The following is a 144179-nucleotide window of genomic DNA, read 5'->3' on the forward strand; positions in this document are numbered from 1 at the left end:
TCTTTGACCAACAGACAAGCTCAAATCATAAACGCCTTACTACAAGCACAGCAGCTGAAAATACCATTGTGAATGGTAAATGCCGAAAGTGTTTAATTTACTCCTTTGATTTTAAATGTTGTTTCCATAATTAACTAAGTACTTGTTTCAGACTTTTTATTGTCCCCAAATCATATTTTACTGTATATTTTAATAATTGTAGTGATTTGTTTTCATTAATAAGGTAATTGCAAAAAATACAATTGATACATGCGTAGTACTAGGAAGTATGGAAATTAATCAAAGGTACTTAAAATACTTCAGTGTGCCCACAGGCAGTTAAGAGAATGTCCTATTTAATTTAGTAACCTTTAAATTACTGACTAAACAGTCTACAGAGATACTCATTTGTGCTTATTGCCCAATTATTGCTGGATAGATTAAGACCAGAGAGGAAAAGTGGCTTGTTTCAGACCACAGGGAATGTCAGCCTGTAAACAGCACATAATTATTGATGCCTTGTGGTCCATTTCATCTTCAGTTAATGCCTCTTTAAGAATGGTTCTGTATTACCTTGCTGAAAAGTGATTGCTGAGTCAGTTTCTCATTCTAAGGTTAGAGCACTAACATTTAATGTTAGTACTTGGAAACCTCCTCAATTAAATCTATGTCTGAATGAATGTGACCTTCCTTGGGAGAAACGGGATAACGCATGGGTATTTTTGCTTTAAAGCACTGGTGATATAACTACCTATGTATATCTTAAATATATTTGTCATATAGGGCCATTTCTAGTTCGAGTCTACCAGACGGTGCAGCTAACTGGTGGCAAAAGACATATGTTGGGCTTATCAAGAATACAGAGGCTTGCAGTCCGTCCATTGCTTACCATTGGTTGGCTTTACTCTCACTCTCATTTACCTTCTTCCTATTGAATGGCTTGCTTTGTCCATCTTGTGCCTATTTTTTCCACTGGAGCATTGCCAATTTACTTCTGTCCTTCCCCTGATCACTTTTAGGGAACTACTTTTTATTTCGTCTTCACCGTTCTACGTGAGTCATGTGTTTTCAAGCAGTCGTCCTAGTGTGCTTCCCTTTCCCATTCTGCGCCCTGTGCTGCTCTCGCCTGCCTGTGTGGTTCTTCAACACACCCCTCTGTGATATGATGCCCTTGTGTGCTTCTCCCCCCATTGTTTTCACACTGGTATGCTTTTCCCCCAGCTCCATGTTGCTCTCTCCCACTCATTTGCTATTCTCCTCCTGGTCTCTAAGTTGCTCTATCTGTCGCCCATTTGTTTTTCACCCCACCATCCACAACCTCCAGATTTCTTCGTCCCACACGCGTCCCACACGCACCCCACATGCTGTTTCCGGACACCATCTTCCATCCCTCCATGACGCTTCCATCCACTGTTGCTTCCGCCCCGTGTTGCTTTCCCTACCCGCTTTAAAAACAAAAATAAAGATTTTGCACATTTTTGTTCTTTTTATTTACTGATGCAATTTGAATTAGTAAATAAAAAGAAAAACAGCGTCTGTTTTATTTTGTAGGTGCGTGCATACCTAGTGCTATCGAGCATCGGTAAAAACCACGGATGGAAAACCTACTGGCCATGCCAGGTTTTGTCACCATGTCACACTCAAGCTACTTGAGATGAAGTTATTCAATGTTGACATAATATTTGGGTCGTGCCCCATGTAATACCTTGGGCAATTTGTTTCTTTCTGCTCTTAGCAGTGTATCTACAAATGTCTGATGTTATTTTGCATTTTTACTGCGTGTACATTTCATATAGTTCATGTGTGCAGACTTCTATTTTGAACACACACCACAAACTAGGTGGTCTTTTGGCACACCTGCATGCTCCTATGAATGTCAATTAGGTGTGTCCACTGCTACCCCTGGGGCTGCCCTTGCTACTCCTGGTACAGGGGTCAAAGTTTAAGAAGGTATTTGTAGAAATAGAAAGTGAACACTGTCTACTTACTGTTGTTTCCCGACCGCCTAACACTCAGTAGCAAATAGAAAGCATATTAATTTATTTTCCATGACTTTGGCTAACAAGACAAAAATTCCCCTTTTTTGCTTTATACTAATTTTAATTAACGAACATTGTCTCTTTTATAAATTTCGAATTGCATAGTCTGATGTGGTTTTGTTTTACCGTTATACACTTTTAGGTAATATTGTTTATACTTTGGCATCATGTCAGCACCTACTTGCACTAAGAACTTTACTAGTATATAGGTTGTTATACTGTTCCAAATGTATTTGTGTCTTGTTTACATCTGAATTACTTGCCCATGATGTCCTACAACTAAAATACACATTAATGTTTAGGTTTGTGTTATCAATAATTAATAGTATGGTTGATTGGACTGGACCATACTAGGTTAATTAATCAGTTTTCACATAACATGGGCAATATTACTGCATGGAAATATTGTTATAATCCTCGTATGGATGAGCGCATGGCCCTATTAAAAGGGAGAACACCTTATCACTGCGTCCATTCAGCATTATTGACAGTGCACAAGGGGAAATGGGCTCTTGTGAGGTGCACTAACTGTGTCCCCTCAGATGTGGTACACAGTTAGTGCACCAAAGTAAGGATAGGGTGTGAGAGGGGGCCTCCCAAGACATCCCGCCCGCAGAAGGCTGCAGTAACATCTGCACCCATCTGCCGGGGAGCAATACCGAATAATGAAAGTTTATTTCTTAGCCATGACTAGGTCAAGAGTTTTTGTTGGCTTGGAAAGTTATAAGTGACATGTAGTTGAACAAAGCATACTAATAGGACAGATTGCTTTGGAAGCATAACATGCTTTCAGAGATACATGTATTTTGCAGCAAGAGTGCAGAAGCAACTTTTAATGTCCAACTTGGATTTAAACTTCTCTTTCACTGCATGTTTAACTGCAAATGCTGTCAAAACCAAAACCGGATCACCTAGGTGATCCTGTGTGAGGGGAGAAATGAACTTTTCAGATTCCATTTATATATATATGTCTTTATTCAGGCTGACGGTAGTAAAAATAGGTTGCTTGAAGTTCAGCTTATTAAGCAAGAGCCCATCTGCTTTTCAACCTGGTTTCCACTCATTCACATCTCATTTTACATGTGGCAGAGGAAGCCAACAGTTGGCATTTGAAAAGGCGCCAAGAGTCCCAGAAAAAGAGGGAAGAATGCCGCACAGCGTCTAGGCACCACCTGATAATGAGAAAAACACATGGAACACGTTTCTTTTGATTTTTGGGAACGTTAGCAGACCCTTGAAGTTACAGTGGTGTGTAGGCTGGGGCCGAAGGAATCTGTGGTGTGAGTTCAATTGACCACTGATGGGCAAGCAGGCGGGGGTTTGGAAGGAATTTAAAGAAATGGAGAGATAAGTAGAAAGGGAAAGAGTCACACCATGATGGATGTATCAGGTAAACTGAATTAGCATTAACGTCTTCTGAACGTACATCCGTGGGAAAAGAACTATGCCTTTTTGCTGCAAAGAATGTCAGGATAAACACTGGGATTAGCCTTTACTCCTTAAAATGTCCACCCTGATTCAGGCACGGCCCGTGGAGGGAGTTCCGGTGAGGCAGGAGGCGGGGCAGGGTGGGGGGTGCTAGAAACCGGAATATGAATAATTGGAGGTAAGTAAACAATGTAATAAATAAAACGAATTTCGTAGTGCGCCCTGCATTGCAAAATGAGATGCAGCACTCGCTACGAAATTCGTTTTTATTAATTAAATAGTTCACTCACCTCCAATTATCCATATTCCGGTTTTTAGCACCCCCCACCCTGCCCTTCCCCCGCCCCACCTTCCTGCCCCACTTAAACTCCCTCCATGGGCCGCGGCTGCCCTGATTCACTCCAAATAGAGAGCCAAATGGACACGATGAGACGTTTCTGCTTGCTGCATTAAACATCTCAATTGCCTGCCTGAATGCTGGGAAAGGTTTGTTTTCAGCTTTGTTCCGAATTCCTGGGACTAGAAAGCTGCTCCAAGGGCTATTGGCAACATCCTCTTGCTGATCCACAAGGATATGAGATCTGGTGTTCCAAAGGAATCCTACTTTTCCTTCTGAACCTTCTAACCTGTGAACAAGGTCCTGAAAACGAATGTTGTAGCCTCCCTGAAAGAAAATGAGTGGGCCTGTTCCAACTTTACATTTCTCTGGCTTGCTTTTGTGAAATGTCCCTTCAATGTCTGGGGAATGCAGAAGGTCCCGTGGGCACAGAAAGTTCCTGAGAAATCCCACTGACCATTTAAAGCTGCACATTGTGATATGGATCTGATCTGGAGTTGTGGAGAGTCTCTAATTTCAACAACTAATGTCAACATACTGTGCACTACAACAAGAACTTAGTAAATCAGCAAGTTAAAAGAATTGATTTATCGGATAAAATATTGTAATGGTTTGACGGCATGAACTAGCTCCCAATTCAGTAATCAGTTATTCAAGGTCAATGTACTTAGAGTAGATAAGGGCAAAAACCATCAAAATACAATAAGGGATCTTTTGAATTTTGGCAGAGGCTGCGAAAAGTTTGTTGACCATTGTTGGGCCCACCTTTGTCAGCATTGTCAGGTTATCAGTTGAGGAGCTGTACTTCCTGAGTGACCATTTTTTGGCGGCCTAAACCTACTGTATTCAAGGTGATTAAAATTTCTCCAACTGATATTCAAAGCTGTGTTTGCTGGATTCAGTGCTTCCTGGATTCCTGTCTTTCCTGGATTCAGTGATTCAGCAGGATCGAACTCCCAGTTTATCCCACGCAGGCTACAATTTTATTCTGCGCAAGGACATCATTGCTGGGCAGATGTAAACAACGTGCTCCAGTGATTCATCTGATGTCCTGCATCCCCTACATTTGATCTCCTCTGACAGGCGCCACCAATGGGATCAATGTTCCAAGAAGTGCCCCTCACCCAGCCTAAGCACCAAAGATCTTAGTTTTAAATGTAGGGCGTATGTACAAGTAAAATATGGTGGAGAGGCTGGCTGATATGAATTAATTACTGCCCATGCATGCTTGCGTTTAGCTAGAATTGTCTCATTTGCCAAGTAGGATCACAGTTTGGTTAATTTCTTGATACTTAATTTAAACACTTTTTTACTTGGATTTAAATTCCATAATTCATTTGCCGACAGTTGCAACATGCAGTCATTAAAAAACTGATGATGTGACCCATCTGGTCTACTGGAGCTAATTTCAGTCCATAACAAGGACTCCAAAGAACCACTCTAGCCTGTCGCAGCTTGTGGCATAAATTGAGAAAAGCGCGAGCACTTTGCATTTGATAATTGAGGAGGCCAAGCTCCAATCAGATGTGGACTGTGGATGAGGCTTTTAGCAGCCGCAGTACAGTTTTGTAGATCTTGGTTGTATGTTGGTTCAGTGCAGTGAGGCGGGAGCTATCTTAGCTTGCATGACTTCCAGCATTGGAGTTAGATTTGATCCTGTTCGTTTTTTTTTAGAATTTGTATAAACTAACTTGAAGGGCCATAGCTTTTGTATCAATTTTTTCTACGATGCTTGACAAGAACGCCCTTTGCATCAGAGTAGACTCCTAGGTACTTATATGTCTCTTCTACTGCGATATGGAGGTTGTTAAATGACCAACCACTACCTCTGTACTTTTTCCTGCCAAATATGACCACTTGTGTCTTCTTTAACTTAACCGCCAGAGTATTCATGGTTGTGTAACCTTGTAGTTGATTTAACTACCATCGCAACCCAATGCTGAGGAGAGCGATGTAGTCAGCATATAGGAGGTTGCTTATCTGGATCTCACCGATCCTTGGAGGATGACAATTTTCTACATCAAGTTCTAGTGGGAAGTTGGCTTGAAACAGGTTGAAGAGCAGGGGGGCTAGCACACATCCCTGGTTAACTCTCTGTGACGTTGGAATTTTTCTAGATGAGTGAGAGCCAACACCAAGCTTGACTTGGATCCAGGTGTTAGTGTGCAGCTGGATAATTGACTCTAGAAGTTTGGATGGAATTCCTCATTTGGTTAGCTTAGCCCAGAGTGCCTCCCTCGGCACATAATTGAAGGATGCTTTAAAATCCAAAAAGCAGCAAAATGGCACTGTGGACAATGTTTTTGCTTTGTCTGTAAGAACTAATTAGCCTACAAGGTTGGTCAATTGTACTTGTTAAATTGTTTTGCATTTTGCAAGTTTTTATCTGCATTGTTGTTTAAAAAATATACTATATTCATTTCTCTCAGGAACATTTTGTTGGCTGAGCAAAGCTAGCATGTCAGTGATTCCTCAAGAGACCAGTTACACTTTTAGTTGATAGTTTGGAGCGTGTTTCTGATCATTCATTACACACTGCATAAATAACGTGCTCGTTTCGCCATAGTTTATAAATGGAACTTTCTTCAAAAGGATCAAAAGGAACATAAAATATGATAAAACCTCTGATAACACTGTTCCGTGCCTTTTACACTCCATCTATATCACGTATTGTTAAAGACCGTCATTTCCACCCAATCTTCTCTTACATTGCTTTGATCCCAATCTTAATATACTTAAGTTAACAAAACTTGAGTTTGGGCCACTCCCCATGAGTGTGCACCACGGGCACCCATACATTGAGCCTTCGAAGTGGTAGGTGGTGGTTGAAGCACCTCCATGTGGGTGTTAGGAAGGATTAACCGTTATATACATGTTTTTGCTTATAAACATATCAACCCAGAGACGCTGGTTAGGTAGAGAGTCTGAGTCTGTGGTCTTTCCTAGTGTGTGCACAACATTCTATACCAATGCCCAATTCACGCTTATGCACCAAGCAAAGGTACTCCACACCTGCACAAAATGCGCAATCTGGTGGTAGGCTTGTACACAATATGGCACTCAGCGTTTCATGACGTCATGCTGGGTAGTTCAGGCAAGAATGCATCAGTTTAGGCTTCACCTGTTGTTGCCGAAGCATGAGGGCACCAGGATGAACCAGTCAGCAGGTTCAGAGTAAAGGGGGCTACTTTGGCCGCATGAAGCAGCAGGAAGGCTAGCAGGCTATCCACAGGTTTACTGAACGCACTCTACCCAAAGCTTCAAGACAAATTATGCTGACATTCAGAAACAAGCATTAGAAATGCAATCGGGCTCGGATTTATTTGAGTTTGAGCTAATGGCATTGTAAATGCCAATGTATTGTTGCTATGTGTTATGGAGTGTGTTCATGTGGTGTGTACTGCCAGTGATCTCCTTGTGAGTGTGAGAATATTGCACCGTTACTGCCTGTGATGTCCTTCTTGTGAGTGTGAGAAGCTTGCACCTCTGCTGCCTGTGGTCTCCTTGTGAGTGTAAGAAGCTTGCACTGCTGCTGCCTGTGATGTCGTTCTTGTGAGTGTGAGAAGCTTGCACCGCTGCTGCTTGTGATGTCCTTCTTGTGAGTGGGAGAAGCTTGCACCTCAGCTGCCTGTGGTCTCCTTGTGAGTGTAAGAAGCTTGCACAGCTGCTGCCTGTGATGTCCTTCGTGTGAGTGTGAGAAGCTTGCACCGCTGCTGCCTGTGAGTATGAGAAGATTGCATTGTGCATCTCTGTGCTGTGCCTGTTCTTTGTAAGGGACTCTTGCTCTGTTGCTGCTGTTGCCTTGGCACAGTACCTGCTGTGAGTGTGTAAAGGAAGCTTGCACCACTGCTGCTTGTGATGTCCTTCTTGCGAGTGTGAGAAGCTTGCACCTCTGCTGCCTGTGGTCTCCTTGTGAATGTAAGAAGTTTGCACTGCTGCTGCCTGTGATGTCGTTCTTGTGAGTGTGAGAAGCTTGCACCGCTGCTGCTTGTGATGTCCTTCTTGTGAGTGGGAAAAGCTTGCACCTCAGCTGCCTGTGGTCTCCTTGTGAGTGTAAGAAGCTTGCACAGCTGCTGCCTGTGATGTCCTACTCACTACTCTACTCTACTCACTACTGTAAATGTAAATGTAAATGTATTGCGACTTATATAGCGCACGTATCACCCGAAGGTATCAAGGCGCTTTCTTAGGAAACCCGTCCTGGTATTCCCCTGTGAGATACCCCGGCAGGGTATCCACAAGGTGAAAGCCAGGCATCCCGCCGCGAGGGGCCGTAGTGGAGATTAAGCAAGCTATTGCCCAGAGTCGCAGAGTGTGACCCCGTGAGTCGAGTAGGCACCGGAGCGAGAATTGTCGAGTCCGTGGAATTTTTGAGCCCGAGACCCGCCGAGGCGGGGAATCGAACCCTGGTCCACGGCCGATCTCAGCTTCCGGGTCTGCCGCCTCTAACCACTGAGCCACGCTTCTCCACTACTCTACTCACTACTCTACTCACTACTCACTACTCTACTCACTACTCTGCACTCACTACTCACTACTCTACTCACTACTCACTACTCTGCACTCACTACTCTACTCACTACTCTACTCATTACTCTACTCACTACTCTACTCACTACTCCCTACTCTACTCACTACTCTACTCACTACTCTGCACTTACTACTCCCTACTCTGCTCCCTACTCACTACTCTACTCACTACTCTCCACTCACTACTCTACTCACTACTCACTACTCTACTCACTACTTTCTACTCACTACTCTACTCACTACTCACTACTCTACTCACTACTCTGCACTCACTACTTTACTCACTACTCTACTCTACTCACCTCACTACTCTACTCACTACTCACTACTCTACTCACTACTCACTACTCTGCACTCACTACTCACTACTCACCTCACTACTCTACTCACTACTCTACTCACTACTCACTACTCTGCACTCACTACTCACTACTCTGCACTCACTACTCACTACTCTGCACTCACTACTCTACTCACTACTCTACTCACTACTCACTACTCTACTCACTACTCACTACTCTACTCACTACTTTACTCACTACTCTACTCTACTCACCCCACTACTCTACTCTACTCACCTCACTACTCTACTCACTACTCATTACTCTACTCACTACTCACTACTCTGCACTCACTACTCACTACTCACCTCACTACTCACCTCACGACTCACTACTCTACTCACTACTCACTACTCTGCACTCACTACTCTGCACTCACTACTCTACTCACTACTCACTACTCTACTCACTACTCACTACTCACTACTCTACTCACTACTCACTACTCTACTCACTACTCTACTCACTACTCACTACTCTGCACTCACTACTCACTACTCTACTCACTACTCTACTCACTACTAACTACTCTACTCTACTCACTACTCTACTCACTACTCACTACTCTGCACTCACTACTCACTACTCTACTCACTACTCTACTCACTACTGCACTCACTACTCTGCACTCACTACTCTGCACTCACTACTCTACTCACTACTCTACTCACTACTCTACTCACTACTATGAACTCACTACTTTGCATTCACTACTCTGCACTCACTACTCCCCTGCACTCCCTATGCACTCTGCACTCCCTATGCACTCTAAACTCTGCACTCCCTATGCACTCCTTATGCACTTTGCACTCTGCACTCCCTATGCACTCTGCACTCCCTATGCACTCTGCACTCCCTATGCACTCTGCACTCTCTATGCACTCTGCGCTCCCTATGCACTCTGCGCTCCCCATGCACTCTGCGCTCCCTATGCACTCTGCGCTCCCTATGCACTCCCTATGCACTCTGCACTCCCTATGCACTCTGCGCTTCCTATGCACTCTGCGCTCCCTAAGCACTCTGCACTCTGCACTCCCTATGCAATCCCTATGCATTCTGTGCTCCCTATGCACTCTGCGCTCCCTATGCACTCTGCACTCCCTATGCACTCTGCACTCCCTATGCACTGTGCACTCTGCACTCCCTATGCACTGTGCACTCTGCACTCCCTATGCACTGTGCACTCTTCACTCCCTATGCACTCTTCACTCCCTATGCACTCTTCACTCCCTATGCACTCCCTATGCACTATGCACTCCCTATGCACTCTGCACTCCCTATGCACTCTGCACTCCCTATGCACTCTGCACTCCCTATGCACTATGCACTCCCTATGCACTATGCACTCCCTATGCACTCTGCACTCCCTATGCACTCTGCGCTAACTATGTACTCTGCACTCTGCACTCCCTATGCACTCTGCGCTCCCTATGCACTCTGCACTCTCTATGCACTCTGCACTCTGCGCTCCCATGCACTCTGCGCTCCCTATGCACTCTGCGCTCCCTATGCACACTGCGCTCCCTATGCACTCCCTATGCACTCTGCACTCCCTATGCACTCTGCGCTAACTATGTACTCTGCACTCTGCACTCCCTATGCACTCTGCGCTCCCTATGCACTCTGCACTCTCTATGCACTCTGCACTCTGCGCTCCCATGCACTCTGCGCTCCCTATGCACTCTGCGCTTCCTATGCACTCTGCGCTCCCTATGCACTCTGCGCTCCCTATGCACTCTGCACTCCCTATGCAATCCCTATGCATTCTGCACTCCCTATGCACTCTGCGCTCCCTATGCACTCTGCACTCCCTAAGCACTCTGCACTCTGCACTCCCTATGCACTCTGCACTCTCTATGCACTCTGCGCTCCCTATGCACTCTGCGCTCCCCATGCACTCTGCGCTCCCTATGCACTCTGCGCTCCCTATGCACTCCCTATGCACTCTGCACTCCCTATGCACTCTGCGCTTCCTATGCACTCTGCGCTCCCTAAGCACTCTGCACTCTGCACTCCCTATGCAATCCCTATGCATTCTGCGCTCCCTATGCACTCTGCGCTCCCTATGCACTCTGCACTCCCTATGCACTCTGCACTCCCTATGCACTGTGCACTCTGCACTCCCTATGCACTGTGCACTCTGCACTCCCTATGCACTGTGCACTCTTCACTCCCTATGCACTCTTCACTCCCTATGCACTCTTCACTCCCTATGCACTCCCTATGCACTATGCACTCCCTATGCACTCTGCACTCCCTATGCACTCTGCACTCCCTATGCACTCTGCACTCCCTATGCACTATGCACTCCCTATGCACTATGCACTCCCTATGCACTCTGCACTCCCTATGCACTCTGCGCTAACTATGTACTCTGCACTCTGCACTCCCTATGCACTCTGCGCTCCCTATGCACTCTGCACTCTCTATGCACTCTGCACTCTGCGCTCCCATGCACTCTGCGCTCCCTATGCACTCTGCGCTCCCTATGCACACTGCGCTCCCTATGCACTCCCTATGCACTCTGCACTCCCTATGCACTCTGCGCTAACTATGTACTCTGCACTCTGCACTCCCTATGCACTCTGCGCTCCCTATGCACTCTGCACTCTCTATGCACTCTGCACTCTGCGCTCCCATGCACTCTGCGCTCCCTATGCACTCTGCGCTTCCTATGCACTCTGCGCTCCCTATGCACTCTGCGCTCCCTATGCACTCTGCACTCCCTATGCAATCCCTATGCATTCTGCACTCCCTATGCACTCTGCGCTCCCTATGCACTCTGCACTCCCTATGCACTCTGCACTCCCTATGCACTGTGCACTTTGCACTCCATAGGCACTGTGCACTCTGCACTCCCTATGCACTGTGCACTCTTCACTCCCTATGCACTCTTCACTCCCTATGCACTCTTCACTCCCTATGCACTATGCACTCCCTATGCACTATGCACTCCCTATGCACTCTGCACTCCCTATGCACTCTGCACTCCCTATGCACTCTGCACTCCCTATGCACTATGCACTCCCTCTGCACTATGCACTCCCTATGCACTATGCACTCTGCGCTCCCTATGTACTCTGCACTCTGCACTCCCTATGCACTCTGCGCTCCCTATGCACTCTGCGCTCCCTATGCACTCTGCACTCTGCGCTCCCTATGCACTCTGCACTCCCTATGCACTCTGCACTCCCTATGCACTCTGCACTCCCTATGCCCTATGCACTCTGCACTCCCTATGCCCTATGCACTCTGCACTCCCTATGCACTCTGCACTCCCTATGCACTCCCTATGCACTCTGCACTCCCTATGCACTCTGCACTCCCTATGCACTCTGCACTCTGCACTCTCAATCTGCACTCTGCACTCTCAATCTGCACTCTGCACTCTCAATCTGCACTCTGCACTCTCAAACTGCATTCTGCACTCTCAATCTGCACTCTGCACTCTCATTCTGCACTCTGCACTCTCAAACTGCACTCTCAAACTGCACTCTTCACTCTACACTCTCAATCTGCACTCTGCACTCTCAATCTGCACTCTGCACTCTCAATCTGCACTCTGCACTCTCAATCTGCACTCTCAAACTGCACTCTCAAACTGCACTCTCAAACTGCACTCTCAATCTGCACTCTCAAACTTCACTCTCAAACTGCACTCTGAAACTGCTCAATCTGCACTCTCATCGTTTTTTGCCTCTTAAGCCTGACGTGAACGTAGTCACTGCCCAGCAAAACTAGAAACAGGGGGGAACAAGGGTTTATTGAAGTCTCAGGGTACTTTGCCAGGAGGCGGAGGGCTGCAAACAGCCTTATGCAGTGACTGGCCTTGAAGCTACAGGAAACTTCTCGCTTTTTCACTTTTTTTTTTTTAAAGTTTTACACTTTGCTTTGATGCGGACGCTTTCTTACACTGTGGCATGGAGTCATCCTGCTCAGCTCTCGGCCTCGCGCGCGCGCCACTGCAGGCATATGTTTTCAATTATCTCCGCCGTGATGGCGAGATAATTGAAGATATATGGCCTTCTTCTCTTAAGACCTTGCCTTTCACGTCCGCCCTACATGGAAAGAAAACACAGGAAAAGCACGAACGCCGCCATTCACAGCAGACTGGTGAACGCGCCCACAACATCTGCCATACATTATCGCGGCACCCTGACAGCTCCTAATTGAAATTAATGGACTCCTGTGCGCGTAACCACACACAAAATGCCAATATGGCGCACGCAAAATTACATATAGCCTATCGTGTCAAGGCTACTAAAAAGACAGCACAGCGAAGACGAATCACTATGCAGATGCCATAAAAAAAGCACGTGCACTAAGGAATGTTGCTTCCCCGAGCCCTAAAGAAACCTTTTTTTTTTTTTTCTTTAACATTAGGAGCTCGGACCTCCGCCCCACTTCGTGGTGACGTAGGCCGAGCCCTAAAAATGATTTCAAACTCGGTGTGAAAAGAAATGATGAATTTCCTTCATAATATAAACGCAGTGGTGTTTGAACATCGTTCCTGTAAGCTTTTTCGTACAGCAATATACCTTGATCTATGAACCAGTCATGAAAATATAGTGAAGCAAATATTCACATCTGATTCAAACATACTTCAAAAAATGGTTTCAAAACCCATGCTTATATGAAATAATTTGAAATTTGACAATATAAATTGTCGTTTCATTTTGTACAAAATTAAAATGTGGCATCATTCGGACTTCATTAATTACTTTCATTCAGACTCTTCAATAAAGGATAAAAATGTAGGAGCAATAATATTCAGCAGTAATGGAAGGAGACATCAGTAAGTATTATTCTCAAAAATGTTCTTACACGTTCACAACAGCCGGTGTTTGAATATACGTCTCCGATGTCCTTCAGAATCAGACCAACACATGACAAATTTCTCGACTTTACCTCATTCTGTCAAACGATTTTAATATATCCCATATGACGCATGCTGTAAGGAAAGGACAGCTGACCTTCAGCACAAGATTACTAAACTAATATTAGCAATGCCTTTTGCATGTATGCATAAGGTACAGCGCACAATTAAATTCAGGAAACGACGTTTATTCGTCGTATTTTAATTGCACTAGGCACAAAAAGCATAATACATTCATTGACGTCATGTCCTGGGTAATGAAATCCTCTTAATGCTCCCTGTCAGTTGAATTTTCTGTGCATACATTTTTTTTGCATATGTGGCACTTCAGCGCTGAATTGTTATAATGTTAAGAGAGCACAATATTCTTCGAAGGAAGTATGTTTTACTCTTTACTTTCAATTGCTGGACTAAGGAGTGATGCAGTAATGCAAAAGGCAGATTTGGAGTAATTTGCCTCAATCATGTTCAATGGAGCACACGTGCTTCAGACACTCCAAGGGGAAAACAATCTGCCTGCAACATTTGGAGGAAGGAGCATTTCCCTGTCTGATGATGTACTGAAGAATTCCCATCTGCCTGCCAGAGACTATTGTAGAGATTTGCCCCCTGCTCTGTCTGGACTTCTGTATCTAGCATTTTACTTCAGGACTAGTGGTTCCTCTCTCCTGCTAACCCTAAAAGGCAAGTGGGCATACTCTCGAGGACTTATTGCCGAGTTAGTGGCACTTTTTCGCAGCCAAAGTGGCGATAAATGTATCGCCCTATTCACAAGCTGGTGCTAACATAGGATATCACCAGTTTCCCTGCGATAGCAGCCTCAAAAAATATTGCCAAGGGCAAAAAGCAGTGACAACACCACTTTGCAACATTCTCAACGACAAGCCAGATTGACAATAAGATCACAAAACATGCGATACGGCGAGTTAGCAGCAGGGATTTAACACCTGCTCTTACCTGGTGCAAAGTCGGACGACAACCTGTACCATAAAAGGGAGCCCAGCACAGTGCCACACCTGAAGAACAACAGATGCCATGGAGCTACTGATTATGCAGCTCGGACACCCAAGAGGACCACAACGCCAACCACCACCACCACCAGGCCCGCCACCCCCCCACCACAGAGGCAGCGCAGACAAAGACAGTGGACCTTCAGAAAACGCACCAGGTACATAAACTTAAAACCAAAGGATGTCATTGCCCACTACAGGCTCAAAAGGACAACCATCCTCCGCATTTTGGCCATCATTGCCCACAGGCTGACGGTACCAACACAGCAGACAACCAACATCCCTCTGCAGACAAAGCTGCTGGCTGCGCTATACCTGTTGGCCTCTGGTACCTTCCAACCAACAACCTCCAGAGTCAGAGGATTCTAACAGCCAGCCCTAACAAAGTTCCTCACACCTGTCTCAGATGCCATCATCAGCTTGGTACCCCAGCACCTTCACTTCCCCCACACTGCGCAGGAACAGCTGGAGACCAAGCAAGGCTTCTACGCCATAGCTGGCTTGCTACATGTGTTGGGGGCAATGGACTGCACACATGTCCTACTTGTGCCCCCTGCCAACACTGCACACAATTACCGCAACAGAAAGCACACACATTCCATCAATGTGCAGGCAATAGTGGACCACCGGGGACTCTTCACCAATGTCGTTGCCAACTACCCAGGCAGTGTGCATGATTCCTTCATCTTCCAACAGTCCATCATCAACCAGTGTTTTGAGGCTGGCACCTACGGAAATGCATTGCTCGTTGGTATGTACCAAATGAACACACCACACACCTCAACTCCACAATCATGGAACTCACAACTCTGGGAATGCACACGTTACAAACTCACAAACAACCTGTCAAACAACATGCTCATCTTCCGGACACGACGGCACAACTTACTGTGGTAACCTGGGCTAGCCATGTACATAAGCCATCAACGGCATGGCACCTCAGCCACATAATAGCAGATTGTGGGGAGAGGTGGGAACCAGGCATGTGCGAAGGAGGCAAGTGACTCATGATTGAGAATGTACACAATGCCAAGTGTGGTGTGGATGTGCGGGACAGACTGCAGTATGCAGACCACAGAGATATCCATGTCGACATACACTGCTGGTCTTTGGAGTGTACTGGACAGTGGACGCATCCATGTTACTTCAGCCAGTGGGGAAGATTGTGGAAATGTAGCTTGTTACCCCCCCCCCCCCCCTGTAAGCATGAGTAGGCTGGCCCATTGTACGCCAGGCTAGAGTAGGGGTGTGAATAAAAAGCACGTAGCTCTGGGCGTGGTTCTCTCCTGGAATGGCCAACGTGTCTGTCATGGAGGAGCCTCTCCCCCCTCCACGACGCCGATACTGTGAGTGGTGTTGCCTGCGATCCTGTGCGCCTACTGCACGTCAGGCCGATGTACCCCAGACCGGTCTTGCCCGCCCCTGCGCACCCAGGCCTCACTGCTCACCTGCTGACACTGGCGTATGTCAAAGAGGGCCCACCACGTGCCGGTGTAAGCTCCAAGCCCGAGGCCCGCGACCTTGGCCGCCTCCTCAGACCATCGCTGGCGTCCGTGAGACAGGCCCCCAGCACTCCTTTCTCGTTGATGTACTCTACCGCTGCCTTCGGCCTACACTGCGATCTAGTAGGTCACACATTTGAAATTGAGTCTTGATATCATGTCTGAGTTCATATGTTAATGGGATGTTTGATATCACTGTACGCCCTTCGATGTGGTGCCACCAACTCTGTGTATAGCATTCCAACGACACGTGTCTGTGGTCCCTTGCTGACTACTGTCTTCAGCCTACACTGCGGTCAAGTAGGTCACACATTTGAAACAAAGTCTTGATTTATTTATGGCAGAGTTCATATTATTGTACGCAAGGAGAGGAATAAGAGGAAGACGCGGTTCTGGCCGGAGGAAAAAGGATCGTCGTTATGGAGGTGATCGAACACTACCAACAACTGCTCTGGTGCCACTAACTGTGCATCGCAAGCCAATGACACATGGCTGTGGGCTACTGCTGACCGCTGTCTCTGGCCTACACTGCAGTCGAGTAGGTCACACATTTGGAACTAAATCTTGATTTACTTATGGCAGAGTTTATATCATTGTACAGGCCTCTTTGCAGACTACATCCCCTTTCAGTTCTGGTGCCACTAACTCTGTGCCCGAAAATCATGGACATTCTCTGGTTGAACTTTGGTGGTATCTGAGTATATGGCCTGGGGTTGTCTTCATCATCATGTAGATGATACTGACTTGGTGTTAAGAATGAGTCTGTAGCATTAATCTCCTCCATACTGCCTGTTTCTGTTTGGTTCTGCCCTCTGTATCATGCCCTGGAAGAGCACCTTCCATTCTCCCCCAAAACACTCAGCGACCTTCACCTTGGACATCGAAGAGGACCCGCTTAGCCCTCATGGCCCTACCTCAGTGCACCACAAGTCACCGTCCCGTGGTGGTGTGCTTGTGCTGATCGCAGTGCATCCAGGGCCACTAACTCTGTGCAGCTCAAGTCATGGACCTTTGATGTTTGAACTTTGAACTTCTGATTGCCTGATCACTGTTGTAGTTGTTGCCAGCATCAACCACTCCCTGAGGGCTGGCTTACACTCACCCCACACCCATCCAGCACAGGCGTCACTGGACATGTGACCTGGCAATAAAAGTGGCCGGGCGCACATGCCCGTAGCCAGTTCCACAAACTATCTAAGTGTATCTGCGTGGTCATTATGTATGCATGAGGGCCCGGGCCCTACCACATAACATTGTGCTGTGTACAGCGGACACAACCATACCACCTCAGGCAGTGGGGTAGACCTGGGACATGCAGCTGTATGGTACCCCCCTCTAAGCGTAAGCGGAGTGGACTGGCGTACAACAGTCCAGCATAGGGCTGCGGTTCATCAACCCAGGGCTCTGGGAGTGGTTAAGTTTTGGCCTTGACAAGGAAGTAACTAATGTGTGTGTCTCTGTTGTAGTGTCGGCGCCACCCGTCCCGCAACAGACAATGTTCCAATGTAGCATGCCCCCGGAGGGCGGGATCGGCCGAAGAGGTAAATGAAGAAGCGCAAGCCCTCTCGGGATCCGGGATCATAAATATCAACTGTTGTGTGTGTCGCTATTACTGCAGCATAAGCCAAAGGTCTACCCTCAACTGCATCATGAGCTCAGCCAGCCATGAACTCTACATCTGTGTTTCCCAGTGTAAGAATTGGCTTTTGTAGTCTGGTCTGCCCTGTTCCCATGATGCACTGGGCCAGGGACAGACTAATTTGCATACAGCCAGGTTCTGAAACTGGGATGGTGCAATGAGCTAAAAAACGGTGTTGGATCTAGCCCTGATCTCTTGACTGGGTGAGAGTATTCTGCTTAATTCAGAGACCTTGTCCCTCACCACCCCTTGTTGTAAATACTATCCTTACCATAGGCCTACACACACATGTGGCTGCCCACCTTCAACGCACAACATCACAGTGTCGTTGTCAGGCTTGTGGACATGCCCAGACAGACATGATAATGGTGTGTCGTAGGAGTGCAAGTGATGCAACTGCTATGCACACAATAGTAAATAGGCTCGGGGGGAGGGAGGAGCAGCAGTGAGGCTACGTAATACACATTGATGCCGCTCATTTGCTACAAGCAGTACATGTCAAAAGGAATCACTAAGTCACACATATCACACACGGGGAACAACCATTACAACGCGGGTTTTACCACGCGTTGCTTTTACATCGCATGTATTACAACGCATGTGATGTTACAACGCGTGGTAAAACCACGCATACCATTACATCGCATATACCATTACATCGCATGCGCTTTTACAACGCATGCGATGTAATGTGTAATGGCGGCGGCGGCGGGGGCGGCATCTAAAACACTCGAAATTGGGTAAAATAGTGTGAATAAAAAAGGCACTTTCTTTCGGTTGTCAAAATGTGGCCCCGAAACAGAAAGGAGGCTCTAATTACAAGGGCAGCGGGACTTCCGCTTGCTAATTGGAAGATGCAATACCAGCTCTACGGCGTGCAAATACTATAACATCACTTTTAAAATATGTGGAATCATATCTCCACCAATTTCTGCAAGTTGGTTATCATTTTCAAGAGTTGCGATTTACCTGTAAAGCTGTGATAATGTTTGTTTGTGTATTTTTAAAACGTTTTAGTGTGTGTTGTGGTGTTGTGTTTATTTAGTGTAGTGTATTAGGGAGGGTAGTGTAGTGTTTATGTAGTGTAGTGATTTAGGTTTTAGGGTAGTGTAGTGTTGTAGTGTATGTTTATTGTAGTGTATTAGGGTTTAGGGTAGTGTAGGGGTGGGAGTAGTGTGGGTAGCGTAGTAGTGTTTTAGGGTTTAGGCTAGTGTAGGGGTGGGAGTAGTGTGGGTAGCGTAGTAGTGTTTTAGGGTTTAGGGTAGTATAGGGGTGGGAGTAGTGTGGGTAGCGTAGTAGTGTTTTAGGGTTTAGGGTAGTGTAAGGGTGGGAGTAGTGTGGGTAGCGTAGTAGTGTTTTAGGGTTTAGGGTAGTGTAATGGTGGGAGTAGTGTGGGTAGCGTAGTAGTGTTTTAGGATTTAGGGTAGTGTAAGGGTGGGAGTAGTGTGGGTAGCGTAGTAGTGTTTTAGGGTTTAGGGTAGTGTAAGGTTGGGAGTAGTGTGGGTAGTGTAGTAGTGTTTTAGGGTTTAGGGTAGTGTAGGGGTGGGAGTAGTGTGGGTAGCGTAGTAGTGTTTTAGGGTTTAGGGTAGTGTAAGGGTGGGAGTAGTGTGGGTAGCGTAGTAGTGTTTTCGGGTTTAGGGTAGTGTAAGGGTGGGAGTAGTGTGAGTAGCGTAGTAGTGTTTTAGGGTTTAGGGTAGTGTAGGAGTGGGAGTAGTGTGGGTAGCGTAGTAGTGTTTTAGGGTTTAGGGTAGTGTAGGGGTGGGAGTAGTGTGGGTAGCGTAGTAGTGTTTTAGGGTTTAGGGTAGTGTAGGGGTGGGAATAGTGTGGGTAGCGTAGTAGTGTTTTAGGGTTTAGGGTAGTGTAGGGGTGGGAGTAGTGTGGGTAGCGTAGTAGTGTTTTAGGGTTTAGGGTAGTGTAGGGGTGGGAGTAGTGTGGGTAGCGTAGTAGTGTTTTAGGGTTTAGGGTAGTGTAAGGGTGGGAGTAGTGTGGGTAGCGTAGTAGTGGTTTAGGGTTTAGGGTAGTGTAGGGGTGGGAGTAGTGTGGGTAGCATAGTAGTGGTTTAGGGTTTAGGGTAGTGTAGGGGTGGGAGTAGTGTGGGTAGCGTAGTAGTGTTTTAGGGTTTAGGGTAGTGTAGGGGTGGGAGTAGTGTGGGTAGCGTAGTAGTGTTTAAGGGTTTAGGGTAGTGTAAGGGTGGGAGTAGTGTGGGTAGCGTAGTAGTGTTTTAGGGTTTAGGATAGTGTAGGGGTGGGAGTAGTGTGGGTAGCGTAGTATTGTTTTAGGGTTTAGGGTAGTGTAAGGGTGGGAGTAGTGTGGGTAGTGTGGGTAGTGTAGTAGTGTAGTAGTGTAGTAGTGTTTTTGGGTTGGGGTAGTGTAAGGGTGGGAGTAGTTTGTTGTGTAGGTGTAGGGATAGAGATGTAACTTACCTTGCATACTTTTACCATAAGTATAGCTTTACCACGCATGCCTTTGCGTGTAATGGCATGCGTGGTAAAAGCATACTCGTGGTAAAAATATGCGATGTAATGGCATGCGATGTCATTGTCATCACGTTGTAATACCCGCGTTGTAATGGTATGCGTGGTATTAGAATGCGATGTAATGACATACATCCATCACACACCAATGAACCAGTGAGCCTGACAACACATCACGCAGAACCACCTATTGACTCATGAATCTCTGCACTGCACTATCACAGGTGACCAAGGATATGCACTCTGCCCTTGGATGATGACACCCCTCCGAGCCCCAAACATACAGGCCCAAAGGCAGTACAATGAGGCCCACAAATGTGGCTCACAAACGTGCCAGGGGCATCGTGGAACGCACATTTGGTATATTGAAGTCACGTTTCAGGTGCCTAGACATCACAGGCGGAAGGCTCCTGTACAGCCCAGACATCGTGTGCAAGCTGATCGTTGCTTGTTGTGTGTTGCACAAAATATGTGTACGCACCAACGCCCCATGGTTACAAGAACCAGATGCACTGGATGATGATGTGGAAGATGAGGCAGGTGGACCACACCCCACTGCAGCTGCAGCAGGAATAGCCCATAGGAATACCATCATTGACAATTTCTTCAAATGAGCACGTCACATTGTCACAGTCCTTAGCAATCATGGGACAGTACAAAATGACCACAGGCACAGCATGTGCAAATAAATTCATTCCAACACACATTCCCTGAGTACATGTCACTCCTCTGTACAAGCACATCACTCTGACAAGCGTAAGCACAACATGTAGTGCTAACAATCTCGAAAATTGAAAATAGATGGTGGGTGTGTCACCTCTGTACCGAGAGACTGTTTGGGGTGTCACGTTTATGAAATGCCATTTCTGTGTGTCAAATGTAGGATGGAATCCCACTCATCAGCGTTTCAGATGTGTCCCAAATCATTACATATAGGCTGTCATTTGTGACCTACAATTGACAACAGGGCTTCTTTTGGGGTCAGATATGTACCACCATGATGCCGGGATGCACCCTGTGACGCAAGTCCCACAAGATAAGCAACATGGACGTAAGGGGTAATCACTGCCCCTACATTCGTCCATGCTTGTTGAAGCTGACTTAGTACTGGGCCATGCAGACAACACTTTCCAATGTTGCCCCTTGGAGGGCCAGCCAGAGTCCTTTAGGGATTGACAAGTTACTCGGAAGGGGAAGAGTCCAGTCTGCATGCTGATTGCTGTGTCATTGTTTTGCAAACAATATATGGCAGTCCATGTTGAGGTGCAAGGTTAGTGTCGTAGAGTGTATCGGGGGACAGTGAAAGGTGTTATTCCAGGGCATGATGCAGAGGGCAGAACCAAGCAGATAGAAGCCATATGGTGGAGGTGAAGGCTACTGCTTCCTACTTACCACTAAGGCAGATTCATCCTCATCTTCGTCCTCTGACGTTTCATGTGCCTCACATGTGGGTGGTGGTGTTTGGTCTGCAGCACTGTGTAACACTGACACATCAGGGGCCAGAGATGTGGATGTAGAAGTAGCAGCAGCATTCATCTGCACAATGTCTTGTGGCATCACTCCCATGATGGGGATCGGCAGGGCATGGAAGATCCCATCTACAGCTTTCTCGTGTGCAGCTGTGGTAGCCATTCTTTGTGCCTGCATCCGCTCCATGACCCTCCTCATGTTTCCCAAATCACGGAGGACATTGCTGTAGCCACTCTGACTAGACAGTTGTTGTTGTCTCCGAGTCATGACTTCAGCGACGCCAGCCATCGTTTGTTGGAGGGCATGGGGCGGACTGTGGGTGTCCGTTATGGAGTGTAAGTGGCCCCTGATGGGACTTAGACACCCATGTATGGCATCTAGTTTGGCTGCCATGAGCTCAAACCCCACCCGCACCTGTTCAGTCAGCTCCTTCTGGCAGTCTAACACACGGCGTTAGAACGCCATGTGTTCTTCGGTGAGGTGCTGGGAGCCAGACATAGTGGTGGGTTCTTCCTGTTGTGTGGTCTGTGCAGGGGGTGAGCTCACCTTGATGGTGCTGGACTGACCTGCTACTGGAGGTGGGTGCGGAGGGTGTCCATGAACCGTTGGAGTTCACCTAGGTCGATGTTCTGGGGGTTGTCTCCATCATCACTGATGTGACGTAGGGTCTTCTCTGCAGAAGATGTTGATTGTCCCTCTGCAATGTAAAGGAGAGATGCAGTTTCACAGTGTGTTCCATGTATGTTGACGCATTGGCGAAGTTTACATACAGACTCCATGACAATGTATATTGTGACTGGTTGTGAGGGGATGCTTATTTGATGCGGGTCAGTGGACATTTGTACTACATCACGTATGTGAGGTTGTACTCGTACATTGTCATCTCACAGTTTTTTTTCTTCTTTTATGGTGCAATTGCAGGCCTGTTACTGGTTATCGATGATTTGTGTATCGTGGTTTGGGACATCGCTGCTTTTTTCACATTCGTGTTTTGCATTTTTTAGGCTTCGTGTTAATTTTAACATGGACATTTCACATGTTATAGTGAGACTATCGCATGGTACCACCGTGTTGAGAATACAACATTGACACAGCATTATTTTCCAGCAATAGACTGCGATGTGAAAAGTTGCGTTAAGCTAATTTTGCAATAATTATCACACGTTCTTGAGAATATCCCCCAAAGTGTACTAAGGTCTTCCCTAAAACCTGTGTGCCACTATGAAACTTTGCCCATGGATGTCAATTCACCTAAATTCCAGGGATAGCGGTGGTGACATTACACGCCCATTGACCTCCACTTTCACTCGCACATACTTACACACAAATTCACACAGATACACTCTCTCACATAAACACATTCTCACCTGCAAGCATGTACAAAAATACATTTAAAAGCATTTTTTACTTACCTCAGCTGCCAAGGAAGGTTATATTCCAGCTTATTGTACTCCACTTGTATTACACTATTAGTTAATAATATATTTTATTTATTCACTAGTAGTGCAATAAAAAAATTACAGAAAATAAAAAGAGTGGAGCCCCAGCTGCCCCTGTGTTCCTGGCACTGAATTTGCCACCTCTGAGACCAGGGGTCGCAAAGGCATTTCTAGGGGTAGCAAAGGGCAAGGCAGGGGTCGCAACTGCGACCACTGGGGATCCCTAAATGATGTCCAGTGTGCATAAGAGATAACCTATTTGAACGCGAGTGGTGTGAATGGAGTTGGTAACAGGATTCCATGTTCTAAATGCTAGTGCAACTGCAGAGACCAACACAATCAAATGCATTTTGGATTCCACCTGGTAGAAATGAGCACAAGACGGAAGTTGAGGTCAGGTGCAAGGAGAATCACAGGAGAATGAGGCATAACAATATGGAGGTTTACTACTTGAAATGCTATTAGCGCTGTTTATTTATACTTCCTGGTTCATTTGTGAAAATGGGATATTGTAAATAATCCCTTTTGAGGATTGGCACAAATTTGCTTGAATGAGGAACTCGCACCTTACAGCAGTATCTTGTATTTTTAGTAGGACAGAAACATCTCACAATGGAGAAAATTGAGAAAATGCTTGCAGTAGGTGCAGAAAGAAAATGTATTTATTATTCTGAAATACTCTGTACACATTACAACAGTTAATCACATAAATTTACTACTTAAGGATCTACATTGATAGAACAAGGTCCCCAAATACGGGGTTTCCCTTGCAACATTCCCTGATTGCATTACAGGCACATTGCTCACAGTGTGTACATGCCTATATTAAGATGTTACGGAAAGGCCCTTTCTAAAGCAACAGAGTGTATTAACACTGCCACTATTTTGGAGCGAAGGCACTGCATATTACTTGGTTGCTGCTCAGCCAGTGAAGCTAAAAGCCTTCTCTGCAGACTCAGTCGAGCCCCTCCTCTCTGTCTCTCTCCATCACCGTTCCTTCCAGTCCCATGCGTTTTGTAGTGCTTGTGGTAAATCTATTTACACTTCCTGCTAACCTCAATTGCTGGTGCCGAAGCTGTTGGAGTGTGTTTATTTTGGGACACGATGGCGTGGAAAAGGGGAGGTGATCGGGTGGAAGAGAACACAGACAGAAACACAGGTAGGGCAGATTGCTATTTAGAGAACTCTTCAAAAAGTAAACAATTACTAATAGGATAGAAATATGCAAATGTCATGGGGCGTGACAAGCCAAAATGAGTAAATAAAGACTATTCAGTGAAAATAGAAAATGTCATGGGATAGAAATGAAAGATGCAATATGCCTCCAGCAAACAAAAAAAACCAAAAAACATAAGTAACAGCCAGAAAATAGACATTCTCGAATTTCCTCAAGATCATATTTGCTCGTAAATAGATAGAATCTCAAATTTCGAATTATAAAATCATTCATAGTTTGGCATGTGGTTATAAGAATTATGCTACTGAATTCAAATGTTCATCTTGTCCTGAAGAAAGTAGTGGAGGCTTCCTTAAAGGGGAAAGTCTGTGATGAAGTTCGAGGATCAGGAAACACTATGAAAGCAAATCATACTTACACTTGTGAAACATTGGGCTACTGGTTGACTTGGGTGTCGGCCTTGAAAGCAGCAACCACAATAATTGTCAGGGTAAGGCATAAGCAACCTCTAAATTAACCTGTGCCCAATCCCTTGATAGCTAGGCACAGAGCAGTCAGGCTTAATTTAGAGGTGAGATGTGTAAAATATTTGTGCTGCTCTTCAAACAGTAAAACAGTGAAAGCACCACCAAAAAGGATCCCAAACAAAGTTAGAAAATTAGAGCAGAATTTAATAAATAAAAAAAGATGAAAACTGCAAAATTCCAGTCAATAGAACTGGAGATACACATTTTTAAAGAATTTAGTGGAAAAAGAGCCAAAAAGCACAACGCGCCAACTCGAGATACTGGTTGTACTGGACCGGATCAAAGTCACACTTTCAGGCCGAACGCGAAAGAGTGCAGGTCACATACAGTCACCAGGATAGGCCCACTGAAGTTTACCTTCTCAGGTTCTTGACAATAGTCCTGTTTGCATTACAGAGGGACGCAAGGAATGGGGTGAGCATCGCGGAAGGCTGTTGGTGCAGCAGGAAGAGCAGGCCGGCCTCGTGGGTGGGTGTTGCTGGAGCTTTGTTGTGGGGTCCTCGCAAGAAGTCGATGCTGCAGTGCAAAGAGTCGGGCTGACATAACTGTTCACTGATTTTCAGTTCGATTGACAAAATCTCGGTGTAATCGCGAAAAGCCCAAAAGCTTGATTTCAGCACCCATGAGCCACATCCAGAGCCTGAGAGGCACTACATGGGTCCAGGGGCTGGGGCAGGATGTTGGGGAACTTTGTATTTCCCTGAGACTGAGATCAGGAGGCCAGCACACTAGCCCTTGGAGTAACTCTGGGGTCAAGCGTTCAAGGTGAAGTGGCAGGTCCAGTTCTCCCTCCCCAGGCAAGAGCGCAGCAGTTCAGCACAACAGGGCACCAGTTCCTTTAGAACAGCAGTCTAGCAGAGTAGCAGTACTCACAGCAGCACAGCAGTCCTTCTTCTTGGCAGAGTATCCACAGGTCTAAATATGTACTGATGAATTGGTGTCTGAGATGAAGTATTTAAACCCAATTGTGCCTTTTAAGTGGGTAGAAGCTTCTAGAGGCATGCGTTATGAAAAATTATGAGAATTTCAAACATTGTGTGCACTGCAAAATGCATTTTAATGTGTGATTGCATCATATAATGAAGACTGTACATCGGTCTAAATAAAATCCACACTGACTTTTAATGGTCAGGTTTAACAACGGAAGTCCTCATTATGTGTGGCCAGTATTTGGTGTGATATTTATTGCAAAGGATAAAATCTTACTCCACAGATTTGTAATTTATTGTGTGTGACAATTACTAACCGATTTTTAATTTTTGTGGAATAACATGAGGATCTGGTGCTTAATGACCCAAAATATGCATGTATCTTTAAATGCCGGGCATTTTGTTCACCTGATAAATATGGGCAGGTCTGACCTGTCAATATTTATCAAAAATGTATAATTACGATCTGTGCAATAACAGCAGTTACCACACATTTTGCAATTAACAGGGCCACCAATTATGAGCACCTCAGATGGCACTGGCATCAGTATTAAAGCACAAAAAGAATGCCTGTAAGTGGTTGTTCTACTGATCATACAGTTGTGATTGTTTAACTATACCTAACGGGAGCTGGCAGGACTTTCTGAGTATGCAACATTGTACTGTATTTGAGTGAAATAACAGATCATTATTATTGGAATATATGTATTCATTGATATCTGCTGAGTGAACATACTAAATTGGAAAGAAATTGAAACCTGTCATGCACACCCTGGTCACAAGCAAACAGGACTATGGGAACCCCCTCTATACTAGGATCAACAAAAAACTCACCAGAAGGCTGCAGATCATTCAGAACTTGGCAGCCAGAATGAGCCACATTGCACTCACGTCACACCACACTTGAAGTAGCTCCACTGGCTCCACATTCACCAACGAGCACAATTCAAACTCCTCACCCACACTTTCAAGGCACTGTATAACAGTTGTACAGCCTACCTCAAAAATCGCATCTGCTTTCACAAACTTTCCAGAGACCTCTGCTCGTCCGGTCTCCATCTTGTAAAAATCTCATGCATACAGAAAGCTAGATCGAGCAATCGAGCCTACTCCTACATTGCGTCTAAAGCATGGAACGACCTGGTGCTGCTACACATAAGAGCCTTCTCCTCAATTCTTGAACTCCGCAAGAAGCTGAAGACCTTGTTTTTTCAGTGGTCCCACTAGGCCCTACATGTGTCTAGACTCACATCTGTTCAGCACCAGGATACCCTCCTGGGTGATAGTACACTTTACAGACCATAACATAACATAACATAACATAACATAACATAACATAACATAACATAACATCTGCTGCACACATTTCTATCCATTTTATAGGCACATGAGCCACGAGTCACAAAAGGCATTTTTGAGTATATTAAGAAGGACTCCAGGAGTATTATTTCACTACTACAAAATGCAATTTGCAATCGTACTGCAAGACATCTCCACCACTGACCCTAGTAGTAAATGTGGGATGGACAAGAGGGAGTAGTGGGACAGTGGGGAATATTTTACACTAAGTTGAGGGAGAGAATTTATGGAGGGACATAGTAATAAAAACCGCACACCCTGATAAGATAATTACAATTCACAACATTTACTTCTCATTCTACTACAGCTCTAATAGTAAAAAACAGGCTTAAATGTACTCCAGCCCTGTCTGGGAGTAAGTCAAGCACCACACATGGTTGACCACTGATATTGCAATATGCTAAAAAACATTGAATGTAGGCTATAACAATAGCGCCACATAGAGAAAAATATATATTATTTATACAAATACTTAAATATAATTAATATTAAATGTCATCATTTTAAATTAATAATACACTTACATGTAAAAGAAGAATTTACTTCATAACACTTTAAAAAGTCTAAACATTACTAAAACGAATTATGAACAGAACTTATAACCAAGTTTGTTACACATTAATTAAAAGTGGGTGATTTTAATTGTAAAATATTGTTAAAATAATATGTAAAAAGCTACTTTCCAATGAAAATAACCAGGGAGTATTTTAGTGACAGCAGTCTACTCTCTCAGTTACAGCCTAGCTCCCGCCCGAACCATCATTATCATCTTGTAGTATGTTACAACCCAATATTTAATGAGGGACAATGTCTTTTGTGTCATATACTTGAAAGATGCAGTGCTCTAGTTAAGTTGCCAAAGCTTGTAATGTATTAAATAAATTAAAACGGCACGATTCATATAAAAAGTTTTGTCTAATTTTCCACCAAATATGTTTAATGTTTTATAGTGTATGAGATTCTGTAATTCCTGTATAAAGTGCAGTCACTAATTTGTTTATAATCAATATCTTGTGACACATCAAGCCGCCAATTAGAAAAATCAGACGATTTTACAGTCGAGGTTTGACGTCATATTTCTTACGGTCAGAGCCAGCAGCCAAGGTGAACGGTAGGTAAGGCCATGGAGCATAATTGAAGCAGCTGTTTAAAGCAACAAGTGGAAGGTTGCTTTTAATTCTCCTAATTTATTTTAATCACTTACAATGACAAGCAGAGAGAATATGTTTACCTTTTCCACTCCTTAGATAGAAAAATGGCAGAATCTTTCTGCATGTTTCTACATGTTCCGAGCTACTGCAGCCTTTAAAAAACAATGACTTGCATTGAACTGTTTCTAATATCAGTTTGCAACAAATATCCCTGCGTTGCTCCTGCTTACCAGTCGTGGGGCACTTATTAAGTGAATACGTGGTGTGGAAGGGAAACTCCCTCCTACAAATGAGTGCGCTGTTTTTCAATGAAACTCTTTGGTTTCTTCTCCACTTTTTCGAATTTCATACTCGAATTATTCCATATATAACAAATCAGTAATTCATGCTAGTTTTGCAATTGATTTGTAGTTTTATTTCACAGTTTCATGTAGGATAATGTGCCAATTATCAATACATCTTATATTCCCAATGCATTTCGGGTCTCATACATCGGACCCTTCATCAGGGGACTAGGAAATGAAAGGAAACAGGACCAATTAATTCACTGTCCATAATATACACACTCAATATAACGATTTAGATACTCAATATTAACACGAACTCAATTACAATTCTCCAACCTAGAATCAGTATATAACTCCTCAGTTCTAATATGTAAATGCAATACAATTTCCCTTTCCTAATAACAGGCAGTAGATATATCTCTATTTTATACAAACTCATGAACTGATAGTGCGCGATCTCATAACTATGCGAAACATCAAAGACATCCACTCGTTTTTCTATTCTACTTACATTCGACCGTCCGGTCTGATGCATAGAGTATACTGGCGTCTCAGCGTTACAGTGTTGCGCGCCAAAAGTTAAGAGCTAACTATCGAGTAAAGTTCCGTACACGTGATCGGAACATCTTCCAATCACGGCAGGGTATTACTCCGGTCATGTGACTAGGTCCGTTCTGGCTTCACGGAAATGAAAATAGGTGAAACGACTCATTATTTATGTGTATTGCAGGAATTATACTACGAGTCAGAATAACTACATTGTGTTTTGTCATGACAATAAGAATATATTAAAGAAATACAGAGTAATAAACAAACTATACTCAAAATAAATTGAGTCTTACAGTTCAAATAACACTTCAAGGATCACGGATATCGTTCAAGTCCATAGTTGCGATTTATAGAAAACATGAATGTTCAATTCTATCATTGAGCCCCATGGGGTGGGCCGAATTAAGTTTTTTGATCCAATAGTATTCACATCTAAGTCTTTGCTTAGTGGGATCCAGGTCGCTGCGTGGGACAATTCTCTCTAAGACCATGTATCTTAGTTGGGAAATTTGATGACGTGCTTCAAGCCAATGGCATGCAATGGTAGATTTAGAGTTCATGAGTCTGATATTGCTCTTATGTTCAGTTATGCGTGTTTTTACTTTTCTCTCAGTTTGTCCTACATAGGTTTTGCCACACGGGCATTTGATAGCATACACGCAGTTCATCGTATCACATGTACTGTTATGTTTCAATTCAATAGGATGCCCTTTAGTGGGGTGAGTAAATTGGTTTCCAGTAATCACGTTTCCACAATGGATGCAGTTCTGGCATTTTTGCATGCCTCTAAAGGTTATAGTGAGTTTCTTCGGTGTATTCAACATTTCTTTTATATTTTTCGATCTTTGAAATGCGAAAGTTATTTTTTCGTTGTACAGGTCTTTCAAATCAGGCTCTTGCTGGATGAGTCTCCAATGTCTGTTCACAATTTTTTTAATTTTTGATGCATCTGTAGAGAATTTTAGTACACAAACAGTTTTAGTCTGTTGAATTTTAACTGTTTCCATTAACATGCTGGTTCGAGATTGATTAGCCACTCTTTCAATGGATGTTTGCAGTACATCATTAGGATATCCTCTTACTTGATATTTCTTTATTTGTTCTTGCAAAATTTTTGACAACTCTTCTTCATTTGAGGTTATTCTTTTCATTCTTATGAATTGAGAAGTGGGTAAGTGCTTTTTCAACGCCATAGGATGAAAACTTTGAAACAGTAGAGATGAATTTTTGTCTGTTTTCTTAATATGTACATTAGTCTCAATGCTGTTGTTGATAATTGTCACTTTCACATCAAGGAATGCAATGCTTTGTTCATCTATGGTGTGGGTAAATTTTATTCGTTCATTGCACGCATTGAGTGCAATGATATTGTTTTCCAGATCTTCTTTAGCACCTCTCCATATTATAAATAAATCATCAATGTACCTTTTGTACATAATCAAATGGTCTGTCCATTGCAAATTTTTCAGAATATGGTCAGTTTCAAACTTGTTCATAAAGATATTTGCGTATGAGGGCGCCCCCCCGAAGCCCATAGATGTCCCGCTGCTTTGGTTGTAGTATTTTCCATCCCATTCAAAATAACTACAAAACAATGCGAATTGCATGAGTTGTATGATTAGTAATTTTTGTTCTTCTTGAAGATCACTGTTTATGAGACTCCATTCTAATGCCTCTAAGCCCTCATTGTGGGGGATAGAGGTATAGAGGGCGGTTACATCAATGGTACAAAGTAGGTAAGTTTCATCCATCTTAAGCTCAATATTTTTCAATAAGTTCAAAAAAGCTGTCGTGTCTTTAATGTATGTGGCTGAATTTTGTACAATCGGTTGCAAGAACCTATCAATGAATTTCCCTATGGGCTCAGATATTGACCCACACGCAGAGACGATGGGTCTAAATGGCGGATTTTGCAAATTTTTGTGTATTTTTGGTGTCATATACAACTTAGGTCGTCTAGGGTATTTTATCTCAAAAAACTGTTTGGTTTTGTCATTAATCCACTTCATCTCATGAGCGTGATTGATGATCTTTTGTAGAATTTGTTGGTATTCCTGAGTCGGGTCGGGACAAAATTCAGCCACATACATTGATGAAACTTACCTACTTTGTCCCACGCAGCGACCTGGATCCCACTAAGCAAAGACTTAGATGTGAATACTATTGGATCAAAAAACTTAATTCGGCCCACCCCATGGGGCTCAATGATAGAATTGAACATTCATGTTTTCTATAAATCGCAACTATGGACTTGAACGATATCCGTGATCCTTGAAGTGTTATTTGAACTGTAAGACTCAATTTATTTTGAGTGTAGTTTGTTTATTACTCTGTATTTCTTTAATATATTCTTATTGTCATGACAAAACACAATGTAGTTATTCTGACTCGTAGTATAATTCCTGCAATACACATAAATAATGAGTCGTTTCACCTATTTTCATTTCCGTGAAGCCAGAACGGACCTAGTCACATGACCGGAGTAATACCCTGCCGTGATTGGAAGATGTTCCGATCACGTGTACGGAACTTTACTCGATAGTTAGCTCTTAACTTTTGGCGCGCAACACTGTAACGCTGAGACGCCAGTATACTCTATGCATCAGACCGGACGGTCGAATGTAAGTAGAATAGAAAAACGAGTGGATGTCTTTGATGTTTCGCATAGTTATGAGATCGCGCACTATCAGTTCATGAGTTTGTATAAAATAGAGATATATCTACTGCCCGTTATTAGGAAAGGGAAATTGTATTGCATTTACATATTAGAACTGAGGAGTTATATACTGATTCTAGGTTGGAGAATTGTAATTGAGTTCGTGTTAATATTGAGTATCTAAATCGTTATATTGAGTGTGTATATTATGGACAGTGAATTAATTGGTCCTGTTTCCTTTCATTTCCTAGTCCCCTGATGAAGGGTCCGATGTATGAGACCCGAAATGCATTGGGAATATAAGATGTATTGATAATTGGCACATTATCCTACATGAAACTGTGAAATAAAACTACAAATCAATTGCAAAACTAGCATGGATTACTGATTTGTTATATATGGAATAATTCGAGTATGAAATTCGAAAAAGTGGAGAAGAAACCAAAGAGTTTCATTGAAAAACAGCGCACTCATTTGTAGGAGGGAGTTTCCCTTCCACACCACGTATTCAATTATTGTAAGACAAGGGCAGGACGCCTTGTGACATGAGTTGCGCTAACTAAGAATTCCTACAATACACGTTCGCAAAACTTCACCATTACAGAGTGCACCAGGATAACAAATTTGCACTTATTAAGTGAACATCTCTCCCGGATTAAATGGAAAATTGTTAAATGATTAGAGTATGAAGAGAGGAGGGTACCTCTGTGAATTAGCACTCATTTATTTTGTATTTAGTCCTTATTTTTTCATCATGCAGGGCCAGGGATCTCTAAGACTTTGTGGGGGGCCTCAATCTCCCCTCAAGGGGGGTTTGTTAAGCCTACGGGCCATGTGTAATCGACCACGTCGAGAACCTAAGACACAAAAGCAAATAAAGTCGATATAGCGGGGCTCTAGCAATGAATGTCGACCTGGCTCCCCTACGACCAATGTTGCATTGATGTTTAATGATTAGATTAATATATTTTACACACAAGACAATAGTTAGAGTTTTCCTTTCAGAAGGGGGGCATTTATGCCAGTCTTCCCAAATCTCCCAGAATTTTGTTCTTTTAGAAGGGGGATCACTCCGATCTAAGTTGCATAGCCTTTGTGCTGTGCTTAGCCATTCCCAAACCAAGGGGGACTGGGAAGAATCCACTTTAGGCATATATCTCTTCGTGCAAGTAAGATCAGCACAAAGATGAGTCATTTTTGTGTCTTCAGACGTTTCAGGGAGTCTCCCCCCCACTGACCACCCCGAAAATAACCAATGACAGGCTTACCTTAATCTCTTAACCCATTATTTCTGAGGGCACCTTAACCACTTCTTGCAGAAGATCCCAATCGAGGGCCACTACCAAAACATGTGAACATTGTCTGCTTTTTCTTCACCACACTTGGGCACTGCCTTGCCTCCCGGGTTCCTAGCTTCGACAGCTTCCTTGGTGTCCAGTAAGCCTTATGGACAGTAAACAGACGCTTTTTGTTGAGAGGCGCAGACTTTGTAGATATCCACAAAAAAGACATAGATACTTACCACAGGGTTTCGACGTCTTAGTTTTGCAGGTCCCTTTTCTAGATCTCAATTGGCAGGGTGTACTCCTCTCCACCCTGGACTAGCATCCAGTACCACTCTGAAATTTCTTTTAGCTCAAATAGGCGTTTCGGTATCCTGTTCTCCCAATATTGGTTCCCTTTGCTGTCTTTACCTAACCCCATTTGCCAAACTTGCTAGTTGGTAATATTAAAATTTCGATAGACCACCTTCAGTGATTTCTACCAGGCACACATAGGTACTAGTTGGTTGTCTTCTATGATTTGACCCCATTTATGTGTACCCCAGTCAACAGGAGGACTGCAAGTTTGTCCAGAAGGCAGGCCAGTGTCCTGGGGGAGTTCGTTATTCGGGCAAGGCTACTATAAAAGGGAATTATTAAAGACCGTCTGATTTGGTACCACAACCTACAGGTGGCAACAAGAATCTTGAGTCTCACTTTCTTGAAGTACTTTGGGTAGCGGAATTTAAAAAGGAAAAAGCCCCCCCTCACAGGAAGGTCTGTAGTCAAAGCACTGAATAACAGGGAAACGGTAGAGTTATCCATAAGTAGCAGCCTTATGTTCCTTAAATGGAAGGCACAGTCATATTGAAAAAGATAGGGCCTTGCAATGGTACCCTGTTCCTTTTTCCTATGGCGCTTCCTCCAAGCAATTCTCACCCCTTTTGCCCTCCATATAAATCTGCTTAAGTCCCTGTGCAGCTTCTTAAACAATAGTGGTTTAAATTGTAGGGGGATTGCATTGAAGATGAAGGTGAATTTGGGGGTTATAGACATTTTTAACTGTTTCCCTCAGAGTTATGTGGAACAACAAAATGCACAACATCAGAGATCCTAAGGAAGTAAGGTTATTAGTTGACCAGATTAAAGCGCAACAGAAATGATTGAAATATTAATGCCATGGAGCAAAAGGAGAGCTCTAAAAGGTAATCTTTCAGAATACCTGTAGTTAATAGGGAGGGTTCCCCAGAGTGGGGTGGGTGGGTCACTAGCAGAAAAATTGCATTTATAAAGTAACATTTTTAATAATCACAGGGTGTTGGAGCATGTGGGAGAAAAAAACTTAAGTTCTCATTGAATAAAACGGATCATGCGGATGAGCCAAGTTACAGCCCTATGTAGTTCAGCCCCGGGTACCAAACTTCATCCATGGTGGAATCAGGAAAAGTTAGACCCTTAAGTGTTGTAGCTTGGAATGTTAATGGTCTCAGGATCAGTACCAGAAGGAGGAGAATTTTAGAGTATCTTAGGCTCTCGGTTAGTGATGTTATATTCAAACAAGAATCTCACTTTTTAAAAGAGGAATGGAAAGATATATTAAAAGGTCAGAAATGGATAGATTATTGAGTATGTACTACCCAGTCATGTTGTGTAAAGGGGTGGTGCTCCTCTTTAAGGAATACATCAAAGCTATTTTGAGAGAGTGTGTGGTCGACCCGGCAGGGAGATGGGCAATAGATAAGGTAAAAATACATGGTACATGGACAGCATGTGCAGGGTACTACGGGCCAAATTTAGATGACCCCGTGCCACTTCATGCTTTATACTATCAGCATTTAGATCTTAACCTCCCTATTATAATGGAAGGGGATTTCAATGCAATATTAGAGCCTGCTCAGAATAAATCCTCCATGAGAGGAACTGCAAACTCACCTAACATGAGAGGTCTGATGAAACAGTTGATGGAATATATAGTCCTTATTGACATTTGGGGCCTAAAGGAAAGCAAAGGGGAGAGCTCAGGGGGAAGGTTCACATTTTATAATAGGAAATATGGGCACCGGTCTAGAATAGACTTCTTCCTGGTAGATACTATCACCAGTAAAAACACTACCAAAGTTATACATGTTAGACCTGGCATCTTTGGCGTGGTTTCCCCTGACTTTTTGCCTCTACCTCCTGTATTTTTTACGCTGTGCTGGATTTTGTTTTTGCTGGTTTAGATGCTTTGGTACTTTGCCACTGCTGATCAGTGTCAAAGTGCAAGTGCTCCCTAGGTAAATTGTTATTGTGATTGGTTATCCATGATTGGCCTATTTGTGTTACCAGGAAGTCCCTAGTAAAGTGCACTAGGTGTGCCTGGGCTGGTGATTCAAATGCTACTAGTGGGCCTACAGCACTGATTGTACCACCCACATGAGTAGCCCTAAAATGGTGTCTCAGGTCTGCCACCACAGTGCCTCTGTGCAGTTGCTAACTGCAACGCTGACCTGACCAGTGCCCACACTGGCCAGGCCTATCCCTTCCCTTTCTGTACACATTGGACACCCCTATAGAAGGCCCTGGGTACCACCCTGGGCAGGGTGCAGTGTTTATGAAAGGTAGAGCATGTACTAGGATGTGTGACATGCTCAGGTAGTGAATTACAGCCATTTTCGTTTTTCACTATTGTAAGACTATCTTGCCCATAGGTTATAATGGGGACTGATTTGTATAATGTTTACCTGCATATCTTCCCATAGGAGCAAGACAGAAAATAAAAGTCTGGTATCCCTGAACTCAGAATTTAATAACACATATTTTAGGAAGGATGGTTTTTAAATCCTGTGTTTGAAAACAGCACTTTTAGAAAGTGGCAGTTTTCTTGTCTGAGCTTTCTGTGTGCCTTGGCCTGTTTGTGAATTGACTGTCTGGTTTGCAAGTGACAGGGCTTGGGGTGGCTCCCAGAGGCTGAGTGAGTTATCCCTGGGCTGAATAGCTCCATATGCATCTTGAGTGGTGGGAGGGGATAGTACCTGGGCCTGAATAGGGCTGTGCTTCCCTTCCCCAATGCTGGCTCCACCTCCTGCTGGGCGGCTGATGACCCCGCCCCTCTCTCTCAAAGGAAAGAAGTCAAGTAAACAAAGTGCTCCAGGACTGACCAGAACTGGTTCTGACTAAGCCAAGATTTCTCTGCCCTCATAGAACAAAGAGAATATTGGTATAAAAAGGGCTACCCAGACTACAGAAAATTAGATCATCCCGGAATCAAGAAGAAATCTCTGCCAAGGAGAAAGCTGGAAGACTGAAGTAGAAGGACTGACCTGCTGTAAGGCTGACCTGCAGTTGCTTTGCTGCCAAGGAGAGGGGAAGGACTTTGCTGTTGCTTTGTCCCCTTGTTTGAAGAGATCTTCAAGGGCCTGAGAAGAGCTGGCCTCCTGTTAAGAAGTCCCAGGAACAAAAGGACTTCCCCCCCAGCTTTCCCCCTGAACTCTGCTGTATGAGTTCTACCCTTCCTAGAGTGCGTGATCCAATTGTGGGGCCTCTGGAAGTTGTGACTGCTGCTTGGGGAGCTGGACAAGGAGAAAAGAAGTAGATCTGCAATTTTCACGCATTACTCGCTTGCGGAGCGCATCGTCAACAGTGCGAGAAAATTCATCGTCGCAGCGCCTGTTGCCGCTACAAGACCCGACGCATCGTTGGCTTGCAGAGCGCATCGCCTCGGTGCGGGAAGATTCCTATTGCTGCGAGTATCGTCGCAGAGTCTGTCGTTGCTGGGTAAGATCGTCGCACTGCTTGCTTGGGGACCACATCACGTCACTGCGAACATCGCCGCAGAGCCATCGCACCAAGGGGCCGCAAGAGGAGAAGATCAACGGTGCGCAGCACCTCGCCGCCGCACCTGAGATCGTCGCCGTCCCAAAGATCATCGCATCCTGCCTGTGCAAGACGCTTCCTACCGAACCTGCGCACCCGAATCCATCCCTCCCCATACAGACTGGATTCGTCGCAACACGCCCACTGCGTGCAGCGAGGCTGTCACATCGCCTCCCCAGGCTCTTAGGAGTGATGCATCACTTGTTTTTCAACACTGCAGCTTCCACTTGGAACTTTGGTACTTTGGGCTAAACGTGACGCAACTGTGGATTATTTTGTTGCAAACCCGGGAACTCTTTAAAAATCATATTCTTGAACTGTGTATGTTGGATTTTTGTTGTTTTGGTCTTGTGTAGTTTAGATAAAGATACTTTATTTTTCTAAACTGGTGTGGAGTCCATTTGTTGTGTTTTCACTGTGTTACAGTGAGTGTTGGTACAAACACTTTACACATTGCATTTGATAAGCCTTTCTGCTCGTGCCAAGCTACCAAGGTGGTGAGCAGGGGTTATCTAAAGAGTGTATCCCCCATTACCCTGACTAGAAGCAAGGGTCCCTATTTGGACATTGGTACCTACCTCTGCCAACTAGAGACCCCAAGATCTAACAATACATATACTGGAGCACTAATCTGATCACTCTGCAGTAAGCCTAGACATCATGCCCTTACCTCAGAGATGGACTGTAAGTCAAAGATTACTCTCAGACCCACAGGTACTAGAGTGGCTGAAATAAGCTACTAATTAATTATTTCTTATAAAAAAAGCATCCACCCTTTGCACACTGCATGGGATAAATACAAGGCATTTTTAAGGGGCACCCTAATTGGCCTAACTGCACATCAAAATAAAAGGATAAGGAAGGATATTAGTAAACTTGAATCCTCAATACAGATCCTATTAAGAGAATCTACGAACGCCCCTGATACTCAAACCTTGACTTATATTGAAGGACAACTACAGAAGGCAAGACTAGAGCTGTCAGACTACCTGGAGGTAATAGTGAGGAGAACATGAGAGGCTAGCAAACTTTCCCACTATGAATATGGGGAGGGTTGCGGAAAGCTGCTGTCTTGAAAATCAAATAGAGCACATGAGGAATAATATTAAGGCCATTAGAAGCAAAAAATGGGAAAATTAGTAACAGACGACTCAGAGATCGAACACGCCTTTACACAATTTTTCCAAAACTTTTATACAGAAGATTTGGAGGTAGGGGATGATCAAATTAAGATGTATCTTCAAGAGCTAGAAATTCTGCCTATACAAGCGACCTCTACGGATGAACTGAATGCTGATATCAGCTCTGAAGAAGTCTTTTAGACAATTATTAATTAAAAAAGAGGAAAAGCAGCTGGCCCAGATACCCTCCCAAATTAAATATACATGATATTAAAGGGAGAATTGACGCCTATTCTGATAGACCTTTTTAATTTGGCCTTTGTGAATAGACAGGACTTTCCACACTCTTGGGATGAGGCTACCATAAACATAATTCATAAACAAAATAAAGATCCCAAGTCTTGCGAGTCTTATAGACCGATTTCTCTTTTAAATTTAGATTATAAAATCTTTACACAGATCTTAACAAAGCGCCTCGAAAAAGTTGGTCGATGTCCTAGCTCATAAAAATCAGAAGTGGTTCATTAAGGGAAGGCAACTACATGAATTGACTCATGATTTAATAGGGGCAATAGATTTGGTCGGTAAGGATAGTATCCCCTTGACAGTGCTGATCTTATATGCGTCCCAAGCCTTTGATAGGGTCAGTTGGCCCTTCCTATATAGTGTAATCAAGCAACTTGATTTAAGAAAGGCTTTTTTAGGGGCAGTTAGATCCCTTTATAAAAACTCCACTGCTAGGATTTTAGTTAATGGGAACCTAACCAAACAGATAAAAATCAGAAGAGTGACCAGGCAGGGGTGTCCACTTTCACCACTTCGGTTTAATCTTTATATAGAGCCGCTGGCAAACAAAATAAGAGAAAGTAGGAATATTGTTCCTTGTGTTTGCAATGGGTCAGAGAAAAAATTGGTCTCTATGCAGATGACCTGATTGTCTATACATGAGATTCAGCAAAGTCACTTCCAATAGTATGGAATATTCTGGAAGATTTGGGGAAAGGACCCGGTTACTGTATTAACCAACAAAAAAAACGAGACTATGGAATGGACCACCCAACACACTAGTGATGTGATAAAATGGGAAAGAAGGTATCTGGGAATCCAAGTAGTGCATGATTTATAGAAATTAGCCCAGCTTAATTTTAATAAAGTGGCTTCCGGAGGTAAAAAATTGATTCAAGTATGGGGAGGTGTCCCTTTCTCATTTATAGGATGATCTAACCTGGGAATTAACACTCATGAAGCCAGGTGTACATTGTGAAATTTTTATTGTATTTTACTTCTTGTTATATGTATGATTTTATAGCTGTTGAATGACATATTGTTGTAGTGGGGAGACTGACTCCAAATTACATTGCCCTGAAGAAGGTGGTTGAATTTGACTTTAATCCACAGGAAAGCGTCAACGCATTTCTTACGCAAAATCCATGTATAAGAAGGGATGTTAGATAAAGAAAACCTGCTTCATTGGGACCTGGGTTTTATAAAGATAACAGATCAGCATAGATATCAGATATATTAATACTGTTTTGTAGGGTGCTCCGATTTGTGGTGAAAACATTTCCTTTAATTGTTTTTGCAATTGTGGGGCCTTGTTGCACCGTATTATGGGATGGTCTCAGGAATAAATTGCATTCTAGACTTATCCGATGGACTAATGTTTTTAACTGAATAATCATATGTCATTTTTATGCTTCATGTGCGTATTGTGATTTTATATAGAATTGATATTAAAATGTATATAATTTTCTAAATCCTGGTTGTACCTGTTTAGGGGAAAAGGGTTTAAAACAGATGCTGTACGAGCTTGTTTGAATGCCATGAGTGATTGATAACTTGTTTTCGTTTGAGATAATCTTCCCAAGGGGAGTCCTTTTCTACAGTATACAACAGGTTTTTGATGTGTTAAATATTTCACTAGACGTTTTATTTTTATTCTTCATGTTTGCAACCATACTCGCTCTTTCATGTGAAAGAGCTACGCACCAAGGTTATAAGGGGTTTGTGGGAATGGTGATGGTGTGACCATGTATTATATGTGATAATGTACCCCCAGGCATACTTGATAAGGATATTGCAAGTCAATGCGGAGTTCCAATATCATAATAAATGAACTCGGCCTACGGCCTCGTTGTTCTATATGGTTATGGAACTCCTCTATGACTTGCAATATACTTATAATGTATGACAGAGATTTCTTCATCCCTTATATAATGAACAATTCATTACAGGGAGCTGCTTTCTGGCCATTCCCGTTCAGTTTGAACTGTGGCTTTTCAAATTAACTATCGACCCGAACTTAATTCACGTTCGTTTGGGCGTTACTACATTGGCTGACCTTAAGCAGCAATTTTCGACGAAGGACTGCTGTGATTTTCTGGCACCAGTCATGGCAGAGCCATTTCGAAGTCAGTGGAGTTTTAAAACTGACTCCCGAGCAGTTTGCTATTTTAATCTTACCGACACAAGCATCCCTTTGGTTTTGCTTGCCTGCGATTTTACAGCGTGAAAATTGGTTGGTGATAAGCTCAGTTAACTTATTGTCCTGAAGATGACCATGCACTAATGACAATGGTCGAAACGCCGTCGGCGCTATTGTGGCCACAACTTAAGGAGGACACACTGTTTTGTTTATAGGAGTTCTTGTATAGATTTAGAACTCTTATGCTCATGTAACCTCTATGTGTATGCCACCTGCCTGGTTTTTTATATGTATTGTAATTGTTTTGTTGTACCGGCAATATGTCTGAGCTTCATGTAACTTTTTAAATTAAAATACATTTTGTATATTTTTTCTATAATTACACATATATTCCTTCTATAATTGTTTTTCATACGGGCCAAAACTTTCTCACTTTCTATTTTTCTTCTTTAACTTTATTGCTTTTTATATGTGTTATGATATGTTAGTGATTGTTGCACATTCTGAACCATTGTTAGGATAAAATACCAATAGCCCCTGGTTTAGGTGGTTAGGGCTGCCCCTGTGGTGGTTGATATTCCCTGAACATAGACATCCTATTTAGGTAGAGTAATAAATGTGTCTGCAATGGGCTTTCTCCTCGCAAAACGTATACAGACTATGTCATTGAAATGCACTTTCCTATGATGAAACATGCCAGTTGCTATTTCTTAGTAATTTATGAATCTGCACTGTTAACTACACTACTACCTGATGAATTATATGTATGCAAATATATGTTTACTTGAAAAAATTGATGTGTGTCTTTACATGTTTTTGCCTGTTGAGTTAGAATTAGTAAAGCCCAACTTTAACAAAACACAGTTCTTAAAATGACCAACACAACTGTTTTGGTGTTGCATTTGTTGGTAAATTAATACTTATCCGCGGTTTTCTTGTTTTCTTCTTTTCTTGCAGTTCATTGCGTTCGCATCTCTGTTCTTCATCCTCGTTTCAATCACAACGTTTTGCTTGGAAACGCATGAGGCTTTCAACACAATCATAAACAAAACAGAAACAATCAACAACGGCACTGAAATGATTTCCCACTTCGAAATTGAAACAGATGCTGCGTTGACCTATGTGGAAGGAGTCTGCGTTGTGTGGTTCACCTTTGAATTTTTAGTCCGTGTTACTTTCTGTCCTGATAAACTTGAATTTGTCAGAAACCTCTTGAACATCATTGACTTCGTTGCAATCCTCCCATTTTATTTAGAAGTGGGACTGAGCGGGCTCTCCTCCAAAGCCGCTAAGGATGTATTAGGGTTCCTCAGGGTGGTAAGGTTTGTTAGAATCCTGCGAATTTTTAAGTTGACGCGTCATTTTGTGGGATTGAGGGTACTTGGGCACACTCTTCGTGCTAGCACTAATGAATTCTTGCTCCTCATAATATTTTTGGCTTTAGGAGTTTTAATATTTGCCACGATGATTTACTATGCTGAGAGAATAGGAGCCAGCCCCAACGACCCTTCAGCTAGTAAGCACACACAATTTAAAAATATACCCATTGGATTCTGGTGGGCAGTGGTTACTATGACAACATTGGGGTATGGGGACATGTATCCTCAGACTTGGTCAGGAATGCTGGTTGGCGCACTGTGCGCTTTGGCTGGTGTACTTACCATTGCTATGCCTGTGCCAGTCATTGTCAACAATTTTGGAATGTATTACTCACTTGCAATGGCCAAGCAAAAGCTTCCAAGAAAAAGAAAGAAGTACATCCCCCATGCGCCACAGGGGGGTTCCCCGACCTTCAGCCACTCTGATCTGAATCTGGGATACAACAGCACGCAGAGTGATACATGCCTTGGCAAAGACAACAGACTAATGGAACGCAACCGATCAGGTAAGATGAAACCCAGTGCACGCGCACCCAAGTCATTTTAGACCAGTTTATGATGTATCAGGGAAAATACCCATTCTGCGATAACAGCTGTAGCTTTTTTCCTCCTTACTCCAGTGTGTGTCAGTGGAAAGGAAGCAAAGTGATTACAGTATGAGATTTTTCATATTTCTGAAAAGCTGGTTTATACAATTGCCTTGTTCTGCCGTTAATGCACTGCTGAAGCTGATTTCTTTTTTTTTTTGCTTTTTCTTTTGCTTGTGTTTGATGCAGTATGCCTGCATGTTTTGATCATGTATTTGCTGTTTTCCACACTGCATGCTACATTGCATGGGGCCTGCTCTCTCTCAGCCGCCACTCTTTGCATAAACAAAGGCATGCTGTCTCCAAGGAGAAGAGCTTCCTCCTTCCTTAAAGAAAACCTATTTTTAAATTGTTATTTTTGGACACCGATATTGCTCACTCAATATGTGTGCTTCTTCTCTTCTTTGTGTTTACTGAACCATCATATTTGTTTTCTTTTACATTGTGACTTGATTATAGATGTTGGCATAAAGCTTCTTAGTAAATATGAAAATTATAGTATTCAGTCACAATCCAAATATGTAATTTCTTCTCTCACACATGACATATTTTAATGCAATTGTCCCCATAGTTCAGTTGTTGAAGAATTTCAGAATAGGTCCCAAAGATTAAAGATTATAACAAATGAAAACCCACACGTTTTGTAAATCGGCTATGAAACGAATATTCATCTCTTTCGGTGCTATTCGTGTGGTATGCAAATAAAAGAAGGTTTGTGTCAATTTAATAATATTTATAGCACAACTGTTAGAAGATGAGGAAATGTATGTATTCTTGATATCGTCTAATTCATCTGTATGTTGTTTGCAGAGATTTGAGACACTGAAGGTTGAAACGATGAGGAAAATTATGATGCCTTTCTTAACTTTTGAGCAGATTTGCCATGGCGTTGTTTTTTTACATATTCTTACATGGCTTTGTGAGATGGCCCGAAGCATCAAATTTCCTCTCAATGCACGGTCCTTTCTATTTGGACTAATTCTCTATGAACATTCCCATTTTATTCCCAATTAAGATGTACTGGGGCTAATTCACAAAGGCATGTAAGAGTATGTCAAAGAGTATTAGAAGGCACTACTTTACTGACTCCCCAAAACATTTTATATATAAGCCTGCAATATTTAATTTTTGATCTAAACAACACAAATGAATGGAGAGTTCTGCACCAGTGGTCCGATCGCCCTATTACAACTACAGCGGTTGGAACCCCATAGGACTGCTGTAAACACCAGGGATCTGTGATCCCTGCTTGTGGCATGGTTGTCTCAGGGCCGCAAAATGCTTGCAGTGCTGCTCTGGCACCGCCAGGCATATTATCAATTTCCTCACTGCCACAGATTTCATGACGGTGAGCCTGCCATAAAAGTTGTGGTGGTGAGGAAACTAGGGGGCCCTACATGGCCTGAGGATGCATACAGGGGGCACATGGTGTGCCCCCCTGTCTGCCTGCACCCCCTTTCCTGCTTTGTATGGACTGCTCAGTCCAGGCTTTGCAGGAACTAGCTTTGGCGCTCCCATTGTGGTGTCTTTCTAATAGGCACCGCCGTGGGAATACCAAAGGACCGCCCGCCATACCACGAGAAAATTTATAATCTGGCAGGTGGTCAGCTGCGAGGTATGGTGGTATGAGAGCAGGGCAATGGGGTGCCACCGCACTCTCGCACAGCCAAACCAATAATCAGCTAGTATAATGGGGTGACCCAGAGCCTCAGAACCTGGGTGTATAAGAATGTGGAGAATGTTGGTTTGGTAGGGTATAACATTGATTCTTGGTTTACTGAATACTAACCAATCAAAGAAAATACTCAAACCTTTTGCAATAATCAATGAAAAGGAAAGAGAAGAAAAGACAAAGACCTGGAATCAAAAAACACACCAAAATTAAATCAATCAAAATCTGTATTTAAGGATAAATCCATATCTTCTTTCATATTTTATGGTGTCAAGAGATGACATTAGAAGGCCGTCAAGGTTCATGAACATACAATTTGTTCCAACAGCACAAGTGATGTGGTAAAAAAAGGGAAAAGAAAAGTGCTAAATATGAACAAGATATATACAGTCCTGTACGAATTATTGACACTGGTCATTCAAAGGATATCCATCATTAGTTACATAAAGCTCCGCACAGCTTGGGATTTTCCATTTCCATTTCACGAAAAGCTTTTCAGTTCCAGAGCAGCGCCGGGGAGCTACAGAACTATTCTGTCGCTTTGACGTGAATTATTACCATTAAAAACCTTTTTTGAGTTTAACCCACAGTGGTCCAACCCCCGAAGACCTCCTTTCATTAATTCTGGCTGTCCCTTGTATCGCCTTGTCCTGAGGACGACCCGCCGTGACCATTACTCAATCACGCACCTCTTTGGGTCGAAACGTCGACGTGCTTGCGATAATTCTGACCCTACTCTCTCCGCCCCACGTGAAATAGAAATGTAAAATCCTAAGCTGTGTGGAGCTTTATGTAACTAGGGATGGATGTCCTTTGAATGACCAGTGTCAACAATTTGTACAGCACTGTATTTATCTTGTTCATATTTAGCACTTTTTTGCACTTTTTTTCACCATATCACTTGTGCCGTTGGAACAAATTCTTTGTTCATGATCCTTAGCAGCCTTCTATTGTCATCTCAACACCATAAATGTAAAAGAAGATATGGATTTATCCTTAAATACAGATTATGATTGATTTAATTTTGGTGTGTTTTTTTATTCATGGTCTTTGTCTTTTCTTCTCTTTCCTTTTCATTGATTATTACTAAAAGGTTTGAGTATTGTCTTTAATTGGTTAGTATTCAGTAAACCAAGAATCAATTCTGTACCCGAGAGAACCAGCATTCTCAACAAACTAATAATCAGGCCTTAAGTTCTGCTCATGATTGTCGAAAATGTAGAATTATATTCTGGATAGGAAATTACCTGAATTTGAAGAATACACTATTAACCATCTTTGAGGATTGATGAACATCTTACCAAACTGAGGTAAGTAAAAAGAAATTCTAATGCCATTTAAAAATACCAAATCCCAACATTCTTAATTCTGTGATTGGAATGGTAAATTGCCTCTTTAAATCCATTTATTTGCACAATTGAAAATAGGTGCATAAATACATTTGTGAATCTGGCTCTACGTCCAAAAAAAGAAATATGTTCCCATTAGACAAACAAGTCCAAGAGTGCATCCAAAAACTCCTACAGGCATAGTAATATGATCATTGGGATGTTAGAGCTTGCACCCTTTATTAGTGGATAATCTTGAGGCTCATTCGAAACGTTTTGTGGCAGTTTGAAACAGATTCAAGAAAAATAACTGTTGACAAAGTTCAATGGCAGACCTGGCTAGTGGGTATTTAGAACTGGTCCATTTAACAAACTTACCTATGCACTGCAAAACTGTTATGGAGTTAAATTCACTTGGTTAAGAGCAGATCACTGATGATGTTCAAGGATGTCATCACACTGTCAATGTAGGCTTGCTACTGCTATAAAGAAACGTTGAAGTGGATAAAGAACTGCAAATGTTAGCATGTAGTGCACGGATAAATGTTCTCTGGGTCATTCAATCAATCAATCAGTCAATCAATCATATCATTTGTAAAGCGCACTACTCACCCGTGAGGGTCTCAAGGCGCTGGGGTGGGGGATTCTGCTACTGCTCGAAAAGCCAGGTCTTGAGGGGTTTTCTGAAGGTCAGCAGGTCTTGGGTCTGCCGTAGGTGGATGGGGAGGGTGTTCCAGGTCTTGGCGGCGAGGTGGGAGAACGATCTGCCGCCTGAGGTCACTCTTCAGAAGCGGGGGACTGTAGCGAGGGCGAGGTCGGCGGATCTGAGGATGAGGACCTCCGTCTTGTCCGAGTTCAGCTTCAGTCGGCTGTTCCTTATCCATTCAGCAACTGCCTTCATTCCTTCGTGAAGGTTGGTTTTGGCAGTGTGGCGGTCCTTGGTGAGGGAGAGTATCAGCTGGGTGTCATCGGCATAGGAGAGGATGTTGAGGTAGTGCCGATGGGCGACGTGGGCGAGCGGTGCCGTGTAGATGTTAAACAGGGTTGGTCTGAGGGATGAGCCCTGGGGTACACCGCAGATGATCTCGGTGGCTTCGGAGCGGAAGGGGGGAAGGCGGACGCTCTGTGTTCTGCCGGAGAGGAAGGAGGTGGTCCAGTCCAGGGCCTTCTCTTGGATCCCAGCGTTGTGGAGGCGTGTTTGTAGTGTGTTGTACCATAATTTCAGGGTAAGTTATCCTTCAGATGGTTTAGTGAGCTACTGTTTTGTCATGCAAGAGTTGGTCAAAGGCATGGTCAAATGACGTCCCTATGTTCACATATTTACCTGTTAGATAGGTCACATGGACCAGCTTGGAGATGATAAAGATATTCTCGGTGAGTACATGCCTTACTGGGGCTGGAGGCTAAAGAAAGATACACCAACCTTTGACTGATGTAGCATTCTTTACTGTTCACTGCACATGTGAATGCAGAGAACCCTCAAAATGGCAAGTAAAATAGAAGGTGTTACAGTATTCCTTGCTGGGTTCCATGAATTTTCACAGCCAATGCTCAAAGTTCTTCTAGAAAATAGTTATTTAATAATTTCATAATAGTAATGCATAAGTAAACACAGCAGGAAGACAATTTTACTGATGCATATGCAAATCAATAAATAAATATCAAAGTAGATAAAATTTGGAATATTCATATACATTAAATGTACATTTGTGTAATACATTCGTAATAAAAAATGAAACATTTAACAATGAATTAAAAAGGGGAGGAACAGGGATGTTCATACAAATCAACATATGGACAATGATCAAGGATAAGAAAGTTCAAGCCAGCTTAATAACTTCCCAAATTTCTTTCACTAGGTAATGAACAGCCTTTAGATATTGTAGATATGTGTAACGTCAAGTAACATCAAAATACATCCCTCTTTTATAGCTAGACATAAATGTGAGACATTTTTCCTATTCAACACATCATTGTAACGTGCCAATCCACGCAGTTTTGTGTAACAATTTATTAATATCATTCCAATCAGATGCAGTCTGTTGAAAAAAATGTCAATAATAAAGCAATAGGTTTCCTTACCTAGGCATACATATCCACATTATTTAAAAACCTCCTAAAAATATCTTTAAATTATAGAGAAAAATTAGTAATGAAAATGTAATTAGGGGTCGATTATGATGTGGGTCGGACAGCATTCCGACTGAATCAGTCAAGGAATGTTTTTTGAACGATTCTGATCCGGATACGATTTGATTGAACTTCCATTGAATTCAATGGCAGCCTGTGTTCCGACCAAATACACAGGCTCCCATTGAAGAAATAGGTGGCTGGCGAAAATCGTGCACCCTCTGGCGGGCATCCCTCGGTGCCTACCACACTGTGCATGGTTGTAAAGGGGGGTTTTTGGGTACCACCACGGGCCCCATTTGGTGGTCCCCGGGTGAAGGGGGGCCTGCTATAGGCCCCCAAAGTCAGATTTCGAAAGCTGATCTGAGTCGGAACAACCAATTCGGAAATGCCTTCCGAATCTGACATCGTAATTACTTGGTCGGAAAGCTTCTGAGTTGTTCGGATACACACGATTCAGCTTCGAATTACTCAGACTTTCCGAAAGCCATCCGGTTTGGACTCTGAACCGATTTGGAAAGTCTAAACATCGTAATTGGTCGTCCGTAAAGGTTTCCGAATCAGTCGCAATCAAGGCTTCCGAATCCGATTTGGCAAACCTAAATCCGATTCGGAGCCTTTCCAAATGGCATCATAATCGACCCCTTAATCTTTAAATAAACCATAGTACAGAAATGGATGGGCAAAAAAGAGGATATGTAATAGTGGAACATGCAAAGAATTGCATCACAAGCAACTATCATTAGTAGACTTTCATCTTCTGTTAAAAATCTGTAGTTATTAACTGACTATTTTATATAGAAATATGAGAGTTTGGGTGGTACAAACAGATTGGGACCTCTATCTCTACCTTTCTACAATTGAAGATAACAACATATTTCCATATCTCTCTCCAATTATGTCCCATTTGAGCCTTCAGGGAACCATCACGGGGAGAAAAGTTTGAAGGTTTGGGAACCATGTTAATAGAGTGAATTTTTCTTTTTTTTCCTTGGAAACCAGATAATTTGGCAACGGTTTCAGAGGGTGCTTAATAGTAAATACCGAATCAGGAAACCTAAAAGATTCTTGTACCAGCGAAAAAGAACAAATATATTTAACAATGTGATTGCTCCACATTAATCCCTTGACTGTAAACATAGACAAAACAACTTACATTAATTATTCTCTCATCAAATTTATACTTAATAATGGAATAACATTTCTGTCTAGAGCAACATCATTTGAGGAGAGACCAGTTTATAAGAGCCAGTTTAAATGAAAAATGTCCAATACAAGACTGGGAGGGCTCTGCTGTAAGGTGGAGACTGTAGCGTTTTTACAGTCACCTAGGTTCCTCTGTTAAAATAGAAGACAGGAACATAAACTTAAACCAGAGCATTGCTGATACCACAAATGGCTGTCTAATACTGTGAAAATAGATGCACCCCCCACACCTGAAGTCACAACACTGCAAATAGTGACACTGTATGTCAACTAATACGTATGTAGCTTAATGCTTAGCATTACTTCAGGTGATTGGGAAAACATGTCTGGGCCTAAGCTGTGCAATATGATGCAGGCACTGTAGGAGCAAAGAGTTAAATTTTCTCCGGTTTAGTGTAATTATCTTTGATTAATGATGTAATTGTCTAGTGGCCTTTATCTGCTGTGGAATGGATTCTTTATGAAGGTTTTGACCTGCATTTGTGTCTGGAGTCAGGAAACAGCATTGATTACTCCCCCATTTATGTAACATATTAAGATGTTAACTGTACGCTTGTATTGTGGGACTTCTATTGTCTTATTCCTTTGCTTGTGTGGTTTTATATTAGCATACTCATGCCCAAGCCCTCCTTAAATGCCCATAAACCCCACCCATTTAGAGCAAATATATAAAATTTTTCCACCAATGTCTGGTCGTTCCCACATTCACTGCAACACTGTGTGTCAACTAATGCTCATCTAGCTTCATGTTTAGCATTATTTCAAGTGATTGGAAAACAAAATGCCTGGGCCTAAGCTGTGCAATATGATGCAGGCACTGTAGGAGAAAAGAGTTACATTTCCTTCGGTTTAGTGTAATTCTCTTTGATTAATGATGTCATTGTTTGGTGGCCTTTATCTGCTGTGGAATGGATTCTATATGAATGCTTTGACCTGCATTTGTGTCCGGAGTCAGGAAACAACATTGATTACTCCCCCTTTATGTAATATATTAAGATGTAACTTTAGAATTATATTTCATGAATTCTATAGTCTTATTCCTTTGCTTGTGTGGTTTTATATTAGCATACTCACCCCAAAACCCTCCTTAAATGCCCATGAACCCCACCCATTTTCGATTAACTATATCCATTTTCCCCCCAATGTCTGGTTGTTCCCACATTCACTGCAAAGTAGTATACGTACATGTGTGGAGATCGCACAGAAAAGACATACGCAGCAGAGGACTCAGGTTATAAGTTTGTGAATTGCAATTTGTAGTAAGTAATTGTACTTTACATGCTACCAAATACAGTATGTGAACAGGGCTTTTAGTGTGTAATATATAGCTCGGTACTTCAGAAAAATCATTACCTCCCCAAAAAAATCACATACATAGTTGTTTCAGGGTTACTTAACCCAGAGTATATGACCACACACAATCAGAGAATGGAGTTTTCACTATAGTAGAATCCGTTAGTATTCAAATGGTGTTTAACCTGTGCAGGAAATCCTTACAAAAGAACCAAGCAAAAGTGATAAAGCTCAACATTGTCTAATTTGTCTTTTCAAGAAAATATGTGAATTATTTGTACCATTATGCTTTAAATACTTCAAATAATATGAAGTAATGGTACTCCATTATTAATTTAATATTGTAATAGTTATTTAATATATATCAAAATATCCTGCTGCTATTAAAGGATAATATTGATTAAACATATCATGCTTGTTTCCAACCATTTCACATTAAATGTTTTTTAATGTCAATGCTGGTATGTTTACCATCATTTTACTGTCAGAATTAATGAAAGGAAAGGCCTATGGTTTTAAGTTGAAGTGAGATCCATACCATTTCAAGAATAAGACTCAGTATATCTTTTAAAATACAATATCTAGAGATTCTTCCATAAAAAATAAATATTTACAAAAGGCAACCAAGTTAGGTATTAGCATTTTACAGAAATGTAAATATACTTCAATTAAAAAACTATTCTTAAGGCGTCCCTTTTTTGAGAGTCTTAACATCTTTAGATATCTAATTTATAGATGAATCATTTCCCAAGTGTATAAATTAACTTCATCCCAAATATATATGAAAGATTAACTTCAGACTATACATTTTTATAGAAATCAACAAAACATTTGCAAGCATAAGAGTCTGTAATGATAATCCTACCATCTGCCTCAAACAAATACTTTACAAGTGTATGCCCTTGTTATACATTTAAATAATTAGCAAGCATTTTTCCAGGTAATTTTGAACACCATATTACTTTTTTTTTAAAGATACATAATATGTCAACTTCCTATTCAAATGAATCCTTGGCTGTAGAAAACAACACCAGCGCTTGTGACAGTCTGTCTCAAGTTGGAGCTGTCTGGTTAATGTAGAGATGACCACAACAGCAGTTAATTATTAATTCAAGATACATTACAAATTACTATTACCTGCTGCCCAAGATATTCTTATAGCTTTAGAGGCCTGAAGTAGGGCCCAGAACGACTAATGATCTATGCCAGCACTAGCATAAACAAAAGTGATGTAAAGCAGTATCATGGATGTACTTTCCAGCACAAAAGGTAATTTGTGCTGAAAAGGCAGCCTTATCTTTGTGCCAAATTCACTTTAGGTTGGGGTGCATCAAGGAGTCGTTTCTAGCGGAGGATCACGGCAAACACCCATAGGTTTTGTTACAAACCCCAGCCTGTTAAGTTAGCCTTACTTGACTATGCATCATAAGAAACGTATATTTTAAGCAGGATCAAATAAGTGGAATGCTTTGATTTTCCCCAGAAACTAACACATTACATGTGTGCTGGAGTGCATAGTCTGTGTAGTCTTTTTGCTGTTGTCTATGCATAGGAATTTGTTCTGGAAGAGTATGAGTCCTGTACAAACCTTACACTGAATAGCACACTGTCACCTCTGAGCTATGGTTTGACACTGTGCATGGCACAAGACTGTGTGCATCAGCAATGTATTTTGCCATTTGTGCAATGTATCATCTAAAATTTTGATGCTGCTCCGCATTGCGTGAAATCTTAATAATATTTGCACTTTTAGCTATAGGTCTGCAAACATCAGGCAGGCGCCAGCCAGGAAAATGATGTGCAGGATAACACTACTTTCTGAAATGAAGACAGCACTACTTGCCCTTTGGAAAGTAATTACGTTACAATATTAATCAATTCAGCCCCTGATGAAAATATTTCACAATGTAAAATAGCCACTTCGTACTACGAGCAAAGTGGTACTAAAAAAAAATAAAAAAATAAAAAAAATATATATATATATATATATATATATATATATATATATATATATATATATATATATATATATATATATATATATATATATATATATATATATATATATATATCCACAAACACAGGAACCCAATTTGAAGAACAGCCACTGGACGTAAAATGTTCACTTGGTTTAATGGAAAACATGCTGACAGTATAACTGAACAGGGAGTCACTTCGTTAAAATTGCACGCCAGACGCGTTTCGAAAGCCCCATGCTCTCTTCTTCAGTGGCGTTAGTTAAAGATGAATAACAGCGCTCAATGTTTATCACCTGCCTAGAGGGGCGTGGCGGAAAGCGCGACCTCCTGGATAATGTAGTCCCATTTGGGGGCACTCATTATTCAAAAATAAAACTTGATAATTCCCAAGTGGGTAGAAGTCACACAACTGTCAGCCAACTGCCCTGCTTTCAAAACAATCAAAGACGCCAATACCCCTATAAATGGAGAGCACTCAAAGATATTCAAAGCAAAAAATGCTTTATTGTGCAGAACCCCCCTGCACTGACAGACACGTTTCGCCGACTGGCTTTATCAATGTCAGTTTTTTACATGCATCATGGAGGCATTTAAACTTAACATGCATCACATGAATAATTAAATTAATAGTCAAAGACGGACTTAGGTAACATTGTTTGAAAATACATGGCGGCCATCTTATAGTGACTTATTTACAAGTGCTATCCCTGTGTGATAATAACAAAAGTAAGTGATATGTACAAATACTATATATTTACAAAAATTTGCATCCTTCATTCATAAAGTGCAAATTCAAGTGAGGGGGCACATGATTATATACAAAAAATCCGTATATGAATATACATGAAATATATACATCCTATATACAAACACATTATCTCAATTTATCAATTGTTGCGAACATCTTGACAAATTATTCATATTTAGGATAAATATCCCATTCATAATAGTTCGCAGCATTAATGTGTTATCCCCTAACTATTTATATATATACGCGTGTTCCAGAAGCGCGTTTCAGAAGCCCCCTCATCACAAGTGGCCCGGAGAATCTGGTTCCTGCATCGGCATTTCTTCGTTTCTTCAAGTTATTGAAAATCTCCAGGCTCGCCGGCAGTCCGAGTGAATTGAAGCGGCACAGCGAGGCATTGCCTCAGCCAGGGCGGGATGCACTGTCCTCCTGCCCACGTTAATTGCATTTCAGACTTATGGTTGATGAGGTCTAGGGGACCCGAGGTAGCATTTTTAGTTTCCTATTGCGGGGTTCCAGAACGTTTTGCAGTGCACCCAACCTCCCGCTATTTTCCGACCCTGAGCATTACTCACCTGGGAGCCACTGTTGCATCCTGGGATACTAAGTCCGCAGACTTTCGCGGACCGGATGAACTATCACCTGAGAAAATTAGTGCTGAGGGGCGGAGCGGACACTCACACCTATCATAGTGCGGTTTGGGCATATTTGAACTGCAGCACGTCAGGATTTCCTTTACATCCACCGCAGGCGCTGACGAAGGCCATACCGGCCGAAATGCATTCGCCACTCTTATGAAATAAACGGTGCTGTCTATCAACCCCCGCTGTGGCTTCTGCTTCTTTCTTCGAGAGGAGTTCCTTGTTTCATATATATATATATATTCACAATGCAAAAACTCCTGCTGCTTCCACTGCGGCGGAGAAGGAGAGACGGACCACTGTATCCAGGCAAGATGTTTTTATTTAACCCAGTTCTTCCAGCATACTAGATGACGTGTTTCGGGCTCGTAAGCACTTGTTTACATAAAATATGTATATGCTCTTGTGTTCTGCCTGTTTCCTCTAGGCTGCCAGACTGCCGGTGGTGCTGCGCATGCAGCGCTTCGCCGCTTGTGGCTAACAATCCATACAAAACACTTCAGGGCTGCACGGCGCTATCCGCACCGCTCCCTTTAATCACTCACCCAGGTCCTCGTAGTGCAGAAGGGGGCCCAGAGGTTTAAACTTGCTCCTGTGTTTGGGGTGTTTCCTCTAAGCTGTCAGACCGCCGGTGGTGCCGCGTATTCAGCGCTTCGCCGCACGCTGCTAACAATCCATACAAAACACTTCCTGTTCAATTATAAGAATTCACGGCACTCCAGTTGCACTTGTAAAATCATGTTCATTTGATCAGTAGAGTCACAAACACCAAGGCATTTCGGTGCTTTGCAGCACCTTTGTCACAGCGTTTTATCCTTCACAATTTGCGGTTTTTATACATTGCTGTAAAGTTGATGACAAAAACAAAACAAAGGACTACCGTATGCAAATGGTGGCCATCTTTAAACATATCTCAAAGTAGTGTTTTATATAACAGTTAAGTTCTCGCTTCAGTCAAAAGTAAATAGATTGACGAGAAAAGGTTTCCCATTTCATTCTAATCACCCGTTTTTAAGACTGAGACTTAACATTCAAAATATAATCTCCATATTAAGTTATTCAGCCTCTCATGACATAATAACATTTTTACCAAATGTGTGGGAATACATATAGCAATATTAAATAATATCATTTGTGTTTTTCCATATAATAAGTATGGTTCAATACTTCATACACATATCGCCCCAGTGGGCATACTAATCATCACCAGCATATCAATGATACAGAAGATCTTCTCTGCACACTGCTCCCACACATACCGGATTAAATGTCTATTATGGTGGTCCTAAAAAAGAAAACACAGAGGAATCACAGGTTAACAAACCCTCCGGTAGTCTCATAAAACACTTAGTACTGATTAAAATCCTGATATTACTATACTTCTAAAAAAAATATCTGAGAAGGCAAATGGAGAAACAAGAGATGGATATACATTTCTTCATCGATATTTAAGCCCTGTGGCTCTTTACTATCAATTTCCAGGATGTATAAGGACTCTAGTCTCCTGAGTTCCATTCCACTGTTTCTCTTTTCTTTTTCGGCACACTGTCAATCACGCTATATCAAAGCAGTCTATGATCACCACCATGTTTCTGTTGGAAATGACGTGCAACTGGATAACTTGCATTGTTGTTTTTAATTGCTCTCAGATGATGTGGTATATGCCTATGGACAGGAAAAATAGTACTCCCAATGTCCTTTTTAGAACAGGGGCAGCTGAGTGCATATAATGCAAATTCTTTTTGCAGGTAAGGTTTTGTTTCATCAATAATGTTTTCCCTAATGGTGTTTCTAAAGTCGTCAGGTTCATACCATTCTCACAGGCCTTGCTTTTACTGCATTTCTTAAAGCCTTGTTGTGGTTTAAGCCACATAGGCACCGCAGTTACTATCTCAATCTTAACTAGGAAGTCACTCATCGATTTGCTTTTCTGTAGATAATTTGCGGGCATTTAGGGAAGTCTTTACCCGCTATTGGATCATTGGCAATAAGGTGCCAGTGTTTGGTCAAAGCTTTTCTGAGTAACCCATGTTTTTCATTGTATATTGTTGAACCTCACTCCTTCCTGCTTGGGTTCTGTTTGTCTACCAATAAATAGTATGTCCTCCCTTGTCTTTTGGATAACTTTCCTGTGTGCCTGTTGTAGTGTTTCCTGTGTGTATTTTCTCTGCTGGAGGCTTAAGAACATCTCACTTTCAGTTTGAGTGTAATTTTCTTTGGTGTTGCAGATACGCCTAGCCCTAAGTCTCTCTCCATAGGAAAGGCTTTGTTTGAGGGTATGGGGATGGTAGCTGCTTGCATTTAAGATGCTGTTTCCAGCTGTAGGCTTTCTATATACGGTGGTTGTGATTTTAGACCCTTTGACTGCAAGATGGACATCAAGGAAGTTCAATTCTTTAGTGCTAATTACACTTGTGAAGTTCAAATTCAGTGCGTTATTGTTGATACTTCTTACAAATGCTTTAGAAGATGTGTGTCTACCCTTCCAAAGTGCAAATATGTCATCTATATATCTTATTCATCAAAGGAGCCAAAGAGGGAAGATTGCGACAAGGAGAGGCCGCCCCCCACTCATAACACTGTCAACATCAATGGCCTTTCCTATAGTTCTGTGGATTAAATATCCATAGACAAATATTTTCATTACTTTCGCTGGGCAACAGGGGGTCAATTATTTCCTTGGAGCCTGCTGCACTGCTCGTAGTCGCATTTATTGTGCTGTTACGCGTGTTTAAAAATCTATGTGTGTGTGTCTATGTAAATACCCCAGAAGGTTCGAACAGGTTACTCCACCCTCCAACTGTGAAAAAAGGGGGAGGGGGGGTCGACAGGGCCTCACGGGAGCAACACCCGGGGGGGGGGAATATTACAGACTGGTACTCGCCTGTGTCCCCGCTTCTCATCATCAGCGCCTGTCAACCCAAACAAAAAAGGGAATAAAAATAGTGTGCAACAAAAACCAAATGTGTAGTAACGTTTTGAATGACCCTTGTAAACTTAAAAAGAGCTGCGCTGTACTGGCATTTATATCTTTATTCTTTGCTGTTCGCTCACTCTAATAAAAACAAACAACCAACATGTTTCATCACCACTCTTACTTTGCTGGTGATTTCATCAGGGTTTTATGGGGTCAGCGGGTATTTAGCACCTTTTTTGAATTCTCCATATATTGTACCTGCATGGGGTAGAAAGAACAGAACACAAACACACACACAATATATTGACTGTGTCACACTGTCTGTACTGAATGAACGTTAAAACTTGGTACACTCAGGAGCCATTAATATCGCTCACGTGTCTTGATGACTATCTTAATACTTTACCAGGTGGCCCCTCTTTTCTGGCCTACCGGCCCCCGTCGGAGAATTTATGTTATGGGGAGTTCCCCTCGCTTATTTAGCGGGTCCCTTATACCGCCTGAAGGTCAGTATCTGTAGGAAGGAAAGCGTAACAGTCATGTGTATACAGCTCGCGTTTTCCAACATTCTGTTTTGTTAAAATCAGTCTGTGCAGCTAGTCTAGTTTCTGCTTAATTCTACATTCTTTTCTCCGTTTTGTTGATCGGTAACGGGGAAAATTTGGCCCCTACTCTACTCGTTTGCTTCTGTAGGGACTGCCCCCAATGCGCATTGGGTCCCGAATTACGAACTAAAAATCGCGGGGATCGTGTATACCATCTGCTAAGCACCCGGTCTACAGTGTCAGGAGGAGCCCATTATAGTGACCTCGTTTTACCCGCATTCTCTCCTTACCGGTGTTATCTCATACAATGGCTTCCGCTCACCCTCCGTGTGTTTGGGCGTGGTGGGTGAATAGATTTGTAATCCCGGGTCAGGTCACGTGTTGGATCCGCTGCGTGGCCTGCGTGCAAGGCGTACCACATTTCACTGTGATTGTGGCCGCCATCTTAGGCTGGTGATGTATGTGTATTTAATATGTAAGTAACTCATTGCTTACTGTTTGCTTATAGGTTATGAGCCCTCATTACACATTCTACTACTAATAATATTAGGCTTACGTCGAATGCCTACTAGTGAGCTCTTTCCGTTTTTTTACTGGAGCAACTTTGTCACGTCATGTTTTCCGGGCTTTCCTCCAAGCAGGAGGCTGTCGCATTTATTCGTTAGTGTGACCTCAGTAATAGCTAGTGGCCCTCAAGTTGACCCTGTCCTCAAGTTTACCTGACCTGCGATGTCAATCAAATGGCCAGTGGAGTGACCCTCTATGATTGTGACATGCGGTTCCATTCAATCACTTCATTGAGGCCCCGCTGGTCTGTGCCCTCTTCATAGATCCAGCGCGCCTCTTTCCTGAGTAATCTGATACCCATGTTATGCTGGTCCCCCTTGACACTTTCTATTACCACCCAGCGTAAATCTCTGGGTTGATGTTTCATGTCAGAAAAGTGTTGCACCAGCTTGGTTGTGAGTTTGGCTGTCTTTAGAGTGCTAAGATGTTCTTGTATTCTAGTTTTTACTTTTCTTGTGGTGAGGCCAATATAGTGAAGGTCACATGGGCATGTCAGTCTATAAATTACATTGTCCGTATTGCAGTTACTGAATTTGTTTAGATACCAGATCTTTCCATTGGTCCTAGTTATCACACCCGTTTTCTTTGTCAGGGCGCATACATTGCAACTCCCGCACGGGTAGTGGCCAGATGGGATTGTGGATTCAGTAGGTATAGGTTGTGCACGTGAGTGGACCAGCCGGTCCCTCAAACTCGAGGAGCGCTTAAATGCAAAACGTGGCTGTGGCATTCGCATCGAGCTAGTGCTGAGTAGATGCCAGTGTTTACAAATTATTTGGCGAATTTGGGTAGAGTGGGGACCAAAGGTGGTGACTACTGGAATGCAGTCGTTATGTTTTTTTGGTCTCCGGTCCAGGAGGGCTTCTCTGGGAGTGTTGAGGGCCCGCTTCTTAGCTTGATTAACAATTTTCTGCGGGTAGACTCTCAACATTACGGAAACGCCAGATCAGGATTACCCTCCACGGGGCACTCATGACCGAGTACCTTAGGGCTGGGGCTGCGCCCGCTAGCCTTCTAGTAAGACTTGAACCAAAGATATTCTTGGAAGACAAACAGTTCCGGGTCGACTGGAGCTATATAGCTAACAAGTGCACCCGGGACTGGTTGATATTGATTATCAACACTGCTAAGCGTCTCAGCGAAGAACTTCTTACAGAAATACTAGAATTAGAAACCAGTATAAAAAATGATTCCACCATACTTGACACTAAGGAACAACTGTCTAAAATCCAACTTGATCTAGGTGAATATCAAGCATATATGGTCAATCAGAAAATTAAAGGCCTAAGACGCAATCTAGACAGATTTAGCCATGAATGGGCATTCCCTTACACTGAGGACCAATATTACCAGCAAGGCGGCAATACCAACCAACAACCACAGCGAGGCAGGGGTGGGCGGATACCATCTAGGCGCACTCCGAACAACTGGGTGTTTGATAACACCAGCAGTGAGGACGAGGAACAGAATGCACAACCCCCTCAGGGCAATCCGCGAGTACGGTTCAATGCCCAGACCAGTACTGATCAGGATCTGGGAGCACTTTTCAGGATTTTTTTAGGTCAACAGCAAGCAGACCAGAGAGGGGCCAACTCAAGGGGCAGAGGCAGGGGTCGGGCCCGGCAATTTACAAACACCAACCAGCAAGCCTACTCCCCCAGAATTACACGCAGCAGGGGCCGGATGCCAATATAAGCCCGTATAACAACATAGTGGTGAACCTTTTGGATCACCAGCTTACACCCACTGAGAGTGCAGTATTGAATAAAGGCTTGGGATTTGTCCCCACCCCCAGACATGACAGCTTCCAACTGAGAGGAGAACTCCACGGGGTTTTTAGAAAAATCAAATTGTGCACATTTTTTGAGGGAAAAGATAAACCTTCTGCAGAGACGATGTACTGCACGGACCTACGACGTCCCTCCACCTTTACACCCCTGAACCACCAAGTGGGTCCTGAGGTGGGAGTCTTTGAACAGAAAGTCCTACAAGACATCCAGCAGTTAGAACAAAAACAACAGACTCCCAAACATAGCAACATGTCTAAAGCTGACTGGTTAGCGGTGAAAGCCCTGCAAGACAACAGATCCATCACCATCAAACCGGCCGATAAAGGCGGGGCGGTGGTGGTGATGAACACCCTCGACTATGAAAATGAGATACATAGACTTCTGAGCGTGAGGGAACACTACCAACCTCTGGCAAGAGATCCAACAGAAGAACTGAAAATCATGATACAAACAATGGTTGTGGAAGCACGGGAAAAGAAGTGGCTTACCAACAAGGAGGCGGAATTTCTTATAAACCCCGCTCCGAGGATACCGGCGTTTTACATTATGCCCAAAATTCATAAGGCACAACGGCCTCCACCTGGCCGTCCAATAGTCTCGGGCATTAATTCCATACTGGAGCCTTTGTCACAATTTTCTGATTTCTTTCTAAGGGAATGCGTGGTAACGCAGCCTTCGTTTGTACAGGACACAACTGATATTCTCAGACAGTTACAGACAGTAACATATGACCCAGCAGAGCAATTCCTAGTAACCATCGACATAGAATCCCTATATACAAATATACCCCAGGAGGCGACGCTGGTGGCAGCAGCGCGATCCCTGGAGGAATGTGAGTGGTTCTATGACACAACTAGGACGTTTGTGTTGCAATGCATCGAAATAGCATTGACAAGAAACTTTTTTGCCTACAAGGAACAACTGTATTTACAGACATCTGGGACCTCGATGGGGGCTACATTTGCCCCGAGCCTGGCCTGTATATACGTGGGGCATTTTGAAACCTATCATATCCACCACGAATCCAATCTCTTCCAGGGGAACATTGTCCTCTGGAAGAGATACATAGATGACATCCTATGTATTTGGAGAGGGTCTGCCGAAAGGCTGGCTCAATTTCTGTCGTGGCTCAATAACTTGGACCGATGCCTCAAATTTACATGGACCGTGGACCGGTATAAGGCCACATATTTAGACCTAGACATAGAGGTGAAAGACAATGGTCTCCTCACCACAGTTCATCAGAAGCCCACGGATAAAAATTCACTATTGCATTATGAATCCTTCCATCCGCGGGCATTGAGGGACAATTTGCCTGTTGGGCAATTTATGGGATACCGCAGGAATTGCTCCACAGTACAAACATTCTTACAGCAAAAAAACATAACGACTGCATTCCAGTAGTCACCACCTTTGGTCCCCACTCTACCCAAATTCGGCAAATAATTCGTAAACACTGGCATCTACTCAGCACTAGCTCGATGCGAATGCCACAGCCACGCTTTGCATTTAAGCGCTCCTCGAGTTTGAGGGACCGGCTGGTCCACTCACGTGCACAACCTATACCTACTGAATCCACAATCCCATCTGGCCACTACCCGTGCGGGAGTTGCAATGTATGCGGGTGTGATAACTAGGACCAATGGAAAGATCTGGTATCTAAACAAATTCAGTAACTGCAATACGGACAATGTAATTTATAGACTGACATGCCCATGTGACCTTCACTATATTGGCCTCACCACAAGAAAAGTAAAAACTAGAATACAAGAACATCTTAGCACTCTAAAGACAGCCAAACTCACAACCAAGCTGGTGCAACACTTTTCTGACATGAAACATCAACCCAGAGATTTACGCTGGGTGGTAATAGAAAGTGTCAAGGGGGACCAGCATAACATGGGTATCAGATTACTCAGGAAAGAGGCGCGCTGGATCTATGAAGAGGGCACAGACCAGCGGGGCCTCAATGAAGTGATTGAATGGAACCGCATGTCACAATCATAGAGGGTCACTCCACTGGCCATTTGATTGACATCGCAGGTCAGGTAAACTTGAGGACAGGGTCAACTTGAGGGCCACTAGCTATTACTGAGGTCACATTAACTTATAAATGCGACAGCCTCCTGCTTGGAGGAAAGCCCGGAAAACATGACGTGACAAAGTTGCTCCAGTAAAAAAACGGAAAGAGCTCACTAGTAGGCATTCGACGTAAGCCTAATAGCCTTCAAGTGCTGCAAAATGCGGCAGCGCGCCTGATCCTTAGACTGCCCAAAAGGGCACCCTCGAGGATGGCCCTACAGAAGCTACACTGGCTCCCTGTGAGGAGCAGAGTCGAGTATAAGGCACTCTGCACCTGTCACAGGATCTTGAATGGGAGGGCACCTCGACCACTGCAGAGATTGATTGAAGCCTATGAACCGGCTCGAGCGCTCAGATCCGCGGGGGGGGGACTGTTGAGGATCCCCATGGTGAAGAAAGCTCGCATGGGAGGGAGATCCTTTAGGTATTTAGCGGCAAAATACTGGAACAAACTCCCAGCGGATTTGCGCCTGGAACCTGAAGAAATGAGGTTTCGAGCGAAATTAAAAACCCACCTCTATGTTAGATAAATGCCTGCCTGGCAGCTGTTCTTCCCTGTTTGCCTGCCTCTCCCACTTTTCAGCGCGGGGACACGCCGGTGTGCGTAACTCAGCGCTTTATAAATGCCCCTATTATTATTATTATTATTATTATTATCAGTAGTAGAATGTGTAATGAGGGCTCATAACCTATAAGCAAACAGTAAGCAATGAGTTACTTACATATTAAATACACATACATCACCAGCCTAAGATGGCGGCCACAATCACAGTGAAATGTGGTACGCCTTGCACGCAGCCCACGCAGCGGATCCAACACGTGACCTGACCCGGGACTACAAATCTATTCACCCACCACGCCCAAACACACGGAGGGTGAGCGGAAGCCATTCTACGAGATAACACCGGTAAGGAGAGAATGCGGGTAAAACAAGGTCACTATAATGGGCTCCTCCTGACACTGTAGACCGGGTGCTTAGCAGACGGTATACACGATCCCCGCGATTTTTAGTTCGTAATTCGGGACCCAATGCGCATTGGGGGCAGTCCCTACAGAAGCAAACGAGTAGAGTAGGGGCCAAATTTTCCCCGTTACCGATCAACAAAACAGAGAAAAGAATGTAGAATTAAGCAGAAACTAGACTAGCTGCACAGACTGATTTTAACAAAACAGAATGTTGGAAAACGCGAGCTGTATACACATGACTGTTACGCTTTCCTTCCTACAGATACTGACCTTCAGGCGGTATAAGGGACCCGCTAAATAAGCGAGGGGAACTCCCCATAACATAAATTCTCCGACGGGGGCCGGTAGGCCAGAAAAGAGGGGCCACCTGGTAAAGTATTAAGATAGTCATCAAGACACGTGAGCGATATTAATGGCTCCTGAGTGTCCCAAGTTTTAACGTTCATTCAGTACAGACAGTGTGACACAGTCAATATATTGTGTGTGTGTTTGTGTTCTGTTCTTTCTACCCCATGCAGGTACAATATATGGAGAATTCAAAAAAGGTGCTAAATACCCGCTGACCCGATAAAACCCTGATGAAGTCACCAGCAAAGTAAGAGTGGTGATGAAACATGTTGGTTGTTTGTTATTATTAGAGTGAGCGAACAGCAAAGAATAAAGATATAAATGCCAGTTCAGCGCAGCTCTTTTTAAGTTTACAAGGGTCATTCAAAACGTTACTACACATTTGGTTTTTGTTGCACACTATTTTTATTCCCTTTTTTGTTTGGGTTGACAGGCGCTGATGATGAGAAGCGGGGACACAGGCGAGTACCAGTCTGTAATATTCCCCCCCCGGGTGTTGCTCCCGTGAGGCCCTGTCGACCCCCCCTCCCCCTTTTTTCACAGTTGGAGGGTGGAGTAACCTGTTCGAACCTTCTGGGGTATTTACATAGACACACACACATAGATTTTTAAACACGCGTAACAGCACAATAAATGCGACTACGAGCAGTGCAGCAGGCTCCAAGGGAATAATTGACCCCCTGTTGCCCAGCGAAAGTAATGAAAATATTTGTCTATGGATATTTAATCCACAGAACTATAGGAAAGGCCATTGATGTTGACAATCTATATATCTTACCCATAATACTAAGGGATCCACCATTTCCTTGAGGCCTGGTCCATTGAGCACCTGCTCCTCCCACCAGCCCATATGCAGATTAGCAAACTGGGGGCGAAGCAGGTGCCCATCGAGGTTCCCTGTAGTTGTTAAAACAGTTCCCCTTTGTACCAGTAGATGTTATAACTGAGGCATCATTCCATCATTTTCAACAGCATCTCATTATGCTTATTGAACTTGATGGCTCTCGCTCTAAAAAAGTGTTGTGCAGCTCCTAAACCATCCCCATGCCTGATGCTTGTGGAAAGGGAGGTTACATCAAGGCTCATCATTAGCATATCATCCTCCTAGATGATCTTGAGGAACTCTGTGGTGTTCTTCACGTATGATGCTAAATTCCAATTGGTTGTGGAAACATGTCTATATAGATTGAGGTATTCTCAACGAGACTGTCATTTGCTCCCACTATTGGTCTCCCTTGTGGTTTGTTGTGTCTTTATGAATCTTTGGGATAAGATAAAACACTGGAATTTTTGGATGTTCCTTACTCAAGTATTTCCATTCATCCCAATTCAACAGGTCTTCATTCCTACACTCAGTCAATTGTGAGAGAAGACTTTCTTTCACTCTCTCATACTCCGCTCTTCCAACCCTGGATTAGCAAGCTCAATCATTGAGCTGCAAATATGCCTCCCTCATTTACATGTTTTTGTACCACAGGACTACATTGCCTCCCTTATCAGAGAGTCTCACCACACAATTCTCCACATTGCTCCATTTCTTAATAACTTGTCTGAACATTGTGTTCTGTTATTCTGCTGCCTTTGTTTTTACATATACTTTTTTCTGAATCCTTTTTAGTTCATTACATGACAGATCAGAAAATAACTCAATCCCATCATTAAGAGTGGGTGGTACAAATCTTGATTGCTTTCCGAGATCGCATTGCCTCCTTCACCTAGCAATTCTCTTTGCTTAATGTCTCTCTGTGTTGGATTTTCCAGGGATAACAGTACTCCTAACCCTTGGGCATTAGTTATGGTAAGTCCTCCCATAGGATATTCAGTATTAGGTCTATTTTCCCTGGTTACAGGTCTCATACTGAAGAATTTCTTCAATCTTAGTTTACGGGTAAATTTAAAAAGTTCAACTCTGGTCCGTGCATAGTTAAAACCAGAAACAGGTCAAAAGGAGAGACCTAGTGACAGTACTCGTTCATCATTTTTATTAAGAGTAATATTGGTAACATTAATTACAATTCTGATTCTTCTACTTCTTGAATATCCTTATCACTCTCCCCTCATACTCATGTTTGTTGTTTTTGGCCACTTCTCCTGTGTTAGCACCTCCTCTTTGGTATGGTTTTCCTTTGGGCTTGTGATTTGTTCTTCGGTCCGAACATAAAGAAAAAATTCTTTCCGTAATGATGACCTTGGCTTATCTCCTACATTTGCCGATTCTGTGGGCAGAATATATACATATAATTTCAATATGTTTAGTGAGGTGGCATGTCAGGAAGCGGCTTCAGACATTTTTATGAGAAAATAGATAGCACATGCAGGTGACACGAGCAGCATCCCCACCTGTGGCAATGAAGATCTAAAGAGCAAATACATACAAATCAAGAGGTTATATGAGAGCGAGAGACAAGGAAGCGGTAGGATGCTAACTTACTACTGCACTACATAGAGATCAATAGGATGCCAAGAGGATTGAGGATTTATACAGTCCCTGCCTGTGAAAATCAAGACCCAAATTACTGGAGGAATGGGCAAAACTCACGGCCAACTCGTCAATAGGCATGTTAACGATTTTAGTCAAATTCACAAGAAGTGATTGTGAATAGGCTTTAAAAGAAACTGAGGAACTAGAAAAAGACATTGGTACACATCCTGACAAGACAAATTCAGTGGATTTCAAAGAGCAAATGAAAGACATGCCTGATAAACTATGAATTAAAAATAAAACAACAGAAACAAGAGTAATTTGATCAGGATGCAAGAGATTATGAACAAGGGAGAAGGCTCACATTTGCAAGGAATTATGATACCCCATGACGTGAATTAAGGAGTAATAAAAATCGGCCGCAGTAGAACAAAGGGAGACCTCCGAGTCAGAGGTAACCGATGCAGAGCAATCCAAAGAAGAATGAGCGACGGGGGGTCTGGCGTCACTTACAGGGACCCCTTTTTACGAGGAGTTTTGTTTAATTCGACACACCTGGCTTGTCAGTGGCAAAGTAAGATCCCCGGAGTGCGGGGGAAACAGAAATCAAGAAGTGGAGGGTGGAAACAATACCAAAAAAACTGCAAACTGTACCACATGGATCGAATAGGGAACAAAAAAGAAATGGGGATTGATAATCTATCGACATGGCTACCGATTTTATGGTATTTATTTTTGTGACATTTCCGTCTGTATTTTTCCATATTTATTTTTTGTCCATTTTATCTGTATTTATCCATATTTATTTTGGGTGTTGTGAACAAAATGAGGCTGAAACTGGTATGGTTCTAGATTTATTTACAGATAAATATGAACTCATGCTTGAAAGCCTGACAGGTGTCAGTGTTATGAACATCTGAAGAAGATAAATCACTGTGCCTCATGTGAAAATATGTACATTTTAGTATCAACCTCGTGCATATCTACTGCTGTTAAATCCCCTTTACTAAATTCCCCTTCTTTTTTAACCCCTTACCTATCCATCCACACAGCTAATAGCCTGGCAGTCATAGCAGAGAGTATTTAGAATCACCCAAAAGCAACTCAATTTCCGGTTTTACCCACTCTTAAAAATAAATATAGACAAGGAAAGAAATGGTTTTCTGTCTGTATTTATCTGTAAATATCAGTAAAACAGAAAACAGGGAGCCTTATCTATTGATTATCAATTTAACAACAAAAAACCTTGCTAAATCTGTAGAGTCAGTACTGCACCAGGGCTTACCTTTTGCCCAACAGGTAGCTTTGAATACACATAGACAAAGATTGATCTCTTTGAGTTCTCAAGAAAACTAAAACTACACAAATATTTCAAACTGAAAGGTCCATGGAAATAGAGAGAGATTTAGAGGCAGGAACAGACACTGATGGATATCCAAACTAGATATGATTTGGAAATGTTGGCACTATTAGAAGAACTGCAATCGAGTGATTTGTCACAAGTGTAGGATATCCGGGACAATGTGGATAGAGTGGAGAACTCGGAAGCTATATAAGTGGGGGCCTCCATCCCTTTCAAATCAACATCCAAATGTATGAAACAAATGCCTACAGATGCGATTGATGTATTCGTAGAAAGTCTTTACAAAGATCTTATGACTCTTTGCATTGGAAAAAACAAGGAGAAGACTAAAATGTACATAACTCATGAACAGAGACAAACCTTGATTAATTTACATAATGATGGTACAATTGTCTACAAACCATCTGACAAAGGAGGAAATATTGTACTGCAGACTAAAGAATACTACAGCAAAGAAACACTTAGACACTTACATGACAAGAATAGTTATATAACTATCACAAAAACTGAATATATCAACAGTATAAAAGATTTCCAGAACATGGTCGAAAAGTGGCACCAGAAAGGAATGCTATAAATTGAGGAATATTAGTTTCTAGTAACCTCACATCCACAGTTACCAACGTTTTACCATCTATCAAAGGTCAATAAAAATAGGACTCATCCCCCAGGATGCCCCATCGTTTCTTCGATTGGAAGTTTGGCAGAGAGCATGTCCAAGTATGTGGACCACTTCCTATTTCCTTTTGTATCACAAATAACATCATACATGAGGGACACCAAGGGTGTTTAAAAATAAATCAAAGGAACAATCTGGGAGCCAGATGTTTTATGATAGTATTGGATGTTTCCAATCTCAACACCAGTATTGCCCATAAAGATGGACTAGAGGCAGTGAGATATTACCTTAGGGGTCTCCCTTTGAAATACATTGACCATGGGGAGATGCTGTTGGAATTAGTTGATTTATGTCTAAACAATAATATATTTATCAAGAACAACTGTACAAACAAATAGGAGGCACCCCCATGAGCACCTGCTTTGGCCCCAGTTATGCGAACCTATTCGTGGGCTGGTGGGAGAAACGGATGGCATGGTCGGACGCACAAGACAAAAGGGTAGAGAAAATAGTCAGTTGGCTAAGTATTATAGATGATATATTCATCATATGGAAAGGGAAAGAGGAATGAGCTAAATGAATATATAGCATTTCTCAGCAAGAATGTTATCAATTTGAGATTCACTAGTGAGATCAGTTCTGAGAAGTTAAACTTTCTTGACCACCAGTTATTCATTAGAGATAATAGAATCTATACGGCCCTCTAAAGAAAACCCACGGCTGGCAACTCAGTAATGCATGCAAAAAGTAGCCATCCCACCAGATTGATTAAAAGCATTCCCTATGGAGAGGTTTTACGTATTAAAAGGAATTGCTCAAGAGATATAGAGTTCAAAGAGGAAGCAGATGCAAGTTTAAAGAGATTTAAGATGAGAGACTATTACAAGCAAATCCTTGCAAAGGCAATGAATAGAGTGAACGAGAAAAAGATGGAAGACTTACTGAAGGAAGAGACCAGAAATAAAACAGAAAAAGCTAAAAATGATTTCCGGAGATCACTAATTTTTCAAGTGCCACCACTAGAATAAGGAAAATCTTACAAAACAATTGGAGGATTATGAAATCAGATGTTGTTATATTCTCACCCTCTGATAACATTTAGAAAATCACGATCAATCAGAGACATTTTTGTAGCAAGTCACTTACCTAGAGAACAGCCGAAAGGGATCTCCCAACAACTGAAAGGTTTTTATCTATGCAGCAAATGTAAAGCCTGGGCGTACAGCAGTAGGGGATCCACCTGTAAAGTCTCAGGGTTAGAAAAACCCAAACAGATTAAGAAGTTCATGAATTGTCTCACCACTTATACTGTTTATTGCCTAATATGTCTGTGCCAGCAGAATTATGTAGGAAGTACTATTCATCCCACCAAATTACGGATTTTAGAACACATGCGGGCCATCAGTAATAAGGATACTACTTACCCAGTGGCCAGACACTTTGAATCGATCAAAGCAACAGAAATCTGCTCAGATTCTTCTTTATGGACCAAGTGCTTCATGATATGAGAGGTGGGGACAGAGTTGAAGCTTCGTAGATTGAATTCAAGATATATAATTGATTTACAAACAAAAACACCCATGGGTTTGAACAGTAGTGAAGAACTGGGGGTTCATTTATAAAATATGACATAAGATAATAATTAGCTGTTTGTGAAAGGAAATGGTTGAAGTTCACCACATATACGAATTATAGTTGTGTATGTCAAAGCCCATATAGGCCAAGATATGTTGCGTTTCTTAAAAATTCCCATCTGTGGGCATGATAGTAAGTAACAGAGCTTCTTAGATTAGGGGACAATAAACGTGTAATAATATGAAAAATATATATTCAATAGTAAACAAAATCCCATATAGGGCAAGATAAACGACAAACAGGCTGAGTTACATAAGAACGCCCATCTGTGGACTTGATTGTATGGAACGGTAGTCCCAGGGGACATGAGATAAAACACTTGTGAAAATAACATTATCATATAAAATTTAAATTAGATACATAAAATTTCATGAATTTAGGTAACACTGTTTTAATATGAATTGTAAGAAACTCACATATACCTTGAATAACAAATGTATTTCCATGCTATAAGATGGCGCTCTATTTTACTGAATCATGAAGTGTGCCTTCAATGTCGTTAACACACAATCAATGTTTGTATAAAATGGAGCGACCACCAACATTGAAAGCGTGTTTAGCATTTAGCGTGTTTAGCTGGAACGCGTCTGTGTGAGTACAAATAATCCAATAAAAGGATATTTTTTCTCCTGTGAGTACTGGTAAAAGTTGTCGTGTGGAGCTTGATATGTGTGCAAGTGCACCCTCGTACGACCAAAGCACCCGCCAGTGAGCGCGGAAGTCACGGCGTAACTGGAATGTGTGTATATATATATATATATATATATATATATATATATATATATATATATATATATATATATAGATATAGATATAGATATATATGTATATGTTTTACCAGAGTTCGCTTCAGAGACGAGTACGCACTCCCAAGCAAGGTAGGCAACAACCTTTATTTGTAAGGGCAAGCAGCTTTGCAACCCGATGAGGCCGGCGTGAGCAGTTTGCGATTTCCAGATGACTGCCATGTCCCCTGCGTGCTATTTATTGGCCTCCGGTGTGCCGTTTCGCTGCATCAGCATTACCTCGCTGTCATCAGCATTCCCATTGCACGCTGGGACTTGCAGTGAATTACATCCATTTCTACCCTCCAGTGGGTAAAATTGCTCACAATGTTTTCAGGACCAGTTCAATAAGCCCTCCAGTGAGCCTCCGAATAAGAAACTGCTTGCTGTTCTAAAAACCTTGCCACGCTGATCACGGAAGGAATTTGTCCCCCATGCAGACCCCTCCTGTTCGCTGGGGCGGTGCGTTGACTCCACGGCCTGGAGCCGCCGTGAATTTGTTTTACCAGAGTTCGCTTCAGAGACGAGTCCGCACTCCCAAGCAAGGTAGGCAACAACCTTTATTTGTAAGGGCAAGCAGCTTCGCGTCCCGATTCATATGTCCTTTAGCCTTACGCGTTTTCCCCTTCCTCTGAGGCCGGCGTGAGCAGTTTGCGATTTCCAGATGACTGCCATGTCCCCTGCGTGCTATTTATTGGCCTCCGGTGTGCCGTTTCGCTGCATCAGCATTACCTCGCTGCCATCAGCATTCCCATTGCACGCTGGGACTTGCAGTGAATTACATCCATTTTCTACCCTCCAGTGGGTCAAATTGCTCACGATGTTTTCAGGACCAGTTCAATAAGCCCTCCAGTGAGCCTCCAACAAACCACAAGGGAGACCAATAGTGGGAGCAAATGACAGTCTCGTTGAGAATACCTCAATCTATATAGACATGTTTCCACAACCAATTGAAATTCACGGCGGCTCCAGGCCATGGAGTCGACGCACCGCCCCAGCGAACAGGAGGGGTCTGCATGGGGGACAAATTCCTTCCGTGATCAGCGTGGAAAGGTTTTTAGAACAGCAAGCAGTTTCTTATTCGGAGGCTCACTGGAGGGCTTATTGAACTGGTCCTGAAAACATCGTGAGCAATTTGACCCACTGGAGGGTAGAAAATGGATGTAATTCACTGCAAGTCCCAGCGTGCAATGGGAATGCTGATGGCAGCGAGGTAATGCTGATGCAGCGAAACGGCACACCGGAGGCCAATAAATAGCACGCAGGGGACATGGCAGTCATCTGGAAATCGCAAACTGCTCATGCCAGCCTCAGATGAAGGGGAAAGAATTCCCCGAAACCCGTAAGGCTAAAGGACATATGAATCGGGATGCGAAGCTGCTTGCCCTTACAAATAAAGGTTGTTGCCTACCTTGCTTGGGAGTGCGGACCCGTCTCTGAAGCGAACTCTGGTAAAACAAATTCACGGCGGCTCCAGGCCGTGGAGTCGACGCCCCGCCCCAGCGAACAGGAGGGGTCTGCATGGGGGACAAATTCCTTCCGTGATCAGCGTGGCAAGGTTTTTAGAACAGCAAGCAGTTTCTTATTCGGAGGCTCACTGGAGGGCTTATTGAACTGGTCCTGAAAACATTGTGAGCAATTTGACCCACTGGAGGGTAGAAAATGGATGTAATTCACTGCAAGTCCCAGCGTACAATGGGAATGCTGATGGCAGCAAGGTAATGCTGATGCAGCGAAACGGCACGCCGGAGGCCAATAAATAGCACGCAGGGGACATGGCAGTCATCTGGAAATCGCAAACTGCTCACGCCAGCCTCAGAGGAAGGGGAAAGAATTCCCCGAACGCGTAAGGCTAAAGGACATATGAATCGGGATGCGAAGCTGCTTGCCCTTACAAATAAAGGTTGTTGCCTACCTTGCTGTTGCCTACCTTGCTTGGGAGTGCGGACTCGTCTCTGAAGCGAACTCTGGTTATATATATATATATATATATATATATATATAAATATATATATATAATGCAATACAAAACAAAGGTTACAGGGGCGTTATAGTTAGGCTCAGATTTTAGCCATACAAACAATTGAAATTCACCTGTTATAGTTACCTGAGCTAACTGTAACTTACGCCACACTATGCACTGCTTATGACCTCACTTATTGCGAAACCTATGACAGTCAGTGACATCACTGATGACATTACAAATGGCATCACTGATGACATCATCCAGTGAGTGAAAGTGTTTTGTAAAGGTTTCTGACACTTAAATATATATAGTAAGCTACTGTAAAAGGTAAATTACAATTCCTTCTGCACTACTAATGAGTGATACTATTTCTGACATATGTCATCTGAACCGCTGTAAGACTGTCTGAATCTATGTGTGAGTGGCTGTCTGAGTGGCTGTATGGGCATGTGACTAGGTATGTGAGTGTTTGTATGGGTGAGTGAATAGGTGTGTGAGTGACTTTATTGGTGAGTGAGTGTGTGTGTGAGAAGTTGTATGGGTGGATGTGTGGGTATGTAGCAGCAGCGGCCTGTGCAGGTAAGAGCAGTGGGGCAGTGGGGCTGGGTGGGGGGTGATTTCGACAGACAACAGCAAGAGAAAATTAATTATTTATTTAATTTTCCCTTGTGGTCATTTGTTGAATCCCCCCAACCTGGCCCCATCGGTCTTACCTGCACATGCCGCTGCTGGTATGTAGGTAGCTGCATGGGTAAGGGAGTGGGTGTGTGAGTGGCTCTACAGGTGGGTGAGTGCCTATGTAAGTGACTATAGGTGGGTGAGTGGGTGTGAAGGTGGCTGAATCAGTGAGGGTTTGGCTGTTTGAGAGGGTGTTTGGTTAAGTAAGTTGGTGTGTGAGTAGCTGTATTGGAGAGTCAATGTGTTTATGGGTGAGTGTGCTAGTGTGTAAGTGGTTGTATGTGTGTGTGAATGGGTATGTAGTGGGTGTGCGAGTGGGTGTATGAGTACTTGTATGGGTGATTGTATGGCTATGTTCAGAGGTTGTAAGGGTGAGTGTATGGCTGTGTGAGAGGTTGTAAAGTTAAAGAAGTGGGTGCATGAGTAGCTGTATGGGTGAGTGAGTGGCTGTGTAAGTGCTGTATAGGTGAGTGAGTGGGTATGTGAGTGGTTCTATGATTGAGTGAGTGAGTGGGTGAGTGGTTGTATTTGTCTGTCAATGGGTAAGTGAGTGGTTGTGTGTGTGAGTGGATGTATGAGAGGTTGTATGGGGTGTGAGTAGGTGTTTGATTGGTTTTCTGGATGATGTGATCAGTGATCAGTGGATACCACACTGCTGCGCTCGCGCTTGTATTAGCGCTGTGTATTTTTAGCATTTCCTTGTTCTGTATTTGTGTTTGACAATTTGTTTTACTTACCCCTGTTTTTAAATTCTTGCTTGCAGCTCGCGCTACTTATTCCCCTCACTGCATATAAAAAGTGCTCTCTTGCCACAAAACACCACCACTTTGGTGGGTCCGGGTCCCGGGGGCGAACTTTGGGGGGCGCCATCTTGGATTGGGGCACTTGATCCGGCGGCGGCCGCCATCTTGGAGCGGACTCGCGCGCTAAGGGCTGATTGGAGCGCCTATTTAAGGCGGTCCTTTGTGTGGCGGTAGTCTCTACTGGATACCACACTGCTGCGCTCGCGCTTGTATTAGCGCTGTGTATTTTAGCATTTCCTTGTTCTGTATTTGTGTTTGACAATTTGTTTTACTTACCCCTGTTTTTAAATTCTTGCTTGCAGCTCGCGCTACTTATTCCCCTCACTCCATATAAAAAGTGCTCTCTTGCCACAAAACACCACCACTTTGGTGGGTCCGGGTCCCGGGGGCGAACTTTGGGGGGCGCCATCTTGGATTGGGGCACTTGATCCGGCGGTGGCCGCCATCTTGGAGCGGACTCGCGCGCTAAGGGCTGATTGGAGCGCCTATTTAAGGCGGTCCTTTGTGTGGCGGTAGTCTCTACTGGATACCACACTGCTGCGCTCGCGCTTGTATTAGCGCTGTGTATTTTAGCATTTCCTTGTTCTGTATTTGTGTTTGACGATTTGTTTTACTTACCCCTGTTTTTAAATTCTTGCTTGCAGCTCGCGCTACTTATTCCCCTCACTGCATATAAAAAGTGCTCTCTTGCCACAAAACACCACCACTTTGGTGGGTCCGGGTCCCGGGGGCGAACTTTGGGGGGCGCCATCTTGGATTGGGGCACTTGATCCGGCGGCGGCCGCCATCTTGGAGCGGACTCGCGCGCTAAGGGCTGATTGGAGCGCCTATTTAAAGTCGCTCCCTCCCGCGCAGCGGGACGCGCAGTTTGACGCCTTCGCTTAGCCTGAGTCGTGCCGGAGTCCTGCCCGTCTGCGCTCGTCCGCGCAAGGGAGACGCAGGACGCGGCAGGACACTATCGTGCCGCAAGTATGATCTATCAGTATTCCAGTCAGGTTCTTCATTTGATCAGACGATGTTTGCCCTCTTGTTCGCACTCGGCTCAGCATCCCCTGTGCGGCCCTCATACTTGTCCATGTGGGTGGTGGGAACTATCGGCACCGACGATGGCCCCTAGCCAGGTAATACCGCATCGTAAGAAGGAATCTTCACCCCCTAGTGCCGTTAAACTTTGGCACCACAATGTCAGATCCCTGTCGAAACATCATCGAGATATCTATGAACTTATCTCCTTAGAAAGCCCTGATGTCTTCTGCATGACGGAGACCTGGCTAGGTGATGAGGATACGGCCATTATTAATTTGGCCCTCCCTCCGGGCTACGCAATTCATACACTAAATCGCAAGGGGAGAGGCGGAGGCATAGCCGTGGCTTTTAAAACTTGCTTCACTTGCACCTGGAAGCCTATGGACTTGGCTGGCGCAGAGTGTGCCCATTTTTCCATCAGCTTTAGTCAGCATCAAACATTGTCAGGTCTCTTGATCTACCGCCCTCCAGGGAGTGACAGTGTTTTCAGGAAAGCCCTTCCTGAGCTGGTAAGCTCTCTTTCTCTGTTCTCCTCCAACATAACCATCATCGGCGATCTTAACATAAACGTTGATGCCATGGAGATACCAGTGGTTAGAGGTCTGCTTGACGACCTTGAAGCAGTACAGCTACTCCAACTGGTCCGTCATCCGACCCATGAGGGAGGTCATATCCTCGATCCGGTCTTTACAAACCTTCAACTGGTCGAGGTCTCACCCCCTAGACCCATGGGATGGAGTGATCATTATCTCATTGAGCTTTCTGTCACAATGGTGACACAATCTATTGGGAAGCCTGATAAAACATCTTTCAGGCGGCCCTGGAAAAAGCTCAAATTGGAGGATTTCCATCGTCTCCTGATCACCTCACCTCTGGCTCATACGGATGACGTTGCAACTGGGTATACCATCTTTTGCGCTTGGATTGTTAAAGTCCTTGACGTATTAATCCCAGCCGGCTGGAGTAGGAATCGACATTCTCAGCCCAATCCCTGGTACACGGAGGCACTCAGGTGTATTAAAGCTACCTGCCGACAAGCCGAAAGAGCATGGAGGAAGCATTATGATAAAGACCTGAAAGTATGCTACCTGGCCAAGGTAAAGACATACCACAGAGCTGTCTGCCGGGCCCGAGCTGACTACTATGCACGGGAGTTCCAGGCGAGTTCTAACCCGTCCAAACTGGTTTTTAAAGTCTTGAAGGAGCTCACAGTGAACAGACTTCCTATTATGGAGATCTGTTCCCTTGCCCACTGTGAGTCGTTAGCCAGCTTTTTCGTGGAAAAAGTAAATGCCATCTATCGCTCTTTTCCCAAAGCTGACCCTGACAGTACGACCTTGACATTGCGTACTTCTCAGTGCTTGGCCTCTCTCTCTATACCATCGGAGCAGGAGTTTAATCTCCTAGCGGCCAAGGTCAAGTCTGGCTCACCGGATGACCCTTTGAGACCTGCCCAGTTTATGGACTCGGCATCCGTTTGCCTTCCTCCTATCCGCCATCTGGTGGAGCAATCCCTTGCCATCGGTTCAGTTCCACCTAGTTGGAAGGCTGCCTGTGTCGTGCCCATCATAAAGAAGCCTGGATTGGATCCGTTGAAGCCGGAGAGTTATCGACCCATCTTCCTCCTTCCCTGGGTGGCAAAGATTACAGAGGCCCATGTGAATAACATCTTAACAAACCATTTGGCATCTGCACATCTACTAGATCCTACACAGAATGGTTTTAGACCTGGACATAGTACAGAGACGGCACTTCTATTCATGGTTGAACACCTCCGCCCTGTACTAGATGCAGGTCAAACGGCGGCACTGGTCCTCTTGGACCTTAGTGCCGCCTTTGACACTGTATCTCACACCATTCTTATTCGAAGGCTTAGTGACGCAGGTATTTCAGGCAGGGCGTTGGATTGGTTTCAATCGTTCCTTTCGGAACGATCCTTTCAGGTTGTAGTGCCACCGTTCAGATCCAAGCCCCACGCTATCACTCAAGGAGTCCCGCAAGGTTCGGCGTTGAGCCCCACTCTCTTCAACCTCTACGTTCAACCTTTGGCGGAGGTCGCGAAGAGTTGGGGTCTCGCTATGGTATCATACGCCGATGATACCCAGTTGGCGGTGGCTCTTAATGGGGACTCTGACCAACTGGCAGCGAACTTTGCGGATGGTTTGAGGGCCGTTGCTAGTTGGCTTACGGCCAACTGTTTTCAACTTAACGCCCTCAAAACTGAGGTGATGGTGCTGGGGAAACATCCTGATCTGTGGGGTGCTAGTTGGTGGCCTAAGGAGCTGGGACCTCCTCCAAAACCTGTCTCTGAACTCAAAAATCTTGGCGTCTGGTTGGATTCCAAACTAACCTTCTCGTTCCACACTAAGAAGGTGGCATCCATGTGCTTCGGCATTCTGCGTGGCTTGAGGCCCATCCTCAAATTTTTTGATGCCCCCACCCGCCAGATGGTGATCCAAGCTAGCGTACTATCGAGGCTCGATTACGCGAGCTCACTGTTCTTGGGCGCCAACCAGGCGGAAGTCCTGCGACTTCAACGGGTGCAGAATGCGGCAGCTAGGGCCCTGGTGGGCCTGCCGCGCTTCTGCTCAGCCCGTAGCACAATCTTCAAGCTGCACTGGCTGCCAGTAATCAGGCGCATAGAGTTCAAGGCCCTCTGCTTTGCGTTCAAAATTCTTAAATCTGACACCCCTATCATTCTTCAGCACCTCTTGTCTTTGTACACCCCTTTGCGCAGCCTTCGTTCTGCCGGCCATAATTTGGCACTTGTCCCCCGTTTTCAAAAATGTAGATTGGGTGGCCGATCGTTTACGGTCTTAGCCTCTAAACTATGGAACGCACTTCCTGACTACATTCGCTCTTTGGACGACCTTTTTGCTTTCAGAAAAGCTGTCAAAACTCATTTCTTTCCTCTGTCTTATTAATCACTCCCTACTTTTTCTGTGTTGTTAGTTATGTTACCTTTTCCAGATATAGCGCCGGGACGCCCCTTAGCTGGGGCAGCTGTGCGCTTAAAAAATCCAAATAACATAACAACATAACATGTCATTTGAGATGTCATGAGTGATGTAATCAATGACCTTGTCATGAGTGATGTAATATGTGAGGTAATTAAGCATGGGCGTAAAATCCGTTCCGCTCGCGTATTTTCGGTAAATTCGCAATCCGCGAACTCTCGCGAACTTGCCGAAAATTCGGAAAATCCGTGCAAAGCGGATTTTATGCTTGGTCGCACTTGCCAACTAGAATACTATACAATTCCGCGGGAGGAAACACTTGCGAACACGTAGATGCGGCGGGCAGCGACAATCTCGCAATTGCGAGATTGCAAAATTTGCAATTTTGCACAAGAAATCCACCAGCAGGCAGCATAAACCTTGAAAATTATGATTTTTATCAGAATAACTCCTCAGGTTGACATTTGCCTGCACTTTTTCTTTGCAAGGAGTCCATTTTGGGGGGTGGGGTGGGAGGAAGGAAGTGCCCCACAGTTTCCAACTTCCTGTTCCTGTCCACCAGGCTCCTCCCAGTGCTTTCTTCATGTGCTGGTCACTTTGATTTGGATCTTGACCTGGAAGGATTACTTTTTGTGGATGCTGCTGGATATTTGGATTTTTGCAAAACTGAAAGCACTCAGCAGGTGCAAAAGTTCAATCTTATCATTAGTAACCATTCCCTGTAGTGCTTCCTGAGGGGCCCATCCAGAGTTCATTTGCCTACTTGCAACTATTCTATGACCCTGCTCTGACCCTCACAGCAGGCTCAGAGAATAGCTACAAGTATACAACAACGGTCCTGTTAAAAAAATTACACTGCAACAGAAAGCAATTACAGACAAAACTGAAAGCAATCAGCAGGTGCAAAAGTTCAATCTTATCATTAGTAACCATTCCCTGTAGTGCTTCCTGAGGGGCCCCTTCAGAGTTCAGTTGCCTACTTGCAACTATAGGCCACAAAGGTCCTGTGAAAAAAAAGTGCACTGCAACAGAAAACAAATTACAGATAAGGAAGCAGGTGCCAGCCAGACTGGAAGTTTAAATTCAGTGACACATTAATCAACCCCAAATTAATTCATGTCAGTTGAAGCAGGGCAGGTGTGCTTGCTTTTTTTCACCCCCATAATCTACAGTGATAAACCAACCAGAGGGTGGCAGTGATGTACCAGAGGGTGGCACGGGTGTACCAGAGGGTGGCAGTGGTGAAACAGAGGGTGCTGTGAACCTGTGATGATGAACCAGATGTAGAAACAACATAGTCGCGGCCGTTGCGAGCAGACAAGTAAGTTCGCAATTGCGAACTGGTACAGAACCCTCGCGAACTGGCAGAAATCCTTGCGAACACAAAAAAAATTTAAAAATTCGCGAGAGTTCGCGGATTTTGCGGATTGTGAATCCGTAAATACGCAAGTTCGCGGATTGCCAATTCGCAAAATCCGCCCATGCTTAGAGGTAATGAGCAGTGCATTGCAGGGATATAAGATATAGTTAGCTCAGCTAACTATAACTGCTGAATTTCAATGGTTTTCTACAAGTGAAATCTGAGCCTAACTATAATGTTCCTGTAACCTTTGTTTTTTTCTGTGAATTTTTAAGGTTTTTTTCAATTCTATTTCTTAACTATAACATCCCTGTAACTTTTGGTTTGTTAAGGGAATTTCGAAGGTTTTTTATTTTATTTCCTAATTGCAACTTGTAACCTTCCAGAGTGGGTGTGTGACCTGTAAAGGTCTGCGAGTGGCTGTGTGAGTGGCTGTAAATGTCGGTGAGTGGGTGTGTGAGTAGCTCTATGGATCTGTGATTGGGTGTGTGATTGGGTATGTAGGTGTGTGAGTGAGTTTGTGAGTGGCTGTATGGGTTTGAGTGGGTGTGTGAGTGGCTGTATGGATCTGAGAGTAGGTGTGTGATTAGCAGTAGAGGTCTGTTCAGTGGGTAGAAAATAGAGGCAGAGCCTCAAACAAGCTCTCAGCAATACAGTACCAGTACTTATTGATAGTAACAGGAGAGGTTCTTGGCCCCAATGATACTAAACAGGCAAAGGGACTTCATCCCCCAACCAGTAGTGTGCCAGGCGAGGTGCTTGCAGAATGGTGGAGAAAGGGGGCAGGGCCTCCAACGAGTTCTCAGCATTCCAGCTGTGTGGGAATTACTGGTAGTAACAGGAGTGGTTGAGAAAGGAGGCGGGCCTCTGATGAACAGGATTCGTAGTTCTAAAGGGGATGGGGTCGTGCTGAGCACCACTGGGATCCACATTGATAAAAAAAGACATTACAAGACAATTAATTGACCTGGACTGGATCCGCTCATTCCTCACCGGCCGAACTAAAACAATCAGACTCCTGCCATTCCTCTCTGAACCCACAGATTTCAGATGCAGAGTGCCCCAAGGATCCTCACTCAGACCCACACTTTTCAACAGCTATATGGCCCTGCTCACAACCATTGTCAGTAAACATGGACTCAGTCTAGTATCCTATGTCAAGGACACCCAGCTCATCCTCTCCCTCACCAAGGAACCCGGCATCACCAGACACAGCTTCCAGGAAGGAATGGAGGACGTTACATCCTGGATGAGCAGCAGCTGCCTGAAGCTCAACTCAGAGAAAACAGAAGTCCTCGGATCCACCCCTATGCGTGTGACAACGCTTGGTGGCCATGTGCCCTCGGCAACCCTCCCACACCCATGCACCACGCCTGCAACCTCTGCATTATACTCGACTCCTCCCTCAACATGAACCAACAAATCAATGCCGTATCTGTATCTGCCATGTGCTTCAACGCCCTCTGCATACTCCGCAAGACCTTCAAGTGGTTCCTCCATGAATCCAGGAAGACCGTCACCCACACACTCACAACCAGCAGACTGGACTATGGGAACACCCTCCATGCCAAAATTAACAAATCTCTACACCACAAACACCAGAGCTTTCAGAAAGCTGCAGCCAGACTCGTCCTCAGCATCCCACAACAGGATCACATCACCCAGCACCTACGAGGACTCCACTGGCTCCCCGTTGGAAAGACCTTCAAGCTGTTCACTCACGCCTACAAATCCCTCTACAACACCGGACTCCATTACCCCAACAAAAGCCTTTCCTCCCACGCCCCCAAGAGAAACCTCCGCTCCGCCGACTTTGCCCTGGCCGAAATACCTTGCATCCAGAGAGCCTGAGCGGGAGGAAGAGCCTTTTCCTACATCATGGTCAAGACCTGGAATAAACTCCACCACACCATCAGATAAACCCCCACACTTCAAGCATTCAGGAAGAGCCTCAAGACCTGTCAGGAACTGTCCGGGACTATGTCTCGAACACAGTCAGGGACTTGGGCGAGGACTGCCGACTGGGTAGAAAACGTACATAGAAAGAAGAGTACAGCGCTGCCCAGGATGTTACAGAGGAGAAAAGGGATCCAAAGGGGAAGCCTGCAGGAAGGAGTAAGATGGCTAAGACTCAGAAAGGACAGCATTCAGAATACACCCAGGACGAATGTGCAAGACATATAAATGAAACAACATTAACAATAAAGGGGAGTGTGGGGTAAATCACTCAGGAGCTCCACACGGTAAGATTGAAGCTCAGTAAGTTCCTCACCCACAATTGCTGTTACTGATACGGACTGCAAATACCCACATATAGGATATACATGCAAAGGCAGGGTCTGATGAATGGTGACGTTAATAATGTAACTCAAAGACAATACTCAGTGAACAAGAAACACCACCTGGGTAGTCAGCTGTGCCCATGGATCCTGTAGTTCAAACAAGAACAAGCAAGGCGGTAACAGCAACCCAAGCACAATAGACAAGGAGCTAGCAAGGAGGAGTGCTTAACAGGAAAGGAAGGAAATCAAAGGGAACACTTGGCAGAAAGCAGGTAACACACATACAAGGTAAGACAGTAGGCATAGAAAGACAGCAAACTAGGAATGGGAACCAAGGAAATGGGAAGAAAGACATGAACTGGAAAAGGTTATACAGAAGGGGAGGCTACAAGAGTATACTAGAATAGTGCTGAATCAGGCGTCAAGAAAAAAAAGTAGCACCAAAGGCTGTACGTGAGCAAGAGCAAGAATTTAGCAAAAGCTCAAAATCCAAGACTCAGGAGTCAAGGTAGCACTGCAGGCAGTACTAGTTCAGGAACAGGGGAAAATGCTGTTGCTCAGGAACAAGGAATGCTAATGCTCAGGAGCAGGAACTAGAATTGAGCCAAAGCTCAAGAGTCAAGGTAGCACTGAAGGCAGTGCTAATTAAGGAACAAGGAAAACAGCAGCAGGTCAGGAACAAGGAATAACAAATGCTCAGGAAACACTGGAAACAAGGATCGCAAAGGCGCAGGGGGCACTGGAAACAAGGGTCAGTCTCACCGGTACACAGCTACAATGACCAACCTTGGCCTGAAGGGAGATGGGGCTTAAGAGAGCTCACAGTAATCACATGCATCAGGTGTGAGCAGGCTAGCAACAGCCAGCTATGGGTGAACTGAAGTCCTCTACCCTTCCTTGGCCTGCAGGGGTGGAGACAAAGCAATGAGCAGGGAATTCTATGTAACAGTGTCAAACATGAGCAGGCTGGCTTCAAGCATGAGCAAGCTGGCTTTCACAAAACCCAGCATGGATTGGGAATGCATGTCAATTCCCAAATAGTGAGCAAATGGATGGAAGTCAGGACATGCATGTTGGGGAGTATCTGGAAGCTTATTAGAACACAGGAAAGTCACACTATGCACCCCTCTGGTGGTAGGCACGAGAGTGCAGGGAGCGAATCTTAACAAGACCTGGCTTTTCAGATGGCGCGGAGCTGCCCGATATCCCCCCCCTCACGGGTGAGTAGTGCGCTTCACAAATCCCTGATTGATTGATTGTTTTATGGGTTCCTCTGCAACCCCTCTAACACATCCATGGGGTCAGGTTACCTCTACCCTGACCGCTGTATTCACTTTGCACAGACATTTTCAGCCCTGGGACTGTTTCCCGATACATAAAATGGGAGCCACAACTTCCCAGTCAGGTTGCGGCCAGCCAATCAGGACCCTGCTTTGGTGCATGGACCCGAGGATTTCCCGTGGGTGGATCAGCAGAGGGTCCACATCCCTAGATAGATAAATTTGGTTTGCAGTAAACATCTCTAAAACTACTGGACAGATTTACACTAAATTACGAAGAGCACACTTTCTGGATGAAGGGCTAGCATTCTGACAAATTTAGTTTAATTCCGTTCAGCAGTTTAGTCTTTCGTGGTGTTCAAATTTCCTATGGGAAATTGCAAGGTGAAAATTCGTTTTAGGACCCTGCTTTTTCTCAGTCCGTGCTTGAAGGATCATCACAAAACATTCAACACAGCAGCTGAATTGAGCGACATATTAATTTTGAAAATGTCACGAAGATTTGTCAAACAGCGCCAAAGTTATTGGCAAAACAAAATACGTTTTTCCTATGCAAACTAGGTCCTTACTATAACTACCTAGTGGCGACCACCAGTAGCTATAGTTTACTGAGCTAACTATAACTTGAGCTCCGTCGTGCACTTCTTATGACATATTACATCGACAATTACATGTTAAACGATGATGATGCGCCTCGTAGTCGTGGCGATGCATGGGTGCTGAGGAGTTGCAAGTCTGAGATGTGGAGTCTGGCATAATCATCAAGGCTGCTGTGGATGAAGGCTGCCAGGGCCTTCGCAGAGGCTACGTCGTACTCTAAGGTAACTATAACTAGAGCCCATGCCTAGCACAGTTTTTTCATCAATAATTTCACTGCAAATTTTGTAGTGATATTTTCAATGATGTCATAGAAGATGTCATGAGTGATGTAAAATGTGAGGTAATTAGCAGTGCATGGCGAGGGCATGAGTTATACTTACCTTAGGACATGAGTCATAGTTAGTTGAGATAATTATAACAGATGAATTTCCATGGTCTTGTGAGTGTACAATCTGAAGCTAACTATAACGTCCCTGCCCTTTGTTTATTTCAGTGAATATTTGAGTTTTTAAACATTTTATTTCATAACTATAAGGTCATTGTAAACTTTATTCATTTCAGTGAATTTTTTATGCTATTTCCTAAAGATAATGTCCCTGCAACCTGTATAAAAGGGTGTATGAGTGGGTATGTGAGTGAGTAGTGGAGTGGGTGTGTAAGTGGGTGTGTGATTGTGTGGTGCATGGGTGAGTGTGTGTGTTACTGACTGTGTGGGTCTGTGAATGGGTCTGGGAGTGGATCTGTTGGTGTGTGAGTGGCCTTGAGTGGCTGTGTGGGTGTGTGAGTGGTTTGGAGAGCCTGTCTATGGGTGTGTGAGTTGTGTGGGTGTTTAAGTAGCTCTGTGAGTGGGTGTGTGAAAGCAGTGTGGGTCTGTGAGTGGGTGTGTGAATAGTTTTAGGGTCTGTGAGTGTGTGTATGAGTGGTTGTGTGGGTGTGTAAGTGTGCATGTGAGGGTGTGAGTAAATGCATGTCGAGGTGTGTGGATGTGTAAGGTTTTTTTTATTGGGGCCTGGATCTGTGGATCTACCTGAATTCACCCAAAAGCTTTTTGGACATTTTGTTGCCCATGTGGGGACCCTCATTGCTGTTGGCACATGGATTTGTGAATCCAAGGAGGGTTTGAGGAGGATCCCTGTTCCTAGAAATACAATTTTGGATTTCAGTTAATATCTCAAAAACTACTTAACAGATTTACACCAAATCACACAAAGGGTTCTAATTCCGTCCACCGGTTCGGGCTGTAGTTGTGTCAAAAATCTCAATGGAAATCACTTTGGAAAAACACTCTTTTTGCCCCCCCCCTTTTTTGTCGGACCCCACTTGATGGATCACCCTGAAACTTTCCATGCACAACAAGAATCTCCGGGGCACTTTTTCTTGGAAAAGTTTGTGAAGATGTGGAAACCGGTGGAAAAGATATAGGCAAGTCAAAAAAATGGTTTTCCCATGAAAACATGGCCCTAACTATAACTAGCCACTGGTGATCGCCAGTAGGTAATATCTACATATAGATATATGTAGATATTTTTTATTATATACATGTATATCTATCTATCTAGAAATTATTTTACTGAAAGAAACAGAGGGTAAAGTGGTGTTATAAGCCTTGTAATAATTTAAAAGCTATTATTTTAAAAGAAGAAAACCCCACTAGCTATAGTTTACTGAGCTAACTGTAAACTTGCGCCTCAGCCATGCACTTCTTATGACATATTTTATCGCCATAGCATGATAAATGACGAGGATGTGTCGCCAGGCAATGCATCGGATCTGAGGAGTTGCAAGGTTGTGATGCTGAGTCTGGCATCATCGTCAAGGCTGCCGTGGCCCAGGATGTGTTGTGCTACAGCAGTTCCAATGTGGCAATGGGCTGCAATATGATTCTGGTATTTGCGATGGTTCCAATCCACATAGCAATGCATCAGTTCTGCTCTGGATGTGCTGTGCAGCAGAGGACACTCGTTGATTCTGCTGGATCCACAGAGGTGGCAGAGCAACTTAAGCCCACTTCCAAAAGTCCAGGACTGGGGTGGCAACAATTGGCAGGGTAGACTTAGAGATGACAGATGCTAGGTACAGGTGCAGGTGCAACGTTGCTGGAAGCCTGTTGTGCACCTGAGGCTTCAGATCAGGAATCCACCAACTGGTCCTTGGAGTCACTCTGGGGTTCTGGGTTCAAGAGATGCAGGTCCAGTCCAGCATACCCAGGCAGGAGGGCAGCAAGCAGCAGGTCAGGAAGTCACTTGTCCAGAAGGGCAGCAGTCCAGCTGAGTGTCAGTCGTTCAGCTGCACAGCAGCTCTGGTAGAGTATCCACACTTCAACAAGGGTACTGAAGAGTTGGTGTCTTAAGTCCAGTATTTATACCGAGTTTTGCCTTTGAACTGGTGGAGAAGCTTCTAGAGGTTTCCCTTTGAAGTCCCCAGGCATCCTTCCTTCCCCGCACTGGCTTCAGATTAACAACAAGGGGTAGCAGCCTTTCATGTAGAAGCAGGCCACAGCCTATTTAAGTGTAAGAAGAGCTGTGCTCACTTCCACCCTTCTATCCTGCCAGTGATGGTCCTTCCAAACATACCTTATCTCTCTATTGTGTGTGGATGGCTTGGAGGAATACACAACACATAACTGTCAGCTACACTTAGTCATGTGACTCAGAGACCAAGGCAGAAAAATGGCAGCTTTCTAAAAGTGGCATTTTCAAAATTGTAATTGAAAATCAGACCTCACTAAGAGTTAGGATTTTTCATCACGATTGTAAAGACACCAAACATGAACTGATGACCTGTTCCCATTTGGAAAATGTACCTTAATAAATGTAACAAGATAACTCCAATGTTATGCTTCAAGAAAGGGGAAGTAGTGAAAAACAAATGTAGGAATTTTTCACCACAAAGACATATAACATTTAAATCACACGTCCTACTTTTTAATTACATTGTACCCTGCCCTGTGGGCTGTTTAGGGCCTACCTTGGGGTTGCTTAGATATACTAAAAAGGAAGGGTTTGGTCTGACAAAAGGTTTACTTTGCCAGGTTGAATTGGTTGAATTGGCAGTTTAAAACTACTACAAACAGGCTGCAACGGCAGGCCTGAGACATGTTTGAAAGGGCTACTGAAGTGAGTGGCACAATACATGCTGCCGGTCCACTATTAGCATTTCATTTACAGGCCCCATCACATGTAGAATCACTTTACTAGGGACTTATAACTAACTTAACTAACTTAAATATGTCAGGTGAGTATAAGGCAATGTTATCATGTTTTAAGGTGAGAACACAAGCACAACCAACAACAAATTAATATAAAGATGGATGGTAAAGGCAAAATATGTGTATGTGACCATGTAGAGAGGGTCAGGTTCAAAACAGTCCGCAAGTGTTTTGGCATTGAAATTATTCTACAAACTGCAGGTGTGGACAATTTTCTATTTACCTTGATGGGATTACCCACTTAAATACTTCACATGGTCTGCAACTTCAAGTGCAGAGGTTGACACATTGACATTAGCCGCTGTAAAGTCACTTTTTTCCAACTCCTATGTACTACACTCCGTAGTATAATATAGCCTTATAGCCCGCCGTAGCGGGCTATACCGGCTATTAAAGGCCCGCTGAATCGTTAAAGGCCCGAGCCGAAGGCGAGGGACTTTAACGAAACAGCGGGACTTTAATAGCCGGTATAGCCCTGCTACGAAGGGCTATAAGGCTATTAGAACATTCTGCCACTAGAGGGCAGAATGTTCTAACAAATTAAACAAAGGGTTCTCGAAGCTCGGGGAGATATAAATCCCCTCGAACTTCGAGAAGCCTTTGTAAAACATTGGAATGTTGCTCTGCGGGCCTTTACCGGCCCGTAGAAGCAGGGAGCACTCCATTGTCTGCAATGGAGCTCCCAACATTCCAATGTTCTAATAAGTTATAGTTAGCTGAGTAAACTATAACTGCTGAATGTCAGCTTTTTTCTTTTTTAAATCAATATTTTTCATATTATTACAAGATCTAACAATACGTCATTTTAACCTTTGTTTTTGCCTTCTATGTTTTCTGGTTTATTTTAAGGACATGGGAACCGAGTCCTTGAGGCCTTAAATGCCAGCCACAACATTTCTCTTCATGTTGTGGCCAGCAAATCGAAGCCCTCATTCTGTGAGACCGGTCTCAGTCCTGCAGATTCAGCCAATCAATGTACTTCATTTTCCATTTAGTACCTTGTTACTCCAGCAGTCCTCCCTTGGTACTCCCTCAGTGATACCGTGTTGCTAGACATCTATGCATTTTGAAGCTTAGTTTCTCTAAAACAGCAGAACGGATTTAAACCAAATCACAAAAGCATGCTCTTTTGGGTAAAGATATAGCTTTCTGACAACTTTAAGTGATTCCTTTCAGCCGTTTTGTTTGTAGCATCGCACAAAGATCCTATGGGAAACTGCTTGAGGAAAACATGTTGGGACCCTCTTTTTATTGGCCCTCGCTCAACGGATCACCCAGAAACTTTCCAGGAGAGAGTTATTTGTGCATGCGTTTATCTTAGAATGAGATTCTTCATCAGACCCTTGTGCTGCACGGTTTGGTCCAGTAATAGTGTGAAAAATCACATTTTCAACTTGTTTTCCTACACGCAGTGTTTGATCCCGTTTATGACCTTTCTCGTGTTTATATTGGCATGATAGCTTGCTTTTAAGAGCATCATGATTTCTACTTGTGCCAATTTTATATGGCGAGCTAAATATATTTTGGTAGAATGTGAATCCATTTGTCTGAAGAAAAAGGCTGATCTGTTTCCTCCTAGTCAAGCTGAGCACTCTAAGGCAAATTGACACAGGAATGGGTAAAAATAGCAATTTACTTAAATCATGAACTACAGTTTCGCATGGACATAATTTAAGATTGCTTGCTAATGCACAAAATAACCCCTGCAACTCTTGTGCAGCATATGATTTGCACGTATGCCCTTATTATTCACATAGCATGGAGACATACACTAATTTTCTAACTTTATGTGTGTGCGTGTGTAATGTACTGAATTCATACATTACGCATGTGAAAATGAATTTAAAATATTTTCTCAATTTACATTTTTTCCTGAAATATAACTATTTTCTCTTTATGTGACACCCTTTCCTGCGAGCATCTATCTAAAGTTCAAATTATATGTACACTTCACTTCATTTTCTGATGAACTTATGCCGGACCAATTCAGGTGTAAGTGAGCTGCTTGCATGAATGTATCTATGCATTCCTATGCCACTGAGAAACCATCCATGTCTGCACTTAGTGGTGGTAATTCATAGTTGTGTACATCATTGCTCTGGGTATTTTTTTAAACTCATTCAGAATTTAGCCATGCATATTGTGCACAGGTGGATTAGGACCTGCTCATATACAAATAGGGAATTTTTCATTTCTTTTATGAATTATGTGCACTCTATGCTCTGCCCTGTGGTGTGGAGTCTCAATACTGATGCTTTATTATTGACTTACAACAGTAAAGACTCCTCAATTTCGACTTACACTATGTCGTCACTATATCAGAGTTTATGTGGCATAAAATCTACACTTTCCTTTATTTGTTTATTATGACAGTGTTGCAGTAGCGGCTTTTACCCGACGGGGTTGGTGAGGGTCTAAAATACACACCTCAGAATGGCCAGCCTTTTAGCGCAGTGAGGCAACGCTTCTCCGCCTTAGCGGAGGAGCCGCCACTGCAGTGTAGTGGTAGTCTCTATTGCAGAGCCGCTATTTGTGTAGGTGGATGTTTCTGTGTTCAATATTATGACACTGCACCCAAGCATTTTACAACACCTTTCTTGTGTAAACCTTCTGTATATCAGAAAAGCTTTGTGACTCAGTCCTCGTTTGTTGCCTCGGGCTGAAAGATCCTACTCTTTAAACACACCCTAAAATCTAGGGGTGGGCATAACTCATATAATTCCGTTTAGCGTAACAACCCGAATAACCTAAGAATCCTGCGAGAGTTCGTGGAATTACACAAGAAGAGTAATTTTGCGTTTAGCACTTTTTCTAAATGGCTGCGAGGATGCATTTTGCACTTACAAAATTACTCTAAATGCAAAAGAACAAGAATAGAGAGTGCGACTAGCCACCCACGTTTGATAAATGTGCTCTTAGGGAGTATGTTTCCCCAACTTACTCTAGGCATTCAGAGCTATTTCCTTACTGCGAAATGGACCTTTCTGTCCACAATGGACGTGTGGAGGCATTTTTGCTCTAAGAAATAGCACTAAAAGCAGAAGAACATGAATGGCGAGTGCTAGGGGCTGCTTTTTCGGTAGGGTTGTTTCCCATGTTACTCGAGCAGGAGTAATCCTGTAATGACTGGTAATTCTGGGTCACAGAGTACCGCAGAATTACCTAACTTATGCCAATTACATCAGTGTAATTGAAATTCTACCCAGGCCCACTAAAATCTTATGTTATTTGTCTTTCAGAAAGTTCACATAATATCTGACCATTATGTCTTTAAGGTGTGGGTGCAGAAGATTTTTAACACATTTTGTATATTGCTATAGATGTAAAGTTTCCACATGACTGAACTTGTAGCTCAACTTAAGAGCCTGTGGTTGTTACTGCTACTTTTGCTGTTGCCACAGTGTTTTCCAACAGGTTAACGTGACTGACAAGATGTCATGAGCTCTCATTTCTCCATTTTTTGTTGTCTTTAAATTTGCATGCTGCTTTGAACAGTACTAACAGGGGAAGACAATGCAGGACGGGACCAGCCCCTCTCACCTGGAGAAAGGTACCCGCTCCGGCGCTCCAGTACCCGAGACACGAACAGGCGAAGTGGAACCTGTTTCTTGTTGACAACAGGTGATTACACCTGTGCGACTGATGGAGGCATCGGCAAAGGTATGACCATTTCTTATGCTCAAATCTGGTTGGATTCTATTCTCCGTTTGAACCAAATCAGGTAGATGCTATGTTTGTTTTTTGTTTTTGAACTCCACTCTTCAAAAAGGGCTTTGCTTGTGTGGTGGTCTATTCTCTTGTCTACTTTATGTCGTCATTGCCCAAATCTATGCCGTGGTTGTTGCTCTGCTTGTAATGTTTGATTTCAGTCAGCATGTGAAATGAACCAAAATCTATATTAGAACCAGTTTCTGGTATTCTGTCTGGACATTGTCGATGGTTTTATAAATGAGATCGAAAGTATATTAATTAAATATTTTGACCAAATCAACAGTTCAATGCAAGCAAAATGATAGTTTGCACAGATAACAAATATATGCACATAAATCCAGCACAATATGTGTTGCAATGTTGTCTAGCTAATGGGCTACATTTGTTGCATTTTCCATTTTCTCATAATTTTCGGATCAATTTTAGCCAAATATGAGAGGTGCTTTAATATGCTCTGAGAAAGACACTTTCTGCTTGTATTTGGTGTGGAACCCATTAAATAAGAGGCGTACTGCGGCCGAAGTCTGTCAGAATGCCATTTGGAAGGTGAATGAAGAGACTCATCTTTGGCCATAATTGATCACTGTAGCCATGAAGTACATACTATGTTACTTAGGGCCTGATATAAAGATTGGTGTGTAGCCGCCATATCTAGAGATCACAATGGACTGAGCAGTGATCTCTATGTTTTCAGATGAACTGCCATGATGGTAGGCACTGTGTAAAGTACACATGCAGGAATTTAATTTTCAAGAAGATTTATTGTATAAACACAGGAGCATGGTAGGGCGCAGCCTACACAGGTCTTCTTTCACATCAACTGCCCCCACAGCCAGGCATCTAGAACCTTGCATAGGAAGCGCGAGGAAGAAGCAAATTAATAGTAAACAATTCCAACTACAATAAAGAACATGACACATCTTCCCCTTTTAGGGAAACTAAAACTAAAACTAAAAAATAAAAATATTCAACAAATAAAATCTTCCAACCATTTGGGTTTGGAGATTAAGCGTTTCTTTGAAACAACATCATTAATGTTTAAATCACAAGAATTGGTGTTCTTAATAGATTCATCATTACCATTACCAGTTGTAACAACATCTCCATTGACAGGTATAGATGATAAACTATCTCCAGAATTTACAATAGGAGCACCAATAATTCTATTTCCTACTGCAGGTATGGTACCTGTTTCAGGTGTTTCCATATCAATAATTGTTTCAGATGAAACAAAATCACCTCGTCCCTTCTCAATAATTTCATCGAAATCACACAAATTCTTGCGAGAAGGTGACAAGGAGGGAATAGCCTAATCATTTTTTCCCTTATAAATGGCAGTTCTGCTAATGTTCCAAACATTGCCATTATTTAAAAGAACAGCATTGCGCAAAACTTTTTTAGCCATCATAGGTTTAGAAAATTGGGATTCACCCTTGCGTACTTTCCAAGGTTTTTTAACCTTGACCCACATTCCTGCCTTGACATCTCCAGAACTTCCCCCAAACTTGTTATCAAAAGTTCATTTGTATTGCAAATGCTTTTCCAACACGTTATTCTTGACAGAATTCATGCAGATATCAAGACAAGAATTCTTGTGCAACAAATCCGGATTGCACTTGGTCCTAGCGGTTCGGCCTCTCATGATCTCAAAAGGGGACATTTTCAATGCGTCATGCATATTAGTTATATAAGTCGAACCCCTTTGAAGACTTGAAGTTCCCAATCTTCCCCCTTCATTCCTGCAATCTGAATTGCACTTTTAAGAACTTTATTAAATCTCTCACACATACCGTTACCACTAGGGTATACAAAGAAGTGGTCCTATGTGTCACACCTATCCTCTCAAAATAAGATTTGTCTAATTTAGATAAAATTATACCCCATTATTGCTGATAATTTGAACTGGAAGGCCCTCTTCAATGAAGACCTTGTCCATAAATTGTAACACAGCAACTGAGTCAATTTTATCAACAATACTGATACTTGACCATCTAGAAAAACATCAATACTAGATATAATGTATTTAGAGTTTGTGCCAATCGGATCCATGATGTCAATAGCAACCGTGTGCCAAGGATCATCAGGAATGATAGGTTCGCACATGTCAGATCTTAGTGTCTTAAGAACTTTATCTGAATTGGCACAAACAACACAATCACGTACAATCCTTTCTGCACTAATATCAATGCCTGGCCACCAGTACCATTTTTTTACATTTTGTTTGGTTTTCACTATACCACAAAGGTCCTCATGACACAATTTTAAAATTGACCTCCTTAATGATGTGGGAGGAATAGCTTTGTCACCCCTAAAAATAGTGTCATCCACCACAGAGAACTCATCTTTCACTTCCCAAAAAGGTTTGAGATCAGAAGTTACCTTAGATTTTTCTGGCCAGCCATTGCGAATAAAAGATATGAGAGATATTAAAGTACTCTCCTTAAGATACTACTCCCTCCACTTTTCCTTCTCAATACAAAATTGTGTCTCATCATGAACCAAGGCAACTTGTAAAGAATCCCATTCATTCACATTGCATTGATTCAGAAGGCATGCGGGACAAAAAATCTGCTAAAAACATTACTTTTGCCAGGAACATATTCAATTTTATAAATGAATTCTTGTAGACGCATGGACATCCTGGCTATCCTAACTGAAGCTTTGAACAGTCCTTTGGTAGTCAAAAGTTTTACTAGGGGTTTATGGTCAGATTTTACTGTGCATTCCTTGCCCCAGACAAAACTTCTGAAATGTTCCAAGGCCCAAACCACCGCTAAGGTTTCCTTTTCAATGACTGAAAATTTACATTCCGGAGCAGCAAGTGCTCTGGAAGCCTAGGCGACTATGCACTCCTTGCCACACTCATCTATCTGAGACAAAACCCCGCCTAAACCTTTATTGCTTGCATCAACTGTAATTATGGATTTCCTATCCACAATGCGGTGTGCAAAACCTTTGAAACTGCCTATTTTACCGCTGAAAACCTTTCCAAATGTAGTTATAAGTTAGAATTCCAAACTCCACTACCATCCTCAATCACCATAACAGGGCCAGGGCTATTGGGATTCAATATAATGTCAAGATTCCTTTGATCCTTCCATCCAAGGACAGAGGGTCCTTTTTTTGCAACATATAACTTTCCTAAGGATTCCCTACCTTTGAACCTAAAATGTAATGGTCGGAAGCCAATTAAATCAATTTTCTCCCCGGAATAACTTTCTGGAGAAACATCTGGAGTATAAAGTTTGTATACCAAATAATTTACTAACTTCGATTTCCATACATCCTCATTAATTATCGTATACGGGGAGCCCGAATCAGCATAAATATCAATGGAGATTCCACCTATTGACATATTACAAATGGGTTTCTTTTTCACAGTTTTGTTCGAGGGATCATTAATGTTGAATATAAATTGTTTTTCGTCTTGACTATCACGACAATCATCTGTAACAGAACAATGCAGAATTTTCTTGACTATACATTCGTCCTCACTTGAAGTGGAATCACAAATAATTTTAACTTTCTTGTTTTTTTTCTGTTACAAGCTTTGGAATTATGCCCTATAAACCACAATTGAAACCTTTTTCCTTAATGGCAGGGCACAATTTGTTGTTCGCCAAATGGGAGTCACTACCACAACGAAAACATTTAAGGACTGTATCTTTTTTAACTATGGTGCTTTTGTTTTTAAATTGAGATTTTGGTTTAGGATTCTGTTTGTTTTGAACCTTAGCAACTACATGTTCAGGGGTTTCATTACTCTAATTTTTAATAGCTTTGGCACTATGACCCGAAAGTTCAGCCTTTCTAACAATGGCTAGAACATCCTTAAGATCTGCATCCCCGTTGATCCACAGTCTATCTTGGATTGCTGGATCATGAGCATGCATAACAACCTGGTCTCTAATAAATTGCCCTTGAAGATGATCAAATTTACAGTCTTCTGCAAGTTTCTTCAATTCAGCCTCATAAATGTCAATAGTCTCACCTGGTTTTTGTTTCCTATGGAAAAAAGTATATATCTCGTAATGCCTATGTAAACTTTAGGAGAGAAATGGTTATTGAAATCTTTTAAAATATACAAAAATACATTGGCATCACCCACACCCGTAGTTTTTGTCATTTCATCATAGATCTTTAAGCCACCAGCACCGACAGAATGTAAGAACAGTTTTTTCTTCCTTTCTGCTTTCATTTTACCATCCTCGTCAATAGTTTCAATAAAGTTCAAGAAATAGGCTTTCCATTGAGGCAACTTCATACAAGGTTCTGAGCCATTGGCCAAAAAGCTTGTGGAGACTGAATGGAAAAATTCTGCGTAGCCATAATGTCAGAAGAATTGAAAAAAAAATACTTCAGACGAACTCCAATAAAGAATCCAATAGAGAAGTGGAGGAAGTATTAAAAGTACAACGTGGAGTATAATAAAATTGGAAGAACCTCTTCTTCTTTTTAAAAAAAATAAAATAAAAATAAAAAAAATAATGTCATAAAAACAATAAAGATGTGGTTTACTTGAGATCTTCTCACAATACGAGATTAAATGCAAAAGAGAAGGAAATCCTTTGCGTGGAGAAGCTTGTCAATAGTTAAGAAGATATGAGCACCTGAAAATAAGGAAACAAAGGAGTTTTCAACGTGAGAGAGCTTTGTATATTATCGTCATGGAAACATTAATGATGGCTGCCGAGCGTCACCACGTAATTGCGTAGTCACGTACGCAACGTGCTTGCATCATGTATCCAGGCTTCAAGGGAAGAATGTCGCCGATCGGAACAAAGCAGTGCGGATTCTACACACGCTCCGTTGTAGATGCCGGTTCCACTCACGCTCCGGTAAGCACTTTTAAATGATGCGTATGCGTTCTGTAGATACTGGTTCCACTCACGCTCCGATATGCACTTTTAAGTGATGCGTATGCGCTCAAGCCCACATAAAACAGATGAGCTAAGTTTCAAAGTTCAAAGTTTTAAGGTCTGTGCTTACCATGAATTGCAGCAATTTCCCAATATACGTTCAGCTCCTCACAGTTCCCAAATGTTACCAATGAAAATTAACAGGTACAATGAAAAGTAACAGGTACTCACATCAAAAACTCCTCATACACGATTGGTACTTCTCAACTCCTCGTTTTTGCTTATAAATTGTAGAACGCGATGGCAATATCGCCACTGAGCTTCCGCAGTGAAAATAATAAGAAAGAAATTCCAAGGGTCCGCAGAAGTACAGTTCTTAAATTCCTCACTGAAACGAAAAAAAAAAAGAAAATCCAGAAATTCAAAATGGGTTTGGTGGATTCCTAGTGTTTATGCAGCAACCTCGTCGCCAATTGTAAAGTAGACATGCAGGAATTGAATTTTCAAGAAGATTTATTGTATAAACTCAGGAGCAAGGTAGGGCGCAGGCTACACAGGTCTTCTTCCACATCAACTGCCGCCACACCCATGTATCTAGAACATTACATAGGAAGCGCGAGGAAGAAGCAGATTAATAGTAAACAATTCCAACTACAATAAAGAACATGAGACCCTGCAAGTTTGGAGTGCTGCCACTGTTCTTCAAACAGCCACACACTAAACTTTTTTGTTTTTCAAAAACAAACATCCAAAATGACAATTTGTTATTGAAAACCCCAAAAATGAATGACCACACCACCCCGAGACTTTTCTCCCAGGGGATGGGGCAATTTTTCTTTTTCATCTTTTCAAGAGCACCACATTTTTGTTGATAGTGATGGACATAAAAAAAGGTACATCAAACCATCCTCTCAAAATAATGTGGGCGTTCTGATTTCCTTACTTCAATGGCTCCTGATCTGTGATAGTAAGCTTTCTAAAGCCGAGCCAGTGGGGGCTCTGCTGTTTGAACGATAACCTTCCACTAGAACCCTAACAGAGGAGATGGAGCGAGGATTTTTACGTTTTCAGTGATGTACCCTGTCCTCCAAACTCTAAATAGGACCCTTAATCGGTATACTGTTTCCATTCCCCTTCTCCATAACATTTATTCAGCTACTTGAGAAACAACAGCATATCTCCTTTGCTAATACATGAGCTTTGAAGCACATCTGTTGCTGATTTTCAATATAATGATTATCTTGATTTATAGTACTAGATTCTCGCAACTATTTTGCACTATTAAATGAAACTTAGGGGTGTAAAGCATTGCATCTGCTCCCACAAATGACAGCTTCTGCAGATTTTTCTGCTGTCGAAAATTTGCCAGTTGGCCACCTGCTTCACATTATAGAGCACAAACATGGCTATTCCTATGGCAGCACCGTGAGAGGTTGCAGTGACAATTTGATGAACACCTACACAGAAATTACTTTGTGAGTTTTCACAAACATTGGAAACATTTTATCCAACGCTTAACATGTTTAGAAATGATTTACTTTATTTTTTAATTTAGCCATTTAGACCTTTGCATGCAATGGTTAAAAACATTGGGTAAAACTTTATGTAAACGGAGGAGGATGGGAATGAGAGCCTGGAAGATGCGCAAAAAAGGCTCTTCTCGCGATGCACCTTCCAAGAATCCAAAACAGCAAACAACAGTGTGCATCTTAGTGCCTTGTGTTGTTCCCTCCTTTAAATACCGCTTGTTATTGTGACTGAGTCATTCATGGAGATATGCTTTTTGTTTTGAAGGTTGTCCATTTTTCATTTCTCACAAGGCTACTGTTTCACCACTTGTTTGTTCATTTAATCTTAGGTTTTTGCTTTTGGGCAGCAGGGTGCCAACTTATCTAAAGTGTATGAAATGTTGGCATGGAAGCTAGACTACGAGAATCAAAGCAGATTGGGAGATTTGAATCTTCTGCTTTATATGCTTGCTGGATTCGTCTTCCCTAATGTTGCTGAAATGCGTGGTAGGGAATGATGTTGTCTCTTCCGGTGGAAGGCATTTTCTTCTTGAGAAATGCCTCTATTACCGCTTGAAAAAGCAAGGGTGTTTGGGTAACCTTTCAACAAATTCTATTGCTTCCCCTACACATATAGAAAATAGGCATGAGTTTTTTTATGGAAGCTGCGGGCCTATGGATTCTTAGAGAAACCACTTGACTACAAATACAGAAAATGTCACTTTACATGTGTCAATCATTTCCAGAATATCTTTCAAAGTGACCCTGCACCAGGACCTTCTAGGTGTACAAACACCAACCAGGCAACTGACCCTCCAGTTCATCTATAATCCAATAAAGAAATATCAATAAGATCAAAAACCACATCAAGGAGGCAATCTTGAACCTGAAAAACAAAAAAGCCAGAGGAGCAAAACTACTCCCAAGTGAACTGTTCAAATGTGTACGAAATTGGTGGATGAAAATACTGCAGACACTTTTAAATCACTGCATAGAAACCTGCACCTTCCCAGGCACTTGTCTAAACACCTTATTAACCACAATTTTTTTTAAAAAAAAGGCAATGTATCCAAAATCATAAAGGCCAATCAATCTGATAGATCCTGACAAAATATTAAGGCGGATTTAGACCCAGCTTCTCCACCATTCACCAAACCTTCATATTCCATCACCTGGTATTTAAATACTCCAAACAGAAGAAAGGATGTCTGTTTGCTTCTTTCATAGGGTTTTATCATTGCCTTTGACCACATTGACCGAAACATTCTGTGATCAAAACTGGAAAATTCATCCCTGAATCCTTTCATGAAGAAACTTTACACAGACAAAATTGCAGAGGGCATGTATGGCTCAAAAAGCCTATTGACTCCAATCGCAATCAAATGTGAAGTAAAATTAGGACTCCTCCTGGTTGTATTCCTTTTTGATATGTACATACACAATGTTCTGGTTGAGCTTCTGAGGCTCACAGCGGATGCTCCAATGATCTAAAACATATAATCCTAATCGTATCCTCCCCTATGTTGAAGACTTAGTACTTCTGGCTTGCACACCAAACACTCTAAAACTGTTACTCCACTCAATGTATATTATTACAAAGAAAACAGATTCACAGCCAATAAAGACAAGATCATTGTCTGTGGATCCCAACCAAAGAAATCAGGAGCCAAAAATATTTATCTGGAAGGAGAACTAGCAGAAAGGGAGCAGACTATTGCCTACCTGGACTTAACCTTTGCCCCCTCTGGCTCCTGAAAATTTCATGTAGAGAAGAAATCTGAGAAAAGAGTAGTGGTCATGAGGGTAATCATTTATGTCACACACTGTTTTGGAGGAAGAATACTCTCCTATGTATCAACTATAGCACAAGCGAAAGTGGACTCAGTTTCTACCTTTGGAGCAGGGGCATGGTCAGCCGAGGTGAATGTCTTGAATCTGGGAACCTTGCAGATAAAACTCTGTAAAGCTTAGTCTCCGATCCTGCAATCTTCATCAAAAGTAGACTTCCAAGCTAACTTTGCATTTACTCTGGTTAAACTACAGTGCCGAAAAAGGGTGAAGAGCGTTACAGCCAAACATGCTCAGCCCATATGTTCAATAACAATTGTGAAGAACAGAATTTCTCAATTCCAACAATAAAACTGCCAAGAAGGAAGAAGTGGTACTAGGGGCGTGGCTTCAGCGCCGACCGGGATGGCTGCGTGAGCGAGTTGCTCCGCGCCATGCCCCGTCTTTTCTCCTGCTGACCGTCGCCCCGAGCTGCCTGGCGGCTGGAATCGTGGTCCGGGGGGCTGGTGACCTGTTGAGGAGCGTTTGACTCCGTCGGGACCCTGGCCGGTGGACACGGGCGGACCTGGTGCTCGGCGCGACCTGGCGAGCGAACAAAGCCAAGATGGCGGCGCCGGCTGCCTGAGAGCTCCGGGAGCGGAGCGGTGTGGGGCACCGGAGCGGCTGTGGGCTCCTGCGGGGCACTTGTGCGGCAGCAAGCAGAGCGGGGGCCCGTCGGAGCGGACCCCGTGCCGCGGAGGAGGCCGGCGGAGATTTACCGGCGTGTGCGGCGTGTGTGGCACCCCTCCCCCACCCGATCCTCGGACGGCAGAGGAGCGGAGCCTGCATTTGCGCTGTGCCGGCAGAGGCACTGCTGGACTGGGAGGCCGCCCACCCCCTGGCTGACCCGTCATAGGGGCCGACGGGATGCAGGGGTGAACAGTGAGCTGGTGGGGCACTGGGGGGGGCGGCCGCCCAAGGCGCCTCGACATCCTGGGGCCCGGCAGACTAGGAGGTGGCTGTCGGCCCGACCGATGGCGGGGGTCCCGCACGCTGGACAGCGAGGACGCGCCGGGCTGGCGGCGTGGTGCTGAGCCCCACAGCGCATGGTGTCTCGCGGGGGCCAGTGTTGCCCAGGGCCTCGCCTGATTCACTGGCCGCCCCTTCAGGGGACTTTGCCCCCCCTAGCCCTGGTGGGCCTTGCGGGTGATTTCTGAGTGACTGTGGGGCGCCAAGGAGCGCACTTCCGGACTGGATCTGGTCGGAGGATTGTGCGTGGGGTGCAGTTGACGCCGCGAGCTCCCGCTTGTCCTGAGGATTGGTGAGCCGCACTGGTTGGGGTGCTCCGCTGGGCGTTTCTGGTGGGCCTCGCCTTTGTCCGAAGGGGCTGCTCGAGTGGCTGCATATCTGCATACAAGATGGCCGCGCAGGGAAATGGCGACGCCGAGCCATCTGGACAGGGAAGCCGGAGGCCGGAGGACGTGACTGGCGGCTTCCCGACGGAGTCCTCACCGCAAGAACAGAGGCTCAACCGCCGCCTTGATGCAATCTTAGCCGCGATAACTGCTACGAAGGAGGAGCTGCACCAGGATATTGCGCAGGTGGCGTCCGGGCTCGGCCTGCTGAGGGCGGACCACGCCAAGCTCTCGGACCGGGTGAAATCCAATGAACAACTGCTCCAGGAGCTGAAACCAGCGGTGGTCACTGCGGAGCATAAACTTGATGACGTTGTCCATCGACTGGCGACTTTGGAGCGTAGGGTGGAGGACGCGGAAGGTCGCAACCGCCGGAACAACGTGAGGGTGGTGGGGCTTCCGGAGAAAATTGAGAAGGATGATGCAGTGGCCTATTTGGAGGACTGGTTCCGCACAGTGGTGGCGCCTTAGGGTCTGTCCCCCTTCTTCTCCCTGGAAAGAGCGCATAGGGTGCCCGCGAAGCCTCCCCTGGAGGGCCGACCGCCCTGACCGGTGGTGGCCAGACTGCTGCACTACAAGGATCGGGATCTGCTGATCCAAAAGGCGAGAGATCGTGGGCCCTTCCAAGTGGACAACAGCAAGGTGACAATATTTCCGGACTATACGCAGGAGGTGCAGCGGAACAGGGCTTCTTTTCTGTCGGTGAAAAAGGAGCTGAGAGAGGAGGGGATTCAATACTCCTTGCTTTTTCCAGCCAAGCTGCGGATCATCGTTGACGGCAGGACTCAATTTTTCCAAACACCCGAAGCAGCTTGGTCCTGGCTGGAACTGTATCGAGCAGGGACGGATCGGGCGCACAGGCCAGCCAGAGATCGGGAACAACCGGTCAGGGTCAGGAAGTCGCAGCGCATCCGCTCCCGGAATCGACGTCAACGGGCCGAGCGAGATGCGCAAATGCTGGCCGATAGACGGAGTGCGTTGGAGGCCACAGCGAGCATAACGGGATCGCAGCAGGAGGACGCCTCCAGGGGTTCGGCTTCGGAGAGTGAAGGTTTGAAGACTGGCGATGAGGACTCGGAGGTGGGGGGAGCACAGGGGCCGGAGGTTACTCCACAAACGTCTTATGGTATCTTTAATGGGTGAGGCTTGTGGCGGCTGGACTTTGGTATGGCCTGGACGCTCCTGACTTCTACTGGACTGCCAGGTATGGGGCTGCATTGGCAGCACAGGGCTATGGGCGCGGGGTGGTTGCTCTGTCGTCCTGGTTCGGGGCTCCATAGTCCCCATCAGACCCTTAAGGTCTTCTGTGGTGTCGACCACAGATTAGTGTGATGTGTGGGGTGTTTGAGGTTTGGAACGGGGCTGAAGCTGGGTTACTAGGCCCTGTCCTGGGGAGGGGGAGGGTGGGAGTTGCAGGGGATGTTTTGAGGGGGTTGTACAATTGCTGCGATGCGGGTTACATTTATTGGCGTGCGCCACTGTTGGGATTGATGCTCTATGGGGACGTTACCTAATTTGAAATGTATCACATGGAATGTCCGGGGTATTCGTACTATGGTCAAGCGCCACAAGGTGCATGCCTACTTGGTGAGGCGGGGCGTTCAGATAGCAATGCTTCAAGAAACTCACTTGACACAGCAGGAATGTGGGGCATTGCAGAGGAGGTGGCGGGGTCAGGTGTTTGGCACGACTTACTCAGCATTTGCCAGGGGGGTGTTGATATGGGTCAGAGCAGGCACGCCATTCCAAGTCATGAGTCAGAAGATAGATCCGGAGGGTCGATATGTAGTGGTGGAGGGACAGCTGTATGGAAGGGAAGTGGTGCTGTGTAACATCTATGCCCCCAACGCTGAGCAGGCCCACTTCTTTGAGAGCTTGTCGCGCTCACTGGCGTGCTACTTGGCAGGCCCTATCCTCCTGGCGGGGGATTTTAACTCCATTACGGATGTGCGGTTGGACAGGTCACACCCGCCTTTGGTGGACTCCCCAGTGCGCAGACTTGCGACCCATAGGCGGGACTGGCAGGAGAGGTGGGGCTTGGTGGATGTCTGGAGGGCGCAGCACCCCGAAACTCGGGATTACTCCTATTTCTCGGCGCTGCATGATCTGCATGTTCGTTTGGATTCGGTGCTGTGTTGTGAGTCTCTGGCGAAGGTGGTGCGGCACACTGAGTACTTGTCTAGAACCATCTCGGACCATAACCCGCTGCTGATTTCGGTGCAATGGCAGTTGGCGAGATCGGCGGTCCCCACATGGCGACTCCGCCCGGAGACGCTGGAGGACCCAGCGTTCTGCGACACGGTCCGACAAAGCATTGAAGACTATTTCGCGATCAATGCTGGGTCGACGGCGACCAGAGCGAATGAATGGGACGCGATGAAAGTGGTGGTGAGGGGGATTTGCATGGGCCGGTTTCTGACTGTGAGAGGAACCGTGCTGTCTGACCTCGCGAAAGCGGAGACAGTGCTGAGAGGGGTGGAACAGCAGCGTCCAGAGAAGCCGGAGCTGCAGGACAGCCTGTTGCGTGCAAAGGAAGCGGTGGCGACTGAGACGGAGAGACTGCGGTGCTATGACTATAAGTTGTATGCGGTGAAAGTGCATGAGGAACGTGATAAAGTGGGCACGCTCCTTGCGAAGCTGGCTGATCCGAACCCTAGGGGTTGTCCGGTGCTGAGTGTACGAAAGGAGGATGGGATGGTGGTTTGCTCGCAGTCCGCGGTCCTGGAGCGCTTTCAATCCTACTACACAGGCCTATATGCCAGCCACCTCGAAGCGGAAGCCACGGACATTAGCGATTATTTAGATCAGATTCCTTTGCCGGTATTGGATGAGGAGGAGGCCCGGGATATGGGTGGTCCTGTCACCCTGGCCGAAATTAGAGGGGCGATTAGCCATATGGCGTGGAATAGAACCCCTGGGGTGGATGGGCTGCCGATTGAGTTCTACGCCAAATTTATGGAAGTGCTGGCGCCCAGACTGCAGGCTGTGTATGCGGAGGCGAAACAACTGGGGCGATTGCCTGACTCTATGACGGAGGCGCTGGTTGTGCCCCTGCTGAAACCGGGCAGGGATGCTTTAGATGTCGCTTCTTTTCGTCCGTTGTCTATGTTGACTGTGGATTATAAGATTTTGAGCCGAATCCTGGCCACCCGGCTCCTGCCACTGATGACCTCTTTGGTGCATGGAGATCAGGCGGGATTCATCCCCTCCAGGAGTACCTCGATGAATATCCGTCGGCTGATTGGGGTCGTTGATAGTGCTGCCTTGGCGGATCCGGGCCCGGTGGTGCTGGCGGTTGATATTGAAAAGGCGTTTGATAGTTTGGAATGGGATTTTTTAGATGGTGTGCTGTTGAAGTTCGGGGTTGGGGAGGGGTTCCGAGGCTGGACAAGAGTGCTCTATTCATCGGCTAAGGCGCGGGTGCGGCTAGGGACACTGGTCTCCTCGGTTTATCCGGTCTGCAGGGGCACGAGGCAGGGCTGCTCGCTATCCCCTCTGCTCTTTGCTCTAGCGATGGAACCCTTAGCGGCACAGGCAAGAATGGGAGTTGTTTTCGACGGGATTGCGCAGGGACTTGACTCGCATTATATATCGTTGTACGCTGACGACTTGTTACTGTACCTGGCGGACGCTGGAAGGGCTCTGGAAGGCGCGGTGGATATGCTGGGCAGGTTTGGGAGGCTTTCAGGCCTCAGGGTGAACTGGACTAAGACTTGTGTGTTTCCGTTGCGGAAGGCCACGCTCTGCCCACAGCTCACGAGGCCGGTGGTGTGGGAACCATCTTGTTTTCTGTACTTAGGGGTGCGCATCTACCATGACACGGCGGACCTCCTTGAGGGGAATGTGGGGCGCTGCATTAGGGCGTTGAGAGGCAGTATGGACTTCTGGGCCTCCCTCCCGCTGTCTGTACTGGACCGAGTGGCACTGTTGAAAATGGTGGCACTCCCGAGACTCCTCTATTATTTTAGAACGTTGCCGGTGTGGATCCCGCAGGGTATCTTTCGGGAGCTGAGGACGTTGGCACTGACCACCCTGCTGAGGCCCAAGTGTGAGGGAGGGATGGCCGTCCCCGACTACGAGTTATACTATCTGGCAGCGCAGCTCCAGGTCCTGACGCAGAACGTGGCCAGAGAATTCAGGGGGCCCGAGGATGGCCGGGGGGTCGGCGTTCAGAGGCATGTCTTGTCGTCTATCGTGATGCAACAGAGACTGGCCAGTAGGGAAGTCACGATGGAGGAATGGACACTCAGATTGTGTTGGAACAGATATATGAAGAGGGCTGGGAAGCGCCGGCCGTACGCCCCGGAGATTCCGTTGGGAATGCTCACTGCCTTACCGCACGGGGGTGATTGGTCCCAATTGTTGGAATGGGAGGACCTGGGCTTGCAGATGGTAGGTGACCTTTATGTGGATGGGACGCTGGCCCCGTTCCAGACCTTGCAGGAGCAGTTCGGCCTGCCGAGTGGTTCCTTCTTGCTGCATGCGGCGGTGGTCGCGGCTCTGCGGAAGCACTGGGGGGGCGGATTGGCTGAACCGGAGGTGTCGGCGGTGTGCCAATATGTGGTGATGGCTGCGGGCACCGTCAAGGCGGTGACCTGCCTCCACAATAGGATGCTGAACGAGGGTCTGGCTCCGTTGGTCGAGTTGAAGTCGCGCTGGGAGGCCAGCATCGGTAGGCCAATTCCGGACTCTGTTTGGGGTCAGGTGCTACACAGGGCCTGGAAAGAGACAAGGAATGCGAGATTCCAACAGGTGCATTATTTTGTGCTCCATAGGGCATATTTGACCCCGGAGAGGTTACATCGACACTTCCAAGTGCTTGACGCCATTTGCCCGAGATGTTTGGAGCCCGAGGCAGATCTTGACCACATGCTGTGGGGTTGCCCGAGGTTGGGGGACTACTGGTCCGAGGTGGGAGACCTCTTGAATGCTGTCACAGATCGGGAGGTGGACTTTGATATGGCCGCGTGCCTGCTTCTTTGGTTCCCGCACACCAAAAAGACCAAGGTGACGAGTAAATTCATTGGGTTGGGACTGATACTGGCGCAGCGAGAACTCACTTGGCATTGGAAGTCTAAAGAGGGGCCGTCTGCACGGAGGTGGAGGAACGAACTGGTGAAGTGGTCGGGCTGTGAGAGTGTGTCACGAATGCGCCAGGCGACTAGAACGGGTAATGAAAAGAGCTTGGACCTAGCACGGTCATGGGAGATGGTGGTGCAGGCATTGAGGGACCACCTAACTGAAGGCGACGAAACTGATCAGTTATGAACTGGGATTCCGTGTGACCACTTGTTTGTTACAACTTCCTGATAGTTGTCAACCTAGAGCAGGGGGGGATTGGTGATACCCGCGTTAGCAGCAGTTGGGGGGGGGTTTAGAGTAGGAGTTGTGGGAGGGGGTGGTTTGCCGGCTAGCGGCGACTTCCCGGAACCGGATGGCCCAGGAAAGTAGTCGTGCTGATTTTGTGATATGACATTGAAGTGACCTGGGATTGGATGGGGGGAGATGGTTGGTTGTTTTGGGATAAAAGCAGATACGAAGTGCTACACTTGACCCGTGTCCCGCATAGGGCATGCACCGAGGTACCTCCAGCGAACTGACTCATTGACACGCCGCCCAGCCTCCGGGATGTGGGCTAATCGGCTGTGTATTGCATTGCTATTGTGCTGTATGATGGGACCCGCTGGTGTATGGGTTGGTATGTTGGTTGTGTTTATTCCTGATTCTGCAATAAAAATATATTTAAAAAAAAAAAAAAAAAAAAGGAAGAAGTGGTACTAGAAGCAAGGAAATCAAAGCTGCAACTTGAAATGTTCGTTGTTTGCTTTCTCCCTCAAGGCCAGGAGACTTAGAAAACAATATGAACAAAAGAATACATGTAATCAGTCAGTAAGAATGGCCAAAAAGCCCATATGGTCAAGATTATGCCATGGATTGAAACATATGAACCACAACAACTGCCATATGTTACCACACTGCAAGACAGGTTGGAGTGCAAAAATGTTAGGTGTAAACTAAATACATACCAGTAGCACAACCATCCTCATCCTTACCTAACCCTCCATATCTCTAAGCAACTAGCCCAATGGAGGCATGAAATTGCATACAGCTAACATGACATCCAACTCCACACGATTATGGACATGAAAACACATGCTGTAGCTAGGTCTTGAGGCCCTACACACACAGGATCCCACTGTTAATACCCTGATCCTATGTCTGTTATTAAACACTCAAATAAGCGTTGGGCGAACAACTCCTCTCAATCAACAATCAATACATTACAAAGCGTGTATAAAACCAATGATTTATGTAGAAAATCAAAAACCTAATTGTACTGGTTCTGATAAAAGATAAAGGTGCACATGCATCAAACTAGTCAATTGTGATTTTTAAAGAATGGCAATTAAAGAATCGCAATTGCCTATACATATAGGAATCTCAAAAAATGTTGCGATTCCTAAACATTCCTTAATTGCGACTCGCAAATTACGAGTCGCAATTAAGGAATTGCTACTCATTCAATCCTATGGGCCTAGAGGGCCATAGGAATCAATGAAAATTGTATGCGCAAATTGCGAGTACCTATTTGGTACTCGCAAATTGCGCATGCAATTTCAAGGGTGCCAAAAGGACACCCTGTTGCACCCCTGAGATTGCCATGTGACCACATGTTGCACACACACACACACATGCCCTAAGGGCACGTGTGTGTAACATGTAACTTTGAAAAATTTATTTTAGTGCATTTTTTCAAAGTATTCGCAAATTACCATCCAGTTTCATTTGACAGTAATTTGCGACCCCTAATAGTTAAATCGCTATTTCAATTTGCTTCATGCATTGCATTTAAGAAATCGCAATTTGGGATTCCTTAAATGCAATCGCAATTTTTGCAATTACTTACATTGCGAGTTTTGCATTTGGGATGATGAATCCCAAATGCAAAAATACTTGTCGCAAAGGGGCAGATTCTGCAAATCTGCCCGTGTGCAACCGGTTTTTGCCTTGATGCATATGGCCCAAAGTCTCTTCAGTATAAAATCTTGATATATCATTTCGCAAGCATATATATTGCTCTCAGGAATGTATGCATGTAACTGGTAAGGCCCATGCCGAACATACCTGTGTTCTTCTATTTAACTTTGCATTCCTTTCCTAACTTTGATTGTTTATCTATGAACTTTTATTTCCTGAAGAAAGCCGGTTTCCTTGACTAGTTTACAATCTTTTTTTTTGTAAATTGACTTAGTACAGAACTTACTTTTACCACGAGTCTGGGGGTATTTATTACTATCGAGCATCTTTCGGAGTATGTATCTCTCCTCTCTTTCTCTTATTCCAGTTATATTATCCTGAATACAGAGATATAACCTCTAAATATTCACATATCAGAAAAAAGATATCTTCTGTGTTGTGCCAGTATATTTACTGTGATGTTTTTCGAATTCCAAATCAATTTATTTTTAGCATTTAGAAAGTATTCTTTTTATTCTAATTATTTATATAAATGAAATATTTTTTTAAATTTCACTCTCACCTATCACTTAACTATATATAATGTGTTTAAGGAGCACAAAGAGAAGTTTTTTGACACAGTAACGGTGTTTTCTCACAGTGTGTGCACCAATTGTATTTGAAAACAAACATTATTTGGAAGACAAATGGATGATGATGTCATGATTTGCTTTTTCTTTCTGTTACTTTTAGGTGATTTCAGCCTTGATAAAGCCCCAGGCTCCCACGCCATTTTAAAGGGGTGAAACACATGTTGCGTTAAAGGAGTTAATAACACGATAATACGTGATGCCTGTTATATTCCTTTTAGGATTAAAACCAACATTTTTCATCATATGTATGAAGGATAAAAAAATATATCCAGATTTTATACTGAAGAGACTCCATCTTTTATCAGAATTATTACAAATTAATTTTTGACTTGCCATATAAATCAACATACACTCATAGGATTGTACATGCTGTAGCCATCACTGCACAGAGCTCCCCAACTTCACAATTACACATGACCACACACTCATACTCCGCATGACCAGAGCATGACTAAAAAAAGTGGCAATCAAGTGAAGTAATGGAGTGGAATCTTTGCTGTATGGGGCATTTCACCTCAAACACTCACATTTGTGTGTCCTCCCATTTCCCTTCACAATAAGGTCTCCATGTATATAGCTCCCTAGAAACAAATCCAACCTCCCATTTCCATCTTCCTTTATTTTCATAAAATTTCAGCAAATATTTTTAATCCTTGAATGCAAAGGTCTAAATGACTAACTCATCACCAAATTGATTGCAGTATCACATTGACACCGGCAAAAGGTTCTGTGGTGCCCCCTTAAAGAAATGCCAGAGTGTACATATATGTGCTGCACATTTCATGTTTGGCCAGAATAGGTCTGAACCTTCTAATAAGCTTATTGACTGGAACCAATCTAATGGCCTGATCTAGAGGACGGTGGTAACAAATTCTTCCTTCTAGTATGGCCACTCTATTAAGTGCAATAAAGCTAGTAGATATGAATCCAACTCCTCTGCTTAGGTTTTCAGTAACTCTCACATAAATGTAGGAGGATTAGTCACATAATCTAGAGTGACTAGTCCACCATTATATCTGGTGGAATTAATTCTTTGAAAGACTGCAAACAAATGTTAGCAAACACTCAGTGAAAGTCAAGTATGTGAAAAACATGGTGGGAGACAGCCCAAGTATGTTAGAAAGGAAAGGTGTGTTTTTTCTGACAATCATCCCCCACTTTGAGGGTATCTTTCTAGTGTCCAAATTAGGTAGTGGACACTCAGCCAGCAATGATGGGCTTAGTTCAAATTTCCACGTGAGAGGTTAGACCCAATAGGCTTAAATGAACATATATCAATTTTAATAATATCAATGTACAATTATATGGCAACAAGTTCATCGCCTATCACTGCACTCTCATGGTAAACATATTATTAATATTGTTACCTCCATAACACCTAACTAATCCTATAATCTATTATATTTATCTTCTATCATTACCTTGCAATGTAGTTTTTATGCTGATGTAGTGGATGCAGTATAAGTATCTTGCAACATAATGCATGTAATATTGTGGGAGTACACACCTAAACGTTTCTCTTACCTTTGTGTATTCAGCCACTCTAATTGGGCGATCTCTATCACCTGATGAAGATCTCTGAATTTGGCATATTTCCCACTGCACAATGAAGTAACCAACTAATTGTATACTTGGTACAGAAAAACAATAAATACAATAAATTAGAATGAATATTTCTCTTACAGCTTCAACTATGGATTTTCTGTTCCGACAGCAATCCACAGTTGTAGGGTTTGGGTGAACGGTGTAAGTCAGCGAAATAGGAAAACAATTGTTTCCACAGACGTATGCCTGTCATATTTGAGAAAAACAAAAATTAGTAAATCTACTCAAATTAAAGGCATACACCTGACTCCAAGTTAATTTCTTTCATGGGTGGTCTCATAAACTTTTCAGTCAATTGGAGTGCAGCCAATGATAGAGCAGCTCTCCCCCATTCACCTTTAATGCATGCCTTGTACACCACCGGATAGTCTTCTCTTTCCACAGCATGAGATCAAGGTTACTATTCTGGCCACTAAAAGACATACAGAGGCACACCTATATTAATCTATTCTGATCTTTGTGTGTTTTAAATGTTTGTGCTGTTGCTTAAATTACTCCTGGTGTTTATATCTGTGCCATCTTTTTTTGGCTTCTGCATTTGCAAGCTAAATATGCATTATCTTCTTTAAGTGCTGCTCCTGCTAGTCAGTTACACTGTGCGTACACAAAAAAACCTCCTAGACCTGGTTAAAGAAATATAGCATGCCTGTAACTGGAACAACTTCTCTATACATTATTGAGAGATGGTAGCAGAAACAGACTACTATTCTATTTGCAAAAAAAGTACCCACAACCCATAAAAAGTGAATAATCAGCTCTGAATAATCAAGAGTTCCAAACATGTGTTCACAGCACTGTCTACTAATATCTTACAACAAATGCCAACCATCCACACAACAAGCACACTAAAGGTGATTGATTGAATGCAAGAAATGATGAATATGTTGGAAAAACATCAAAGTAGGGCAAAGCAATTTTTAGAGAACAATACCAGGGAACAGTAAAATCCCTGGCCTGAGTCCACTTTAGCAAGCAATGCTTGTTTCTATGGATCCAGAATAGTGAAATAATGGGGCGAGGACATTAATCTCTGACAGGGAGAGTTCCTGAGAAAGAAGCATGTCCCGATTCCCAATAGAGCATGGAATGTATCCATCTGTTTCTTGGTGACTTCTGCTCAGCATGTATAGGAGACATTGGAGAGATGACCTAATACATTATCCTCGTGTGGACCTCACCATCTCCCCACTTCAGACCACATAAAAGTTGTTTTCTTGCTATGTAAGACTGTAATTATTTTAACAGTTCCTTTTAATGTCTTTTGAAATGTCGGGCAAGTGATGAGAGAGCTAGAGGTTTAGAATAAGGCCAGGAGGAGCTCAAAAGTGGTCAGGAGTTCAATCTGTTCTTAGAGTGTACCTGTTCTCAGAAACAGGGATGCAAGCAGCTAATAACTAGAAGAAACACAACACAACTGTATCGAGGGATACATAGATTTTGAAGCGAGCAGTAAAAAATCGGTATTCTTATTTACATAAAGCCAAACAAAGATTTACTGGTATGCTAGCCTGACATGGATTTTCAAAGATGTCACATATCCTACAGCGGAATATGGGTGGTGCAAAAGCATATTCACTGTAAAAACATGCTCAATTGCCATAATTGGTTGAACTGGTTTAGTTGCTTATTACAACAAAACACACAGCACAGATAAATACTTTAAAGCTGACCCCCAACACGACATACGAGGGAAATGTAAAGCTTTTGTCTGATCAAAGAAATGACATTCAGAGCACTTAAGCTCTGCCTTATCACTGAGAACAAAAGAAGATAGTAGAAAGAAGAGAAAGGAGGTTAAGGATAAATAGAAGATCTTTTGGTGCTAAGTGTTTTCAAAATGTTTGCACTTCTTAAAATAAATAGTGAAGAAAAGCATTAAAGAGAGAAGTGTTTTGAGAAAATGGGAAGCATATTTGTTTCATTTTACCAGAACATTACCCTATAAAATTCTCAGAGCAAATAAATATAAACTGGTAGGTCAACCCAAAATTATTTATGAATGCTCTGATGGACGTAATGCCTGCCGCTTTGAAATTGAGGATGGGATTGAACATTAAGGGCCTGATTCAAAAAGATAAACTTACACTTTTGTAAAAGTTCACAATTGTTTGCTATTCACAAAGGTATTTTACTGGAACTACCTTTACAACTTTGTAGTCCCAGCACATAAAGCAATAGTACTGTCCTATCTGTTATGTACTATTGGTAAAATACCTTTGTGAAAAGCAAACAATCCTAAACATTCACAAAGGTTTAAGTTTACCTTTGTGAATCAGTCCCTATGTCTTTGAGCACCTAGTACCTCTTAGACGACCAGGCCCTTATACAATGCACTAAAAATTCTGGTTGAATCAATGAAAATTGAAACTGAGAATCTAAATGACTAGATTTGAAAAAAAAAACTCCCAAAAGACCACAACCTAGTTTGAAAATCACCTAGATTACTCAAACTATAGTGGCTCATTCTGTTGCACTTTGAATATTTAAAAGCAAGAAGCCTATTTACTTTTTCTTCATGGCATCTTAGAAACCTGTCAAATAAATACAACTTCAACTAAAAGCTACATAAATGCAAATCCAACTCCTACATATAAACTACCTTAAACTACAGTCTACCACATATCAGAGGTAGATCAAGAGTGTCATGGAAATGAATTTAGCAAAAATAGAACTGAAGAGCAGTCTCTCATTCCACCAGTTACCAAGATTGATTTACAATTGCAACAATTGGAGTGGTGTGGCTCACTGGTTAGAGGCGGCAGACCCGGGAGCAGAGGACGGCCCGGGACCAGGGTTCCATCCCCGACGCGGCAGGGTCTTGGACCAGGGTCAACGGACTCGATAATTCTCGCCTCGGTGCCTACTCTAACTAGGGATCACACTCGGCAACTCTGGGCATCAGCTTGCCTCATCTCCACAAAGGCCCCCCACATACGCCGGGGATGCCTGGTTTCACCTTGGAGATACCCAGTAGGGACCATCTCACAGGGAAAGCCAGGACGGGTTCCCCAGCGGTCTACAGCGCAGAGATACTCCTTCGGGAGTCGATTCTAGCGCTTTAGAAACCCACAATCAATCAATCAACACAGGATGATAAAGATAAGCATATACTTATCAGCTTCACCTTATTTCTACATAGCTTGTCTGCCTTCACAGCTTTTTAAAATGTGTGTATCCCCAATTTCAATCTTTCATTTAATGTACAAAATCTTACATTAGCCATTACTTCTACCATTGTTTTTGCTTGGTTTATATGGCATGTATAATTCACAAGTACTGATGTGCAAAAGGCCTTTGGCCAAAGCATGTTTTGAGAAACACTTGCAACCAGTGGTGGGACTGTACCAATACCAATGAGCCTCTTGCGGAACCCTAAGAATTGTGGGCATAGAGAAGTGAAGTGGTAGATGAGGCACCTCAGTGTTTCTCAATTCTGCTACTTCTCTGGCATACTTGCCAACTCTAGGAGTTACCATATATGCTGGAGACAGTTTTTTTCGTTTAGTGATGGGGTGAATAGCTATGATCTGAACTGGGTTAATCCATTGGGGGTGGATGCCAGTGCAAAACAAGATGTTTGCCCTTTTGTCTATCCGGGTCCTGATCTTGTAAGAGATTGAGGTAGTTGTTGAGGCAGGTGAGGCACCCATCTCCAATAATAATCACAATCCTTGTCAGTGTCAACCACAAACGTCACTAAATAAACCTGCACTTAAGGCTATAGTAGCTTGGTACAAAGCTTTATCAAAGGTTTATCTTTCAGGCAATGTCTACAATATTTCAACAGTACTTAAACAGTAATAAAGTGAACAGTCATCAACTTACTCCTGTGCTGCAGACTGTAGCATGCAGACCTCATCCCAGATGGTGATCTGGTACTTTAGCTTCGTGACCCCCTGACCAGATTCAGCCCTCTGTCTTACAGAACTTCTTCAGCTCTGCCACAGTAGAGTTTTCAATGCTCATGAGATCCACCTCCATTCTTGCAAAAATCATATGTGCAAAACATGAGAACAGGAGTGAAATTTAGAGAACAAAATAAATACAATGACCAATTTAAAATAAAGGAAAATATACACATCAATGAGAATATACACATCAAATATCGATTTTGATGTCAGATTATAACAAGGGATTTTGGGTTTTCCACAAATCACTGAGTGGTACTGCAAAAACATAAGTACTGGATCTCACCGCTGAAAACCATTGTAAGAGACTGGGATAGTAGTTGAGGGAGGTGGTAACCCCCTCAAATAATGGTCATAGTCTGTGTTAGGGTGAACCACAAACATCTCTAAATAAGCCTGTGCGCAACTCTCTGGTAGCTTAGCACAAAGCAACCAGGCTTAAAATAAAAGCAATGTGTAAAGTATTTATGCAGCACACAAATAGTAATAAAGTAAAAACACAACACAATACAAATCCCAAACCAATTTATTATTAAATGACACCAAAACAACAAAAATCCAATAAGTGGAACCAGAGTTATGAATTTCTAAAGTTTAAGATTCAAAATACGGCCAAAAAGTGTAAATGCCATCCATGGTCAACTGGTTGTGCGTGACTGGGACAAAGACAAAAGTTAAAGCCAACTGCAATGAAGTGCGGATTGGACACTATGGACCAGGTTTGCCCTGGTTATCTCTGGTTGACAATGCTAAAGTTAAAAATCTAAATTATGGCAAAAAGTGTAAACGCCAAAAGGTGTAAACGCCAACCATAGTCAACTGGTTGCCTGTGACTAGGACGAAGACAAAAGTTAAAGTCAATTGCAACAGATTGCTGGTTGGATACCATAGACCTTGTTCATCCCAGTTACCTCTGGTTGGCAGGGGTACAGAGCACAGAGTCCTAGGACTAGTAAAAATGTCTTCAGCATAGGAAGGCAAACATCTGGGGAAATACCATGAAAAAGATGGTCTTCTCCATCAGATTTCCTATTTCTCAACAATGGAAAGCCTAGCATGTATTAATGTGCTTTTAACAATAGGCACCATTAGAACTGTCTGAACTTCAGCTTCCAGTACATTACTTACTTATTATATAAAATGGCACCACATGGCTTAGGACAGGACATGTCTGCCTATATTCCAGTGAACCTCTAATGTTTACACTTGTGTCACTTGTGAAGAAGAAAGTGCCTTGGACCTGGGTTATATCCTGTACCCTCTAGTCAGTATTGTGTACGATTTTGCCTTCGGAAGTAGTGCAAATCTCTTTGATTCTCCAAATTGAAATCATTACCTCCAGGGACACGAAGATGGAAACAACAGTTATTTGTGGTAGGACAACTTGTAATCCAGATTTTGACTTTTGTACCCTCTGGCAACAAAGACAGATTGTCACATTGAGCCATAGTTCATACATCCTGCAGAGACCTAGTATTGTCCCTGCTTGTTCCAGGAAGTTTCTATGTGTGAGGGTTACTCTTTTCCATTGGCCAGAACCCTGCAACATAAAGGGAAGTCTACACAGGCCTCTAGTCATTTTGGATCAATTTATTTGTAATAGTTTTATACTCTATTAAATGTCCTGGGCCCCTAGAATAATCCTTTAATACAAGGTACTGACCCTGGCTTTCTGATAGAAAGTGTAACCAATTTTCTGTCCTGAACAGGGAACCACTGTTGCTTTTTCATAATCTAAATTCGTAGAAATTATTTTCTTTGATAGAATTACATCAATGTGACTATTCAATCTTTAATTATGTCTGTTTTTCATTCTACACGTTCTACAAGTTTCACATGTTGTTTTCTGGATCCCCATAAAAAGGAGAGCCAATGGAACCTCATAGAATATTTGATTCGACTTTCTCGATGAATAGCTAAGTTGTGGAAGCTTGTGTTCAGTGCATTAGGCTTTTTTTCACTTACACCTCTTTCTGACCAGTAACTTTTTCACATCTTCAATGCTGTAAATTAATAGAGGCCCTGCAAATATGATGTTCTGCTCATTTAAGGATTTGAGGTCTATAAAGAACATTAAAACTTTTAGTTAGCTCTCAAATCCAGCATCAGTTCAGATTGACGTGACATTGGTAGAGCAATAAATTCCTAATTCCACTTAGATACTAAAGTTGGTTTTGTTCAGTTGAGCACAAGTTATAACTTTTCGATCAAAGTTATGGGAGTGACACAATGTCTTTGTCCATCACCCAACCTTTCCCTGTTGTGTCAGACAATTTCCCCTCAAAATGCTTTTAGTAGGTATATTTTGGTGTGTAAATGTTCATAATAAAGGAATTATGCCCTTCGAGGCCATACATGTAGTTTATATTCACCCACTTTTCATAAAAATGTCACCAATACTGGGAAGTTCATGATGCTCGTAGACCAGCTGAAAAAATAGTGAAGTTGGAGTAGAGGAAGTTTAATATATTTACCCACCTCAGCTACACTTCAGAAGAGTAAAATGATCACATTGGAGTTTAAACCAATTGGAACATTTCCTTCGTTGGAGTACCTGTAAAAAGTACTCAACTGTTACTGTGCTGCTTTGGAACCATACAAGAATTAAAAGTACAGCATTTTTGACACGGAAAGCAGCCAATTGGCAAAAAACAAAGGTTCCGTTTTGTCGAATAACAATTACATTTTCTGAAGCCATACTAAGGTGAAATTACCTTTCAGCTCTACCATCCATATCCCCTTTCTCTTTTACTATTATTAATGTGTGATAAGCATGGGTTCCTGGTAAAAGTAATTATATATATATATATCTATCTATATATATATATAATTATACACACATATTTCTCTTTTATGCTCAACAGCATTATTGAAAGCATGTGAAACTCTGTTTCAAACATTCCAATTCTTCCTTTGTCTTTTACAATCCCCTTTTAAGGCCTCTTAGTAATTTAAATAGTCTTATATAATCAGCCTTCAATTTGGAGAGGGCTAATCTGCATTAGCAGCACTGAACTGTTCCTTCTCTGTTCCAGTCTCCTATCACTCATGGCACAATCAGGAAGAGCATCAAGTGTAGAATGTTAAAGATGGTTTATAGACAAATTTGATAATATTTTTGTGCATATACTATTGGGTTTCATTGACTTTTTTAAACATTGTACTCGTGTATCCTTTTTTAGTTATTCATGTTCTGTTGCATGCTTCATTGTTTGTTCATTAGTCCCGTGACTATTTTAACATTTTCTTAAATATTTGGCAAACCTTTATTATCCTATAATGTATATTTTGCTGTGCCAATAAAACAAACATCTTTTAGTTGGCACATGTTATGTGGGACATCTGTGGTGTATTTCCAACTAAACCACTTGCATGCCTAACTTTCTTTTAACAAAACTGTCTCACAAGTTTGTGAAGGTTATCATTTAAAAACATTTACTCAAATAAGGACTTGTGGTTTACTAGACTGTCATAGTTTAGCATTGAACTTTTTGGGGTAATTTGGATGGATGGGATACATTTTGAGTTATGTGACATAGCTAAGAAAGGATTTACAAATGTGATAATCTAGGGTGATTTATTTTCTGATAACTGTAAACTAGAGGGATTCTGAGCTTGTGACGCATAATAGACAGTTGAAAAAAGATGTAGTATTCCATTCTTCATAGTGATGAATATTCTTTAAAATGACTGTCCTGTACCATTCTTATTGCAGTACATTGTATTATTTATCTGTGTGTTTCTTTTATGGCTACATTCAACTGATATCTGTGCATTCTTTTGTAAAAGGCTATGAAAAATCCAGAAGCTTAAACAACATAGCTGGCCTGGCAGGCAATACTCTGAGACTGTCTCCAGTAACATCACCCTACAGCTCACCATGTCCTCTAAGACGCTCTCGATCTCCCATCCCATCTATCTTGTAAATCAGACTGCATCAATCGGCAATCATCAATTAATATAAAATATCTTTTGCCACATGATGGAACTAGTTAAATGTAGCATTAACTTTAGGCTGAGATAGCATGACAATATCTATCAATCTTTCTATCTATCTATCTATCTATCTATCTATCTATCTATCTATCTATCTATCTATCTATCTATCTTTTCATCCATCTATCCATCCATTCAGATATGTATAGATATATAGTCATGATTCAACTGTAAATACAAATAAATTCCATTTTGTTAGAAATTACTTACTTTATCTTGTTTTTAAAAGTATCTACTGTAACATAATGCTTTTCCATTTATCTACCAAACGTCCTGCTTTACTCTGGCAATAAAAGGACACATAGTGGATATGAATGGCCAGTATGTTGAACAATCATGTACATTTTCAGGGAGATGTATTCAAAATAATGTGCTTCCAAATGATAATCACATTTGTGGACCTCCATTTTCTTGTGGCTTTCTAATCCATTCTGAAGATGTCTAGAAAGTTGTCTTGATTCTTCGCTGTGTAGCAGAGCATTTGCATGTGCCAATCTGTCTCTACATCATCTGAAAGCAATGTTGCAGGTCACTAAGACCTTGTTTGTGGCCCAGCATACTTGTTCTTGTATTGTGCCATTTGGCTAAAATGATCATTACTGACAAATTGTTTTGTATGAAGATTTGCTTTTCTTTGTTTATTTTCCCCTTTCTCTCCACTTGTTTCCTATTTTAACTGTTTGATTTCTCGATTTACTTCTGTATTAGGATGCTGTATTTCAGTTCTGAATGTCTCCGGTTGTTTGCACACAGATAACTGCAAAGAGGTTGTTATTACTGGTTACACGCAAGCAGAAGTCAGATCTCTGTCTTAATGGCTTGGTGAAGGCACAAAACATGAGCAAAAAGGTAAATGCCTTCCAGACTTGCACTTTTAAATTCACAAGTGCTGCAGGGTACTGTAGTCATATATCAACACCATTTGTTCTGAATATGTTCAAGGCTCAATGTAGCAGGAGATCCATGCTTTTTGTATGCACATCAATGACTAATGGTTCATATCAGAGAATTTGTATTCACCTGCCTTTACCATCTGATTGTCTAGTCTCATATCTATTTCAAGTAATATTTCTTAAGTTTATTTCTGTTATGCTTTTTCTGTTTTCCTATCCAGTAAATGTATACAACTTTCTTCATTAACTATCCTCATTATGTATCATCAAATGTTTGTCAGCATTTTACATAAATCATTATCTGCTATCATATATTTTGTTTTTCGATTGATGTTTCATGGCTGATGTTTAAAACATCTGTGTTTTGCCTCAAAACCGCCTGGCTTAAGTAATTATTGGCCCATCATATCATGTTTACAGTACCAGAAGAGCTTGATTATTTAAAAATTCGTATTGTGTCAAATAATGCAGTGTGATAAAGATTTTTGTTTATTTATTTCTATTAATATTCGGTTTTGACATACACTATACATTAAAACATGAGTGAACAATTCTGCATTCCTATTATTTGGTTGCAGAATTGTTTTAGGAGTTAAGAGTGGCCTTAAATTGGCACATCTGCTTTCACACAAGTTTATATGAGGTTGAATTTAGAAAATGCTTTCACTCATTACCTCAGTTATATATCTAGACATTAAACTTAAGGGTCTCAGAAGTTCATTGAGTGAGTCAAATTTTTAATTATTATAGCCTCAGCAAAATGACACAGTGAATTGAAACCGTTATCACCAGAAGGCTCGGTCAGTGTAAGATATAGGATATTGTAGTCTTAGAAATGCAATAGCCTATGTAACACTTTGTACTCTTAAAAAAACATCCCCAAACTTTAATGAAAATAATGTATTGAAGTTAATGTACGTCAGATATTTAAAATACACTTGCACCACTAGAAACTGGCTTCAAAGATGAGGCAGGTAATATGTTAGCACAGGCTGCAAACTCCTTTGAGACCAATTTATGGGTTACCAATAAATATTACAAATGTTGTTCATCTGAGGAAAATCTGAAAGCCCAGATTTTGAACCTATGCTCAGCGTTAGAAGGCTCTAAAGCACTATGTTGCACAAAAAAACGCAGAAGTGATTTAGCATCCTGCGCTAAGTTGTATAAGTACAATCAGTTTCTCAATGTGTCCTTTACTGCATATAAATATATATTTATAAATATATATTTTTGAGTCATGCATGCCATATTCTTCTACCTTAATGAACTAACAAAAAATGTATTTCTGATTTTTTGAAATGTACATTGATACATTTTTTATTAACATCTCCATTAGTGAAATCGAATTACAAAAGGCTCTTTGCAATGGAACTCATATAACATTTGGTGCTGCTATTAGTGACTACAGTTTTACACAGAATTTATCATGGATTTATGACTGCTGAAAAAGGGACAATGGAATTTAGCCATACCAAGGACTTAAGGAATTGGAAATAAGCTGCTGTCAGTGAATGGGACCACCTATTTACACATACCTTGATTTTGAAAGTCCAAAGGGATATGTTATGAAGACGAAGCTGCTGTAAAAATAGGAGACTAAAATGACCGGGATAAGGGCCATTGCCCTTTTTCAATGAGCCAAATGTAAATAAATGTGTTCGTGGAGCATCAGTGTATGCCATCAATGCCAAGCAAAGCTGAACTTATAAGCCTTCATCACCGAAAGTCTGCATTAAAGGTCCACATCTCTGTTGTCCTCATGGTCTCTGCAAAACATCGTGCCATAAGGTTACACTAAGGCACCTACCACCTGTATCATGACAGTGTCTGTGAAGTATGACTTGCATCTAGCAAAGCATCGCCTGTAACTGCCTTCCATTTGCGACAGTTTTAATTCAAGAAAAGTGGGTGTGATTGTTTTGTTGCACATCATTGCTTCATTGATTTACTTTCCTAAATTATTTAAATGATGTTCAGTGTATAAGTGTGAAAACGACCTGTATTACTTGCGCTTTACTGTGACAAGAGAAATGTAACAACAGAGACATGTCACATGATTCAATCAAAGGCAAGGTTCTCTTTTTATTACTGTTGATTTGATGTATGTAAGTTCTCACAAACAAATCCCTGGCTTTAAATGCATTTAATTTTTAAAATTCATTTACCTTAAGGCAGGAGGAGCATCCAACATAATAAGTATCTGATGTGTATTAAAACTATATCCTACAAAATGTATATTTTGCACAAAAGAGAAAAGATATCTTTTGATCAATGAAATGTGAATGATGTGGTAAATAATTCTAGTCTGTTACATGTCGATATCTATATTACATCGTAGGTCATACAATGGAATAATGTTGTTTCCATCTTGTTCAATGGGCTGTCCTTGAGGATTTGTTTGTCACCCTGGTACCATGAATGTAGGGACCTACAGTATCCCACTTGTAAAACATTGTGTTGTGGCCCCTTTGTGACAATGTCAAGGTGCATGCACATTTCTGGTGTAAATCAATGACTTTGTAACCAACTGCAGACGTGAATAAAGGGCAAAAGGACCGGAGAGGAAACTGTCACATAACTGAAGCCTGTCTCATGTAATTATTTCGCTTTATTGGCTCTTTGTTGCTTTCAGGTGGTGACAGGATATTGGTAAAGGAGTTGCTGGATCCGTAAGAACTTCCCAAAACAATATTTATAAACATGCACAGTGGTTTGTAATTGTGATTGTCTTTTTATTTAATGTTTTTATTTATGTAATTGTGGTTGCATATTTTTATCTGAAACTATAAATAAATGATCTTGGTTTACTACAAGCAGCTGGATTTCAGGAACCCAGCCTTTGTCACTGCCTTGAAAATGTAAGTGGTGTGTCCAACACTATAGTTCATAAACCTGGACTGACTTTCACATGCATTATACCAGAAATTTCAAAGTAAGTAGTTATTCAATCATAGCCAGTCGGAACACCATGTAAAGTTGGATTACAATTACTATAATCTATTGAACTCCAAATGTACATATTGTTCTTAGATAAATCCTTAAATGAATTGCTCTACTGACAAATATTACCTTCGAACAACAACTCCTCACTAAGAGGTTAGGATCTATTTTTGAACTTCTTGTTGATTAAACTTTAAAGAGTCATTGTTTAAAAAAAAAGGAAAATATCCCCAAAATAGTTGTAATATATGATCCAAGATGATACTTAGAAATCTTTTCATGAGGTTACATATGTTTAAATGTGTCTCCATTATCATTTTCCAGATGCTCCTTCTAGTTTTCATTTTGCAGATTATATTTTTCATGTATGCATTGACCGACCGTTCTGCAAGCCAGACTTTAATACCATACTCCATTGGCCAAAGATCAGAGTATGATTTAGCTCCAAGGGTCAAAAGAGAGTTACTTGTGTTAATTTTCCATGTCAACTATCATTATGATACCTACCTTCCAAAAAACAATTTGTCCATGTTTCAAATTAGGTAAACTCCCATTATACATTTTTAAAGCAAGCAAATTGCACTCATTTTACTTTTTAATTGGTTTAGGTATCCTTCACTTAAAATTCATTAGAATTATGATAGGCCATCATGATATCATATGAAAGGGAAAAAATGGTTAACTAATTAAACTGTGTTGACTATAATTCTCAATTTCCTACTAGATGCAGACTGTTAGGTTCCAAGAACCACTTTGCAATTCTCTCATCGAGTTGCAAAGTGTTTGTGGGAAGCTACACTTTCGCGATTGAACCTTTGGAATTCTCTTTGGTGTGGACTTTGGAAAACAATGTACGTGTCAGAGGACCTACCTCTTAAGTCTTTCAGAATAAGTTATCTCCGATTTTTTGTCACTGAATTGTTTCCGTCAGCCCTTCCACAAGTGCTGTGAAGCTAATGTCTGGGTGTCCTAGTCCTTGCAGAAACAATTTGAATATTATACATAAATAAAAAGACGAGCTTTATATGAACAATCACACACATTAATATCTTCTACTGTATTAGATACAATTATCTAGCCACTGGACATGTCAAGCTGTGCTAATTCAAACATGTTAGAAATTCCCTGATTGAACCGAAGGAACGGCAAGCCTACAAAGTAAAATTATAAATGCTCATAAAAGCCTATACAGCATGGGTGCATAAAGAACATGTAAGTTGCAGGTGTGTGTTTAACAAATATTTACATAAGAAGAATGGTGGAATGGGAAAAAAAATCATAGTAGGTGAGTAGGAAAATGTACCTCATCAATGTTTACTTTGTAGTAGTGTGTGATTTGGTAAACTTAAACACTTCTTACCTTTGCATAGTGTGTTCACTGTTTGCCAGTTTTATGAATTGTGAAGCTGCCAAAGTTAAAAAAAAGGTCTACTGATGAAAGCTGAAATTTTCCCTCTATGAGTGCACCCCTTAGGAGCAACTAACCATCACCCTGGAGTTTTGAGCAGCGCAGTATACATTCCAGTGCTTAATTTGTGCTGGTGTTGCCAGTGCTTGGCACCTGCACCTATTTATAAACACTGGCGCAGGTTTATGAGATTACACCACATGGGGGCGCTCTCAGTCTATTTTCTGAGCCCAGCATGTGTGTTTAGAAATTCAATGTACTAAAAGAAGCTGCACTTTGCATCCATGCATACGTCTTTGGGTGACCTTTTATAGTGTAAAATGTCACACTTGTTTAGCTGCAATGGTGAGTAGTAATACTGGCACTGGTGTTTGGCAGCAGGCAGAAGATGGGGGTTATACTGGCTGCAGTAGAATTCCTTGGGCCCTGACATTTCTAGTTTTACAAATTAAGCACTTTCTGTAACCTGTCAAATGATGCAACTTAACAGCAGTTGGTACCTGGAAATAGTGGTTGCAGAGCAATGGGTATAATGTTTCTGTACTGCCACTCAGGTATGCGATTCACTTTTCATCTATTGTTAATGGACATGTTGTTTTTCTTAACCTATGTGTTGAGTTTGCAATAATCTCTACGTCTAAATATAGAGAAGAATAGGTAAGGTTCAGATGTGAGACCTGCAAACTACAAATTCAAATAATAATGAATTGCTAAAATGTTATTTTGGGATCTCACAAACAGAATGAGTACTTCTAAGGGTGTCAGCAGCGGACAGTCCATTGAGGCTGAGGTTCCATGCCTCCTCACCTTTTGCCCCTAAGAAAAGTGTCTGTCGTGCTGGACAAAGGCCTGCATGATGGACACTGTTCATTATCACGTCAGGCAGCCAGGAACTAGACATATACTAAATGCGCAGGCTCCTGGCTATCTAAGATTAACTTTGCCGTGATGAGGATGTCACAGATCTAATGGGCGTTGCCTCCTGAGCGCAGCAAAGGACCTTGAGGTCCTCCCCCTCATGATGAGAGATAGAGTTACTCATTGCCTTGCACCTGAGTGCTTCAGTTTTAACCCCTGAAGCGCCAGGGTTGAGTGTCAATCAATGCAACTTCATCACAGAGTGGGCTGGGGGTCAACAGTCTCACTGACCCCATCCCACTCTGTGGTGACGTTGTGACTGCTGTCTTCCCTCATTGGCTGACTTTAGGTCAGCCAATGAGGGAAGGCAGCAGTCCCAAACCTCTGAGGTAGATTAAAAAAAAATGTTTCATGCATGCGTGTATGTATGAATATTTGGTAATGAGTGTTGTGCATGTGTGTGTGTGTGTGTGTGTGCACATGTGTGAATGCATGGCTGTGAGTGTGTGTGTGGTCCACTCCCTCCCTACTAAAATGACAGCCCGCCAGTAGTAGTTGCACTTTTCATTAAATCAGAATTTGTGTGTAGAAAAGTCCACTAAAGATTAGATTGACCATTCAAACCCTTTATAATGTAAACACTTACTTGCCTTTGGCCGAAAAGAGTAACCTTTTCAATGAGTATCATAAATACTCTCCAAGCTGTCAATAAAACATGAGACAAACACAAAAATTGCTTTCCATTCAATGTTTTTAAACATATTTGTGTTGTTTTTCAACATATCCAACAATGCTGATCAATATTCATAATGAAGTCTGACAACTAGCTACATTACTGGACTTGTACATTTTTGCTGCAGATATACTAAGACATGCCATGGTATATCTGGCATCAGCATCAACAAGGCTGTGAAACGATAAGAATAGAAACAGAGAAGGAAATAACAATAAACTCTAACAATGAATAATCATTGAGTCTGCTGTCCTCTACCTCAGGATCTCAATGAATCATCACTGAATGTGGCAAGTGTTCCACTATAAGGCAGATAAATAATAGGTGAATTACTTTCCCTTCCAAATAATTTTCAATCCAGACATTAAACAGAAGTGATCTAAAGTTTTCATTGATGAGCCTAGGTCCCTCATTTAGAGATCATCAAGCGGCATGTTATTCCATAAGGGCACTGGAGGGGCATCCTACAGCCATTAGGCAAGTCAAGAATTCTGTGTCTTCAGAGGAGCTGCCACCATGTTCGCTTTATTGAAGGCACAGACATTTTCTGTGTGGGCACAATGTTCAATTAGACTGCACTACAAATTTCTTGTTTTTCAGAAATAAACTCCCAAAACAGGAGGTTGTTCTTGAAAAACGATAAAAGAATTATTCCTGGCACACTGAAAATATACTCCCACCATGACCCATCTAAACATTGGACAGTACTGACATTGTGAACCTTTGCTATTAAAGCCTTAAATGGCATAAGATAGCAGAGACACCAAATAAGGATCACAAACAGACACACCTTGACACATCCCCAACTGAACCCACAATGAAGAGTGAGATAATGGTCTTATATCCAAGAACAACAATCAAACCATACTTCAAACTCATATCACCCATGATGAAAAAATAGGAGCAAGATGGCTGAGTTACTCACATATCTATTCCTCCTCCCACTGGCTGCATAGATGTGGATTATACAATGCGTTTGAGGAGAGCAGCAGTTAAGACAAGTGTGAGATTATTATTTTGGTGTTTTATTTTTCAAATATGTTGTGAGCATGAGAGATTTTATGGCAGTTTACCTACATACCTGAGAGAGACTTTGGGCAAGTCTTTGTCATCTTCTAGGAGGTTCTCTGAGTCTGATTCGATATCCATGAATTCTTGCCTAGTTTCAGCGGAAGAGTTTGCCAATTCTTTCTCTGTATCTGTATTTGCTGCAACAATCACCTCCTTTCTTCCCCTTGGGCCTATTGTCGAGATAGTTTTTTGATTCGCTGACAAGAGCATTTGTTTCTTCTTCAATTGAATTGTTAGCCAAAGATAGAGAATTGATATGTCTACCTTTCTATCCTCCATTCTCCATTCTCCATTTTCATTCTCTTCCACTCAGTCCAAGGCCTCTGTAGGTTCCAAGTGAAACTGGTCTCCAACCACTATCTTCAGTTTTGCAGTGAATAGAAGCATATATCCTACCGGGCAGTGACATTGTAGTGAATGTTGCACTCTTCTTCCTTCATCACATCTGTGAGTGTTTTAGGGCTTTCAAATTAGGTGTGAGTCCTGGCTCTGCCCAAGGATGCTATTGGATCTAAGTTTAACCACAAAGGTTTAGTGAAATAATGTTTCTGGGGAAATCAAGGCCCTATGTACAGGGTAGTGGGAGAGATATTCACTAGCTCATAGGATCTTTTGTGAACCATCTCCATCTGGCTCCACGGTCAGTTCAATACAAGTAGAATGTATTCAGTCAGTGTGGTGCTTGCTAGGCTGAAGAGTCAATATTGTCACAACATCCCCAACAAATTGATTGATTGATGAAAGACGTTTGCCATAATAAAGTGTTACGTTGCAGATGCCCTCTACATTAAGCAGGGTTATGCCTCTTACAGGAAAATAAAATGGGGGCATGGTTCCTATTCAATATATTTTTTAACCTTAGTGATTCTTCCTCAGGTTTACCTGCTTCTCTTTTAATTTAAATATATGATCTCTGTTGTTCTGACTGCAACTATTGTTATAATGCACCTCAGATTGTGCTGGCAACCTTGATTTCTCGGTGCATGACACACTGGCAGGGTTCCCAAGGCCACTATCACATTGAAGCTGGGTATTTTGATCATGACAGTGTCTCTCTTGAAAACATCACCATGGTCTCACTTTCTTTCACGGTATTTGCAGTATTAGTTATGCTGAGTTATTACTCACATTGCTGCAAGAAACACTCAAGATATCAGGGCTTACTGTGAAAATGTATACCACAGACCCATCAATGAAAGCAGGAAGCAATAACTTTATTCCTCCATAAATACCCAACCACCTAGCCTGATCCTTGAGTTGATAACCCTCATTTGAAGAAGTAGTCAGGGCATTCCAAATGTGAAGCCTGAATTGAACATTCTCAAACTATCATTTACAAACTCAGTTACCACACACCTCCCTCTTGACAGAAGAGGCCCAAAAGTTTTGTTAGAAGAAATAACATACCGGGCATGATGTTGGTACACCCAACCCTGCAGAAAAGAAAGTCCTTCCAACTATATATGTATGAACCTATACAAAGTATTATGCTACTCTACATAGTCTTTCAAATATTCTGGTTTGCAACACTTCCTTTTCCTATTCTTCACATATAGCTATTTCTCCATATGCCCTCTTTTGCCAACTCTTTTCCATTCACTCTCATCCTATGTTTCTGGACAATAGCCTATCCTTGGGTTGTCCCTGACTCTACTGCTCTCTCTTCGTTTTACCCTCTTGTGCATTTACCTAGGCGGGGCTAACCCTTGAGCTGTGTTTTCTTTTCTAATAACTCAAATGGTGTCCTTTCCCTCACTGTGTGATGGGATGAGTCTGTACATCAGTATCCTATTTAACTCTTCATCGTTTCAACTCTTTTTACTACATCTTGATACCTTTTGTGCTTTTATGATAACTTTTACAATCTTTCTGACATTGATTCATTTTAGGATAATAAAGTGCACATTTCTTAAGCCTACTTGCCCTGTCACCAAAACGAAATCACACCACCACCCTAGAGGCCAATTATACAAAAGTATGGTATTGGGAAATCGCTATTAAGAACTTTATTTAAGAATACAATGCAACTACTTATTTAAAAACAATTTTTATCTCTGACAACTTTGCATAAATATCTGTCAAGGGCAGAAATACTAACCTTCCTTGACTTCTTGTATTGGACAACGTATGTTGAGGGCAATTCCTTCCCAAGTTTTAACTGGCAGTTTCATCTACTTCTGGGTTGGATCCATGCCGTAAGAATGTTGACCCTCAAACCACATTCAGTGGGCTCTCTCACTATAATTTCCATCTGTGCATCTATTGTAGGCTAACAATATTCTTGACAAATTCTTTTTCTGAGTTTTGCTGACACCGACAATTATTGTCTCAAATTGGAAGGTGTAACAAGCCTGGACCCTCTGATCATCTTACCTTACTTTCCTGCCCACCAGAACCTCTGGCACTCTTCACTACACTTTAGTTTTACCCCACATGTCTGGAACATCATTAAATAGTTCCTGCAAAATTATTACTTTCTCTTTTCCATTCCTTCTGCTCTATCATTCTCCCAATGAAGGGGAAAACTCTTATCCCATTATCTGCTCCCCTTTCTCCAATCTCACTTTAACTAAAACTTTCCTCATCAGCTAATCTCAATATGCAATCAGGAATCCCATACTTACCTCCTGGCATGTGTTCTATTTGGAAGTAAAATCCTTGAAAAGCTACAACCAATCTACATATGCAGTTTGATATTGGATATAACCCTTTTTCATGCATTCTCCTCTCAAGTGTTTATAATCAGTTTGAATTAAACATTCATTCCACTGAATAACACATTTTACTCTCTGGATCACCTAACACACTGCTAAGGCTTCTCTCAATCATGGAACAGTAGACATTTGCCTCTTTTATTCCACTGGATGTAAAAGTGATTATACTTTTTCATTTGTGATCACTTGAAGTACTACTAAACCTGACACCTTTATGCTGACATCTGTGAATAATCTACATTTTTGATGTGGGTTAAAACATTTTAGGCTTGAGACTTCCTGTAGTTTGTCTTTCAACATTTCAAAATTAATTTACCACTCATAATTACACTTTAATCTAGTTCTTCAGCAAAAATGTCAGGCTCTGGGTGTTACTTGTAAAGTTAAAGCTGTAAAATGCTGTCATTTCCATAAATGTCAACAGTTGTAGGAGCTTGAACATTCCTGTCTGTTCATGCTGACTAATTCATCTGTGGGTCTTCTTTCTTCCCCTACTAATCGGAAGGGCAAGGAGTTCAGCTCCTTGTAACTAAACTAACATTTCTCAACGTTTGGTGTGGGATCACTACTTTGTAACCTAGCTAGCACTTGTCTCCTCCTACAATCTTGTTCTGCTTTATTTTTGCCACAGAACTAGCACATCATATTTCTATTTTTTCACTATATAGGTATGTTTAGCATTACCCTTTCCACTGCCCTCTTGACGAGAAAGGCCACCAAGTTAAGGCACAGGTCATTTGCAAAAATCTGTATATTCAATATGATGTAATAAATGCTGTCAGAGTCATAGAGCCATCATGTAGCCTTATCTGGTCTAATGCTGATGCTAAATTTAGTATGGAAAAAACATTGACATTATGTCCTTTATGTTAGTTCAAGATGCCTGCCTTTACTATGGACTTTTAAAGCTATCTTTGGTTTATACATAACTTAATGTCCCCTCCTGGGGTATGAGCCGAATCTGAAAGAAAATAACAAAAAAGAGCTACTGAGGTGTTGAGGCACTTAGAGTTTCAGTGTTTATCCTTCCTCATCCTTGTCGTCCATGTGAAAAATTATACAATTGAGCACCAATAAAGTGTGAAGCAATACATTTATTCCTCCAAATTTTCCCCAATAAGCTCTCCTAATACTTCTATTGGCAACCCTTATCTGAAGAAACACAGTCAGGGCATTACAGATGTCAAGCTAGCATTCTAAATTCTCAAGCAATTCTTTTGAACCTTTGTTATCATACTTGTTCCCTGCATGTCCAAACTGATTCCTTTGGTAGTCCACTCCATTACAAGTAGCAGAGAGGTCACCATTCCAGCAGAATATATTTCAGTGATCTTCTTGATCTTCCATCACCCCTCAAGGACCAACTCCTCAATTCTGAAGCCCACAGCATGGATTTGCTACCAAAGTTCAGCAGAGGGCGAATTGATCGTAGCATCATATCCACAATCTTGGGTTGGTACAGTGTGTGGGAGGTTGAGTTTCAAGCAGGTCACTTTATCCACAAGTTAAACTGATGGTTCTGTCACTGTCACTGGATCTTCCTATGTTGTTGTAGCTTGGTGATTTAAATATATCTGCAGAATAGCGTGTCTCCAAAGTGGACATCAGTGGGCTCTAGGAAAAGAAAGTCCTACACAATTTGCAGTTGGCCATGCCCCCTTCCAGCTATTGGATATAATACCTATTTTTCAAGGTTACCATTGGCTACATTTCAGAGTAGATGATAAATTTATCAGTAAAGATAAAAACAATATTGGAAATGTATCCACTTCACACCATAAATGTATCTATAGAAAGAGTTCGTCCTTATAAACATAAATCCCTGACTGGCTACATTTGATATTGATTCAGAAACCTCATAATTTCAAAAGCTATGAAGTGTTTGCTTTGCACAGTGAGAAGCTCTTAAAAGAACACTGTAGACCAGGTGTAGGTGATACCATCTTTATGCGTCACAGTGCCCCACTGTTCTCTCAGTAAAACAAGCTCTACACTGATTTTTGTCTCCTGTGAAGTTTATTGACTCGTTTACAATTTGAAGTTTTGGATGTTTAAAAAACAAAAATATGTAACTATTCATATATGTACTTTCTAAACATTAGGTCATGAACATATTCAGAGTGTAATATTCATTTCTTTAAAAAATTAAAAAAAGAATTTCAACACTGTGTGTATTATTGTTAAAATACACAATTAAGGGCCTGTATGTAAATTAATTTGTTTACATTTAGTGAGAATTAATTCTATGTCTAAAACTGCATAATTAAAAAGTATACTTTATATTGGGTTATAGGTACGTCATCTCACACATTTCATCACTGTGAAGGACTTTTGTATTTCAACTTAAATATTTAAAATGTAAGCTTTCTGTAGAGAGACACCCATATATCCCTTTGCTGTGTTTCCCCTTCTGGATTTTCTTTTAGTCTCCTTCCCCATGGTTAAGTTTCACAGATGAATTGTATAGTTTTCTTGCCTAATTAAGTTTTTCCCTAGCCTTCCCTCCTATTTACTGTGACCTGTGCATGTATACCTCGCTCCTTTTTAGGACCGCTCTTAGTCAAGATCTTTTGTGTTTAATTAAAGTATGTATACTGTACATACTTATTTACAGGGACTTTCAGCCAGCCCTCTTCATCCATGATCTGCTATAGTGTAATTCACATTTTGTTTCCACCGACCACAGCATAAAGCATGGGGAACATGTGCAGCACAGTTCATCAATTGGCTAACTTGACTGTGAATGATTGCATTCTGCTCTTGTACAATAATTAGTTCCCTTCAGTGCTAGGGACTACTTGTGCTGTGTGTACTTTAACAGTACAAACATATATACATTTTGACATTTAGGCAATGCTTGTTGTACATAACCGAGGGACTTGAAGCATCCCCAACACTACTACTGGTCTATGTGTGGGTCTTCATACAAACACTCAGAAACAAAACATGCATTGAAAAAGTCATAGGGTTGGCAGCCAATGCAAGACCTATTGGCGTTTGCCAATTCTTGTTAATACTCAGGGGGGTAGGACGCCAAAGCTAGATACTGTCCTGATCTGTTTTTCTCAACAGTCTTTCCTAGAAGTCAGTGGCAGCTAGCTGGGAAGGTAACCATAACTGCACCCTAGAGCTGCCACCAGCCATTAAGTCACAAAAATAAATATAGCTGATTCCACGAGGCCCCGTCAACAAGAGGATTACCTTCAAACTCCTCATCCACGCACACAAAGCCCTACACAATGCTGAACCAGGATACCTCAACAACCGACTCAGCTTCTACACCCCCACCCGCAGCCTCCGCTCTGCCAACCTCGCCACAGTTCCACGCATTCGGAAAACCACCGTCGGCGGCAGATCCTTCTCCTACCTCGCGGCCAGGACTTGGAACACTCTCCCTACCGGCCTACGACAGACCCATGACCTACTGGCCTCAGTGGACTTCTCAAGACCTGGCTTTTCGATTAGTAGCCCCCCCTCCCCCCCCCCCCGCAGCGCCCTGAGACCCTCATGGGTGTGTAGCACACTTTACAAATGTAATGATTGATTGATTGATTGATGGTAGCACCAGGCATAACTTTAAATTGGGAAACCAACTTCCAGAATGCCTCTTGGGGAAGAGGGGGAGACAATGATGCTTGCTGGAGTAACAAAATGTTGAGTATTTTCAATATTAAAACTGATCAACTGAGTAATGTTTTTTACAATGTAATTGCTTTGTAAATTAGATAACCAAATAACTGCATTTTCAGATTCTACCCACTGCATTCACATTCAAATTTTATACCAACATGATTCTGTTTTGCATCTTTACTTTAAATTATGTTATTATTCACTAAGAAAAAGTAAACAAAAATAATTTTTATGCTCAAATCTGCCCTGTACAAACACGCAAGAACTTTGATGCCTCATGCACATTGCGTTCTGGAGCCAGCTGTGTGCACGAAAGGTAACTACGCATGATTGTAAGTGCATTTTGTCGCCTGCTGTGCTTCTTTTAAGAGCACTGTAAAATGCAACATATTTCCCATCATTGAATTGATAGGGGAACAACGTGTGATTGGTCAGTGGGTTATATGATATATGTCAGATGGCAACTATAGTTTATTCTATTTTCTCAGGCCACGAAGAAGTCGGTATGGACATTCTTAAACTGGACTGCGCAACCCTTAGTATATAACCCTCTCCTCTTCCCCCCAGTGTGCCTCCCCCAATACCAGACCAACCTAGATAATAGTCGGATCTGCCCAATAATACTGGGATCACTCTAAGAACCCAGATCAATATTTTTTCACACTTTCGCATGACTCTGAAACCTACATAATTGTATTAATATTACATTTATGTACCCTTAGTTTGGACTTGTACTTTATTTTCTTAGATGTATTGCTTTTCAATGGTTGATCCCTGCATCAGAAGGCACCTCCTTTAAGGCTAGCCTTGAGCTTGGCCTTCGCCATTTAAAAATTATCAAAGCATACTTCAAGGACACCTTTTGCTTTCAAAGCAAGAAACTTGTTGGAGATGACCCAAAGAGCAAATTAGAGTATCAAGCGGTTATATCACTCCTCCTCTACTGGGTGATACCCTACAACAGTGCATAAATAACAAACTGTTCCTTTGTGTTAGTATGATAACCAGAGTGCACAGGAAGTGATGTGAGTGTGAAAAAGTTCAAGGCATTGACAAAACCATCAAAGTCATTTAATGACCCTGAAAGAGACAACTTGAAACACCCTGCACACTGTTTATTTTTGTACAACAATAACATGTTCACAATAAAAAAGTGTTTTGCTAAATTATCTATTGCAAAGCAGAACAAACTCTGCACATTAAGAACATTGTTTAAACAAAAAACAAAGTTTGATTTAATGAGTTAGCAAATAACACACATATGTGATGTGCTGATTATTTGATATAATACGAAAGTATGGTTTCAGCTTACGTGACATCGTGTACTGTTCACAGCAGCATCGCTGTACACCTATATAGAAGCACTGTGAACACGTGCGCTCTACTTAAAAGACAAAGGAAGTAACAGCAAAAGGGTACCCAAAATAGATGTGTCCAAAATACAGATCAAACAGTACAAATATTCCAAGTACTTTGTTGCTTCAGGGAATATCTATGTACTGGTCTTTGCAAAATAGAGTGAGTACCACGTTCACTGTTGCCGGCATATTCGTCTCATATTGCATCAGTGGTGAAATCTCAAAATCAACGCCACTTCAATATTTGGACAGAATTTGACCCCTAGCCTGTTTTGAAAACCAGAAGGGGACACCTCTATGACTTCCTATATTGGTCACTTTTCCTGAAAACGTTTTGTTTTTGCATTTTCTTGGTAAAGCGTACCTTTCAGTTCTCTTCAGAAAGTTTGCGGTCCAATTCACGAAAGGACCTAGATCTGTAAATATGTTTAGAGAGAAAATGACTGGAGTTACTCGTGATTGAAATTCAAAAAGAGTGCCTTTCAGGTGGAGACTCATTTCCTCTTGTGCACCTGTACGCCACATGTAAAAATAAGTCTCAGGCTGTAAAATTAAGTCTCAGTCAAGGAGTGTGAAATTGGCATTTCAAGACATTGTAAGATTTGAGAGCTTGTGAATGCCCACAAACAAAGCAGTCAGAAACTCCTCTCCCACTCTCATCCTCCCAGGAAATGGTTGGAGATTTGCCCCTGCAACGGGCTATAGTATATTTAGTCCTTATCAGAGTGGAAGAGGAAAGTAAACACTCTCAAACTGAAGAATAGAGGAAGTGTTTGATCTATGGGAATCATGTTTTCCCAGTGGAGTAATTTTTTTACAAATGTACATAGTCCCTGACCTTTCACTATGCATAACTGTTTTGTTTATACAATTCTAGAATGTGGGAATAACAAAGTGTAAAGAATTAACATTACTTTCCTAATAGTAGGCCTCGAAACCTACAGCTTTGGGACTGTTTGTGAATTTCCAAAAGTTCTGTATCGGCACTTGTGCATAGAAGTATGTGCATGGTTATGTGAAAGTGTGTTCTGTGAATTGTAGTTTACGCTTTTTCTGTTACATCTTTTCAGTGAGGTGGTTATGGGAAAAGCAGTGCATAAGCCAATTACATTACTCAAAACTCTTGCATCTGGTCAATCCACCTACCCAAAAGAAAACATGTCTCTGACTGTTGAATGCAGAAACGAAAGAAGAAAATTCTGCCTGAAGCAGAACTTTTCTCCAATTAAGAAAAGCAAACCAATAAAATGATATGGAATACGATTCCAGAAAAAAAATCTATTCCGACTCCTAGGAACTGCTTGAATGTCCTCAGCATTCATTTGTTCACCTCCCCTCCTAAAATTTAAATTGAGCAAAGGACTTCTATTCTTGAGTTACTCCCTTAGATCTCTGGAATGATCATTTATCTCCTCTGAATGCTGTTTTAGTTCCTTCATTGCTAATTGTGCAGTACCATGCTACTCTAATGGTGAGGTTGCATTCTATAAAATACTACAATAAAATAAGTGAATATTCAAGCGAAAGCCAGACCTTAGAATGGTATGGAGACTGTTAGATTACTGTATGTTCTTCTTTCTGGATAACTGGACTATTTTATTTACAAATACGACAATAAACAGTTTCTCAAAAGAGATTGCTCCATCTCACTTTCACCAGACAGCTGTAGAAATATGTAATTGACTGTTGCAACAGGCCTTTAAACGAGGTAAGTAGAATTTGCAGGTAGCTAATGTTTACATGTGCACTGTTAAGAGCAGTTTGTTGGCTGAAAATCAACCTTGAATGGCTTTGAAATCTAAAATTATTTGGCATATTAAGGGTTAGGAAGAGTTGGTCCTCGTAGGAATGAAATCACTACTTTAAAGGCAGCAAGGGGAGGTTCTCAGAAGTAAATGTATAATCGTTCAATATCACTCTGATATTAATTTGTTTGAGGTGGCCACCACTGCTGTTTGCAAACTGTAAATTCGAATTCAATGTGAAGAATATTATGGACACCATAGTGTTGTTTTTTCTTTGACTCCTGAAATGTTTCTGATGAGGAAACAGGCCCATTTTTGGTTGCAAGGAGCCCAAAACTTCAGGATTTCTCCTTTTCTTGGAGAGGGCGCCCAACTGATTGCACACCAAGGGTCCAGAACCTGAGGGGCATCTCTCGGGGATCAGGCACTCACTGAAGCAGAGACCAGCAGGGCTCAGAACAGAAGGTCAGTTAGCTGACTCTTGGAGTCAGTTCAGCCTGAGATGAAGGAAGCAGGTCCAAACATACTTCTAAGCAAACAGGGCAACAGAGTAGCAGGGCAGTTGTACAGCAATCCTTTTTGCAGCAGAGCAGCACAGCATTCCTTCTACTGTAGTGTACACAGGTCCAGGAGAGTACAGAAGAGTTGGGTCTGAGGGTCCACTATTTTTTTTTGGTGTCAGACTTAAAGTAGGAAAAGCTTCTAGAGCCCCCCCACCCTCAGAATTGGAATTGTCTGCCTCCCTGCCCTGACCCCTGACCCCAGCTTGTCTGGGGGCACAAAAGACTAGTGTTAAACCCTTAGTGAGCAGAAGTTTTTGTAATCTGCAAGTGTGATAGGTAACAGCTTCACCCCCCATCATGCCAGAGATGCCCATGCTGCCAACACCTATTTCCCTTTGTCTCGCTGTCTGGGAGAAATACACAAAGACCAACTGCCAACTACACCTAGTCATGTGATCCAGGATACAGGATGCAGGCACCAAATGGTTGAAACAAGCAAAATGCTACCTTTCTGAAAGTGGAATTTTCCGATCTGTGATTTAAAATTTGACTTTACTATTAAAGAGTATTTTAAATTATAATTTTTAGACACCAAATTCAACATTTCTACCTGCTTACAACTGAAAGTTATCACTTATTAAATCTAATAAGGAAACCCAATGTTATCCTGTGGGAGAGGCAGACATTGCAGTAGTGAAACATGAATTTAAGAGTTGTTGACTAACTTTAAAAGTGAAAAGTACATGCCCAGCTTTTTAAAAACAGTGCACCCTGCCCTAGGGGCTGTTTAGGGCATACCCTAGGCGTAACATATATGTATTAAAAAGAAAGGTTTAGACCTGGCAAAAGGTTTATTTTGCCAAGTTGAAATGGCAGTTTAAAAGTGTACACACAGGCTGCAATGGCAGGCCTGAGTCATGTTTAAAGGTCTACTTAGGTGGGTGGTGCAATCGGTGCTGCAGGCCCACTAGTCGAATTTAATTTACAGGCCCTGGGCACATTTAATACCACTTTAGGAGTAGCTTACAAGTGAATTAAATGTGCCAACTAGGTGTGAGGCAATGTTATCATGTTTTGAAGAGAGAGTCCAAGCATTTGAGCTCTAGTTAGTAGTGACCGTCCTGACTCGTTCAGAAGCGGTCGCTCCCCACACGCTCCCTGGTCACTTGGTATCGTAGCACTATTGTGCTCATTGCTGCCATTAACCAATTTGTGCATTGCCCTCATTGCCTGTATTATAATTTATGGCTGACTGGTATCGTAGCGCTATATTGCATTGCCCTCATTGCTTGTATTATTGTTTGTGGCTGACTGATATCGTAGCGCTATATTGCATTGCTCGCACTGCTTTTGTAATCATTTGTGCCTGATTGTGCCGGTGCCTCTGCCCATATCTTAGCAACATCCCAGACTGTGCCCCAATCTCGTCCTGTTTCACTTTTGTTTTTGCTGCCATCTTGTTGTTGTGCCTCCTAGCCCGTCTCTCCACCCCGCTCCCGCCTCCCAGCTGCTCCTCCCTCCCACAGATAGCTAAGGATCGTCTCGTCTCAGCGCTGTGACCGTCCTGACTCGTTCAGAAGCGGTCGCTCCCCACACGCTCCCTGGTCACTTGGTATCGTAGCGCTATTGTGCTCATTGCTGCCATTAACCAATTTGCGCATTGCCCTCATTGCCTGTATTATCATTTGTGGCTGACTGGTATCGTAGCGCTATATTGCATTGCCCTCATTGCTTGTATTATTGTTTGTGGCTGACTGATATCGTAGCGCTATATTGCATTGCTCGCACTGCTTTTGTAATCATTTGTGCCTGATTGTGCCGGTGCCTCTGCCCATATCTTAGCGACATCCCAGACTGTGCCCCAATCTCGTCCTGTTTCACTTTTGTTTTTGCTGCCATCTTGTTGTTGTGCCTCCTAGCCCGTCTCTCCACCCCGCTCCCGCCTCCCAGCTGCTCCTCCCTCGCTCCGCCCCCTCCACTCTCCACTTATGACAGATGCATTTGCGCGCAGCGTCCACGCGCAGCGGACGCGCCCTATGGGCGCCGAAGGCGCGCCAAAGGTAAGCCCGTCTACGCCCGTCCACGCCCGGACCGCATCCAGCGCCAGACCCCCTGGTCCCCGCACAATCCACTCCACCCGCATAACTTACGACGCCGCAACCCTCTCTGCACTTAACACAGGACGTCTCCCAGTCTGCTACCAAGCCGCCCCAGGACACACCCATGGACCCTTCACCTGCCACTCCTGCAAGCTAGACTGCATCAGGACCAACACCAAATCCACAAACGCCAAACAGAACTCCGAAACTAACCACCTGAAGTGCATCCTGCTCAACACCCGCTCGGTCCACAAACACGCCACTGAACTATGGAACTTACTAGACACCACATCGCCGGACGTCACCTTTCTTACAGAAACCTGGATGAACGCCTCATCAGCGCCCGACATCGCCATAGCCATCCCGGACGGCTACAAGATCATCCGAAAGGACCGCACCAACCAAACAGGAGGAGGCATCGCCATCGTCCATAAAAACACCATCCGCATCACGACCAGTTCCGACGACAACCTCGCAACCGCCGAACACCTTCACTTCCAGATTCACACCGACCCTAAGACCACACTCAGAGGCACCCTCATCTACAGACCCCCAGGACCCCACACACAATTCAGAGAAGACATCGCAGACTTCATCAGCCCACACGCCCTCCCCTCCGAGGACTACATTCTACTAGGAGACCTCAACTTCCACCTGGAAAAGAACAACGACAGCAACACCACCACCCTTCTGGACAACCTCGCCAATCTCGGACTCAAACAACTGGTAAACACCCCCACCCACTACGCCGGACACACGCTCGACCCAATCTTCTCCTCCAGCAAGTACATCTCCTTCAATCACGCCACAAGACTCCATTGGACGGACCACAGCTGCGTTCACTTCAACTACAAAAAAACCACGACCCACCACCACCCACAACCAATCCCCCGCAGAAACTGGAACAAAATTACCACCGACCAGCTCTTCACATCGCTTTACCAAAACCCTCCCGCCAAATCATTGGACCCAAATCAAGCAGCCATCAACCTCACACAATGGATCACTCACTGCGCAGATGAATTAGCACCCTTGAAAAACCATCTAACCAAGCAAGGTAGCAAAAAAGCCCCCTGGTACAATGACGACCTTAAAAAATCCAAAAAGATCTGCCACACCCTCGAGAAAGCCTGGTGAAAAAACCCAATCACTGACAACATGACCACCTTCAAGAACGCCACCCGCAAACACCACCAGCTGATCCGATCCACCAAGAAATCCGCATTTAAGGATCGACTCGACAACAACGCCCACAACAGCAAGGAACTATTCAACATCGTCAAAGAATTTACCAACCCCACCGCCGACACCAACAACATCACTCCATCTCAAGACCTCTGCGACTCTCTAGCCTCGTTCTTCCACAACAAAATCGCTGACATACATAACAGCTTTGGCGACCAGTCCACCCCCTCACCTCCAAACCAAAGCCCCCCTCCGACATCCTTTGCGCCTGGAACCCAATCAGCACTGAAGACACCATCCGCTTAATTAACTCCATCCACTCCGGATCGCCAACCGACCCATGTCCCCACCACATCTTCAACAAAGCAGACTCCATCATTGCACCCCATCTCTGAGATGTCATCAACTGCTCCCTCAACACTGCTACCTTCCCGTAAAGCTGGAAACATGCCGAACTCAGAGCTCTCCTGAAGAAACCCACAGCAGACCCCACCGAACTTAAGAACTACCGCCCCATTTCGCTCCTCCCATTCCCTGCCAAAGTCATTGAGAAAACCGTCAACAATCAGCTCGCCGCATTCCTCGAATCTAACGGCTCCCTCGACCCATCACAGTCCGGCTTCCGAGCCAAACACAGCACCGAGACCGCCCTCATCGCAGCCACAGACGACATTCGAACACTACTTGACAACGGAGAAACAGCTGCCCTCATCCTACTGGACCTCTCCGCAGCCTTCGACACAGTCTGCCATAGCACCCTGATACAAGGCCTCAGCAACGTCGGGATACAAGGAAAAGCACTGGACTGGATCATCTCGTTCCTCGCCGGAAGAACCCAGAAAGTCCGCCTCCCCCTTTCAGATCAGAGGCCACTGAAGTCATCTGCGGCGTACCACAAGGATCTTCACTCAGTCCCACCCTCTTCAACGTATACATGAGCCCCCTCGCATCCATCGCGCGCCAACACAACCTCAACATCATCTCCTACGCAGACGACACCCAGCTGATCCTCTCCCTCATCAAAGACCCAAACACCGCCAAAACCAACCTACACGAAGGGATGCAAGAAGTAGCCGAGTGGATGAAGAACAGCCGTTTAAAACTGAATTCAGACAAAATGGAAGTCCTCATCTTAGGATCATCCCCCTCCGCTTGGGACGACTCATGGTGGCCACCGGCCCTGGGCATCGCACCCAAACCAACGGACCACGCACGTAACCTGGGCTTCATCCTGGACTCCTCCCTCTCGATGACCAAACAAGTCAACGCCATCTCATCAGCATGCTTTAACATCCTACGTATGCTCAAAAAAATCTTCCGCTGGATCCCCACCGAAACAAGAAAGACGGTCACCCAAGCACTTGTCACAAGCCGACTGGACTACGGAAACACCCTTTACGCCGGAACAACAGCCAAATTACAGAAAAAATTCCAACGCATTCAGAACGCCTCAGCCAGACTTATCCTAGACATCCCCCACCAAGCTCACATATCCGGTCACCTGAGAGACCTCCACTGGCTCCCCGTCAACAAGAGAATAACGTTCCGTCTACTCACCCACGCACACAAAGCCCTCTACGACCTAGGACCCAAATACCTCAACACGCGCCTGACCTTCTACACCCCCACCCGCCAACTACGATCATCCAATCAAGCCCTCGCAGCGATTCCACGCATCCAAAGATCCACCATGGGAGGAAGATCCTTCTCCTACTTAGCGGCCAAGACCTGGAACTCTCTCCCCACCCACCTCCGCCTTACACAGAACCACCTCTCCTTCAGAAAACAACTCAAAACATGAAATTCGATAAGTAACGCTTCCCCCCCCCCCTCCCTCAAGCGCCTTGAGACCCTCTGGGTGAGTAGTGCACTATACAAATTCTAACTTGACTTGACTAGTGCTAAAGTGTGCAGAGTCCTAAGGCTAGCAAAACCGGTCAGCAAATACAGGAGGATTGAAAGCAAAAAGTTTAGGAAAAATCACACCAAGATGTCAGGTCCAACTGAGCGATATTATCAAGTTCCCTGGGGCAGAGGGCAGTGACATGGTTGCCCACCAATGCTTACTGTTGTTTTATCTTTTGAAAGAATATTTTCAGTGAGTCAACCATCTTTTTTTTTATATAAAGCAAAAGTTCCAAATAGAGCAATAAGGTCCTGTGAATAGAAGAGAAAAGCCAGATTACTTAAACAAATGAAACTAGAATGCTTTTCTAAAAGATTAATGTTTTTTATAAGCCTCAGTCCTTAGAACAGGGCATCCCACAGGGTACTTTATCTGAAACAAACTGATGTTTACCAGCATGACATCAAAGTTAATAAAACACCCCTTCAAATACTCTGCAGCACTGCCATTGTGTGATTTATGAGTCAAATTCAAATACCGAATCTCTAATTCTGTGGCAGTCAGAAGGAAGGACTACACATGGGCAGTCATTGGTAAGAGAGAAACTGCTCATGCCACCAGCTTTTTCGGCACTTGCAACTTGGTAGTCTTGGCTTTGAAAGTTCCCTTCACCGGTACATTACCATAGTCAATGTTTGAAATGATAATCACTCATCTGACAAAGGTGGCTTTGTTTTCTGGGTCAGCAAGTACCGAGCCTTTTGAAGCATGCTTAAGTGATAATTTTAGTACCCAATGGCACTTTTGCCTTGGCTGTCCCTAGAAAAGAATGAATCAAAAGGCACCCTCAGATCTCTGTTTTTGGGCGTTCATGTTCCGTCTGATTTTGTTAATCTAATCTTGAATGAACAATTCTCTGTCAGTCAGCTACTGTATTATTCAACAGACAAAACACATTTTCATTGTCATCTGTGTAGTGTCTTGTACATATGTATAGCAAGACCCTTGTGGTCCCTGATGGACTCCATAGAAATGATGTAATCGTTTGGGTGTGGTTAATAAAGCCGATGACGCAATGTGTTGCACTTTCAAGAATAAAGATGTGCACTACAGAGCTCTGTGTGTGGTGTGGTCATTTGAATTCTACCTGGCTGGGGAGGAACCTACAACTGGCGAAGAGTTAGGGTATCTGCAACCCAAAGTAACAAGAGTGCTCTCCCCCTAAGGGTTTGACGAGGTCCAGCAAACTGCTCGTGCATCACACCGCGCCTCCATCTAAGTGAAGCAGTCGACTGTTGACACATGTGGAGTCAAAGCTCCATACCAGCCAATGCAAGGCTTTCAAGGAAGGCAAAGACGTCACAGTCACAGTCTGCCCAGAACAGGCTGGTGAGGCAGAAGAGGTACTACCCCGCTACATAACACACAGCCAGTATACATACAGTATGGTAGCACTAAAGGCAGAGACAACCAGGTACATAGAAACTCAGAAGGCTGCAATAGACAAGTGCAGGAGTGCACCAAAAGCAGAATCATCCAGGCACCATGAAACGTTAAAGGCAGTAAAAACCAGGTACAATGCAGAAGGTTGAGAACAGGAGTGAACCTATGCAAGATACAAAGCCATCACTTACTGACAAAGATGAAAATGGGGCCCTACGACATCATGACAGTCGCACAGGCGCGTATACAAGCCCATGGGTGGGGCTTAGAAATGGTATGACTGGAGCAGGTCCAAGCGGGGGCTGATGGCACCAGAGCAAGCCCTGATCTCAACACTAGAAAGTCCCAAAGGGGTTTAGGATGCTGTCATGGTTTGAAACCACCACTTCAATTCGATATCATCAAAAAACAGAAAATTGGTGCTAGATGGACTGCCTGGGTTGAGAAATTTGATAATTTCATTGACACGCTAGAAGAAACAAATGACAAAAAGATCATTAAATACTTAAAGCACCTTGCAGGTGACTGTGTGAAAGAGTCAATGAAGAAAATACCAAAAGATGATTAAATATATTTCTGTCATAATAAAGCAGCATTACGAATCAAATTCAATCCAATGCCGAATGCCAGCTATGAAAAGGTACATCTTCAACCAAGCCAGACTGCAAGCTCGAGAAACAGTGGATGAGTTTGCTGAAAGACTTGAGGCACTCATCAAACATTGCAAGTTCAATGAATTCAATGTTGAAGAAGTCATTCATCTCAGAGTCATCAATGGTTGTTTTTCTGACTTGTTCAGATGATGTATGTTGCGTGAGACGCTCAGTCTAGAGAGAGTGCTCATGGCTACAAGATCAGAGGTGCGTGCAGATCTTCCGCAGGCAGGTAATTGTCCTAGCACTGGACAAATGTTCAAATGTTGCGGGAAGGAAAATCATTTTGCAACGGTGGGCAAAGTGAAAGAGAATGCGACTGCATCACGCCGAGAAGAGAAAATGAATGCCTGAAAGTTTTAGAGTTCTTATGGCCATGCCCACAAAACCAAGTGATGATATATATTGAGGAAATTGGAAACTAAACAAAGTTGATTGTCAAAGGTTCTTCAACGTCACTGTTGAGCGATAGTGAAGAAGATAGTTGCGCGATTATGGTATCTGATGGGGGTTAATTGACTCCATGTACAGAATACCTTGGATTGCGCAGATATACACATCACCAGAGTAGCTTCATGACTGGTTGTCTGGTTTGTGAATTTTACGTAGTCGGTTTCTGTTATTGTAGAGCGGGGTCTCATATATCCTGAGCCAGGTCCAGGAAGAGGTGAGGTCCACTCCCCGGACACACTGGGTGAGTAAGCAAGCTGGTATATATTTCTGTTAAACAATTTATTATGTTGTCTACAAACCAGGGTAACAGATTGTGTTTTTCCTGCACGTTTGTCCTCTCTAAATAGTACATATGCAACCAGGTGCCGAAGAGAGGAGTTGAAACAGCCGAAGGAATATTATATCCTTTACTGGTTTTTCACTTGTGTGTTTTTTCATATATATTTTTTCACACTTGAATCACAACCAATGCAGTAGTATTATTATAGAACAGAGACCCTGACGAGAGCCGAAGGAGTCATCCCTTAGTGGCTGAAACATGTTGGTCTCCTCGCAGCTATTTGTTTGGACTGCGATGACGATATTATACTGTTCTTGTTTTTATTAAGGAAGGGGCAAACAATTATTAAAGTGTTCTGAGTTGAGCCCCCTATCCTTTTTTAAGACCACCACTTATTTTTTGTTTACACTGCACTCCCCATCACATCAACATCATGTGGTAGTACCGAGTGATTGTGGGTCGCTACCCCATATCTGGTTATCGGGGTATGCCGGTCTCAATGATCTAGAGACACAATACCCGATAAGGACTACCAAATGATAATATTGATCATTACAAGAGTGTTGATGGGAATCCTACACCAGGGGTGACTCACGTTACTGGTTCTTCACATCTTGTGATCTGGTTTGTTAGTATAATTTTGCCCGTACCCTTGTACTATTGATAAGGTTTTGACGAGCAGAGGATTACGGTTGAATCCCTAGTAAGACCCCTAAGTTTGTAGTTGTTTATCAGCTGGTGAACCTCTGGATCATGTGGGTTTGGCATAATGCGGAGAAGAGTCCAAGTCCAAACGTTATTGCCACTTGAAACGTTCCTTTGGACATTGTCCCAATATCACATTAAAGGTGAATGGCCGTTCCATACCTTTTATTATCGATAGTCGTGCATCGATAAATATCTTGCCGGCAGAGAAATACAAAGAACCGTCACCGGTGCCCTACCTAACATCTTCAAAGATAAAAGTATACAAGTGGGTTGCCTTCACACCTTTGCAAAGGCATGGATCATCCACAGCAACTTTGTAACACAATAAGATGAAGATACAAGCACCAATTCATGTTCTTAAAGGTACTTCCTCGAGTGCGTGCTTAATCAGTTTCTGTACTGCTGCAGACATGGGTCTGATTTTGATCAACTACAAGATAAACACAAATGCAGACAGCGTAAGTCAGTTCCAATCATTGTTTCATCGACTAGGAAGCTTAATACCATAAAGGTACAGCTACACATCAATGAGGACATTTATCCTGTTGATCAACAGCATTGTCCAATAGCCTTTCACTAGCAGGAAGCAGTTGAGAAAGCACAGGAAATTCTGTTGGAACATGACAGCAATGAACGCTCTACTGGTCCCACACCATGAGTTTCACCCACAGTGGTAGTGTAGTGCCCAAAAGGGACAGTGGGAGTGTGATGTTCCTATGCATTGACATGCTCCAAGCTAACAAGGCAATTGAGAGAGAACAACATCCAAGACAGCACATTGCAGATATTTACACAGCTGAATGGTACCAAAGTAATTTCTCATCTTGATCTAAACAAGGGGTACCATCATCTCTAATTGGAAGAAAACTGCAGGGACATTACCACCTTTTTGACCCATATTAGTTTGTTCAGATATAAAAGTCTAAGGGCCTGATTTAGATATTGATAGATGGGTTACTCAGTCAAGTCAAGTTTAACTTTATTCGGTTATCAAGTAAAACAACCATAAAAGTACATATAAAATTCATCGTAATACAAAATACAAATATTTATACAGTAGTCAAAAGGATAAAAATAAAATCATTTCCCTTAATTCATTTAAATCATAGTCTTCCGAAATTTAAAAACAGATTTAAAATAAGCAGACAAATATGCAATGGTTAAAATATTGTCCAATTTTTGAAGTTCTAAAAATGCAGGGCGACACTGTCTACATTCCATAATTTTCAGGAGGGGCACAATCAATGTTTTCCTCGGAATGGGTTACTCAGTCAAAACAGTGACAGATATGCTGTCCGCTGAAATATAAATCCCATAATCTCTTATGGGATTTATATTTCAGCGGACGAGATTACCGCCACTGTTGGGCTGGAGTAACCCATCTGCTGAAATCCTAGCAGATGAATTGCTCCATCACAACGATGACAGTATTCCTGTCCGCCAAAATGTAAATTTCATTGGAAATAATGGGATTTTTTTTCTCCCAAAACATTATTTATCAAATGTAGCAGATACAATTTATCTTAAATAAGAATATTAATTCATGCTCTAAGATATTTCCAATAAATTACAGTCATATAATTAGGGACTTAAATATTAACACACAATGTTGACAGTCCTTACGTTTCACAGTTGCCTCAAATAGAAGCTAGCTAACCACCAGTTTCATTAGTAGCAGCTCTTTCCTAATTCCGCCAAATCTTTTCAAGTCGCTTATTTGCACCCACTCTTCTTACATACAAAATCTCAAGGT

The 144179-nt window shown here is 42.9% G+C and overlaps 1 protein-coding gene across 1 annotated transcript; it reads left to right on the forward strand.

The window, feature by feature from the left end:
* The first annotated feature begins 23676 nt into the window (after window positions 1–23676).
* LOC144763497 (voltage-gated potassium channel KCNC2-like) lies at window positions 23677–119382 on the forward strand. The gene is made up of 5 exons (XM_078649143.1): window positions 23677–23703; window positions 24576–24731; window positions 41320–42247; window positions 89020–89184; window positions 116657–119382. Exons 1-5 carry the CDS (start codon window positions 23677–23679, stop codon window positions 116716–116718), a joined length of 1338 nt encoding a protein of 445 aa, XP_078505269.1. The 3' UTR covers window positions 116719–119382.
* The last annotated feature ends 24797 nt before the right edge of the window (window positions 119383–144179 follow it).

Source organism: Lissotriton helveticus, chromosome 1_1, assembly GCF_964261635.1.
Source record: "Lissotriton helveticus chromosome 1_1, aLisHel1.1, whole genome shotgun sequence".
NCBI lineage: Eukaryota > Metazoa > Chordata > Amphibia > Caudata > Salamandridae > Lissotriton > Lissotriton helveticus.

What these genes read in the sequence shown, in the direction of transcription:
- LOC144763497 (XM_078649143.1), top strand. Translation starts at nt 23,677, where the DNA reads ATGGAGAAAATTGAGAAAATGCTTGCA. An exon ending in CAACCACAATAATTGTCAGG is followed by an intron (nt 24,732 to 41,319) that starts GTAAGGCATAAG and finishes CTTTTCTTGCAG; the next exon opens with TTCATTGCGTTCGCATCTCT. An exon ending in AATGGAACGCAACCGATCAG is followed by an intron (nt 42,248 to 89,019) that starts GTAAGATGAAAC and finishes TGCTTTGAACAG; the next exon opens with TACTAACAGGGGAAGACAAT.